We start from the raw sequence: 144179 nt of genomic DNA, 5'->3' as shown, positions 1-144179 counted from the left end.
ACTTTCAATGCCACCACTCTCCTATGAGAAGGAGATGGTGACAGATCTTGGTGGCACAGTTCTCATCTCTCTGTGGCACGGCCCCAGCTCTGTCCACTTCACACATGGGAAATGCATTCCTGCATTTTCTTGTCCATGGAGAGCTTCCTTTCAGTCATCAAAAGCATATGCTTTAATGTTAGCAAGGTCAGCTCTATAATTACCCAAATTCCAGAGGTTGAGTGGAAAAGGGTAACCTTTCTTTAGATTTTTTTTGCGTCATGCTGTAACCTTTAAATTGGAACAGTACCTCTGCTATCAAATTCAACAGGAGATTTTATACATTTTTTTTGTGAGACTCATTATCAGGGGAATACATCTGCCATCAATTTTAAAGCCAGAAGGATTGCTATGATCATGTAATGAGAAAATTGCACCCTTGCACCTTTTCTGTCCTCTAAAGTTACCCAGAAAGGACAACCTCAGCAGGTAGACACTCCATACTTGCATCAGAGATGGCTTGGCACCCCCCACTAATGAGGCAACCTCATTAAAGGTACTAATAGTACCTTTTACCACTGAAATGCAGTTAGTAAAGGAGAAGTAAATACAGCCCAGGCCTGAAGTCACCAACAGTATGTCAACTTACTTGTTCTGTTTAGCGAGTTTTAAAACAGTTGTGCTGCATAACAACAGATGCATAGGCAGCTCCATAAGCACTGCCTAATATATGGACACCAGGAAAACCAAAAAACCAGCTACTTAGACTGTACTAAAAAAGGGAGACAGAAAAATCTAGAGTGGCCTTGAGGCAGGGCCTGTAGGGATAAGTATTTGCGCACCTGAAACAGCACTGAAGAGGAAAAGAAGAACATTGTTGTTGTTATTATTATTATTATTAAATAACAACAACAACAACAATAATAATGAGGCATTGGAATTTTCTGCAGCTCATCTCTGAACGCTTCCTGCGCCCTCTCCTGGAGCCCTGTGCTGGTGCCAGACAGGGCAGAGAGGGAAATAAAGATTTGTTTAAAGAAAGGGAAGCAAAGGAAAGGATTGGAGTTGGGAAAAGGCAGGGAAGGGAGAAAGTGCAAGGGCTGTGATGTAATATGAGGGTTATACACGAGAGAAAAATGAAGGTCTGCACTGATGTGGGTGTCTAGAGGGGTGCCTGGAGGGAAGGGGATGGACTAAGGGATTTGGGTCTGTCTTAGCTCACTCCGCAGCAGAGTTAAGGGTAGGGCCCAAAATTTGGATACTACAGTGGAGCATGCAAGAAGGAGGGCAATTCAGATTTGCAGATTTACTAAAAAACTTCACCTGAATTCTCTGACATCACTCAGAATTGTACCAACCTAGTCTCCAAACACAAGTTAAATCAGTGGTACTGATGAAGGGTGCTGCCGGCACAATCGCTAACCTCTGGGGAAGACTCCTCAGTGTCAGGCATGTGCCGGTGCTGCTCGTTTCACTCCATAGAGATTTCTACTAAATGAAATCAAAGCCCATAAGCCAAAAAGACCTGAATTCACTGCAAGAAGTTCTCACTGAGTTTTATGAAGTCACAAGAGCTATTCTATTTCAGCTAGTTGGCATAAATTTCATCCTGGAGTATCACAATCAATAATGTGCTTTATGCTGGGAAGGTATGAGGCCTAAAGTCTGCCACAACACTCAGGCCTCATGCAAACTGTTCTTTGGGGTTGATCTAACTCCCAGACTCCTAGAAGAGCTCCCCAAATTATTAGGAAGAGTACTAGATTTCATAGACAAAATCTACATCAGGTATCACTGTGATGATTTGGTTCTAATGTCCAGCCCTAGTGAGTTTAATTTATTAGTACAAATGTCACCTAAGCATCTTGTGGAAACAAGCTTCAGTATCTACCTTTAAAGTCACTCCAAGTGCTGTACATTACATGTTGCTCATTACACTTCCCTCTCATCTTCCTGGGAAAAGGAACTAAACAGGAATAAAAAAAAATAAACATAAACAAAATTTTTAAAAGCCCAAACAAAAAAACCCAGGTCAGCCCAAATATGCAGCTGAGAAAAGGTAAGAAGATGTCATCTTACTCCCTTCCCTGTTGGACTCAATGGTCTTAAAGGTCTTTTCCAACCTAGTAATTCTGTGATTCTGTGAAATGCAGTCTTACTGCTCTTGCCAACATTACTTCAGTGCTACCCCAGCCCCACACACACCAGTCTAGGCACATGCAGAATCAGCCTATGTATATTACCCTTTTCCTTCTCACACCTGTATTTCTTCCTGCTGCAGCATTCCCTCTCCATCCCTTCTCCATTTAAACTAGACCAGACCAAGTAGTTTAGCATGACTGGAATCCAATATGCCCTTCTCCCCGTGTAGGATGAGGAAGGAGCTCTGAGACTTCTGAAACCACATGTAAGGGCCACAGTGTATCTCACTGTCATCTGTATGAGCTATGGTCATGGACGATATAGTCTGGATCTTTCACAACACTGATATCAAACAGCATCCCAGCACCACCAAGGATCATCAGCAGTGATAACCCACTCTCGCCCCCATCAACAACCCCCAGCTCCTTGCTAGTCTCACCTCATGGATGGAACAGTTCCCCAAAGACAGGGGAAAGGCATCCCTAAGTCTGGAGACACTACCCACAGTGCAAGGTGTCACTGAGGCTTAGCCCTTCACTTCACCTATCCCTGCAGCCTAGGAGATCCACACTGCTCTCAAGGGACAGTGTTTCCCTGGCCAGGGCATGCAGAGATCTAGTGATTCCTGATGCGTGTCCTGTCTCCCTGCTGGGAGAAAGGGAGTTTTGTAAGCTGGTGGGAAGGGTAATCCCCACAGCCCCAGCCTCTCCCAGCTGTCACAGCAAGGAGACCTGGCACCACAACAGAAGTAACAGGGAGGTCTAGAAGGTGAACCATAGCAGGACTGGCTGACTATAGGGTTCCAAGTGGGTCCTCGCAAGGCAGCAGCCAGCTGGGCCCACACTGAAGACACTGCAGTGCATTTGCACCTTTGCCACTTGGTGGTGCCTCCAATTTGGAACTGCAGTGCTCCCAGTTTGGTCACAGTCAGGAGAGCATGGTATGGATGAAATTCCTAGAGGCTTTCTTCCCTCCTCATGTGATGCCCGGGTTTGATGCCGGTATGTACATACAAAGCAACAGAAGGGCTGTATTGGGTGTACAGAGTAATCAGAAGACAGAAAGCGAACAGCTGCAGGAGGTAACCAGTACCCAGTTGATTTGGAAGAAGCTACAATTACTCATCTCTGTATAGTGAAGCAGTTTGGGAAAGGAGGTGACTTTCTGAAGCACAGTATCTCCTTAACACCTCCTTCAGATCTTCGCTAAACCTCTCCCAACCCAGGGATGCCCCTATGCTACCTACAGGCCCTGCTTGACAAAGATGCATGCACACTGAGCCTCCACAGACACCTCCAGCTCCCAGACAGCATTCAGGTACAAATGCAAAGGCATATTTTTCTCTACTGAGCACTTAGGCTTGGATTCTCACTATCCCCACCTGCTTCCTACAAACTGCTGGGGAAGTGTCCTGATGCTCTTCACCCTCAGAACTGTATTCCAAGAGAGAAAGATCAAGGGATCATAGCAAAACAAGTCTTACATGAGCATTTGCTCAACTTGCTGACCCAAAGGACACACAGTTAGGCTCACAGTCCACTCCAGGCTTGTTGATTGCAAGTGTAATGGAGATTGTGGTTATGTGATGCATCTCTGACTATTACACGGCAGGTTGAAATGGTCATTTTCTGGTCAGCCTCAAAGCATACTGTAAAGGGTGAATTTTTCTATTAATAAACAAGGAAATGATTCCCCTAGGAGTATGAAAATTGCTACTCAGGAAATAGCCTAGGCTATTAGGAGCTATTAATGTGCACAAAATCAATAGACAGGCAGATTGTCTGCTCCATTCAGAGACAAACACACACCAGTCGCAGTGGCTAATATTGGTCTGGGGGATGGAGTATAATTTCTTCCCTTTTAAAAGAGCAAGAATGTGTTATACAGATCTTTTTTTACCTGATGGTATCACCAAGTACATCATCACTTCAATTCTTTGGACATGGTAATTAATGAAGACAAATTTGGACAAGTCATAAAGACAAATAGATGTAGAGCTCCAGTCTTTCTCTGGTGAGCACTTTTCATCTCCCTTCTTCATCAACTTCAGACCCTGTTGGGCCCACTGACTTGCTAATTTCCTGGGAGTGGATGTCTGCTGCCTATAATAAATTCAGAAAGTATGGATGCACTTTACACAGTGCAGCTAGTGTCCATCAAGCTATTGTTAAAGACTCTCTAACAGCCTGTGGACAAGTTTTAAGAAGTTCATAAAGGTCATTAAGAAAAAATAGTCAGTTGTCATTAAGCTGGTATTTACTGTACTTCTCATCTCCGCCAACAGTATTTAGAAGATCTTGAATATAAAAATAGTTAAAAACCTAACAAACAAACAAAAAAAAAATCCCAAACAAAAACCAAACAACAAACTAGAAAACAGTTGTCTAAGTCCATCATAGCTCGGGAAAGGTCCCATCTTGATCTCTTCAATGGGGTAAAGCTATATAACCTAATTTAATAGCATTACACAAGTTGATCCAATTTTGGTCTAGGTTTAGGTTTTCTGTTTCTGCCCATCTTCTGCATGAATATTAACAGGTCTGAAGGATGACCACAGACACGTAAAGAAAAATAAGAACAGAACAAACATATATTACACATTCCTATCTTTTAAACATTTCTTGCTCTTGGGGTCTACTTTGGGGGTTGGACCCGATGATCTCTCAAGGTCCCTTCCAACCCCTACAATTCTGTGATTCTGTGATTCTGTGAACCTGATGTTTTGTTTATTTAATAATCCGCATCCAATCTCCTTTATTAGCGCTTATCAGGTCTCCTTTTTTTAGTGCTTATTTCCACTTAAATTTCTTGCCTGTGTCAAGGTGCTCCCCAGTTCTGCTTCTCTTTGCATGAAGTACCAGTTCCTTCTTTGTGTTGTGAACCTGGATCCCAACAGCCTCATTTCATAACTCCGTCTAGTTACCCCAGAAGAAACAGGTAACTCTTAATCCTTACACAAGCTCTCCATGCCATTCATAATTAAACCTCTGTCACACTTTTCCCACCATCCATAGTCCCTTTTCCAGCTTGAAGAGTGCCAGCCCACTCAGTCACTCCTCAGAGCTGTTGCTTACATGACAATCCTCCTTGCCTTCTCCTAACATTTTCCAGTTTCAGTCAGAAGATGGGGTACCAGGACTGCAGATAGCGCTTGAGTTCACAGCAGAGCCTTTCCTTTGATTTGCTGTTTAGACTGCTACTGAGTGCTGAGATGATTTTTGATGGAGATATCTATCGTAACCACATAGTTTCATTCCCAATCGTTGAGGACCAACTCAGTGCTTATCACTGTGAAACTGGGGTTATTTTTCCCCGTAGCCACCACTTCACATTTACCTACACAGAATTTTATCTGCCTTTTCATTGTGCTGGTGCTCAGTCTAGTAAAGTCTTTCTGCAACTCTTTACAATCAGTCATTTTTCTTACTGCCCTGAAAAGCTTCGTAACATCATCAAAGTTGATGACCTCACTGCTCACCACCTCTGCCAGATCATTTGTGGAAGTGTGAAATAGAGCAAGTCTCAGGACAGACCCCATCCAATTGTGACTTCTCTCCATTCTATCAGTTGTCAGAGACTGCTCACTCTTTCCCATTTTCAGTCATGCCAAGATCTTCCCTCTTATCCCATGGCTGCGCAGTTCCCTCTAAATCCTTCTGGAAAACTTACCTAACCAAATAGACTCATTGTGATTTGTTTACCCCTTCAAATAAATTAGTTTTCTGAGCAAACCCTTTCCAAACAGAAACTGTGTTTATTTTTCCCAAGGAAATTTTCTGCATTTATCAGGTGTTCATAGGTTCAATTATTTGTTATATTGTCTACTATTTTCCTAGTGTGAGTGTCAAATTTACCAGACCACAGTTCCTTAGACAGCCTTGGGGAAACTGTTTTAAAAAATGGCACCATGCTTGCTACTCTCCAGACTTCAGGCATGAAAGGAAGTGTAAGTGAATTATACAGTGCCATAAGTAATTCTGCACTTTCTCTTAAAGGTGATGAGTGAAGACCAGTGAGTTCTGGTGATTTGTTGGCATTCATTCTGTATGCCTGCAACACAATTTCTGCCATGGTTACTTAATAGGAGAGATAGAAGTCTGCCTTTGATTTAATTTCTTCTAATTCAATGACTCTCCAAATTGTGTTCTCTACTGGGATTGCTAATTCAATTTCTGTAGCAAATATAAACGCTGTACTTTCATAAATTTATATCCCTCCAGCTGCTCCTTTTCCCTGCTCTTTGTATACCCATATTGCCCATGAATATGCTTGTGATATCATACTCCATAGGTTCTGCAGCCTTTATGGTAGATGCAGCTCAACTGATAAGACCTGGGTTAGCTTTGCAAAACTGAGGCCCTCCTTAGCCCTTCCCCCAGAATCAAGTTCCCAAACTTACCCTAAACCTGATTGGATCAAAAAGCTCTCTGGCTCATCCATCATATACAGCACTTACACTGCAGTGAGTCATACTAAGAGGGTGCTGCTGAACTCACCATCATTTCTGAGGAAATGTAGGAAGATGGATTTCTGGAGCTCACAGACCCAGTCCTGGAGTCCTGGAGTGGTTGTATCTTTTGGCAGGACTCTCTGAATCCCAGATTTCAGAAGGAAGCCACGTAATAATTTGTTTTCCCCTCAGCATCACTGAGAATGAAAGTGTGTCCTTCCCTCCCCCTCTTAAATATCTTTGCATAGGAGTTAGTAGAACTCATTGAAAGAGCTTTAAACTGGATTTGAAGCCTGAATGGCGTAAAACCAAGCTCACTAGAGATAGCCTGGGGGCAGCATGCTAATGTTTGAGGGACAGTGGGCTAGCAAGGTCCTTCAGTCTGCCATCCCATAGATTGGATATTAGGAAATATTTCTTCACCAGAAGGATTGTTAGGCACTGGAAGAGGCTTCACAGGGAAGTGTTGGGGTCACCATCCCTGGAGATATTTACAAGACATGTAGATGTGGTGCTTAGGGACATGGCTTAGTGGTGGTCTTGGTAGTGCTAGATTAGCATTGTATTAGACATTGGACTTAATCTTAAAGTTCTGTTCCAACCTAAGAGATTCAGTGATTCTTTTTGTGCAACTAGCCCATTAGTTTCGATTTCTGGATGTTTCTCTCATTAGAATAGCAAAGATCAGATTGTGTCCATGAGTCAGGCTGCATGTCATGCTTGTCCAAACAAACAAGGATGCAGGATATGGGATGGTGCCAGTGTGTAGGGATAAAATGCCTAAGGGTCTCGTAGGCACGAATGGGAGCATGAAGGAAATTGTTATTGTTGATTATACAGCATCACCACACAGTGCAGTTCTGTGCAAAATTATGTGTTTCTATGGAGTCACATTTTTATTCTGTAAGTATTTACAAGAGCAGAGGTCAGGGGCTTTCAGTGATAGTGTCTGTAATGAAAGGAACCAAGACACTTTTTGGTTCCTCAATGGCATTTGTGCCACTGACTTTAGTGCTGAGGGTTTTTTGGACAGCAGCTTGCTTCTTTCCTCCAAAAGAGGAGTCAAGAATCATCTGGACTGCAAGAAGAAGGGAAAGAGATGAAGCAAGTAGGCAAGTAGGGTCAGGATGAGACTTCAGTCTCGGCTGAGAGAACAAAGGCTTTGTAAGACAAACAAAATATGTGTGTGGACTCAAATTTGAAAGTCAGAGTCCAGGGTTCACCAAACTAGAAAAATAGCCGTGGACCTCATATGATGGTGTGTGAGTCTGTGATTCGGGACAAGTCTTTAGATGAGTGACAGGGAGCAGATGAGCACCTGTACTCACTGGTAACAGAGCTATCACAGTGTGAAGCTAGAAGAAAATAAATGCTGTGTGTGAATCATTGCCCTTCCTCTGCATTTAGTGAGGAGAACAGAGTCTTGTGTTTACCTTCACTGTTGTCTCATCAGGCTCTTTCAGTGTAAGACAGACAGAATGTCTTCCTGGTGGATAAATTCCACATATGTGGACTTACTTTTGTGACTGACAGGTCAAGGAGCAAGCAAAAGTTGCAAGGATAATTTGGAGGTTACTGCGGAGCATTCTCAGCCGCGGTGAGCTTGATGGAGCAAGCTAGCTCTCCTGGAAAGTGGCAACACTTAGAGAAGTGTCTGAGTCAGTTTTGAGTTTGCCTAGGTTTCCAACAAGACCCAGAACCTGGGAGATGCAAAGGTACCTTAGAGGTACTTCAAAAAACAGCTTGTTTTGGGCAAGGGCCAGAATGGAGCCAGATACTGTATAGAAAAGGAAAAAGCCTTTAAAATGCATCCGTTCTTTAGTATTTGTAGGGCCATGAGGCAAGAAGGGGAAGGATACAGGTGGCAGCAGGTGTATTAAGACACATACACCCTTCAAGAGCACTACACAGATCTCTAGGCATGAGATCACTTCAATTTGATGAAAGCCTTGGCTGCTCTGTCACAGAGCAGGGGGACCACCCCTGCGGGACGTGCCAAGTGGCCTTTGCCTCTCTCCTAGGTGTTCAGTGCAGTACTGCACGAAGTGACCTCTGAGGAAGAAAACATGCACTTCTCTAAGTGGCTGTGAACTGTCCTAAGAAAGCTGCCCACAAATAGTTCTCATGAACATAATAAAGCCCACGAGTTCAGCCAAACTTTCTGGTGTAAAAAATCACAACACACTTTAAAAAATAATGATTTTATTCATATGTCTAGCCTATTTAACAGTGGATCACACTGGTAGGAACAATCACAAATACCTAGTTACATGTTTTCATCAGATTCTGGCCTGTGCAACATTGGTTTGAGTCAAGCACATATTATGGAATCACCAATAGGGACAATAATTGCTGCTCAAAGCTCAGTTAAGTTTCATCTTCTTGGTCAGTTTTCAAGCCCAATAACGTCTTCTCCTACCACTTGTATTCTCAAAGTCTGAATCCAGAAAACAGCTTGGGGCACTGTATTTTCAATGCTCCATCTAAAAATTCACATACTTTATTTGAAAGCCTTCAGGTTTTCAGCACAACAAACAAAAAAAAAACCCCTCCCATCCCAAATTTCTCAGAAATGTTGGACCAGACTTGTGTAAATCAGCCTAGCTCCAATAAGGGAGCTGGAATTACTTTTCTTACCACATGATCTGGCCTGAAAATCCCAACTGTCTTCCTTGAAATAATACATCAGAGTAAAGTTTCACAGCAAAGCAAAAGCCATCCTGTGCCTAACATTCCTGTTGTCTGTGCTGGCTCACAGTATGGCCTGAAGTCTCTCACCTTCTCAGACTTCTGCAGCGTATTCACACCTTTCTAAAGGCAGCCTGCACTGGAGTCTGAAGACAACTGCCCTTGCAACAAGGGTCCATGGCACCTCTCGTCGCTACCCACGGTCAATCACACGGCTTTGCCATGCCAATCATGGTAGACAGTGACTCCATGTAGATGGGGTAGACCTTCTCCAAAAGCATCTTTGGATCTGGCACCTCATGGTCTTATAAGCCTGTTTGAATCACAGATAGTTGTGAAGTCACATCTCATGCAAGGGTCAGACCCTCAGCCAGCAGCCACAAGGAGGTATTACAGTCCTTGCCTATTACATGCTGAGAGCTGCCAAATCAGAGTGAGCTGCCTTCTGCCCCTTTTCTCTCACACATGACTGCCAGCCACGCTAAAAGTCACACAAACATATACAGGATGCTACCCATAAGGAGTCCAAGGGAACTTAGATGCCCAGTGTCTACCAGAGTACCCTCTTAAAATCCCAGCTGTCATGCTCAGCGTACCCTTTACTCCAGTCTTCTTCTCAGTCTTTCCCCTCCCAGAATCAATTTTCTCTCCCCACCCTCCCATTCTTCTATGCAAAGAGCTGGAAAAATGCACTGGGTGGGTCCACCTTTAGCTACGGAGTTTTGGCTGTGCAGCTGACCTTTGCCACTGCCAAAGGGAGGGGATTCAAGGCCAGAGCATCCCTCTCTGCTCTTCTCCTTTCAGTACTAATTGGGTTTTCCATCAGTTCCAGCATGGCACAGGATGGACTTATGGAGCTTGAAAAGCAAGAGAGGTTTTTATCACAATGGTGCAATGGGAGAGGACTTCAGAGCATTTTCTGGGAACGCTGCATAGAGTTATACTACATTTTCAGAATTATCTGGCTATTGTGCCTTCTAAACCACATGAAAGACTACAAACAGTAATATTTCAGTGAAACTCTCTACAGCCACTGAAACTAAGCCACAACCTGCATCAGAGCAGGCAATGGACTCACATATTCACAACAAGAATACACACATTAAAGCAAGACACTTCATAGATAAACAAGAAATACCTCTAGTTTGGGCCCATCCTTTATATATCAGATATTATACATGAACAGGATGATTATTACTTGTAGAGCTATGTTAAACATCTACCATTTATCCAAGTTATGAAAACACAGCTTTAAAAAGCACAGTAATTCAGGGCCAAAAGACAGGCAGAAAAATGGACAGACTTTGGCCGCTTGTTCAATGCTCTGGAAAAAGCTATTTGCTCTTCTAAGGGCTGACCTTATGAATTTGCCAGGACTGGATCCTCCACTTGGAAAAAAGTTAAAAATAAATTTCAATAACAAGGATTTTGGAGGTGCCCTGCATCCATTTCCAGTTTACCACAGGACTTGGTGCTTGTCTGGGGCTTTTGATGAACAGCTCATAAACTGCTGCTATTTAGCCACTGGCAATCAAATCCCTCTTTAATTAGGTTTTCCCAGAAATGAGGCACATTTGTATCTTCTATGTGATTCTCCCTGCCTCCTCTCTCCAACCTCCATTCACATCTAGTTTCAGTTTCCTACGAGTGTTAACTCCTTCAAAAACAACAGCAACAAGAAAAATGCAACACAAGGAAACCAGTTTCCTGTCCATGAATGTTGTCTTCCTTGCACGTACGGGGAAACTTCACCACCTCTAGAGTAAGCAGATGCAACAACCTCTTTTGCAGCATCCTGACACAGCAGCACTGGAGAATCCAGAATCAGGAATCCAGCCTAGCAAGAAAAAAAAAAAAGAAAAAAAAAGGTACATGTTAAAAAAATGCCCAAACCAAATGTGTTAATTTGAGACAGGTCAAGCTCAGTGATCACTTCTTAATGAGAATGGTTGATGGGATTGAGTATGAGATACCTGGTCAATATAACTGAAAGTGCTACTTTTCCTGGCTTACTTTGAAGCCTAGTAGGATTTGGTTTGTGGGGGATTTTTTCTTGCTGCTGCTGGGAATTATAGACATTTCTTCTCATGTGAAATGAAATATGCATATCAGAAGGTTGGAAAGTTTGGTAGGATGCATTGCAGTGGTGTGCTGCTCCAAGGACCTTTAAGATCATCAAGTTCAACCATTCCCGTCCTATGGTAAATCATATCCCTAAGTACCTGATCTACCTGTCTTTTAAACACATCCAGGGAAGGTGACTCAACCCCCTCCCTGGGCAGCCTGTTCCAGGCCCTGACAACTCTTTCAGTAAAAAATTTTTCCCTAACATCTAATCTGACCTTGCCCTGGTACAGCTTTGTGCCATTTCCCCTTGTCCCATCTCCTGTCACCTGGCTGAAGAGACCATCGTCCACCTCTCTACAACCTCCTAGTTGTAAGTGGTGATAAGGTCTCCCCTCAGCTTCCTCTTCTCCAGGTTAAACATCCCCAGCTCCCTCAGCTGTTCCTCATATGATTTGCCCTCTAGCCCCTTCACCAGCCTGGTTGCCCTTCTCTGCACTCGCTCGAGGACCTCAATGTCCTTCTTATGGTGAGGAGCCCAGAACTGGATACTGTACTCGAGGTGCGGCCTCACCAATGCTGAGTACAGGGGCACAATCACCTCCCTAGATATACTGCCCACACTATTTTTGATACAAGCCATGATGCCATAGGCTTTCCTGGCCACCTGGGCACACTGCTGACAGTCTGCAGTCTTCATCAAGTGTAGAGTGCTGCACATGGGACATAACAACCCCATGCGGCGCTAAGGACTTGGGAGAGTCTGGCTGGAGAGCTGTCAGACAGAGAAGGACCTGGGGGTGTTGGCTGACTATTGGAACAAAAGAAGGATTTATTTATTTATTTATTTATTTATTTATTTTATTAAACAGATCTGAAATTATTTACTGAGGCAACAAATAGAAAATGTGTTGGGCCTGCAAGGACTTTCATTTAGAGACTTCTCCACTGTCACACTTTGATGCAGCCCACTCTAGCTGCAGAGGTCCATCTGTGCTGGTGCATTTAGTGAGGAGAACAAATAGCCTAAAGGGCTATTTGTAAGTTATTAAAAATGTCTGCAGTCCTCCACAACAAAAGAGAGAGAAAGGGAAGACAGAAGTCACTGGAATAAGCGTGGCTCTTGAGCCTTTCTACATTTGTCAAAGTCTGTTACAATCTGAGAAGTCACATAACAGTTTCTCATAAAGCAAGCAATACATTCTTCTCTCTGTACATCAACAGTGCAAACCTTCAATTCCACCAGTCTAGCATGCCCCTAGAAGTTACCTATTGCATTCTTCTTTACACAGGATGGTTTATGTGTTCCTATGACAGGTGGTTAGGATGTGATATTAATAATTTCAGGACTCCTGAGTTCTAAACAAAAGTCTGAGTTTCAGACTTAATATAATCACATGAATAGTTGACAGGGCTTAATCATGAGCTTAAAGAAGTTAAGCATGTGCCTGCCTAAACACTATGAGTAGCTCAAGCCTTGTTCTGCAAGGAATTTACACATTTTATATTTTTACACAATGTTTTCTACCAAGACAATTCAATTTCCCACTCAGTGCAAGAGTGTGAAAACAGCTTATTCCACCATGAAGACCACACACTTTCTAGTCCTCATGCTCCTGTTGCTACTGCTTGGTGATGACTGATGGAGCCAGAAAAAGAAGAGCAAAAACAAGCTTTAAAAAAGTGTACCAGTGAGAAAAGCTTGGGCCAGAAGGTTGGTTGCAACGTTGCCAAAGCCCACAGTAGGAGAAACAAAGATGTGGGAGAAACATCAGAAGCTTACAAAGTGAACAAGATTTGTCAAGAACACTATGTAGATTCAGAAAGGAGAAAATGTCAGTGGTACACAAAATGTATAAATATGCATGCTTACATAAATATAAATATATATAAACACGTTCACACTCACACAAAAGCTACATAATTAAGCAATGACTATGGATATATATATCTAGATGTGTCAAATATTACAAGCATTTGCAAAATGCAATCACTCTTCAAAATGTTTCTAAGAAAATGCCAGCTCTGTGGCCTGTTTGCTTTGAGTTAATGAAAATTGTGAGAAACATTAGATTTGCAGGCTAAATCTGTGCTAAACTTCAAAGCAAAGTTCCCTCACTGAATTTTCTTTCATGTAAGCTTTTTCCTATGTACTTACGTGTTAGAGAGGGAAGTTTTCAATCCAGTGATTGCAGAGAGTGAACAAGTCGGTAGAGATACGAAGGGTACCTCATAGTTGCCCAAAAATTCAGAGCAACAGTAACTGGATATTCGTGACTGCTTTGAGTTTAAGTCAGAGACCCCACCAAACAATTCACAGGCAGAGACAGATGTCTGAAACAGCTGCATTAATTCAACCTATGACAGACCAGTGGATTTTCAAAAGAACAACAATCACAGTGGGGATTTGTTGATCTGATTCTACACTAAGTCGCATACTGATGTATCTCATTTGGATCTTCCCCAAAGTCAGTAGAGATGTTCCACTGGAGAAGAGTAGAGGATGATTCTCTGTATATCCAATACCTAATATCTAGGATCTCCTTTTATCCATTATGTGCATTAATAACCCAACAAATGCTTAGAAATTGTAAAACATGTTTCCTTGTAGCTTGTTTCCTCATCTTCAGGGATCAAATTCCTATTTTAAATTTATTTAGTAAGGCTCCTTAGCAGCAAACAAGACTCTTGCACTGTAAGAATTGCATGGTTAAGCCATGTGGAGTTACCTGCCTGTCCCAAGTAAGGATTATACAAAATTTAAAATCAACAGCAATATAAATGGTCCCAATAAATAGAGACATATACGGTTTTTTCAACTTAGTATGAAAAATTATCTTGAAGTATTTGCAAATCCAAACCCCCAAATCTAAATTTTTCTGGACCACCTTTCATCAAATATTCTATAAACAGAGCTACTGCTGGGATCAAACACTACAGCATTAATCAGATGTCTGAAAATAGCTCAGAAAGCATACCTGATTACACAGGTCTTCTGCCAGCATCCAGTAACAAAACTCACTACATTGCTGCCATTTTTTAAAAGGTGGACCTCATAGATGTGTAGAGGGGTGCAAAGAACTGATTTTGGAGGACCCATTTCTATATCCCTATTTGCCCTTAATTTTGAGATTCAGAGAGTGATGCCTAAATTCTCTGTAAAGAGCTCCTAACTCCTCAGTGAGGCTTTCTGAAGCCAGCAGTATGAAAAAAGAGTATTCTCTGTAACAGGATCTAAATTTGCCTGTGCAATTTTCCAATCCCATTTCAGACACCTCTATGATTTGAAAAGATTAAATAATCCTCATATTAAAAAATGAAAATTAAAATTAAATATTAAAATAAATATCAACAAATATGTAAATACTAAATAAATATTAAAATAAGTATGAAAATTAAAATTGTAAATAATCTTAATATTATAAAATATTCCTCTATTAAAAAACCCCAAACACTGCTGCCTTCTGCTACTATGCAAGATCCTTGAATCCTTCGCAATGATGGTAGGTGCAATCCCACTCAAATTCTATGCGTAAGCAGGAGGAAGATCTACGCAGAGGAACAAATACTGGCAAGTTAACCAAAAATAATTTAAGGCCTTGAGTGTCTCTGTCATAGCTGAAAACACCAGGGATGGCAAAACTGCAAGGGAAGGTACTTTGAGTGGATGCAATGCCACTGTCAAATCGTGCTGGTTATGGGGTATAGAGACATGTGACAGCCACACAAACCCAATAAAACAGCAAAACAAGTTAGATCCACCAGATTGCTGGTGGAAAAACTGTCACCCAGGAAAGGACAGACTGAAGAGCAGGAGGTATTCTCCCCTGCTCCAAGGAGTGTTATCTGGTCATACTTCCTCTTCTGCATCATTAATCCTGTGTACTGCAAAGCTTCAGCAGCAAGGAGAGCATCATCCTACACCCCTAAACCAGCTTCTGCTGATGTCGAAGTGGCCAGGGGACTCTCCTGGCAGCGTGGATCCTGCTCACTGCACAAAGCAAAACTGCCCTCTCGTGTCTTGAAAGGGCCTCTTGTCCTCATCTTAATTAAAAATAAATAAGTAAAGGCATTATGTCTCTTAATGGGGAAGGTTTCTGCCCTGTAAGTGCTGCTTCTGCGCAGCCAGGGTGTAGAGCATCAGGAACACCGGGGAGGCTTGATGACAGACCCCAGAACTGGCTACCCAGGTAGCTCTCCAGTAGCAAAGGAACCTGCTTAAATGCTTCAAACACCGAGGAAGGCAACTCTCCTCCCACAAACAGATCCTTCACTGCGAAACCCACCTCTGCCACCGGCTGCCAATGCCCGATGGGGGAGCTGGTCGCACCCCTCCCTCCCCGTGTTGCCCTGTGAAATACCTCCGCGTCCCGCAGGACGGCACTGTGCCGCCCCACAAACCCCACACGGGCTTTTGACGGCAGCAGTCAGCACAGGGCCGGCTTTCCCACACCACAGGTCTGGTTTGGGTTATTGGGTTTTTTTTTTTCCCTTTGAACTTCCAGGCTTTCCAGAATCCAGCATGCCTCTGCCGATTGTCCCATGCCGGCACAGCAGCTGATCTTCTGCCTCTTTGCTCAGAAAGATCACCATCTGCTTTCTGTGGGCATTCGGCTTGAATAAACAAGAGTAACCCCGAAAGGGGTTAGCCCAGTCGCTACTCAGCAGCCTCCAGAACAACTGCTGCCTTTTGCTGCCCAGAAATTGTACTTGGTAGGCCCGACACTGATTAATAGCAGCTTTTGCTCACGGCAAGCTTTGCATGTTCAGAGTACTACACAAACCCAAATTCAGTTAACAGTCTCACTAATTAACACTTCATTTGCATGCTACTTAAGAATAGCTTAAAAAGAGCTTAGCTAAGTAACCTGCAGCTATCAAACACGGACTGAAGGGGGCTCTGGGCTTTACATGTACATGCCTGGACACCCTTGATGCATACACTCCAGCACAAGTGATGCAGAATCCACAGAGTTTCATGATCTTCTCCAATTAACGGGTCAAAGATGGAGCCAAACCACAGACATGAAAATCTGGACTGTGCGTCAGATTTGAAAGCCTTCTCAACAGCGTTTCAGGATCCTAAGGCACAGGATTTAGATTTTTCTCTAGACTCACAGAGCATCCCTTCAAGAAAAACATTCTGGGAGAACTGCAGAGTCAACACCTTTAAATTAAAAATTCATCAGGATACACTTGTCTGTATTAAAATTTCTGAAAAGGATCGCCAAGGTCAATTATTTCAGCTTAAAGTAGCTGAGAAGATGAAGTAACTGGAGTTCTACTCAGCTTGAGTCTAACCTTGCCTGTCAGCTTTAACCTCAGTTGCCAGCACTTGCTAGAGCCTTACCTGTTTTATTTAAGTGTTGGTTTAAATGCTTTTTTCACAGTATGGATATACCCAGGGAACCAGCATACAAAAATCACAACAAAATAGTACAGCTGGGTCCACAGCACAGGCAAAGACATCAGTTGCTAAGGACAACAGGCTGCTGGGTACAGCGAAGCAGCCGTGGTCCTGCCACCTGCTCTGCTTGTACTCGAGCTCTGGGAAGCCAGGATAGCAACTGCTGATGAGAAGTGTGGAAAGGGACCTAGGGATAAGGAAATGACTGCCATGGTTAACAGTCTTCTCCACTCCTTACTTCCAAGGGTTTCCAGGGTCCCTCTGGCTTTCCTCTCTCTCTCTGTGTTCCTCCCCAAAGCTTAGCTCTGGTCCCACATAAGCAGCAATATCTAACTTTGCCTTTGCAGCTGAGGTGTATCAGGCTGGCATGGTGAAATATTAATAAAGTGAGAGCAATACCATTGATTTATAGGGAAGTTGTCACACTCTGATGAAGTCATGGAGTTAAAAGAAAGCATGGTGAGAACAGGCATTGTTCTGGTGGACTCCACAGGTGGAGGTGTGAATGGAAGTGACACGGTGCAGGCCACACATTCAAGTGATCACCAGAGGAACAGTCACCTGAAGACAAGGAGTGTCACCAAAATCAGCAATGTAAATACAACCAGCTGTTACAGCTCTCCAGTCCCTAAGAAGTGGGTGATTTGGGTTCAAAGAATCCTTTGCACCTGTTGCTCTTTTGTTGTCGGGTACTAATCCAGCTTAGAGCAAGAGGCTGGATTTTCAAATTTTCTTGAATCATAGCATCATAGAATCTTTAAGGCTGGAAAAGACCACTAAGATCATCAAGTCCAATCAGTAAACAGCTGCCCCAGCTGCAAATCTAAGACCAACTTCCCAGCCCTGCCTGATACCATCTGCTCATGATAAGCCAGCAGTGTGCCCAGGTGGCCAGGAAGGCTAATGGCACCTTGGGCATGTACCAGAAATAGCATGGCCAGCACATCCAGGGAAGTGATTGTGCCCCTGTACTCAGCATTGGTGAGGCTGCACCTTGAATACTGTGTTCAGTTTTGGGCCTCTCACTATAAGAAAGACATTAAGGTCCTGGAGCTTGTCCAGAGAAAGGCAATCAGGTTGGTGAATAGGCTGGAGAGCCAACCTTATGATGAGAGGTTGAGGGAACTGGGGTTGTTTAGCCTAGAGGAGGCTGAGGGGAGACCTTATCACTGCCCCTGCAATTACCCGAAAGGGGGTTGGTCTCTTCACCCAAGCGACAGTTGATAGGATGAGGGGGAATGGACTCAAGCTGCACCAGGGCAGGTTCAGATCAGACACTAGGAAAAAATTATTCACCAAAAGGACTATTGGGCATTGGAACAGGCTGCCCAGGGAGGTGGTTGAGTCACCGACCCTGGATGTGTTTAGAGGATGGGTAGGTGGTTTAGTAGAGGACAGGTATGGTTGGACTCAATGATCTCTTCCAACCTAGTGATTCTGTGATTCCCTGTAAGAAGAAGGTTCATTTGCACTACCTGGAGAAAAAAAATAGTTTACTAATGAATACATTTTCTGTTCCTATAGATCCTTTACACTGATAAACACCCAGCCGCGAGCTAAGGAGAAAAACTTTATTTCCCTCCTACAACTGGGGAAATTAAGGCTTGGAAAACAATGAAATATCAGACCCATACCAGATCCAGATCCAGACCCAGAACGTGCCTGGGAGCCTTCGCAGACTGTTACGGTGCTGTGGTAGATTGGACAGTCAAAATTCAAAAAACATTTAAACAGGAACTTTTAGTTGTCCTTCAAGACACTGAATTTTCGAAGTAACAGGTTCCATTTCTTTACCATATGGAAAACTGCCCAGCTGAAAAAGTAAAGGCTTCTACAGCACCCTGTACCACCCTGCATAGTTGGCATCAGAAGAAAAATGTCTTGATGTATGACTACCAGCTGAGAGTTTGGCTCCAATTGCCTGAAACCAACTCTGCATCAGTAGGGGTGTTCACGTATTTCGGCCATGAAGAAAACACGTCATGCGTCACGGGGGGCACAAAGACATGACAATAGGCCCTCTTCAAAAATGTGACTCAGGCACCTGAATACACTATAGGACAGGAAGGAATCTGCAAGAGGATTAATCTGGGCCTTTTTGCATATGCTTCCTTCTGAATCACCAATACATGACTAAATATAAACCATGAGGAGCCATAATTGCTATTCAATGTATCCTCGTATTACTCTGAAAGACCATAAAGGAACAAAACCTAGAAAAGCATTTAGGAGGATTAGTTTTTAACAATGTCAGTGAAAATCCGTTAAAAAATGATCTTGTCAGATTCAAAGTGCAGATTTGACTGCTCAGTACCACTGAGCCACTAGCATCCAAATCACCTTCGTGCTTGGAGAGCTAATACAAATCTCTAAGAAACATGGTGAACTCCTCCCATCTCCAGCATATTTTCTTCTGCTGCTTTAATACCTTGGTCTCTGATAGCAATTCAAGGGGTGAAAAAAGAAAAACCTGCATAAATTTACTTCTTTTGGACTAGCTGTGAAAAGTTGATGTCAGCTTCTTATCTCCATGGCACATTCAACGGGCTTTCAATTTACCTTGCAATAAGTCAGCTCTGGGCTTTGTCAGATAGAAATATTTTGCACACCTTTAATTATAAGGCAGCCTGTAAGGGAACAGAGAGTCACGAATAAGGGGGTTGCAATGAATATTTTGTGTCTGAGCCTGAAAAATAGAAATCAGATCAGCGTGGCCAAAGCATTGGCCCACAGCCAAGACAGAGCTAGGTAACAGGAGGACTTGTTAGCGTTTGGATGTTCCATGAGCCTCATGCACAGGGCCAAATGTTTTCCTGTGTTTGTTTGATCCTCACTTTCCATATGTTAGTTACGGCTGTTATGACAATAACACAACACTCCTAAGGGATCAGGGATCTCTGACTGTACTCGATATTAAATAGGTATTCAGTAAGAGATGGGGCACACTCAGGAAGATCTACCTGTCTAAATGGTTTAGGAAAAGGAGGAACTCAATGGTGCTATACAGTCCCTTTTTATTGCCGTGGCACTGAGATAATGTGGGACATCCAAAGATCAAGCGATAAAACTGGGGACTGTCCCCTTAACTTCAAGCCCAATATTTAATTACAAGGCTTTCCTTCTTAAGTGGTCTTTTAACTAATGAAAAGCTGTGTTCAACCTTTTGATGCAACTAACTAGTAAGCAGAAATGCCAGGGCCAGAAGTACCAGCGGGTGGGGTTTTTTTCTGCTGCGTAGGTTACATGATGGGGAAGGAAAACTGCATCAGTCTCTAAAACCCATCACAGCTATATCACAGCTGCAGCTGGCTTGATCAATATGTATTCAGACATCTTCTATGGAAATGTTGATTAACAGTTACTGTGCAAAGAAGAGCTCACTACTTATCTCCTCTGAAATCCACTTATCTATGTGTTAATGGCAGTTCCAAAAGCTGTGCAGTTTGGGGGTTTTTTTAAGAGTTGAAGAAAAAAAGGTAAATAAAGAAGTGAGCTACAGCACATTGCAGATAGCACCTTCTACTTCCATTCATCTTCCCAATAAACCCCAAAAAACTATCAGTCATCTTTGGGGTTTTTTTCTTTCCCCACTATTACAAACATGTGAGAAAAAAGACCCTAAAAGATTACCTGCTGAGGGGAAACAAGGGAACTCAGAATTCATAATGACACATTCCAGGAAGCACACACTGCATTGTAAAAGCATTCCTGACTCTTGAATATCATCCAACTGAATGCAAGAAGGTATTGGGGTTTGCAATGCTAATAAACAGGAAAAAATAATGCTAACATTAAGGTGTCTGGGAAAATAGGGTTTTTTGAAAATAAACTTGCCTAAACCCTGGACAATCTCCCCTTTGAAAATCACCAAAAATCAAAATAAAACAAAACCCCCCAAAAAATACACATTATATCTGTCATTATAAATCAAAGAAAAAAAGACATAACTACAAAATTTTGCATTGTACCTTCCTTAAAAAAAAAAAGCAGAAATGTTCAGAACATTATGAAAATCTTCACACATTGCTGATTTTTAGGAAGGAGGATCTTCTGATGGAAGTATGTGCTACTGTAATGTTTGCAATCCGCTGTAGAAAACTGTAATAGTTCATCAGATAATAAACTGATGGATAAGCAATAGAGAATACCCTCAAAGTGTTTTTGGAAGTCACTCTGCCATCTGAGAGACCATCTCATTGACAAAGATCAATTGCTTTGTGGGTATTAGTCTGTAAGCATGAAAGCCCACAGTCTAGAGTACTGAAAGGAATGTACCTGAAGTACTATTTCTGACACATTAAAATTGCAACATAATTCAAAATTTGAGAAATATACAACATATTTGTGGTATTTACTTAAAGAAAAGTTACAGTGATAAAACAGATATTTAAGTTTGTCCATCTGACATGACCAGAGGTAAATATCTACTCTGTACCCTTCTGTTTTATGTCTTGACTGAGGAAGGTTTAAAACCGAAGCATGGAAAGGGCAAACAGGGTCAGAACCTAGTCACAGAAGCACGTGAGTGTTTCACACGTTGGATAGAGTACTCCTGAGCTGTTTATTTTGCAATGCAAAGCCAAAAAAAGATAGTATGGGTAAATACTACTTATGCACAAATCCATCAGACTGGCTGGAAGGCCAGGAATATGAAGACTTGTTCTGTAGTCGTGGCATCTGCTCAGCCAGACTCGCTTTCCTTCCACTTGCAACAGCTGACTGTGTCTTACTCTGCTCCTACCATAAAACAAAAATGTAACAACACTCTCTCACAATTGGGAAGTTCTTCAAGCTCCAAAGAGGTACATACAATTTTAACCATCTAGGCCCTTTGACCAGCCTTTTTCTTTGTGTTTACCTGGGGATGGCTGCAGTAGAATCCTCACCCTTAGCATGTCACACACACAAAGACCAATGCTCTGTACACAATCATAGTGCACATGATAGAACAGTATATGAAGAATTTATAACAGCAAATGAAGAAGCATGTACACATATGCTGCTGGTGGTTTCTCCCATCAATTTCAAAGTGATCTGAGCTCAGAAACGAATGTGACACTGTGTTCGTGGTTCAAATGAAACTCATTGGCCCATTCTATATTTGTTATAATTCCTTTCTGATTTGACTTAGTGCCATAACTCAAGAAATGAAGCCAAGCACTTGGGAAAAGCCCTTAAGACAATTTATGGACAACTGTGTTTGTGTGCATCATCATCCTTCTAATAATGCCACTGATAAAGCTCAAGTGGTGCCTGTATTCACATGCTTTCATAATATGCATGGTTATTTGTAAAATTCCCTTTCCTTTTTTTTTTCTTTTTACTACTCAAAGGAGAAAAAGCAGAGCTATTTCAAAATCAAAGAGCAGATAGAGTTAGAAATCAAGTATGATGATTTCCTCACAGGAGTGAACAAAGAGCAACAAGCTAGATGGCTCAAGGACAAAGAATAAGGACCAGATTCTTCTAGGCACTTTTGTGATATGGAGCTGGAGAGATGAGTTAAGCTCCCACCTTGGTCAATGGTTTGCTGCTGAGCTTAAAGGGTGATTTGCCACTTTTCCACAGGATGAAATGAACTTAAAGAGGTAAGAGAGGACACATGAGGTTTTATTCTGCCTCTGACAGAACAGCACCTGGAATAGGAAATTACTCTGCTAACCTCTTCAGGGCAGAGTGGCCATTGCTAACAACTGCTCTGACCTTCCTTTCAACAAAAGTTGTTGAAGAATGTGCATCCAAATCAGGTAACCTGGCTGAGCTGCAGCAGAGGTGTCTCAGGCCTTTTCTCAAAATGGGGTGCAATGCATTTTTCCAGTGATCCCAGGGAGCTCACAGTAATGAGGAATTACCAGAGACCCCAGGAAGGAGGAAGGTCAGCATAGGGCTGGAGAGCTCTGGATAGCAAGAACAGACCAGACAAGGTCAACAGAGATTCCAGGTTGAAGGGAAGAATGATGAACAGACTTTGGTGTGTTTTTTGAGGATATGAACTTCCCCTCTGTCTCCAGACTAGCTCCTAGAGCGATCTGGTAAACCCTGCCTCACCCTAGCCCATTCCTAGGACTTATTTTTCTTCTCCCAATCCCACAGAGAAAAATATGTCTCAAGATTCAACCTTGTGTAGATCCAGGCTGGAGGTTGGTGGCCCTGCCTGTGGCAGGGGGGTTGGAGCTCTATGATCCTTGGGGTCCCTTCCAACCCATGCCATTCTATGATTCTATGATTCTATGATTCTATGATTCTATGATTCACAGCTCTTCCCCTAGTTCACCCTTCTACTCACATACTCCAAGTATTAAATTAAATCACCAGGATTTGGTGTTTTGTAGCCAATGGTGCAGTACGGCAAATGAGCTGGAGGACATAAGAAATGAGAGAAGATGTCACAATTTCTTATCTGTTTAGCATTTCAAATACATCCCAGGTGTTGGAGAGGCTTACAGTAGACAAAGTCACTGAACTCAGGCTATTTCAATTGCATGTAACTACCTCTATATTATCCTTTTCACAAATTTAACAAAGTCCATCTGAAAAAAAAATTAATTGTTTTTTGCCTTTGTTTCTCCTAGACAGCCTGGAATGAGCTTTTATTTCTTCTTCTTTGTCTTTCACATTAGAAATCATCTTCTTTCCAAGGTAAATTTATTCATAGCCAGTTTATGCTCTATTGTTCAAATACCAATATTGCCTTTCAGCTTACACACCTCTTACCCCTCTTGGCTATTCTGCCCCCCATATTTTTATAATTATAGGTCTTGTCAATCTTGTGCTGGCCTAGAAAACTCAGGCTTTTCCACCTTCCTCTTGCAAAGAAGTTTCCATTCACCTGATCATTCTTGCTGTTCTTCTGCATATCCTTCCTGACCAAATTTAGGTCAGCAAAAATGCATGCAGCATTCCAGATGAAGCCTTACAGAATTAACATTTCCCAGGTGGTATTAAACGTGCTCCTTCTGAGACTTTCAAAGACTTGAACCTGCAGTTTTTATGGCTGCATTACTCTGGTGCCTCAGTGACATCAGTTCCCTGGCTGATCTAGCACCCCCGATGTTTCTCCCTGTCTGTCTTCCAATACAATATTGCCACCAATATCCTCATCACAACTTTAATTTCTGTGCTACTTAATATACTTCCATTTCTCCAAGTCACTAAATCAGTCACAGAATCACAGAATCATAGGGGTTGGAAGGGACCTGCAGAGATCATCAGGTCCAACCCCCCTGCCAAAGCAGGTTCCCTGGGACAAGTCGCACAGGGAGGCATCCAGACAGGTCTTGAGTATCTCCAGAGAAGGAGACTCCACCACCCCCCTGGGCAGCCTGTCCCAGGGCTCTGTCACCCTCACTGTGAAGAGGTTCTTCCGCATGTTGGTGTGGAACGTCCTGTGCTCCAACTTGTCCTTTCACGGGACAAGGGGCAATGTCCCATCCTCTAGTTCTGTATCCTAATTCACAATCTCGATAATGACTCTTAGGTTGCTTCATTGCTAAATTTCATAGTTTGAGCTCTACTGATAGTATTTTAAACAATCCCAAGCTTCATCCTCGAGGAGCTACTTTTAAGAATCTCCCTCCTGTCTCACACCACTTATTTACTCTATTCTTTACTGGCTCTTATTTCTTCTATTCACCCTCATCTGCCCCATCTCAAGTGTTATTTTTCCATACAGCACACTTACCGCTTTTTGATGAAGCTTTTTGACCAGTTTCAGGAACAGTATCACTGAGATCAGCAGGAAGGAACTATCCCAATTTACTTAAACTTTATATTCCCTGAAAATAGAGACTCTGAAGCCAGCAGATGTATAGCAAACCTGCCAGGACTGCAACAATTTTCACACGGCCATAGCAGCAAAAAACTGTAGGAGGGGTAGTTTGTCTCCATGTCTACCTCTGCTACCCATCTGTTACTTAAGACTTGCAGTTACATTTCTATAGATTAAAACCTCTGTCTCCTTGGGAAACATATCCAAGCAAGGGGAAGCTGATGGAATGAAAAAGTTGTCAAGAATGTAGGACCAACACCTGCTCCATTCAACGTGGGGAAGCTGGTCACCACACACACCCCACACCAGCTTGATTTCTGGTCCAGCCAGGCACGTCAGAGTGATGTCAAGGACACAAAAGAACTGAGCATGGCAGAGCAGACAGGCTTCTGCCTTTCCCTTATGGCATAGTAGTGGTGCACCTTCATGAGAGCGTTGTAGCAGATAAGCAGACAAAACGACTGTGGTCCAATTCTGCTTTCACCGGGGATAAATTTGGAGTCACTTCACTGACGTCAGTGGAGTTATTCCAGAATTGCACCAGTGTAAAAGAGGGCAGCATCTGCTTCCTGAAAATGGATGCCATCAAGCTAATTGAAAACAACAGATGCATCAACGAGCAGCAAGAAGAGACAGTAATGTTCCAGTTTTCTTGTAAAACACCATTCAATTTCTCTCCAGAGGATGGAAGAGAAAAAAACAATATGTAGTCTAAAAGCCAAATCTTCTGTTAGTGTAAAATTTCATACAACCTTTTAGGTGAATGGAGCAATGTGTATCTACAACACCTGAAGAGATCTATTCTAGATATTTGCCTTTACAGCCCTCTCTTTGGGCCTGATCTCTCTCCCACAGGTACTGAAATTAGGAGTTGCACCATTCATATCCTTGAGAACAAATTTATCTAACATCTAACCTCAGGTGGAGAGCAGAATCAAGACCCAAATTTTCTTTAAATAAGCAGTGGCTACAATTCCAACTAAATTTGGTAATTTAGTTGTTAGAATTGGCCGTCAAATTGGTACATTTGTGATCTAAGCACTTTCTGACAACTGGTCTTCCAAAACTTTACACCAGTGAGTAAATATATCAGTTTAGTAAAAGTGTAACCAAAGGACAACTTACTGAAATGTCAATGATATTTTGTATCAAGACAAAGGTTTCCCTTGAGTCTTGACTCTAATGAATAGGCAACACAGCTTCAGTATTTTAGGGTGACCATGGAAGTGTATGAGCACTTTGCCTCCTGTAAATTCTTTCCTTTCTTTCACTAACAAAAAGTGGTACATAGGAAAGTTCAATCTCTTGCTTAAACCCCTCTTAATTTGCACTACAGACGACATGGCTAATTCCTGCAGTGAATGTTTATCAATGAATATTCATGTTTTAGGAAAGTAAACTCCACACTGATCACAGCTACCTATTTCCCAAAGCATAGAACTATGCTGTAATATTTGAGTTCTTGTGCCAGCCAGCGAGCCCCAGGCAGACTTTCCTGGAGCAAGTGAAAACCCAGCCAGATAGGCAGGGAATATAGAATCAATATGAACAAACATAAGCATAAGCTACACTGGAAATCAATGCTACTGCAGTCCCTTGTCTGCCTTCCCAAAAAACATTCTTCTGGGTTTATTTCTTTGAGTAGGGTGTTACCTTATTTAGGACCCGACCCTGTACAAGAAGAACTCCTCATAACAAACAGGCAATCTCATCACCAACTGTGTTTGGTGGCAGCTAAGGACACTCAGCATTCACTGGCAATGGTTCATTTTATCAGAGGATTAAGTCTTTTCATCCTGCAAACACCTGCTCCCCTCCTTAACTTTAGGTGTAAAGCAGATGACTGCAAGTCAGGAATACGGCTGTGAACCTGCTGATAATATGGCCATAAATGTCTTCAGAGCAGGATTTGTCAGGAGCAAGAGCTCCAAAGAGCAAAGATGAAGAGCTCAGACTGTGCTTTCCATTACAGCAATGTAAATAGAGCCATCCTGTGCTTACAGGGCCATGGCTAAGGGAAGAATTTTGTTTAGTCTTGAACTTCTCTATGTAAACATTTGCATGTTTACACCATTGAGGAAAAGAAAAATAAATAAAATGGTGCTGCTCTTATTTTTGACAACATAAACTTAAAGAGAAGCTTAATTTTGCTGGGTTTGGTAGACTTACTTGGACTCAAGTCTGATGGAGAGCTTTTGGGAAAGCTGTGGTTAACTCCTGCTGTAACCCGCAGATCCTTCCCTGATGTGAACAGGACCTCAAGAGAAGAAGAAACAAAAATAAGCATTTCAGAAAATAGTACACAAGTGATGTGGAATATTGAAGCTGGAGCCAAATATAAACCAAGGTAGTTGTACTAAATGGAATTTTGCCAACTTGAATCAGCAGATGGTGTGGATCTGTCTCATACTATATTTCTGTAGTTTATAATTATCTTTCTTTCTTTACCATATTCTCCCTTTAGGCTACAAATCTTAATTAGGAAATCCTTCCTCATTAATTGCAAGAAACTATTAGCCATTAGTTTCACAGAAGAAAAGGAAACCTTACCTATTTCTGCTGTAGCAGCAGACACTGGAGCTGTTTGTTCCTTTGGTTTTAGGGATGATGCTGTTCTTTCCATCACAGTATGGAAGACACTTCACTCCTTACCCTGTCTCTTGCTGCCCTGAATTTCCTTTATAGTCAATATTCTTTATCTCCATAGGGATCTCTTTATGCTGAACGAGGGGGCCTAGGAGAGAACATCAAGTCCAGTCACCTTCACCCTCACAGGTGCTCTTGCAGTGAATTTTTATGGATGAAAGCTGGATCAAAAGGAATAGGCCCAAAATGAAAAATTGCTCAAAAATCCCATATTGCAACATTTTCCAAACAGGAGTAGAACAGACATTTCATCTTGGAGGTACCTCCAGGAATCCACCAGTGATGTAGACTTCAAAATATCACAAATCAGCTTTTCATGTCTTTTCTGCTTACAGTTTTTGTGCGCTTGATGAGTTTCAGACAAAAAAAAAGGTGTCCTAAGTAAAATTATTTCTTTCTTTCTTTTCCCATCTCCAACAAGCTGATTTCTGCCCTGTCCCGCTTTGGTGCAAATAATCCGGTAGGAAAACTATCTGGGAGAACTGATTGTGACAGAACAGCCAGTGGTTCAGGAAGGAGCAACCATCTCTTCCACAGCAAAACTATTTCCTAGTGAGGTTGTTCAAAGAGGAGTTTCTGGTTTTCTAATGCGGTGCTTTAGCTTGTGTTCCTTGTTACAGGGCACCTGGATGACTCTACATTCACAGGCCAGCTGCCCCTCAGCTCCTCAAAGACGGTGAGTGCTCAGATAGTCATTCCCACACTCCCCACCTCGCTGTATGAAAGGATATGCAGATAAAAATCCTTTACCATCTCCCAGTTTGTGCTTTCCACTACCAAATGCTGATAAGTCTCTGTCTGGAGTTGGACAGAATAGTTGTACATGACACAAGGATCATCTCCGGTATGCAAAGAAAACAGCTGTCAAGATAAGGTGCCAGTATCTGAAAACTGAAAATACTCAACGAGTGCTTTTGCTTGTAGCCACAGTCACGGGGTAGAGAGAAACAGTCTGGGAGGTTGTTATGGAAACAAGTCCCTGGAGGTGCCTACTTCGCTTCACAAGGATGTACTCTGCCTGCAGAAGGAAATAGCTAGACAGATTTGTATTTCGAACATCCAAGAGTTAGGGCTAAAGGCTGAGAACTTGAGGTAAGATTTCTGAAAGCATCTCTGTGATTCAGTGACATGAGTCCTCTGCAAAGTCAGGGGCCAGGGTCTGCTATGTCACTGCAGTGACCTGAAAGGCTCCTTCATAAAAATGTCAGATTCCAGAAGTAATATATAGTATTATTGATGACTCTGGGACTTCACTGCCTTGCTTTTCAGGAGCTGCTTAGAGAAGTGTTTACCTGCCCGAATGAAGTTCCTAGGTTACAGTTGCCATGCTTCTGTTGGCTTCTTATATTTCAATTAGCTCCAACACATAAAACCCACCAAGGAACCACCACTCCCGTTCTATACACATTTTTCACCTGTGCTTTCTTTACAGAGCTGAAAAAAATGTGGATGGCAAGAAAACTGCACACAAGACTGTCCATTCACAGCAAGGTTCCTTCACACCGGTGCTTTGTGTGTGCACATGTGCGTGTGCATGTGTGTGCACACACATGTGTGTGTGCATGTTCCTGTGGGCAGGCAACAATCCAGCTAGACCCTCACTGCTGTGTTTCACCTGGGAGCAGGAAATCTCTTGACAGGAGCACCTCTGTAATACAGACGTATTGGGATTATGCTACCAGTAACTTGCCTCACGTCCCTTCTTGCTGGAGTCTCCATGCCCAGTCAGCCGTCTGTCATGCTGGTCGGGAGGACAACCTGTTCCAGCCAGGGAGGGCTCCTGCCTGGCAGGGGTAATGGGGTCAGGCCCAAGGGAAGAAACAAGCACGGGAATTTTCTGACGTAGGCTCAGCGTGTCTCATGCCTCCTCCTGAACTCATGCTTAACCTGAGTTTTTTATATCTTATTTTGGGGAAACTTTTATCAGCTGATACGCTCAGGCATAAAATAACCCCAAACATGGGCATTCTGTGGGGAGACAGTAGCAGCCTTGAAACATCCCGCTCAAATAGCAGATTCTTTTGCTAGTTTCTAAGTGCATCTGCTAGAGCAATACAAAATTGGAAGAAAAGTCAGTGTCTCACACTCACAGCTAAGAACAGCAACTGCTTTTTACTGAATCAACACAAGGACCAAGACATTTTACACAAAATCAACAGAGATGCCACCATGCTGATCCTTCCTCAGTCCCACTTATTCAGCAGGGTGACTTACCCACTGGCTGGTTACATGCTTTGGGGGATGCAGAACAGCTCTCAAGGCCCAGACCTTCAGAGACATTCATGAACCACAGAGCAATTAGGCACCTATTGTAATCAGGCAAACTCCTCTCAACTATAGAGCCCTCAACACCTCACACTTGTGCCTCCCAGACTGACCTGCAGCAACCTAGACAAGTGGCATATTGCTACTGACTTCAGGGGGAGAGGGAACAGAGGATTTAATACTATGTTTGTGCGCTGACCCCGAGGGAGATCCCCATGTATTAAAAACCTTTGAGAAGACAATGGGACTCTGGAGAAATGCAGCAGTTAGGATTTACACAAACAACTTTCACTGTATGGCTGGGGCCCTGATGAGGAGATGCCACAATAAAAGCACTCTAGGCACGGAGCCAGATCTCAGGACGGCGAAAAACAAGCAGGGTAACACAGATGCAAACAGATCCCATCTCACAACCAGTTCTATAGCCGATTCTGCCTATATGAAAGTATATGCCTCAGCATTCTTAGCCTTGTGGTTAAAAAGAATAATATATACACATACATAAAATGTATCCTATATATTTTGCATCTTGATATTATGCCTGGTTTGTATATTACATGTGTCACATGCAATATGTAGTACATTCTAATACGCATATCGTACAGCATGATGCAAGGCATTAATGGCTGCCTTTGCGTTCATACACATGCACACATGTGAATGCAGAATATACACTTAGATTTAAAACAAAAAAGACTTTTTCCTTGCAGGAAAATTTTCCAAGAGAATCTACAAGCATCCGTTTCCCTTTCTTACCCACTGGCAGCATTCAAAACATTTTAAAGTTAGATGTAAGGCAGACCTGATTAAAAAAAATGACATGATCTGGGAAGCAAAATGTGCACCTTAAGATGCAAATCTCTGGTCCCTCTGCAAACCCAGCACTGCAGGCCAAGTGATGCATTTAGCATTGCTAGCATGAACTGCTCTCACAAGACCCAGTGCATGCAAAAGACATTGCTGTGCCTTCTATCCGTGACACACCAAGAACTGGCTAGATGATTAACACAGCAAGAGCATCTCTTCAAGGCTGGCCACTTCTCCCCTCATTTGAAAGGCCTGGAGTATGCTGTTGGGTTTGTGCAGATGGTTTAGGGAAGTCCAAGTCCGTGCCAATCTCAGTCTTGGATGCTGACACACTTACCCTGGGGCCATTTATGCCTGTGACCCGCTAAATCAGTGCAGCCTTCAGACAGCACAGGTGCAACTGTCGGTGGCCAGGGCTTTTCGGCAATGTTAACAAAATACCAACATGTAAACTTCCCTCAGCTACACAAAGCGCTTCAATAAAAGCACAGTGGAGTCAGTTGCTCTCACATGCCAACTGGGTATCTGAAGCATAAAGTACATCTCGTTAACCACTATTGTGTGGAGATAAACTGAGGGGATAACAAATGAGTTTACTCAAATGTGCCTTGCATCAGAAGGCACTTACCACTATGAAGATTAAGTTGATGCTATAAAAGCCAATTAACATCAGGGCACTGGCATAAATAAGGCTGAAAAAAGCTCAGAACAGAGAACTTTCACCAAGCCTGTTGATTTCTTTAAGCCTGCTTTTGATAAATTGTACATGGTCAGAAGTAATGGAGAACTTTTGGATCTGTGCACCTTTGTCAAAACACAAACCAAGAGGATCTTTAGCATGCTGAGCGTTGCAAAGAAGGAAGGCATCTGCTTGCTGACTTTCCCTTACAGCTGCAGAACTCACTGTGATGCTGGCTGCAGCGTTTCCATTATTCAAAGGCAATGGCATGGCAGGCGTGACTGATCCCTCAGCCAAGGGCACTGTGCTGGCACAGGAACTAAGGGCACAGCTTGAGCCAGATGTTTGTAGCCCCTTTAACTGTTTACTCTCTGCTGAGTCCTTCAGCTGAAGCAGTGTCAGGGGCTCCTCTGCTAGTGGAGTAGAAAGGCTAGTTTTCAGAGCAAATACTGGATTAAAGCAGGTTTCAAAAACAGAGAAGGAAATTCACGAGGGAGTGGGAGATGACAGCTAGCACTCCACGGAATAAAGCAAGAACATTTCTGGCTGCACACGGGAATGAGAAACAGCAAATCAGGACAGAAGAGCCCATTATCACAATCATTCTGTTTACGGTATCACAATTCACAGTCTGGCATGTAAATGCTGAATAGATCCAGCTGCTAGTGGGAAGACGGCTGTGCAGCAGCTTGGAGCTTCATGTCTGGACCCAGGATAACAAAACTGATCACACCTCTGTCAGCATTTTCTTCTCTTTATAACCCTGGTTGTTGGGAGGAATGAAGTTGGAATATTTCATGGATTCCAGGTCTTCTGCTTCCAGGAATTCAGATTTGCTGAGAGACTGATTACTGTCCCCCTTCTTGGGCTCAGAGAAGGGCGACTGTTGCTGGCCGCAGGTGACGTGGGTGTACTGGCACTGCTCTTCATGATCAGTCTCTCGGTGGTAGAAGTAGTTGAAGTTGGACACAATGACGGGGACAGGGAGGGCAATGGTGAGCACACCCGCTATAGCACACAAGGATCCCACAATCTTGCCACCAATCGTCATGGGATACATGTCCCCATAGCCCACGGTGGTCATGGACACCACCGCCCACCAGAAAGCATCAGGGATGCTGGTGAACAGGGAGTCCGGGTCATCAGTCTCTGCAAAGTAGACAGCACTGGAGAAGAGGATCACCCCGATGAAGAGGAAGAAGATGAGGAGGCCAAGCTCCCTCATGCTGGCCTGGAGAGTCTTCCCCAAAATCTGCAGCCCCTTGGAGTGCCTGGAGAGCTTGAAGATCCTGAAGACTCTTACCAGGCGGATGACTCTGAGGATGGCCAAGGACATGGCTTGCTGCTGACCTCCATTGTTGCTGCTGCTGCCGGGCTGCTGCTTTTGCTGTTGCTGCTGGGCCAGCTCGGTGCCCAGGGTGATGAAGTAGGGGATGATGGCCACGATGTCGATGATGTTCATGATGTTGCGGGAGAACTCGGGCTTGCTGGGGCAGGCAAAGAATCGGACGAGGAGCTCAAAGGAGAACCAGATGATGCACAGGGTCTCGATGAGAAAGAAGGGGTCGGTGAAGAAGGGTCCGGCGCCGGCGGCGGGGCGCAGGGGCGGCGGAGTCCCGCTCGGCGGCGGCGGCGGCGGCAGCAGCAGCAGTGCCTCGTCGGCGGGCGGCGCCGCCTCCCCAAAGCCGGGCTGGGGACCCTTGGGCTCCTGGCGAAACTCGGGCAGGGTCTCCAGGCAGAAGATGACGATGGAGATGAGGATGACCAGCACGGAGACGATGGCGATGGCCCGGGCCGGCCCGGAACTCTCGGGATACTCAAAGAGCAGCCAGACCTGGCGTTGGAAGTGGTGCTGGGGCAGGGGCTTCTCCTCCTCTTGAATGAAGCCCTCGTCCTCCCGGAAGGTCTCGATGGCCTCTTGGCCCAGCTGATAAAAGCGGATCTCCTCCAGGAAGATGTCGAGGGGGACGTGGACCGGCCGGCGGAGCCGCCCCCCGGACTGGTAATAGTAGAGGATGGCGTCGAAGCTGGGCCGGTTGCGGTCGAAGAAGTACTCGTTGCGGAGCGGGTCGAAGTAGCGCACCCGGCGGCTGGGGTCGCCCAGCAGCGTGTCGGGGAAGATGGAGAGGGTCCGCAGCTGCGTCTCGAACCGCAGCCCGGAGATGTTGATCACCAGCCGCTCGCTGCTGCAGCAGCTGCCGCCGCTCCGCTCGTCGCCCGGCGCCTCCGCCTCGCCGCCGCCCGCCCGCGGGGCCGCCAGCGCCAGCGGCTCCTCCGCCCGCATCCCGCCCGCTCTGCCCCGCACCTCGCCGCCGCCGCCGCCGCCTCGCCCGCTCGCCTTCAGCGGGCGGCGCCGCCGCCCTCCGCCATCCGCCCGCCGCCGCCGCCCCCCGCGCCGCGCCCCGCCTGTTGCGCTTCGGTGCGGCCGCGCTCCGCCGGCGGCTCCGCGGGGCTCCCGGCGCGGCGCAGCTCCTCCTCCAGCTCCTGCCCTGTCCGCGGCTCCGGCGTGCTGTGCTCGGCGCCGGGGTACCGCGCTGCTGCACGGCGCGCCCGGCTCTGCCCTCCCCGCCGCGCACACACACGCTCACACACACACACACACACGCACGGGAGGGGGGGAGCGAGAGGGAGAGGGGGAGAGGGAGGGGTACGAGCACGCACGCACACGGTTACACAGAGCGAGGGGGAGAGAAGTACAGGCAGACACACTCAGGCGCCCGCAGAGACACGCACCCGTGAGCAGCGGCACGCAGGGATGCCGAAGGACAGGCACACTCAGAGAGCGGCAGCCCGGCACGGACGCGCTCACACACGGGCAGAGGCACGCACCTCCTCAGCGAGGCACACGCACACCCGCGGACGTGCGCGGAGGCTGGTGCCCGCCTCGCCTCGCCTCCCCTCCCCTCCCTCGGCTCCGCCGCGGCGGCCGCAGCAGCCCCAGCTCGGGGGCATCCGGCTTTTGGGTGGGTACCCCCGAAGGGATCCCGCTGCGGGCTGCAGCTCTCCGGCCGGGCGCTTCGCAACAGCTTGCCCAAGGGGTGGCACCGCCCTTGCCCTTCTCCCTCCCTCTCCCCCCGAAAACCTGTCCCTGCCCCTGGCCGCTCAGTCAAAACCCTGGCAGGGACTTGTCAAACACCGGCGGCTCCGGTCAGTGCTGGGCGCTCGCCCGTGGAACCCGTCCCCGCCGCAGGCTGTGGTTGACCTTGAGCCAGTCACTCCATGCCTGTGGCTCGCAGATCTCCATTTATAAATGTCATTGCCGTGATGCAAGCACGACAGTGGCACCGGACCCGCCACAGATGGAGACAACCTGTCACACAGTGAACAGTGCAACTGGGGAGAGACACAGGTAAATACACTTTCCTCTCCTCTCATTTGGGGTGGGTAGAGCTTGTCCCCTCCTCCCAGGAACCAAACGGGTGAGCTTGCTCTGTTTTCTTTTGTTTACCACCACACAGCCAGCATTTGGTCTCGCTGGGAGCAAAACCTGCATTTCGGAGGCAATCAGGCTTCCAGCTCTTTTGCCTGTAGAAACCTGTGGCTTGCTCCATCCGTGTCACGCTTGGCACAGAAAAACGCAGAGAAACTCGTGACAGTGTACTTTCTCCCTCTGGAAATGGGGCTAACAGGTGAGGGTTCTTCCATCCTTCCCGGGAGGAAAGTCTGTCTTTCCCTTGAAAGCCCTTTGTCAGTGCTAAATGTTACTAATCAGGCTTTTATCATCATAGTATCTGATGCCTTTGCTGGCTGCGAGCCATATGCTTAGCCTACACTATCTCTTAGCAGTACAGATCTGGAAGAAAACATTCCCCTCTTTACCCTTCTTCCCAGTGCCTCTCTAACTAGCTGGCAATAAATACTCAAGTTACTTCAGGCTCTGGACATTTTGACGGGCTGGCTGTGGCTGCTTTGTTTGGCTCTGTGCTCAGGAAGGAGGTGATGACGGTTTAAATGTGGCTTAATCCTTTTTCCTTTCCCACTCTTCAGCACTGAAGATGGCTGTTGCAAAAGGACGTGTATCTTCTCGTTTATATGAAGATGGCTGTCGCACGTTTTTCTTTCACCTTGTACATAATCAGGGTATGGCAAGCAGATGAAAAATGTTTTGCTGGAGAATGTATCTTTTCTTTAAAAAAAATAAAAAAAATCAGTGTTTGCCTTTGTAATAGTAAAAAGCTTCCTGCTGATATTCCTTTTCCAATTATTACAATGAATTATTCATTCACAGGAATATTTGAATCACAAATATGATTTATTTATTCACGTGGTTAACTATTGAGAACTCCCTTAAAACCAGCTTTTGTGAGGGAGGGGAAAGCTCCCGAGGTCTGTAAGAAGGTGCAGGGCATGTCTTCATTGCAATTGCTGGGGTGATCGAGCTCATCCTGTGCTGGCTTTAAACAAGCAAGCTTCAAAGAGCACAGCAGAGACAACGTGGAGCTCTGCCACGATTTGCAGGATGATTTTCCAGCCCACGCAGGCATTGCATGCTGCCACAGCTCTGGTCTTCACGTTACCTGAGCTAGCAGGGTTACAGATAGCTCAGGTGCCTCCACACAACCTCCAGTCCCATCCGGCCATGTCTACCTGTGCTGCTCACCTCCTACCAGAGTCCATCTCTGAGTAGGCACCCAGGCTGCTACACACCGCCTGTCCTTGCTCCTGAAAGCCCATAAGAAGTCACTGTATTTCCTTCTGTGTACTCAGGCTGCACCTCAGACTCAGCATTAAACCCATAAGCCTTTGCAACGTGCAACTAAACTCTTTTTAGCACACAGCCTGTTCCCAAACTGATCTGCACCACACTGCCTGTGCAACCGCACCCCTCACTTCTATATTAAGAGGCGATGCCAGCTGCCACCATTCAGCCTCCGTGCGGATCTTGCTGGGCCAGCATCTTGAGGTGATACACAATTTGCAAAGCTGGAGAGGGACAGCAAGGGAGATCCAGAGATGTCAGGGAAGGGCAAGAGGCAAACCCTAAAAAAGAACTCAGTAAAGCCACACAGCAGTACCGTAACACTACCTGCAGAATTGTTTGGCTGCTAGGTCTGAGGCTAACAACACCACAAGACTGGTGCCGTCAAAAGGTGCCGCTAAGCTTGTCTTCGAGGTGGTGGCTGTGTTCACATCTCCAAGCTCAAGTATGGGATGTTGATGTGGTTCAAGAGTTTAGGATGACCACATCCTCCCTCAGGTACCACAGAATCATGGAGTCACAGACTGGTTCGGGTTGGAAGGGACCTCAAAGATCACCTAGTTCAAATCTCTCTGCCATGGGGAGGGACACTCTCCACTAGACCACATCATATTGGTCACTAATTCCAGGATGCACAAAAATCCCTTTATGGATGATACATGGGAAAAAATAATGCTGACTAACATAGGAGGACACCTGGTTCTGGGCTCCCATCCTACTCCAGAAGATGGGGAGACATTGCCCCCTCCTCAGAGACGGGCCCTTACAGGCACTTGTACATCTGTGACAAAGGAGTGCAGCTTCAACAAACCTGTTTCTTGGATGCACCCCTGAATGTGGGTCTGCATTTTGGGTATCACCCTTTGGCTCTCCTTTCATTGGATTTTATGTGCTCAGCACTGCTGGTGCCACAGAATTATGGCTTAAGTAGCATTTCCTCAGGAAATGCCAAAGACAGAGACCCTCAATGTAAGCACTCCAGAACTGATATCACAAATGGGTATCCAGATTTATGTCTAGTGTACACAGAACATATTAGTTTACCACCTTTCTCAGTTTCCCAGTCACTCCATCTTCTCCTGAACTACCCAGTTCTCTCTTCCATGGCTTCTGTGGTGGCCTAATCTCCCACTTCCCACACTGGGATACTATTTCCAGTTATGAAGCACCTCCTCCTTCTGATCCTACTAGTTTCTTCACTTACTTTCAGGCCAGTAGCCGCTGGCATCAAAGTCAATATACTTTTCATGTACCTTATGCAGAAGACCTATTTGGACTGGACCCTGCCCAGTCAGCGCTGAAGACAGCGGCTCATTTCCTGACTCGTCAGGACACATTGGGAAACCAGGAGAACAGCTAGGGATGCTTTGTTCATGTGACCCCTTGTAATATTCACATCAAATGCAGAGACCAGGAGAAAAACAGCCCACAGTAACTTTAGGGAACTATGGACCACTGAAGTCATGCATCAACGTCTTAACATTCAGCCTAAGAGATACAGTATAACCCTCTCAGGCCTGAGGCCCCAAGGGAGAATTCATCTCCCAGAAGCCACAATATTCCACACATAAAACAAATCCTGATGGTCTAAAAAGAGCAATAGCCAGGGAAATTAAAAATTGTAATAGCTGGCAGAGCATCCACATTTGAAATGGTCATTTGCATTTGTGCACAGTACCAATTACAGCCAACTTCATACCTCCCTACTTACTCAGAGTCATAAATCCATAAATGAGAGTGCTAAAGAGGAGAGGGAAGCAGAACTGGCTGAAGCCCTGAAACTGTTAGCCATGCCACTCAGAAACAGTAGTTCTCCTCTTCTCTTACCAGAAACCAGGAACAAACCTGTCTTTTTGTTAGCATCCTTCCAGGCATCAGAACAGCCAACTGGTATGATATCCATGGCCATGTTCTTTAGTGCCTTCAGCCTCTTTGTCCTTGTCCAGGTGAAGGTGTAGGTCTGAAATGATACCCTCTTCATCTGGCACCATGTTAGACACACTTATGCTATGAAAGATGAGTTACTTCACTGAATGTGGGAAATAAAGCATTGGCTTTCGTGTTCGTATTACACTGCAAGAGTGAAGAAAATGCATGAGGACTTCTCATTGTGTGTAACTGCAGATTTCAAAGCTGAAGATGGCAATGGGGTGAGTAGGGTTCAGGCATTTAACACCCTTTTCATGCATCCATCATGCTGCAGTTTCCATCACTGCCACAATGGGCAGTGATAGGACTTCTCAGCTTTCCAGAGATAGAAGCAACTCTGACTCTTTTTTCTGATGGGAAAGTGTCCATCCCAGTGCTTTGAGCTACTGTCTCCTTTCATTCTTCCATATAAAGTTCTGCCCTTTTTCCATTAGTTACACATTTGAAGCAAAGCCAGCAACCTCATCAGAGATCTTACATAAATATGGCATCAGCCACAGCGTGATGAGTTCACATGCTCACACATGTGTTCGCACATGCACACTCGAATGACTTAATCTCCCTGTACCATTAAGGTCACAGTTGTAATTCAGTAACAAAACAGTGTATAGCTTCCAATGCTCTCAAAATACTACTCAGGCTGTTGCTACACTATGCTTTGAACAGGATGCTTGTGCAACTGTTAGCTGACGGAGGAAGAACTACGCTTCTGTGATAAGCTGAAGATGACAGTCCCATTCACTGTATCACCCAGGACTATTCCTGGAGCACTCTCTTCTGTGCACTGAATGAGGACAGGTTCATGTGCTGGCAAAAACATATCACTGTGTAACTAAAAATTGTGTCACAATGTTGGATAAAGGGATAAGAGGAAGGGAAATGAGGTTGTACCATGAATTTTCATGCAAACATTTCCTAGCTTCTAAGTAGGTAGTAAGTACCTTTGTAAACCTGAAGTGCTTTAAATGCTGTGTGCGATTTCTAAAAACTGAAAATAAAACCCCCCAATTTTTATCCAACAGATGAGCAACTTTTAAACCTCCTCTATAGATATTTTAAATGTCTATTTCCAAATCCCTTAAATATTTTCCATATAAACCTTTCTTTTTTCTCTCAGATGCCTTCTGGAGAGAGAGAGAAAGACCCCCTAGAAGTATTCCAGGCACTCCAGGGCCCTGTTTATCATAGGATGAAGAACATGTTGGCCTTCCAGATGGTCACAGTTTTTAGGTTCACAACACAACCCTGTGCTGTGTGAACAAAAGAATGAGTGGGACAGAAGACAATAACAGCATGCAGACATATCACCAGTAAAAAGATGGAGGGTTTCACAACTATTTGCTAGGAAACTTAGAATTGCTGAGATGTGCCAACACTGGGTCCAAATTCAGGCTCTGCAGTTTCAGACACAACTTCTCTGAGAGGTCTATCCACCCTTCACTGGACTTTGTCCTCTTTTCGTTCTCTTCCACCCCTTTTGCTCCTGCACTCTGTCATTCAGTTTCTACACATTAAATAATTTCTACCCCACAGCTCCTGAGCTGGATCTGAATGTTTATCCTGCCATCATGTGCCTTGTTTCCTGCCCCTGTCCGCTCCATCCTGTTCCCATCTCTGACACTCTCCCAGCCCTTTCAGTTCTGTTTTATCTCATTTCATTTCCCAGGTCTGCCTGCTCCTAACCCTTCTAAGTATGGCTCAGTCCCCCAAATCCCAAACATTTCAATACAGCCCTGCAAAGCAAGACAAAGGCATTATTCCCAAAATGACAGACAATTCTCTGCAACCCTGCTGTGGAATTCGCTACATCAGCATTTATGTGCAAGTGATATTTACAGCCCTCCTAGTTCCCACGAACGTATAGTGAGGGACATTATTTTAGCCCAGGTACAGAAAACCCTTGCTGGGAGTCCCAGCTCAGATCAGCTTGCATGTACTGCCAATGGCATCTCTAGTGATGTTTATCTGGCAGTGTTGGCAACAGAAAAATTTATAGTAGACTTGTGTTGGCACGTGAATAATTCAATGGAGGTTTTCAGAGAGCAGCACTGTACAGAACTATCAGTTGTTCATTATCAAGCTAATGTTAATGAGGTAAGAATATGTAGCAGCATGTTGGGAAAGAGAAATGTGACATGAATTTGTAAGGGATCCCACAATTTTCTCCTAAGTTCTCCTGTCAGTGATCCACCTCAGTGCCATGCACCCCATGTAAGGGAGTGTGGAAGGAGAAAGCTTCTGTTTCATTAAGGCAATCAATCCAGGCCTCTTCCAATGCAAAGGTGATAAAGGGGAAGGGAGATACAGACACACACACAGACACAAATCGGGTAGCTAAAAGGTAATGGAGACAAGGAAAGACCAAAAGTCTTCAGCCACTAAGTGATGGGCCATTAAGAGATTCCAGACCCAGCTTTGGGGAGGACCAGCCTGGGCTTCATCACTGATAAGGGAGAAACAACAGAAACAGGAGGATTTGGGATATTTGAGGCCTGTGAGACTGTGCAAAACTTGTTGAGGAAGTCTAGGGGAAGGAGGGTGAACAGAGGGGAGGGGATGGGCCATGTGTGAGCAGCTGCCAACAGTGTGTGAGCACTTGTCTGATCCAGCCCTGTTCCTGGTAGCCACAGTCTCCCCTGGCTTCTCATTAAACCTTTTCTCCCCCTGAATCTCCCTCCCTGCCCTGTATCTGTCCGTGCTGTAAGGATGAGGTGTTGGAGGCACCCTGTGAGTGGATGTGGTTCTGGAGTCAAGGCAGGTGCTGGACCCAGGGTGGGTGACAGGTACTGGGGCAGGTGTGGGGCTCAACAAAGCCCCAAATCAGGACCGATGCATGTGTCTCAGGTGTAGCTGCTGGAGGGAGTGGAGCGAGTGAGGGGCTCAGTGGAGCTGGAGCAGGACTGTGGATCACAGCCCACATGCCAGCTGCTTGTGTCTTCCCCAAGCCTGGGATGTGTGGGCTCTGTGCGTGCAATTAATTCCCTAGCAAGCTCCAAGCTGCACTACTAGGAAGCCCTGGGGCTGAGCAGGCCTATTTGGGGGGAGTCTCATATGTGTGGGATGCCTATGAGACCAGTGTGTGAGCGTGACTGCTTGCTGGCACTGCGCTGGACCTGTCCAGTGGGTAAGAGGGGCTGGGGTCTGGGCAGGGGTGTTGGATAAACACAGGGGCTGTGCTAGTATTCAGGGAATCCACAAACATGCATGTGAGCTTCTGAACCTGGAGAGTGTTGTGCGTGCACCATCACCTGTGAACTTCAGCCCTGAGCAGCTGGAGAGGTGGAAGGGAACTTACCTGCCTATAGCTGTGTTTTCCCTGAGTCCCAGTAGTGATATGTGCAGGTGCTGTGGAGGCTGGTGCCTTGCCTGTGGCAGTCTGTGTAGCCAGCTGCGTCAGCGTGTGTCTCTAGGATGCACACTCAGCCTCTGTACTGGTTCAACCTGCAAATGAAAAGGCAGCAGCCATGTCCACTGGCCTGGGATGGAGACCCCTGAGTCTCTGGGCGCATGGCCTGGGCTCCAGTGACCATAAAGACACCATCCCCTTCCACCAAAACCTGTGGAAACTTGTTACATTTAAACTGTTAGTTATGACAAGCTGTAACAGGTTGTTAGATGTTGCCTGTATTTTAATACCTCCTTTATTTTATGTCACCACTGCATGTCCCCATTGAGAGAGAACAATAAAGATTTTGTGAGATTTGTGTAAGTCTGATGTGAAGGTTGCTGTCCCCAGGGTAAGCCCCTGTCCTGTCTGTCCCCCCTGCCCCCCATACACAAAGCACTGTGAGGAATATCCCATATACACAAAAATCTTCCCCGCATCATGATTCCATGCAACTCAGCTGTCCCCCAAACAGCACATCTGTCTGTCCTCAGCCTATTGACTGATAACACTTCCATACACATAAATGCTGTGTCTCTCAGCCCCACACCTGCCCTGACCTGTAAGGAGTCTTCACTAGCCTGTCTTTGAGTGGAGGGTCCCTAGGAAGGTTGTGTTTCCATTTTTTCTCATGAGGCATTTGAGTGTAGGCAGTGGGCTTACCAGCTGTGCACAGGAGGGAAAGCAGAAAGGAATATCGCTCCCCAGAGCCACACAGCTCTTTCTGCTTGTTCTGTCCATGAAGTGTGGGGAAAGAATTTGGCTTTTCTGTAATTTCTAAACCATCCTTCACAGGGATTTCTGTTCACCCCTGGAATGGAAATGGTGAGACTTCAAGAACTCATCTGACCAGAAAGGGGTCATGTGAAGCCCAGTCTGGCAACACTGTGTTCCTTCTCTTATCACAGGCTGCCTCTCATTTCATCTGACTCTGTGAACTTCCACACTCGATACATGCACCTTCTCATTTCTCCAGTGTCATGGAGAGCCCTGGACAAACAGCTCTCAGGTCTGTCACTTGTTATCCCATCCATCCTGCATGGACAGGAGCAGCAAGGTGATGGTTAAGCCCATAGAGCTGTTCCCACCAATGTCAAAACATCTGGTTTTGTCGGTGCAAGAAAATCCTCAGGGATTCTGATAGTAAATGTCAATTTTCTATGGAAATACATGTTAAAAGGAATATATTTGAGGAAATTTCCTCAAGGATGGTAAAAAGCACATCATGGTACCAAAACAATCTCCCTGCCAAATTTTCTGTCTCTGCTCAAACAGTTGTAGAGCTTTGCAGCGAAATGAGTGTAATAATTTTTGACAGGCAAAGCAAACATTTTCCACCAACTTTGTTTCAAGGGCAGCCAAATAATTTTTTTCCCTTTGTTTATTTTAGAAGAAGCTTTCCAAATAAAAACAAATAAGCAAATTAGCCCCGAGGTAGGCAACCACCATGAAAAAATGTTATTTGAACAGTCTTAAGATCAACAAGAAATCCTCTAGTTGGAGCGGAGAGGCTTTACCAGACTCATCAGCGATAACAGTAGTATGATCATTGTGCCTCGTGACAGCCTTTTAGAACTTTTTTAATTGAATATAGACTAAATAGGCTCTAAACCAAATTAAACCCACCAGAGGAACCTGATGTACAAAAATCAGTAGATAGACTAATTCCATTCACACAGTCCTCCAATTTTAATTGCTATAAGGAACAGGAATAACTTCCTCTCGACCACTGGGACAATATGATGATATTTGAATAGGAAACAATGGGAAACAAATGTAAGCATCAGCCCTGTAACATGAGCCATCTCTTCTGCTGGATGAAAACTGCTGAAGATCAGTGAGGCATTGCAGGGAAGCTGAATAAAAATCATAAGGGCCACTGATAAGGGGAGGATAAAATGTTTGATAGGAAATAGTCACACACAGTCATCTCCATTCACTCCTGGGCTTTCTGGAAACCACTGGAGAACCACAAGCTTTCAGTCTGAATCAGATTTCAGGGCAATGGGATTGGGGTCCATAAGTAAACAGGCAAAAAAAAAAGGCTAATAAAGAAATTATCCTATTGCTCACTAAGGAAAGGCAGGTAGGGACAAAGGACAAGAAAAATACTATGGTATTAATTGTTTGTGTTTTGTGGGAGTTTCTATATTGTTTGTTTGCTTTTTGGTTGGTGGGTTAGGTTTTTTTTGGGGGGGGAGGTTGCATTAGTTTTTATCAGCAAAGTTTGAGCTCAGGCCTCTGAGGACAGCAAACCTAAGAGCAAAGTCTTTGGGACTGAAACATTGCCCACAACAGAGGAATCATAGCATGTGTTAGGTTGGACAGGACCTTTCAAGGTCATCTAATCCAACCCCCCTGCAGTAAGCAGGGACATCTCATCTAATCCAACCCCCCTGCAGTAAGCAGGGACATCTTCACTACATCAGGTTGCTCAGAGCCCCATCAAGCCTGACCTTGAATATCTCCAGGGATGGGGTCTCCACTACCTCTCTGGGCAACCTGTTCCAGTGATCTACCACCCTCATGGTGAAGAACTTTTTCCTAATATCCAAACTAAATCTGGTTTAAAACCATTACCCCTTGTCCTAAGATGGAGTCTAGGGAGCACTTAAGCCAACTGGATTTACACAAGTACATGGCATCAGTCAGGATGCTTTTTATGGCAATAACGGAGCCTCCCAATGTCATTTAAAGACCAGTTTCTGTCATGACCTCAAAGGTCATGGTGACTAGGGAGAGGTTGCTGTTGTCTGAAAGGCAAATATAAACCCGTTTCCCAGAAAGGGGATTCAGGTAGCTGCAGGCCAGTCAGCCTCACTGCTGTCCCTGGGAAGGTTATAGAGCAAATCCTGCTTGAAGCTGTTTCCAGCCACACGAAAGATGATAAGATGACTGGGAGAAGCCAACATGAATTTCTCAAAGGCAAATCATGTCTGACCAATTTTTATTCCCTTTTAGGATGAATTTACTTGTTCACTGGAGAAGGGGAAAGCAGTGGATGTTGTCTACCTTGTTTTATCAGAAATACAGTGTTCCCTCATGCTGACATGCACATTACATAGGAAACAACATCCACTGTGCTTTCCTTGCTGTATATGCCACCACTGTGCTACAACTTAAGAAATCCTGAAAAATGTGTTAAATGGGAATGAAAATAGAGGCCTATACTGCAGATCTTTCTGATACGGGTCCTCCAATTTTGGGATTTTTCAAGATTTGGAGGTTGACAGAATCACAACTTTAAGCATTAGCTACAGCTTTAAGCCTGGTGTGTTAATCTGGGATGATTTTTTTATAAAACTTCCTAGAGAGTACATGAGGAGTTCTAAGGAACGGGTGTGTTTTCCAAGCTCCAGCTGCTCCTTACAGAGCACATCTACAGCACTGATAGCCTGGTTATTTATCTGGAATGTGATCAACCTGAAACACTCAGGAAAGGCTCCTCAAATGGGGAGGAAGAGTTTCAGGATCAGCGGGAACAAAGGAAAAAAAAAGCAATCTTTCCTAGTCCTGGTGTCAAACTATAGATATGTAGTTTGGCACCCAACACCAAATTAAACCAAGTATTTGAGCTCTGTGCGCAGCTCAAAGCAATGAATCACACTCTTTCCATGACATCTCTCCTATTAGAGCTGTCTTATCCACTTATATTCAACAGTTCCCTAATGGCTGCCAAACCAAGCCTCAGCTCTTGTGAGGAGGATTAACAGCAGTGCCACTCTCTAAAAACAAACAAACAAACAAACAAAACCAAACAACCCAAACAACCAAACCAAAAACCTGCCTGTAAAATAAAACAGGGACCTTCCTGAATCACCAGAAGAGTTTAAGGAGATATACATACTGCTAACCTTGTGTATCCTTGCTGGGTCACAGCTTGCTGGGAAGATGTCAACACCCAATGGATTATGGTCGTAACTGACAAATAGTGCGCAATCTTGCACTCACGAGAAGCCTTATATAGTAACTTAGGTACTGTTGTAGGGCAGGCATGGGAGCAACTTTCCTCGGCTGGTGGAACCCTGCTAACCTCTTTGGGATGGCTCCTGGGGACCCCAGCACGTCAGTGTCTGTGGAGCTAGGCTCTAACTCTGCTGAGGGTTTTTCTGATGATGAAGCTTGTAAAATTCTATTCCAACAGAGACAAATGTGCCCATAAAGGTGTCAAAAAACCCTCCTTACTTATAGCGTTGATGCTTGCTTCTTTAGGAGATGGGAGAAATGAAGGAGGGGGAACATCTTTTTACAACCTCTGTTGTCTCTCCCAAGACTGAACAGATTTTAATTTTTTTACTCTAAAAACCATAACTATAAAAGTATTTTTCCTCTCAAAATATTGAACGTCTTTTTAATAATATGTAATGAAGAGGCTGTGGTTAAATAATGCAGTTCTTTTGCCCCAGTTCTGATACTTTTTTTTTTTATAGTGCTCATCTAAGTCACTAAAAGGAATTAATATTTTATTGCTTTCTATGAAAAATGCATAATGCCTCTCCCATAGCTTTTCAGCAAGGTTTCCAACTCTGGTTGCTGCAGTTCAGAACAGAAGTTCTTTCTGCTTTTGCTCTCACTGGAGTCAATTAGCCCTTGTAGGAAAATCACTAAATTATTTGTTAAAAAATTAAGAAGAGCCTTAAATTTCCCATTGAAGCTTATTTTGAACTGTCATGATTGCTCTACTATCATGGTTCACAGCCCAGAAAAAACAAATTTCAGTTTCTGCTTGTAGACATCGTTATGTACTGACCCTTTCTAGAACTCTGGATTAAGCAGCCACTGTTTTTTAGGAATGAGGCTTTGTTAGAAAAAATATAATCTCCTAACTCATTTTTGTTATATCCTGTCTGTGCAAGAGGCCAGCCAAGCTCTGAGAACTAAGTATTTGCAAACAAGACTTCATCTTAATTGACTAATACTGTCAATTAAGCAAACATGACCAAACTGACAGGTCTAAATAATCAGAACTATTGTTGACATTTTGACGTTGGATGAAAAATAAGCAACCTCACTTGATTATATGAAGAGCTTAAGCATTCCTAAAGCAGCCAGATTAATTGCCAGGCATCTAAAAATAAATGAGTATTCCAGTCTATTAAAAACAAACAAATACCCTCTCATTTCCAGTAGTTTCTCAGGAGCAGATTCTCTAGGATTTTTCCCAAGGGAACCATTTCACATAACAAATGTGATCCTAACCCTGCAGGTTTTTTTACCCAGTTGAGAAGTGCTCTTTTAGCCTTTTTAGCAATAAATAGCACCTAACATGAGGAATGGTTTGACTAAATGATTAGTAAATGTGAAATTCTAGACTTTTTATCTTTTGCAGAGACATTGCTATTAATATTTAAGAATAATTAAAAAAAACCCATAGATTAGCTCAGGCCAGAAATAGCTTTAACTCTATTTCATTTTGTAAGGCATTTTGAGCTGTCATCAGAGCCAGCTATTGGAATGGAGCCTTAAGGATCAAATCTATTTTTGTGAGCCCAAAGTGACCAATAATTCTGCAAAGAAAGATGGTGAGGCATTTGCAACACCTGATGCTCAGGCTGTAGGCACCATTGTAGCCCAGTAAAATGCTTGGTGTATGCTCCCCAAGCAATGTTCGAGGAAGGTTAAACCTGAAAAAAAGATTTCCCAAGCCTTCTAGGGAGGGCTTTTTCACAGATTTGCTTTTCTGCAGCCAACCAGTGCTCTCTACCAAACAGAAGTACTCACATCCCACGTGAACACTGTACTGATCAGACTGCTTTCCACTCCAGTGGGCCTCCTTGGCAGACATTTCTGCAAAGTAAACATGTCTCGAAACAGGACCGCTCTCTCGCCAATCTCCTTGACATCTACTATGGACAACAGTGATCTGAGATGCATTCCTCTGCCTGGTGTCCTAGAAGGACATCAGTGCTACTGAAAACCCATTAAATGGATTTGCTTCCAGTGTTCCTTCAATTACTTGTAAGCCTATCCAGCTTATACTGATAGATGGAGAGATATCCGTGGCTGTGCTACATACTGCTATGAAGGGATGTCTCTCTCATCCGCTGTTTATTTTTGAGTTATGTGGAAAATTGCAGGTGGATCTAGCTGAGGCAGAGCACTGTAGCAACAAAGCAATGTCGAGCAGCACAGACTACTCCTGTCTCATGCTAGATGAATTCACCTGACCTCTTACGCCCAGCAAAATGATAACCTGAAGGAACAGCCTGTGTCTGACTTCTGCTTTTTCTTAGTTCTCTGCATCAGAAAGACACTGGTGGAAATTCTGACTTACTAGGTGCATGCCATTGAGGGGTTCGGTGTGTTATCTATGCATTTATTTCTTCCCCCATTTTCCCCAGCTGCTTCTAAGAAGAAAGAGCATTTGAAGGTAGTTCTTTATAGGAACTGTAAGACTGAGCAACAAAGTCCTGTGTTTTTCTGTCTCTTGGCTCTCCTAGTGCCTGGCTGCCAAAGGTGCTGCTGAGTGGGTCACTCAGGCAGGTGATTGCTGTGCACCCTCACTTGAGAATTGCTCACTCTTCCTCTGAAGCTCAAACTTGTGAGTGTACACCCAGGATCCATCCCTCCAGTCATCCCAGGGTGAAGGGGATGGAAAATTAAAAAGTTCCTCCCCATTAAGTTTTGGTGTATGACAACATGCATTTTCCATCAGAAAACTGATGGAAAATCTTCTGACAGAAGATTCCCACCATCCCTGGTGACAATGGAATTCCCAAGTACTCATAAATAAAGGAGCACCATCTTCATTGTTTGGAAGAAAGGTTGTCTGATCCCCATTTATTAATTAATGGAAAGGATAGTGCAGGAGACTCCAGTAAAGAATCACCCTAAAGCCAGAGTGGTGTTGACTATCCTTGGGTAAACATGTAGAAACTCCACTGCAGCCATCAGGATCACTACAAATAAACACATCAGAGCACTGGGGAAGTCTGCTCAATCCCTGGATGGTACCCATGTGCAGAATTTGATCCTTGATCAGGAGGAACCTTTCTGAAGGTCAGCGTGTATCCTCCAAAATCATAACAATGAGTGTACTGCACATAGAACATCAGACCAATATTGCAGTTCAGATAAATGGCTGAGGAAGAAAAAGTGGAGATCATAATGAAATACATTTCTTTCTCTGCTCTTCCCAAGTGATCACCATTAGCTGAAAAAGCAGAACCACACCAGGGAATTTCATAAGGACACATTGCCAAGTCATCTGTTTTCTTAAGAAGCACACCTACATCTCCACAGGAAAAAGAAAAAAAAGAAGAAGACAAAAAAAGGAAGGGGGGGAAGTGCAGAAACTTACTTTTTTCCTTGTATACTTACTACAGAGGCACTATGCTCGGTCCCAAGTTTGAATTCTTGCCCCAGGCACAAAGAATGTTGCTCCCAGAGAAGACTGAACTTAGGCACGAGCTCATTAGTGCATTTCCACAAGGAACTGCTGCATTTGTCTATTCTTCCTACACGCTGAAAAAAGGAATTCTGATTTTCAAAACAAGTTCTTGCCACTCTTCAGGATCACACTCTTCAAAGTGCCTGACTTCAGACATTCAAAATGAATGCATTTCTGAATCATTAGTCCTTTCTTTCAAACCCGAGATGAACAAATCATCTCAACCTGACTGGCACCAAAGGAAACATTCTGCTGAGTACAAAGATCTTCTGATCGAGTTATAAAGGAGGTAAAGCACTTTACCGGTAAAGTGACAGGAGGTGAATACCTCTGGCTTCATGTAAAACAAAAGGTGCATTCAGCCTCAATGCTTCAGATGAAAGAATCCTTTCATTCTGGGGTAGTTAGGGGACAAATTAAGTGAGTAGGCTCTTTCCCAGAACATAACCATCATTTTTTTTGTCTCCCTGTTATATTCAGATCAGATTCAGTATTGAAAGTTTGCTGGAATTGTCTGCAAGTCCCTGTTTTTGAAGGGTCATTTAAAAAAATAACAACTGCACTTTTCAGTAGCATCTTCCACCCAAACTTCTTGACTCACCTTCAGAATTGCTTTCAGATTGACCTCCAGGTACAAGGGTAGCTATTACAGCCAAGTAACTGTAGGATTTGTACAGATATTTAAGTGCACATGTGCATGTTTATATGCACGTGTTTGGTTGTAGGGCTGTGCTTACATACAGAATTATTCACTGGTTGTAGAAATACATATCTGTGTAAATTTATGCATGAATATGTTTTTAAATAATGTAAGGAGTTTTTGCACAGTGTATCTGAAAAGGCATGTTAAAGAGCACTGCATACACTATTCTCTCTGCACAGATTGCTTTCCTGCTTTAGTGGTTTCAGACATTGGAGAGCAAGTGACCAATAGCAAGCAGTTCAGAGGCAGTCTGGAGAATAACGTGATTTTATATCTACTTTTCACTGTGAAGTTTCAAGCATTTATTTCAAGAGAAATCAGGACTGGATGGCTCCAGAGTCTGAGGTAGATTTGTTCTATAATTTACTAAGGGAAAACAGCTCAGTGAGCTTTAAATCAGGGCTTTCGAAGGTAAGCTGTCATATTTTCGGTGCATGGATACTCAGAACTATCTGTAAATTAGCCCCATTGGCATCTTCTCCAGGTGAACTACCCAAAACCAGATGTTTCCCTAAAAAACATACAGCTTTAGAACAGCTAATGGTCCCCTTGTTGTAGATGAGGAAAAGACCCATTTGAGCACAAAGCACTTCAGTGGCAGAGCAAGCCCCAGAGCTGAGGTTATCTTTGCCTCGGGGCAATGCTCTAATGAACGCATACCCATGTGTGGCAATGTGCCATCGCTCTCTTGTCACACAGAGAGCATCTCAGCTGGCCATTCTTGGACGCTGCATTCAGCTAAAGGACCTCTAGCTAGAGGGGTGGAGGCAGATATAAATTTGTGTCTTCAAAGTGGATTTGTTTCAGAGAAAAGATTATTCCAAAAAGCCTTTCCTCGATCCTTCTGCCTCACCCCAGATGCCCTATTCTTCTCCTGGAGATCCCCAGCTTTCATGTGTCTTTTAAGCAGGGAGAACGGTGAAATACTGTAAAACTATAGGAACCTTCCCCATCCATCGATGCAATCAGAGGCAAAGTCAGAAAAAATAGCTATTAGGGGCAAGGTCCTACCTTCAAAGGAAGATGCAATGACAGAGGACACCTGCTCGCACGTATACCAGCATCATTCAGAAGTAACCCACCCGAAATGAGCAGAGCAGCATAAGCACTGAACCCACAGAAAATGGGATCAGGCCCACAGGCTCTTTAAAGGACAAAAGCAATAATATCTTCTGAGACTTGGCTCCAATTTCACAAGAGCCGGATGGAAAGAAAGCGAAGCCTCCGAGTCTGCCACACTCCTCAGAGCTTCAGAGACACTAAAGAGAGTCTAAGGGTACCGAGTATAGGTTTGTAATTTAATTTATGTTTATTTTGGTCCAAGGTTGAGGTCAATGCACAATGAGGAGGTTATCAGATGACTCATATTAGCCCGAGCGCTGTGCTGGGATAAAGTTAGTACTGTGCCTACTGGGAAGATGTAAGATTGTCAGATGGCCAGGGTACAGCCTTATATAATTCGTTTCTATTCCTGAAGTATTTTTCTTGACCAAGTCTGAGAAAGGAAGGAACATTTCTTTGTAGTGGTGTGTGTGTGGGGGGGAAGCATAATGTGCTCAGCTGAATTGACAGGAAAGCTCATTCAATTGCATTATTAATGTAAATTACTCACTGTTTGACATTTACTGTGATGATAAGACATATACAGCAATATCCAGATATTTTTTTCTTCCCAACACAACACAGATGTGAATTTCTAACCAGCAGTTCCATGGGTTTTTTGCCTAATTAATGAAACAAGCAGTAGGAGTAGGACAAAAGCTTAAGGAACCCATCTTTTGGGCCTCGTTTAAGTGCAAAGCAAAAACCTCTGTGTTTTCTCCATGGAAACAGAATAGGACTCCCGGGTGTCATAGGGGAGACACAAAAATAAAAAGATGTCCCAGACAGGATGTCAAGGAAATGTGAAACAGATGCTGTGTACTCCTATATTTGAACACAGGCCTATAGGAAATCCAGGCAAAATGTTTTAGTCGTGATTATCCGTCCTGTTAGATGAAAGAGAAAAATCTCCTAAAGGACAAATAACTATTTCAGAGACTTGTAAAACTTGATTAATCTTCATCACAAAGCAATACCTGTGAATACTTATATTTTAATCAATTGGACAGAAAGTGTGTTGCTCTGCTGCACTGCAGACAAGGTTATCCTGCTACACAGACAGCATTTCTGCTTACAGATATTTTACCAGACTCACAGGAGCAGGAGATTGGAGTCCATGACATGGATTTCCCTTGTGTAATGGATGGGATGTGAAACTCCCCAGGTAGGGCTGCTCTTCATAACTGGAAAAGAGACAAGTCTGACATCTCTGTGGGGAGCTGCCCTCTCCAAAATTCCCTGAATAGATCCATGGAGAGCTTTTGAGTATTTGGAGATGCTTCCTACTTCAATGCTATGTCCAGGTCTACCACATGTGTGTTTTTTGTGTGTCCTGTGTCACCGTATAAGCTTGAATCTGGTGAGTGCACTTAACTGTACCACCATAGGGTGATGTTGCACCCAACTAGTTCTCATGAGACTGACTTTGTGCATGGGGAACACAATAAAATGTACAGTGCATAAAGGCTTTCCTTCATTGCTCTTCCATATCTGTTTCTGACCAGAAGATTCACATCACAGCACTTACGAGCCAACAGGAGGCTTCTGAGTCCTCTGCTCTACTGGATGTTGTCCCCAGTGGTTGATTTTCCCTAGCTGCACCTTCTAATAATGTCCAGTGTAAAATGGTAACTCAAAACTCATCTCACAAGGATGATGGACATGGTGTGGAAGGAAAATTAATCTGTGCAGAGCTGAGGGTTTCTTGGCAGAGCGTTAAATATGAATACATGATCAAGTTTGCTCTGTTTTGAAGGAAAAAAAACCACAACACAAAACCAAACACAAACCCACAGTGAATCTGTTTCTGCTCTTTGTCTATACTACAACATCATATGAACTTTTTCTTGGGTTGTGTGATTAAAGACTCATCTCCACAAACACAAAGGAGCACAGAGGAACAGCAGCAGTCTGGGAAAACCCCAGCAACCTCAGCAGAGCCACCAGAGCTCTCCAGGGCTGCCACTGGACAGTGACCAGACACATTTTGGGACAATGAGACCCACCAGGTGAGTTACTGCCTATGTGTATATGGTACTCATTACAAGATGCTAGGAAGAGTATTTTGGTATTCTACAAGGGCTGTAAGCCTCAGGATTAACATGCCCAGGTGCTAGCAACCAGCAAGTCTTGGGGGCCCATTGGCCAGCTCCTGAGTACACTAAGACCAGATACTGAAGGGATCCACATTGTAATATCCATTAATGGGCTTCCATCCTGAACAGGCAAGTGCTGTGGGTGCTGTTTATGCCTGCCTGAGTGCCGTGTTTTCAGTGGAAGGGCAGTAAGATTGTCCAGGAGATGGCGAATTTGTCCTGTGAGGAATGGAGCTGAGGGAATGAAGCTTGATTATACTGAAGAACAAAAAGCTTTGGAGATACTTCAAAGACACCTTTCAATTTCTGACCTGCTGTTATGGAGAATAAGGAGCCAGGGTCTTAGGTTGCCAGATACAGAACAAGTAACGGCCATAAATGTTTTTTAGTGAATGTTAAGGGTGGGAAAAAATTCACAGCAATATGCAAAGCATTGGAACAGTGCAGAGATGTTGTGCAGTCTCTGTCCTTAAAAGTTTTTAAGACCCAGCTTGATAGTGTTATGCACAACCTGGTCTGACTTCAGAGTCAATCCAGCTTTGAGCAGCAAGTTGGACCACTGACCTCCCGAAATCCTCCCTAACCCAAGTTACTCTGTGACTCTAAGCTGTGGCCCTGCATCACACCATACAATGGTAGTTGCTTAGAGACTTGTGCAGCACTGAATTGCTTTGTGGTCAGTGCAAACACAGGGAAACTAATGAACAGTATATGGCTATCCTACTCTGAAAGCTTCCCGAAGCCATCACCTGGAAACACAACAGGAGACCAAGGCCACACGTTTTTTTTCTTGGAACAGTGCATCCATAGTAGAATATTCACATTTTCAGGTAAAACAGTTAGGGTTTAGTGCTTTCAAAAGGGAGGAAAAATCTGAGCTTCTCAGTTTCTAAACAATCATTAATTCCTCTAAGCAGTTCTGCATGTCCTGATCTCCAACTTGAGGACTGATTATCCTAAGGATCACTGGAACAATGAATGGCCTTTTAATCTTTTCTGGAAGTATAGGTGCCAAATATAGATCTGGCTTAAACTTTCAAAGTATAATATGCTAATTCATTTTTAAAGCAACAAATGAATTAACCTTTATTTCTGCAGTTGCAGGCACATTCTCTTCTGTAGCCGTGGATTCCTGCAAAGCTATTCCATGTTACCAATTGTGGGATGACAAATTAGCACAGATGATGGTAAAATTTTCCAAGGCTCTTCTGCCACAGAAAATCCATCTTTGGAGGTCTTCAATATTCAGAGAGGCAAAGCCATGACTGATGTGACCTAGTGTTGGCTGGCAGTTTGACCTTGCAGGAGGACAGAGTAGAGATTTCCAGAAGCACCCTTCAGCCAACGCTTCTTTTCAAAAGCCCCTCAGTGGAAGTCTAGTATTTCACTGGTCATACAGAAGTGCCTATGGAAGTCATATAGAATGAACTTTTTAAAAGTCTGCAACCATCCCACTTGATATTGTAAAGTCCCTTTCTCCCACACATGCATTTTTTTCCAGCAGTAAGACGGGGAATTATATCTTCATGAACAAAAGTAAACTCTGGAGTCAAGGGATTAATATGTCCTCAAGCAGTCTCTGCTAAAGAGTCAGATAGAAAAAGTGCTGTGCATGTCAGCTTAAAAAAAAAAGGTATTTTTTGCTAAATTTCCTTGCTGTGAATTAGAGGGGGAAAAAGAGGTTTAAAAAAGTCCTGTTTGAAACATCTCCTGGGTACATCTGTATAAAATAGATCATGCTTCTCATTCATTAATTCCAGACCAAAGCTTTTCATTTTTTAAGTATGGAACCAAAGGGATCAGGTAGAGTAAATATTCTCTTCTCTCCAATTACATGTGCAAACAACTGAGTTTTCAGGCTGGGAAGATGTGATTTAGTAGTTTTACTGCAAAAGAAAAATGTGCATTTATATTCTGTTCTTCACATGGATGACTTTGCTCTTTCTCAGTATTTTTTCTAGTGTGATAATTATAGTCAACCAGAGATGGCCTGGCTGATTTTGTCATAGTCCTGGAGATCGCTCACAGGGACAGACTGAGTAGGAGAGAGTAGAATAAGGCTGTACTATTGGAACAGGTCTCATGATGCATTGTACTAGTCACTGCTAATGGGGGCATAAAGCCTCTGCCTCATATGTAGGACATACCTACACTTCCTCCCCCTCCATGAAGTCGCATTGATAATGTCTGATTAATTATAAAAATATTCCTGGTTCTACTTTGCTATCTATAGTTCAGTACCTTTTCTTTTCTGTTCTGTCTGATCCATCTGTCCATCCTGTAGAAGTCAGCCTGTGTTGCTGTGGTGGTCGAGCCTGGTGATCCACTCTGAGACCTCAGGAGAAGCCCCACTGTGCTGCTATCTTGGATATAAGCGGAATGATATGAGCACCAGGCACTCCCTGGCCATGCCTGGGACATCTGCTCCCTGAATTGTCTTCCAGAATAACTCAGCCCAAATTGTGGCCAGAATGGAGAATACTGTCCTAAGCCAGTCATCTTGAGATCCTATAAATAGCAATCCAAACGGGTGACCCTTTCAGCTCTCTGGAACCACAGGGGGCCATGACCCAGTATCTCCCCCGAACTGGGATGGCTCTCAGGGTAGATCTTGCCAGGATTTAAATGCTGTCAATTGATGATTTCATGAGGTCTCAAAGGCCTGATTTAATGGTGTTCACCAACTGTTTGTTGATGAATGCTGGCACATGAAATGAGCAACTCGTGAAACATAAGAAGGAAAATTTAAATTTTGGCCTAACTTCTCTGTGTGTGTGTGTATGGCATTGGTTCAGAACTATTTGTCTGTCTGTGTGCAGCTTGATTCAGGACTGCTTGTTGGCCTGCCTGTACGTGTGACTTGATTCAACCTCCATCTGTGTGTGCTACCCTGTGCTGTGTTTCGGGGAACCCTTGCCATTCTCGAATCTTTAATCAAGTCACTATATTGATTGTAACAAATCCCATTGAATCACTTTGCTACTGGTTCATGACTAAGCACTGTTAATAATTATACAACCTAGTCTTGTGATTTGTCTCAAAAATATCAATGAATCATACATTGCTGCTAAACGAAAGCCGTGTAGTAAGGCTTTATTCGTGACACTGGCACATGGGTTTCACATGGTTGATCAAATCAAGTAACATTAGAGAGGTTAGGAAATGCACAGCCAAATTGACCAGGTAAGCTGTTATGGCCAGTTCAAAGGGGAATATATTGTGCTGGGTGGCAGTGACCCAGTAACTGTTTCCTTCTGTCCTAGCAGACGGATTCACAGCCTCTGCCAGAGCTCTGCTGGGACACTGTGATTCCACATGTGTTATTACTCTGAGCTGCTTCTCTAAGACACCGCCGTCTTCCAAGTTCTTAGTAACGTCCTAAGTACTCCTAGATGTCCTAGAAATACTTAGGTTGGAAAGGACCTCTAGAAGTCTCTGTTCCAGTCCACTGCTACCAGCAGGATCACTTTCAAAGCTAAAGCAGTTTTCTCAGGTCTGTGTCTGGTTGGATTTTAAGTATTTCCTAGCATGGAGATCCCACAGCATCTTTGAGCACCTATTCTTGGGGAAGGGGGAGAGGTGGTAGAAGGGTCCCTCTTTCAGGTGAGAATTTCCTTTATAGTAGCTTGTGCAAGTTGCTTCTTTTTCTTTATCTGGGCTCATGCGAATGGCTCTGTCTGTCTTTCCCCTCTTTTCCTTTCCTTTCCTTTCCTCATTTCCTTTCCTTTCCTTTCCTTTCCTTTCCTTTCCTTTCCTTTCCTTTCCTTTCCTTTCCTTTCCTTTCCTTTCCTTTCCTTTCCTTTCCTTTCCTTTCCTTTCCTTTCCTTTCCTTCCTTTCCTTTCCTTTCCTTTCCTTTCCTTTCCTTTCCTTTCCTTTCCTTTCCTTTCCTTTCCTTTCCTTTCCTTTCCTTTCCTTCTCCTCTCCTCTCCTCTCCTCTCCTCTCCTCTCCTCTCCTCTCCTCTCCTCTCCCTCTCCTCTCCTCTCCTCTCCTCTCTCTCCTCTCCTCTCCTCTCCTCTCTCTCCTCTCCTCTCCTCTCCTCTCCTCTCTCTCCTCTCCTCTCCTCTCCTCTCCTCTCCTCTCCTCTCCTCTCTCCTCTCCTCTCCTCTCCTCTCCTCTCCTCTTCCTCTCCTCTCCTCTCCTCTCCTCTCCTCTCCTCTCCTCTCCTCTCCTCTCCTCTCCTCTCCTCTCCTCTCCTCTCCTCTCCTCTCCTCTCCTCTCCTCTCCTCTCCTCTCCTCTCCTCTCCTCTCCTCTCCTCTCCTCTCTCCTCTCCTCTCCTCTCCTCTCCTCTCCTCTCCTCTCCTCTCCTCTCTCTCTCTCCTCTCCTCCTCTCCTCTCCTCTCCTCTCCTCTCCTCTCCTCTCCTCTCCTCTCCTCTCCTCTCCTCTCCTCTCCTCTCCCTCTCTATTTTTCTTCCTCTCTTCCTCTCTCTCTTTCTCTTTCTCTTCCTCTTTCTCTTTTCTCCCTTCCCTTTCAATTTGGTAGAGCAGAACTGCAATTAGATCTCCCATGAACCTTTTCTACTTCACGCTGAACAAGCTGAGCACCCTCAGCCTCTCCTGGTACATCAAGTGCTACAGCCCCTTCCCCCCAACCATTTCAGTTACTGTCCACCAGAGTCACTCCAGTTAGTGGTAGCTGTCTTGCACAGGGAGGCCCAGAGCTGGGCACAGCCCTGCAGCAGTGATTGACAGCAGCGTAGAAGGGAATGATGATTTCTTCTGAGATGCTTCATACACTTTTGATAACACATTTCAGTGTTCAGCTGTCCTTCCTTGCCACAACTATTGACTTGTGTTCAAGTTGTCCTGCAGGAATCCCAGACTTTTCTCAGCAGAGCTGCTCACTAGCCAGTCAGTGCCCAGCCTGTGCAGGCACGTGGGGTCATTCCATCCTAGAGCTTCATGTCTGTCTTTGTTGAACTTACTTAATGAGGTATCCAATGAATCAGCTCATAAAAGTCTAAATTATGTTTGTGGTTCAATGAGTTCCTAGGCTTAATACAGGAAGAACTAGATGAAGTGTCATACTCACCATCATTAAGCATGTTTGACTAGATGAACTATTTTTTGACATCTGCAAAAACAAAATGAGTAGATACTTCAAGTTCACAGTAAAACAGTGCCAAAAGGTCTCAGGCAACACGCAAGCTGTATTATGCTCCACTGCTGTACAAACACTGACAGAAATTGTCCCTGTCCAAATCAGTCACTCAGATTTAAATCCCACGCAACTGAGGTCTGTCATAGTTCTATTTTGAAATTTGTCTGCTGATGAGTGCACAGCCAGTCAAGTTTTGCTCCCATCGGTTGCTCCCATCAAAAATGAAAGTTTGATCATGATGATCAGAACACCATTTTTGTACCAGCTGCCAGCCTTGAATGAACTTTCCTAACCAAGGCAGAAGAGCTTAAAACCAAAGATTTATAATAAGAAAGCTACTACGAAATTTTAGTCCACAAAAGCCCGGGGCATTTCCCACCCAGACAAAGGGAACTACACAGGTGCATGTTTGCAGAGTCCTGTCTTCAGTCTGAGCACTGTTATTATGGAGCTGGATTTACTGCTGTGGGTGGGGAAGAAATCTGCGTCAGATGTTATCTACCTGTTGCCCAAGTATCTATTCCTCAGCTTTTTACGATTTTGATAATAATCTGCCAATGCTGCCTTTCTTTTATGTTGGCTTCCCAAGTTGTCAGAAACTGTGGTTTAACACACAGGTGAGATCATGGCCTTGTACACAGGGTGCTGTACTCCCCTGATGGGTGCTCTGATTTGACAGCTGAAATGTGGTAATCCTGGAAGTTACGCAGCAAGGTTACAGTGCAAACTGTTCAGTAAGCCCCACATTTTTCATGTTCATTCTAAATAGCATAGTTTTAGCAGAAGATAGGTGCAGCTTTCAGCATGGAATACTTTATGTTGGAATAAACTGTGTTTTACAACTATTGAGTCTTTCCATGTTGACATTTTTTTTGTCCAGTTACCCAAATTTAATAGGACCATATGTGAAGTTACCATTTGCCCAAGAATCTCAAGGCACCAGCCACTTGCAGCCAAGCTCTAACAGTGTCTCCTACCTCTGAGATGAGAATGGCTCCCCAGGAGCAGTAATGCTCCCACGTGGGATGCAAGGTACTTCCATAAGACACTGAACAGCATCTGAACAAAATCAGCCTTAGAAACCCTTGTAGGCTCATTTCCTAGCTACTTACATACCAGCATGTCCACAAACAGGTCACAAAACATGGCCTCAGAGCAGGACCTGTGCTAAAAATGTCCCAGAACTGCATTTTACTCAAGTGCCACCTGATTTCTCCCTGACCAAATGGCTGCCCTTGTCACTCTAGCAGCCATTTCTGCAACCGCTGGCAAATTTCAGCAAGATGTAACAGAAAGGCATAAACCTACAATATAATAAACTTCTACCTTTTCCACAGAGGAGAGAAAACCTAGAAACTTCCCTTCTGAAACAAAAAAAAAGTGAACACATTAATACAGAAGAATCCTTACACAATTCATCCTTGAATTCATGCATAGGAATAAGTTTTGTTGATTCCCTTCAGATTGCTCCTGATGTGTTTAGTGAGGTGTTCGTGTCTGTCTTCCTTAGAAAAACATCAAGTTTGCAGGGAAAAAAAAGCAGCAGCCAGAGCCTACATTTTGATCTGTATTTAACAAATGAAGTAAAGGGTTTTCCTGCTGGATGGCCACATTTTAAGCCTGCTGTGAGCTTGTCTAAGTGCTCTGTTCACATTTTCAAAAGCTAAGGAGACACATTTGGGGCTAAATCCCTGCCTGCCTATTTCACTGCATGATCCTGGCTTTAATCATGCAGTGAATGGTGATGATCCTGGTGAATATAGACAGAACTTGGCAGGGAGGGAAGGGAGGAGAGAAGGAGATACAGCTCAACTATTTGAAGGCCAGAACTCTCTTCTGATTAATTATGTAGCTTTCCTTGATAGTTTCCAAAAATTACTTACAAGGAATGAGTGGGAGTTGCATTTTTTCAACCTGAATACACCTAAGGCTTTGGGAAGACCTTGTCCCAGAGAGGAAAGACAAGGTGAAATACAGACACACAGACACACAGACAGACACACACTGATTTCAAAGCTGCAGAAATTATTCCTGAAGCACTGGGATATCACTTGGATAATTTAATTTTTATGTGGTAGTAGGCTTATTTACTCATATAAAGGGTTGTTCAAGGGAAGGGGAAAAACGCAAAAAGAAAAACAAAGAAAATAACACTTTTTTCCTAAAATTGTCCAAGTAGGATTTGGAAAAATTTAACAACAACCCGCCCCCCCCCCAAAAAAAACCTTATTGGGAAATAAAAAAAAAAATAGAAAAGAAAAAACATCTGCATGGATAAAGAAAACAATTAAAGGAACCCTGCTAATAATAAAATCTGATGTTCATCTAGAATATCTGGAGCAGGCATATCTCTTCAGTATCTACAGTAAGCCATGGTTTTGGAACTAGGATTTCTCAGCAAGTTCAGCCAGGTGCCTTAAGCCTCAGGGATAAGAGAGCAGATCAAACACTGAGAACTTCTCTCAGAAACATGAAGATAAGCAGCAGCCGAGGCAGAGGAGTTCCAGGGTGGTTTAAAGTGATTAAACAGGAGCAAAAACAGCTAGGGAAAAAAGAAAATCTCTTGAATTTCATTTAAGGACGGGTAGCAAGCCTTTTAACAGGTCTGGGGTTTGGTTTTTCTTTCCTTGAAGGATGCTGTAGAGCCTGAGCAGTGCGCGGTGCCCTGCTCGGCCTCAGGGTGGCACAGCAGGTACGGGAACCCCATCTCCTGGGTGAAGTCCAGCTCTGGTACCCAAAAGCAAGGCTCCTGGGGCTGCGATATCTTGAGTGTGGTTTAGACTATTTAAACATAACCCGACTGCTGACCTCATGACCTCTGCCCCACTGGAGGAAGCCTGGCGCTGGTTGGCACGACGCTGCCCTGCACCCAGGGGTGGGTGGGCTGGGTTTGGATGGGCTGGGGTGGGGTGGGTGAAGAGCCCCTCCAGCACAAGCACCCACCCAGGCAGGTGCACACACGGGTTTCACAAAGGCTTGCACAGTGACAGCTCGTGACTGGCTGAAGAAGAAAACTTCAGTGGGAGGAGGGAGGTGTCTTTTGTTTGTTCCCATTTCGGTTCTTTCGGGCGCTTCAGTTGTAGCTCGGCTGTGCTGCCCACCTCTTGTAAGGGTTGGTATAGCATATGGCAGAGCTGCTTTGTCACCCGGTGGGAGCCTCCACCTGGAGAGGCTAAGACAAAAATACAAAGGGTTTGCAGAGCCCAGTTTCTTCTCTCAGGCAGCATCAGAAAAAAAAAAAAAAAAAAAAAAAAAGGTGTTATTTGAAGCCTCCACCATCTCCTGCTCTCACTTGGTCAGCCATCAGACTGTCTCCTAGCTGTACACTGAAAACACGCAAAAACTGTCTAAATTATGGCCTAGAAATATCTCCAGGCTCTGTTTGGACTGTTGACAGCTCAGGGTGACTACCATCCACTGCAAACACAGGTGTAGAGGTCATTGTTTGGTACCCAACTCCCTGGTTTCCCAGAAAACACAGTAACCACCCCATCACTCAACACTCCACAGTGGTTTGATTCAAATTTTTCAAATGAGGAAAGTAAGCAGGGTGGTACCTTTCCTTCCTGTAAGAGCACACCTCACAGGGCACATCCCAACACTATCAAGGGAAAGGCCTGAGCAAGAGGGCAGCAGATATGTAGCATAATCACTTAGTACTTCTGTAGGAATTAAGGTAAGAAGGGACTTCTTGAGATCATCTATGCCAGCTCCCTTAGCCCTAACTTCAACATTTGACCAGGTTGCTCAAAAAGTATCTAGTTTTTAAACTCTGTGACAACGAGGATTTCACTGTCTTCAGGAGCTTTGCCAGCATTGAACCACTCACATGCTGAAAATGTTTTTCCCAACGTCACATCAGAGAAGATAGAGAAGTCATCATTACAAACTTGAAATTGCAGGCTCAGAACATTTTACTTCCTGCACTGATTCAATGATGTAGCTTAAGAGACAATTAATTAATTAATACAGCTTTAATATAAGGAATATTTGTGTGTTTTGAGAGTAGAAAATATTTGCATGCTTTGAGTTTTAACAGTCACCAAGGCTATTGAGTTTTGATTCTGACTTTTCGAGGCTTCAGCACGAGAAGATTTAGACTAGAGCTATACACAGCTGCATACCTGGACAGAAATCTAAAATTAATGATATCTTCTCTAGTTTCAGAGCTACAATTATGCCCTCTCCTGATGCAAATGTCTAAAATACACAGGTTTCTAACTGCAGGCAGCATCCTAGGGTTTGCAGGCAAAAAAAATTAAAACCCCCAAATAGTAAAAATTTTCTGATCACATTCCATAAGAGAGAAAGTGAATATCCAAAACCTCCTAGGTCTCCTGCTGTGGAGAGTTGCCAGTAACCCATTAGGAAATGCTCTGCTTTCTCCCTTGAGATAGGCCACAAAGTTTGCCCTGCAGCCATGAACTGCAGGAGCCAGAGGACTCCAAGGCTTGGGTCTGGGTTGAAGTGAGGCCAACTTCTGCTTAAGTTCTTGGTGGAGTTTTCTGAAAGCAATATGCCATCAGATGCAGTATTTTCAAAACTAAGATTTTTCTTTAAAGCATGGTTCCTTGGAAAATACTAAGGCAGCTTTCTTCTTTCTATTTCTTCTACAGAGAAAGGTCAACTTTCCATCTCTCAAGAAACTCTAGACAGGCTGGCACAGGACTGACTGACAAGAATGCAGCAGGCTCAAGTGTTTACATGGATAAAAACTAATTTTGCAAAAAATCAATAATTCCTTCTAAGGTTTCTCAGCCCTATTGACAATCAATTTTAATGTCCTTGCCTTTGGACTCAATATTGTCCTGTGGCATTTCATTTAACCTAGCCAAAAAAACCCCTCTCCTTACCTTCCAAAACTGGCTTAGGTAAATAAAAATTTCTATATTTCTAAACCTTCCTGCCCCCATAACCTTATTTTCAAAGCTGGTGACCACCAAATATTCCCACTTCAAAAGCCAAAGTTTTCCCAGACCTTTTTGTCCTTTAAGAACTTAGGTACATCTTCAGTTTTTTTACAGTGTCTTGCATAAAACATTGTGGTTTTAGGTGAAGAGGGCAAGGGGATCTAGTTGCTTTGTGGATTGGTTTGGTTTTTTTCTCGTCACCAAAAATACCTGAAGCTGAAACCAGAAACTGTCACTTCTAGAAGGACTGCTTATTTGGCTATGATAATGAAGAGCCATGTCATTAGTTCATTAAACAGGCTTCTTCAGAAAGACTGGGAAATCAATCAAAAAAATTGAGTGAATTAGAGGACTAGAATTATAGAAAGGAGATTAAATAAATTAAGTATAAGAGTGTATATTTAGAGATCAATAAGAATTTCTCCTCACTACTATTTGTTCATGGACTGGAAAAGAATGGAGATCAGTCATTACTGCTAAGGCCAGCCCTCAGGAATCTCAAACCCTGAAAGTAGGAGAGAAAGTCTGGAGAAAGAAAGACCTTCCCTTGGCTGAGGAGTAATAGGTTAGAGATTATTTAGGTAAACTCAATGCCCACAAATCCATGGGCTCTGGTGGGATACATCCATATATGCTGAGGGAGCTGGCAGATATTATTGCTAAGCCACTCTCTGTCGTCTTTGAAAGGTCATGGAGAACAGGAGAGGTGACTGAGGTCTGGAGGAAAGCCAGTGCCACTCTAATCTTCAAAAAGGGCAAGAAGGAGAACCCAGGACAGTACAGGCCAGTCAGCTTCACCTCCATCCCTGTGAAGTTGATGGAACAGCTTATCTCCAAGCATGTGTAGGAAAAGAACTTCTCCAGCATGAGTCCTTTCCCACGGGGCTTCAGCTCTTCACCAGCTGCCTCAGTGTGGGTCACTGCTATGTGGTGCAGTCATAAATCACAGAATGTCTCTCAGTCCCCCCAGCAAACCTGCTCCAGCGTGGGTCTCTCTCTCCATGGGCTGCAGGTCCTGCCAGGAGCTTGCTCCAATGCAGATCACAGCGTTTTCCATATGTCTCCACACATCCCAGCGTGGGGTCTCTCCATGGCCTGCAGGTGGGGTGTCAGCTCCCCATCATATTCCATGGGCTGTAGGAGGACAGCCGGCTTTACCATGGTCTTCGCCATGAGCTGTAAGGGATTCTTTCTCTCGGGTGCTTGCAGCACCTCCTCACCCCCTTCTTCACTGACCTTGGTGTCTGCACATTTTCTTACATCTCACTCCCTTCTCTGGTGGAAAAAAGCAGCTGCTTGGATTTTTTTTTTCTTAAATGTGATTCACAGAGGTGCTATGACTGTTGCTGATGGGCTTGACCCTGGTCAGCAGCAGGTCTGGCCTTGAGCCCAGCTGGTGTTTACTCTGTCGGGCCTTGAGGAAGCTTCTCACTGCTTCTTGCAGAAGCCACCCCTGCAGCCCCACCTCCTCCACCAAAACGCTGTCACACAAAACCACAACATTACTGTAAACCCTATTATTGTAAACTACTATGGAGCAGAGCTAGGAAACATTTGCATAGGTTTATCCACATTATGTTTATCAGTCAAAGTTCACTGAATCTTTCCTGTTACTACTAATCTTCTTGAGGTGATGAAATGACCAGAGCTCAACAAAGGTAAGCCAGGCGCTTTGCCAGGAATACTACATTTTAATTAAAAAAAAAATAGTAGGAAGTAAGCAAAGTCTTTATTCACATTATGATGTAGATTACTATGGTTCTGCCTAATGTGCAAATATTTAATGTGTGTGACATTTCATTAGCATTCTACAGAGTACTGCACTTTCAAAAGCCAGAAATTTTGTACACTAACGCCAGTTGCAATTGACCAAGAAGATGTATGCACTGTGTACACACATAGTTGTACCTGCAGACAAACATATCCCAGGTCAGCGTAGTATTTGTATTATATTACCAAAGTCCTGTACAAAAGGGTATTGAGTGTGGAGTACAGAGACAGCATAAACATAATAGGACATGGTTTGCAGAAGTAGGTTTCCTGTGAACTTAAACAACTGTTTGTCTAGAGAACATAAAGGCTACTTAAATAACCCAAAATACTCAGAAGTAACAACATTCAAGAAGCAGTAGGAGTTTCCCTGGAGACCCTGCTCATCATAGAGATGCACTTGTCAAGCCCTCAGACTCTTGCCTGCCGCTTCTCTTACATGAGAGCACCTGTACTCTGAAGGAGACCTGAAGTATATCAACCATGACAGCATGGCTCAAGGGGCAATGACCGAAGGCATGGGGGCCCAGTTTGTGTTCCCCTTGATCCTGCCAGTGAGATGGAAGGCTTGAAGAGGAGTAGATGTATTCTATAGGTCAACAACGGTTTGTAGAGCTGCCATTGACAACAAGGTTTTGGCTTCTATGACCATGGGACCCTCACTGAAGATCAACAATAGTTTGGAAGGGACAAGATCCATGTGACCAAGTGTGAGAAAAGTATCTTTCTTTCCCAACAGACTGTCCAATCTGGTAAGAGCTTTAAAGTAAGAATGATGAAGGTGAGAGAGAACGACCAACAATCAAGTTAAGAAGTGGTGAATGGTGTCAGCAAGCAAAGAGTCTGGAACGATACAAACAGAAGGGACTCTGTAATCAACAAAACAGGGCTCAAGTAGGGTCACCTTAAGCACATGCACTTAAATAAGGAAGTGTGTATGGAACAGTATTATGCTGAAAGCTCTCATACCTTTCTGGAAAACCAGTATGCCACGGTGCCTCTGATACACCAGCACATCAGTGCAAGCACCACAGTGTACAACAGGAGGAATCAGAAGTCTGTGTACAGTTACTGGGCTACAATCTGACTGGTATCACAGAGACATGGGATAGCTCGCTCAAGTCAAATGGTGCAAAAGAAGGATCCAGATTCTTTAGGAAGGATAGTCCAGGAAGGTGAGGAGGAGGTACCCTTTACATGAAAGCACCATGGGGATGCATGGACCTCTGTCTAGGAAAGGGTGATGAACCATCTGAAGGCTTATGAATCAGGACTAGTGGGCAGACCCACACAGATGAAGTCGTTGTGGGTGTCTGCTACAGACTGCCTGATCAAACAGAAGGAGTAGAAGACACTTCAGGCAAGTGGAAGAAGATCCACATTCACAGTCTCTGGTCCTTGTGGGGAACTTTTACCGTCCTAGTAGCTTCTAGAGGGATAACACATCAGGGCATAAGCAATCCAGAAGGCTTCTGGAATACATCAATGACAATTTCCTAACATAGGTCTTGTAAGTTTGTCATGGTTTAGTCCCAGATAAACCATGTCCACACCTGTCCTGGCTATGTCCCATCCCAAATTCTGGTGAAAATTAACCCAATCCCAGCCAAACCCAGGACAAGTAGAAAACAAGGAGAGACCAGACGTACAAAACAGGAAGAACTGATCAGAAATGTGAATGTTAGGAGCAGTCTTGGCTGTTGTGACCATGAGAAAGTAGAGTTCAGGATTCTGAGAGGAGGGAGCAGGATAACAACCCTGGCCTTTGGGAGAGCAGACGTGGTCTTCTTTGGGTATCTTCTTGGAAGAATCTCATAGGACACAGCCCTGGAGAGGAGACATGTCCAAGAGACCTTGATATTCAAGGACCACCTACTCTGTGTTCAGGAACAGCCCATCCTAACAAGGAGGACTGGCTGGAAAACAGATTTGCAGAGAGTATTCTGGGTTTTGTGGTAGACAGCAGGTTGACTGTGAGTCAGCAATGTGCCCTTGGAGCAGAGAAAGTCAACAACATCCTGGATTAAGTTAGGAAGACTGTTGCCAGCCATCATCCTTCCTCTCTACTCACCACTGGTGTAGTGATGCTTACCAGAGAGCACTGTACATGTAAGAGTTACTGTTAGCCTGAGCAGGTGCAGGTGTGACCTTCAGGCCATGTCATGCTGCACAAACCCCTTGACCACAGGATGAGCTCAAGCCAGCTTATGGCAACAGAGGAGCCTGCAGGCAGCTCCCACTTGGCACCAGCGATTGCACCACCTGCTTGACCTTGCCTTTATCTAAATTCGGGGCAAGAAGTTCTCATGCAAACAGCCCTTTTTTTTTGACATGAGAAAAGCTGGACAGAGTTATCTTAAGAAAAACCTGTAGTAATTCAAATGACCGAAATAGGGTAACCCTTTCTAAAGATAGGGTCTGCATGGCATGCTGATTGGAAGCTCATTAGGAACTGGGTGATCCCAGCATCTGAAGGGATTTAAGATTACCTATACTTTCCTTATAGCATTAAATCTAGTAAGTAGTATTTCAAGTTATACTTTACAGAGTCTGAGTGCCTTTCTTACTAGGATCACAAAAAACCCACAGCACCTCCTATTGCAGAACAACTGGTGAAGACATATCTGCAGTGCCAAGCTCTGGGCTCACCAGTCAAGAGAGAAACAGCCTTACTGTCGCAACTAAAGCGCAGGAGCACAAAGATGGTTAAGGGACAGCCCAGCCTGGAGAAGTGAAGACTTGGGCTGAGTTGTCTATGTAGAAATATCTGATGGGAGGGCATAAAGAAGACTCTTCTTACTGGTGACATGACTGGGCAAGAAGCAATAGGATTAAATTGAAATACAATTCTATCTGAAGGCAAGGAAAATACTTTATTACTGCAAGGTGGAAAAACACTGGAACAGGTTGCCTGAAGAGTTTGTGGAGTCTCCATTCTAAAAGATATTCAAAACCCAACTGGACAGGGTCCTGGGCAACCTGCTGTAGCTGAAGCTGCTTTGAGAAGGAGGATTGAATTGGACAATTTCCAAAGGTCACTTTCAACCTCAACCGTTCTGCGATTTAATGAACTTGGTGCAGCACAAAACAGTGGAACTAAAAAAAAATCAGGATCCTATCAAGACCATAGAGATCCTGATGGGGTACAGATCTGGTGTTGGCCACAGTGTCCTGTTAAATATCTGCTGGTTGCTCTTGGGATACAACCTGGGAAAGGATGGAAAGGCCAAGCGGTCTCAGCATTTCCTTTCTGAACTGACCACTCCTTAGATGTCCCTTAGTGCATCACAAGTTCATGATGGTTTGAATAGTGAGGGAACTGAGGCATTCAGAAAGCTGCTGGGAATACTGTCACAGGAACAGTCCACGGTCCATGGAATAATGAGAGCAACATCAAAGCCCTTACAGAGATGAAGAACAACAAAAGAAACAAGGTGCTTTTCTTTATCAGCAAAGAAAAAGAGCAGCATGAAGGGTAACGTGGGACAGTCTGTCTGGGTAGACAAGTCAGAGACTGAGAGATGAAAGCAGCAGTTGCTGAAACAAACTGATAAAATAAATAGCTACAAGCAGGTATTTAAAGCTCTGAAAGGATTTAAGGATTAAGTGGCTGGGTTTTTTTAAATGAAAGTGAGTAAATCTCATTAAAACTAGTGCACTGTTATAGAAGAGGGAATATTAAACGCTACTTGACCTCCTGGCAAGGTGAATCATGCCCAGGACTTCAGTGATTAAGAGTTGCATGTGAACTAGATATTACAGTGTTAAAGTTTTACCTTGCATTCCTAGAATAAGTGTAATAAGGCTGACTAAATAGCCCTTATTTCTTCACCTGTCTGAACTGAATGTTTTAATTGCATCAGGAGTTATGGCATGAGTCCTGAGAGTAGCTGCCCAAATTTCCAACAACTTTCCACCAAGTTTTACAAACCAAAGGTTTGTCACAGAAATACCTCCCACTTCTTCCTTTTCAGAGCTACACCCATACTTTGTACACAGTGGAGAGGTGTGTCACTTCCTAAAAGTCACAATCAATCACTGTCATTTATGACCTGAAAACTAGCCATGGTTGGCATACTGGCAGAAGTTGAAGAGTTGTGGCTGCCAGTGGTGGCTTGTGGTCTCTGCATTGGTCAAAGCCCTGGCTCAAGCTATCTTCACATCTACTATGCAACAAAGCAGCCCCTTTCCTCATCACAGATTTGAACTTGGCATTGGGGTCTTATGAGTCAGGATAGAAGTCAACAGACCCACCAAAGGCAGCCTTTTGTACTTTTCCTTCTAATCATCAGCTGAGGTACTGACATACTCTTTTTTGTGTTTTACACACAGGAATATAAAATGGGGTGATCTGTGCAATGGTAAACTTCCTGTGATCCTCTTCTTGTCTCAGAGCGTTACCACTGCTCTTTAATCCCACCCTGGAGCTTGTTCCTCTCCCTTTGGCTCAGCCCTAGGTTTCCTACCCAGCTCCAGCAATGCCCAACACTCCTGTTCAGTCTTCTCCTTCTGCCCTCCTAACGCAGCTCTGCCAAAGCTCTGCAGTTCAACATTGATGCCTCCTTACTTTTTCCTTGGGTCATTAGAAGTTGCCGCTCCGCAAAAGCTCTCTAAATATGTTCCAGTCCTCAAGAGACAAGAATGACAACTTGAGGAGACAAATGAGAAGTCATAAACGTAAAACCCAGCTTGTGCTGCCAGCTTTTTGGGTCTGAAGTTTGCTGCTGTGTAGTAAATACTGAGCGAGAGTGAGTCAGGTTGTGAAGAGCCTGTACAGGTTTTCAGCTCTTAAAGACACAAGAAATTCTTACAGTATGAAACCTTGCAATATTCAGCATTCAGTATGGAGTGATACAGGAGTTACATCTGAGGTCATTTGTACAAGGTCAAGTGAATTAAAATAAGGATTCAGTGTGGTATGCCCCTTGTATATTGGGGTCCCACAACCAAGAGATACAGGGCATGAACACACCCATAGCACGTATGCAGACAGTGTCAGTCAGCTTAGCTCCTTCGTTCATCCACAGGGTCTGCACTCCTGACTGTCCACGCTCACAAACCCTCTTCTGGAGGGAACTAATTTGCTCTTTCCGAACAGAAATTCAGGTACAACTCTGGGGTGCCAGACTCTTTTGGCACTGTGGATGTCACCCCTTCAAGATGCACGATCTCCCAGCAGGCCCTGCAGCCCATCACAAGCTTATATATGCTTCATGTCACCTTCCCAGGCATACAACACACCTCACTATAAACTGTATTTTGACCGAGCTACCACACAACACAGATTATTTTGTGTGTTTTGATATGGAAAAAGAAACCACAACCCAAACCCAAATAAATTATTAGAACTTAATTGCCCCAGAGATGTGTTGCCCAAGGGCTTCATTTATCACATGGACATGATCAATCCTAGGCAAGACAGATCAAGTTCCTCAGCTTTGTTTGGCCTGGGCTCAGGGTTGGAATAAAAATCCCAAACTGAGTAGATACCCAATGTTCAGTATCTGCTCAGTGAAACCTTGAGTTTCAAAAGCTACAAGTCAGGCCACAAAGAGAGGCAAAACCTGAGACTAGCTTAGAATTTGAAGAGTCTTTCAAGGTCATATGTATCTGAATTAATTTTCCTATGGTTTCTGACCCTTTAATTCATAAAAGTTTCATCCATTCTAGCAGTACACCTCATTTCTTTACCTGAACAGAAGTTTATAATTACACTTTGTGTGGTGTCAGACCGAAATTAAATTTGTTCAGAAATATACAAGATCGAAAAGAGCTATCTAAAACTGGAAGTGCTGGACACAAATTTGCATGGGAAACTGAGGAATACTTTGTAACAAAGAAAGAAAATGAATCAAAGATGCAGCAAGTTTTTGAGAGTAATTTCTTCAGGAAATAGGATTTTCAGGCACACAGTCCACATGCATGTCAGTGCAGGCATCTACATGCTCCATCATGCTTTCCAATTGCTTCTGGACCAGTTCCAGTTTAATCTGATACATGGTTAAATGTTTCAATGCTAAGAAAAGTGCTTTTTCAGGACACTCACTGAGAAAATAGACTCTATAATGCGTGAAGATTTTAAAAAGGACAGTTTCCATTCTTTCCTTCAGTTTATGCCTTTAAACTGTGGGGAAAGGCATTTACATTGTCCTGAGCCAGAGTCATGCTAACTGTAATTAACACTAGAAGTCAATATTAAAATGCATAAAAAAGCACATTTTCTTTTATGCACAAAATACTAATGGGAAAGAAACAAAAATAATAAGTCAAAACCAAAACCAAGCAAACAAAAAACCCCCACAAAAAACCCAGACCAAAAACCAAATAAAAAATTTTAAACTCCAAAATTCTTAATGAATCATCAACACATCAGTTTGCAGAATCACCTCTGAAGTTTAAAACCCCCTTTATTAATGTGCTATTTGTTTTTTCTGTTTCTTAATGAACTATGAAGAGCATGTGTAGATGATACTCACCATTCATTCATTCTTGCAATGTATTCTGTTTGGTCTATATAACTTCTGTGGTACTTACACCACAATATCATTCAGTCTTATGCAAGCCAAAAGAATTTTCTTTTGCGAAATATGATCAATAGATGATGTCAGAAAATGTTAATAGTCCAAGATCATTTCAGTTACAGTAAATGGGCATGTCAGAACTTTCATTACCTTGTTGCCTGAGTAGCCAGAAAAACAGACACTTTGTATGTCATTTCATGACATGCTAGTCAGATAAAAATTGTCAATGTTTTCAACCTAATAAAATTCATCACAACCCTCAAAGCTCTATTTTTCCATTTTTACATAATTAGATTTGCATATATATATACTTTGCATTTATATGTATATATTTTCCCATTTTATACACTAGCAACAGAAAAGTAAACCTCACATCATCTTCAGCAACTAGAAATGACTTTTTACATTCTCACAAAATTCTCACAGAATTCTCCTTTTTAATGTATCTGAGAGTTCCAGGAATAATTATGTGGAAAAGAGAATAGGGTAAAGAACTAAAGGTTTAAGAGACAGATAAGCAGCCCACTTGATAAAATTCATCTTAAAAGATGTTCCTCTAGACATTGGTTGCCAATGCCAGTAGCTAAAATATTTAACAAGTAGCTCAGTGCTTCCATGGAAGTTGGTGTGGTTAATGATTAAAAAACCCTCATTAGGAAGTTAAAAACTCAACTGTTATGTCTGCACAGCAGGGTAAAATATGCAATCATACATAGTCTTGAACCAACCAATAATTTACAGATGAAATTGTTTGTTGCATTAACCTTACTCAAGGCAGCAGAACTGGAATTGTAACAAGAGTTCACGAGGGATGAATGATAATGGATACCCAGTAAACAGAGGTGTCACCGGAGCTGCAGTCCGCCTTTCATTAAACCACACATAAGCAAGCCTCACTTATGTTTGTCAAGCTAATACTCCATTTTCCACTAGACCTGGTTGTAAAAACTTTGCCAGACGTGTTGGTTTGGTGGGGCTTCATTAAACAAAAACATCTGGCCTGAAATTATACTGAAAGACCTTTGGTCATTTTTTGCCTTTTTGGGAGGAAGTGGAATGAAGGGGGAGAAAAACAGACAAGAATGCCCAGAAATTGAAAATGCCTTATTTTGAACTAACTTTTTTTGAATAGTTTTTTTGTTTATGTTAATTTTAGAGTGAAATATTTTTAATGAATAACAATGTTTTTTAAAAAAATTATGTTCTTTCACAGAAAATCTTTAAATACGAAGCTTGCAATTATTCTTTTTGCCATTTTTACCTTGCAATGCTCCCCTAAAGTTTTTTAAAGTGAGGAATAACCATTTTCTGCCCATCACCAGTTGTGTCAAAGACATCTACTATTGATTAGAAGCAGCCCAAATATTTCACAGAGGGCAGCCAGTTTCCTTCGTCTTGTCTGCTACATCTCTCTGACAGTGTTTCTTGTTTTCACTGTTGTTGAATATTGTTTTCTATTTTTCTCCATATATATTCTTCCTATTGGTTTCTCAAAAACATAATTGGTATTAACTAGGATTTAATTCAAAGCCTACAGAGAGGACTCTCAACTGAAAGCATCCCTTCATTAAGCAATAAGGTCCCAAAATTAAAGCGTTGAGAGCCTGAGAAAGCTTAGAAACATGGATTTCAATCTATTCCAGCACATTGTTGCGAGGCACTAGAACAGATTTCCCGGAGCAGCTGTGGATGGGGCTTTGGGCAACCTGGTCTAGTGGAGGGTGTCCATGTCCATGGCAGAGGGTTGGGATTAGATGATTTTTAAGGTCCCTCCAAAGCCAAACCAGTCTGTGATTCTATAAAGTAATTAAAAAGTGACCAGAGTGGTCTACTTTCAGCTCCATCTTGCCTTGTTTGCTTTTGTGCTTAGTGGAGTCTCATAACCCAAGACTGTAACTAGAAGGGCCATACCCCATACCTTATGGCACCCACAGCTGTTTAATTTAAAGAGATGCTTTGTCACAGATGCCTGTGTACTCAGCTAACTTCCTTCCCCCTTCCATTCTCTCCAGTTTTTCTCATTCCTCCCGTGAACAGTTGTAGTTCATCCTGTCCTGACCCACTCACCTTGAGCAGCAGCACAGTAACAACATACACTCCTACGTATTGATGGTTCCCAGTGAAATGTGTTATACTCATCTTCACAGTATTATGGCAAGATTTGTACAAATGCAATCTGGCATATTTGCACCAGCAAGATGTTGTGAAGGATTCTTCCCTTACAGTGAAAAACATTGGCTTACATTTCTGGTAGGTTTAAAACTCTGGACAGTTTCACATGTTCCTTGAAATACATAGCGTCAGGCTTTGGGAAACACCCCATCTGTGGAGGCTTCAAGCAGCCAGCTACTTTTAGAGTTTCTATGTAGGAAGGAAGCAGAAGACCAACCTGAGAAAGACAACTTTTAATCCCACTTGTTCATCTTGTTTCAAAGAAAAGAGTGGAAGGATTCCTCTGTGAAGGACCAATAGAGAATAGAAGGTGAATGATGGTTTGTGCCCTGCATCTCAGAGCACTATTAACTGCCTGCCTGGAGTATTAAGTGAACAGTGGTGGAACTGGTAGGACACTATCTCTTGAGGCCTGGATGGTGGTATGCTGTGGACACTGGAAGACAAAGGCAGATTATGAATGTTGACTGCTTCTTTTCTTCATGACATACATATCATGCTGGGTAGCCAAACAAGCCACTTCTGTGCTTCACCCCTGTGCAACACCTTCTCTCTTTAAGACATATTAATCTCAACTCCCTTCTGTTCACCTTACACACCCTCTAGCTAATGTATCGAGGTCTTGAGAAAAAGCATGACAGTCACACCTCAAGGTCTCAGTATTACAGAGCTGGGATAACAAAGGGGAAGCTGCTGAGTAGGACATCTGCTTTCAAAGATGCATGCTACAAGGATGAAAGCTGTAAAACATGTCAAACCAAGAATGTTCTCTTCAAATCCATCATAACAAATCAAAGCTTCTGGCTTTCAGAATAATTTCAGTTCAGTATTTCCTGATCAGCTGAGGGAAAGGAAGAAACTGTTACTGTTCAGTTACCTCCCAGTCCCTTTTGCTCTTTGCAGCCTCCCACAAGAGCAAATAACTGATTAAGTTTATAAAGCCATTGCAACCCTTTGCCACACAATTGCCAGATGACAGTAGCTTGAGTTTCTCACAGCAGGGCTGGGCCGTGCCAGGCCCCTCTCAGAAAGTCTCCCAGCCAATTTGCAGTGTCTGAATCACAGCTGCTAACAACCATATGGCTTATCAGGAAAGCTACCCTGATCTTTTATGTGGATCAGTCTCTTTCCAAGGCAAATAGTTTTATTTGGTGACTCATTTTTTTTCCCCCTAGATAATAAAGTTTTTTCATATTTATCCACAGTCCTTACTGTATGTGAACGTAAACTTATTTGACTGCAAAGCATCAGGGAACCACCAAATAACAAAGCTAAAAGTTTACTTTTTATACAACACTGCCAGACAAATAATGGTAATGAAAACTCATATTGCCCTCACTTCCTTAAACTTCTACCTGCAGTTGCCAGCACAAGATAAATGAACTAGGATGACTCTTGTTTCCTTGTTCTAGAAAGCCCTGCCTTCCTTTGTACTCCCTTCACAGGCTTTAGAGACCATCCAAAACATACTATTGTTTTAGAAGAACAGTGTCAAATTAACGTGATTACATGTTCACCTATACACACAAGCAGAATCCATCATGCACACAGTTTCAGTGCAGATTTAAGGTTTATAAAGAAGGTATTGTGAAGTGAGGCAGAACAGCAACTAACAGCACATTTGACAATTCATCCCTCCAGGGCAGAGACATAAGCTGACTGACTCAGTGCAGCGCAAGATCTTGCAACCAGGCAGCTACCCCGGAACTCACACACTGAAATTTCTTATCTTTGCTTATCCCACAGCAGCAAGTGTTCATCATCTTGTTCTCAGGGCTTTTTCCCTGCTAGCCCAAAGGCATACTTTTAATTGGGGGGTGTTAACCACAGACATTTAATAAACAGCGATTACTTGAGTTTTAATCTGCCCTAAAAGGAACTCGCACCTACAGGGAGAAAAATCAACTCTCATAATGCTTTTCTAAGTTATAACCACAATCATTTTTTTCCCTCCTAAAGAGCAACGAGCCCTGTCACAGCGTGACATAGGTAACAAACTGTGAATCTAATTAAGTGTGTAATTATACAGCAGATTGCAGCACAGTGTGCTATTACTTAAATCAACTGACTTGCACGCCAGAAGCCCGGTGGTCCCAGAAACATGGCACTTGGCGTAGACTGAGCTGAACACATTAGGGACCATTTCCAGTGGGGGTGAAGAATGAGCCAGGCTCAGTTCATCCAGACACCTGCATGCCCCCAACAGAAAAAGACCGCAGACACACGGAAATTCAAAGGCTAAAGGAGACACGGAGGCACACTCAGGCAACTCCGTGGTGTGACAGGCATCCATATCTGTCTCAGTCTTTTTTTGGCTGTCGGTGTAGAGCTCTGATCCTGCATCTCTTTCCCTTGAATTGTGGTGAATTGATAATACCTTTTCAAAGTTGCCCGTTTGAGATGAGTATTTCCCCTTCATTAAACAACACGTAGCAGTTTTGGGATGTGTGCTGTTACCCCATGCAGTTCCTAGATCCGAATGCTGAAACTTGCATAAATAACACTTATGGTGAGAATTTCTGCTAAATAATTCACACCAAACCAACCTACATTTGCAAATCTCACTGCAACAGGAATACAATGGCATTCAATGCAAACGACTATCACAATACTGAATTCAGAGCTCGGTGCATCCACCTCAGCAGGGCTCAAGCAAACATGTTTTTGCTTCAAAGCTGCTGCCATTGTTACTGTTGCTTGGGGCACTCCAGCGAGAGGTGATACATTTCTGGGGATGTTTGCAGGCAAACACATGCACTGTAGGGGTACCATTTTGCCTTGTCTGGGAGGGGAGCTTGGGAGCACTGGGGACTGTAAGTAAATTAATGATAAACAGATGGAAAAATACACTTTGAAGTGGCAGTGAGTCTTCCAAAAATCAGCAAAAGCAGCTGAAATCTAACCTGCAGTTACAAACAAAAGCAGCTGAAATCTAACCTGCTGTTACAAACACGACTGCAATGACAACTTCTGAGTGGATAGAACTTACTGAACTTGGGGAAATATAAAGCAACTGCTGAAATCACATTTGCTACGGGGTGTTGAGCTGAATGCTGCAGCGTGTTAGTGCGTGGTTTCAAGCATGAATCTTTATGCAAAGCCTCAGCGCCATACTTTCCAGGCAGGAGGGACAAGAAATGACCCTGGTCTACCCTGTGTGACTGATGGACCCTCTATCTCATAGGCAGTCTTCAGGCTTGCATGGGTTACTGAGGGATTCTGGGTGGCTGACTGTGAGCAGCTCTACCTTTGGTCTTCTCAGTGCTGGCAATAAATTGTCAAACTGGCAGATGTCCTCACCTCACCTCTCAGTAGAAGGGAAAACGCCAGTCTGCTGAAGATTTAAAAAAAAAAAAGTGCATTCATAGGTTACAGAGCAGAAAATAAAATCAAACCCACACTGTGCTGGAAGATGTGAGCAGAAAAACAGGTATATAGCAACTTAAATAGGGTGAATAAAATGCAGGAATGTCAAATAAAACCAGAGAACAAAGTGAGCTATTTATGTCTTGTGTGGGAATGGAAAAACTATGCTGAGACAGGGAAACGCATAGTGGCAAACAGGTTAAACTACTAGTAAATCATCTAACTTTCCTATATCTAACAACCTAGTCTTGCTTTTCATGTAAGGCACATAACATTTAAATCATTTGGTTAAAGGTTGCCCACCGATCCTGACTGGATTGCTCTCAATGCAAGCAGAGCACTATAACCCACTGATAACACATTCAACAGGGCAAATTTCACAAAGGGAGGTGGGGAGGGAAATGAAGTAAATTTAGGTGGAAAAAGTCAGGCAAAAAGGGGTGAATGAAAGCAGTGTGGGTTTTCATTATCTTATTGATTATCACAGTTCCACCATGCGTGATTTGATAAGAAGTAAACAAATCCCTAGATGACAGATCGTTCTGTCCTCTGATTTAGTTTCCCCTTAAAAAGACTGACACCTAGTAGCCCTTAATATAGTTCCTGTCTCCAGACTTGGACATGTCTCCACTCGGCCAGGCACTGAAAATAAACCCCAACCTCTTTAGCTCTTAAAATTCTTCCTCCCGAGGTGAATTCATGTTACACATGCAGTAAAGCCCAGCCTGCTTGAGCACAAAGCTGAGGAGGAAGCTTTATCCCTAGGGACTCCCTGCACAGCAGTATGTACCTTGATCACTCCACTTACTCTTGCTCTGAATTGAGCTGTCCCATTCCTCTGCACACCCATCAGGATCTCCTGCCTGTTACGTTGTTATTCGTTTCCTGCTTTCAGCACACTGTACTGCAGTTCTCTCATTGCATTCTGCAGGAGCCAAGGTCATCTTCTGCTGACAGGCCAGGAAGAGGTCCTGTGCCACAAGCTGTAGCTGCCTTCTTGTGATACACCAAGGCAGTAGAGTCTTACCTCTACTGGCAACTTGCTGAGGAACATCGATTGCTCCATCATGCATCAGTTCCTTCACCACACAGTGAATTTTCAAGTTCGAAAGTATTACCAGTGAGAACAATGTGTTACTACTGTAGCACGTACAACATTGAGTTGCTATTTATGTCTCATCAAGCCCAACCAGAAAGCACTAGTCTGAAAATTGAGTTCTTTCCTCATTACTAAATTAGCCAAAAAAGTAACATCTACAGAGAGGCTTCAGGAAATTAAAAAGCACTCATACTTGAGATAAATAAAAATATTTGAAGCATTTTGTTTCAGTGTTGACCTCGATGTATAAATAGAATCCAGAGATTACAAACCAGAAAACCTAGATATTCTGGAACGTTTTGACATTTCCCAATCTCTAATCTCAAAACACAGTTGTTCAAATGTCCATTACTTTCTACTGAAGTGGCAAATTAAGATGGAATTGTTATGTAAATACTTTTTATTCATCATTACCAGTAGGTCAGATTATAATTTCAGTACTACTGGAAAAATTCCCAGTTATTCATTGTGCTTACCAAAATGCTAGCAAAAAGAACACTGTTGAAGATACAGAAAACCACCACAGCACGTATTCCTCTATCTGCAATGTATTTGGTTTTGACCTGGGAAAAAGGGATAAAAGTGGATTTTAGAACTATAAATCAAAACCTTTTAAAAAGTGGCATTTTTAAGAATCAGTGTCTAGAAAGGAAAAATGCAGACCTGCTCTGGTTTTACATGGTGGGGTTTTGGTGGAGGAGGGGAGGCGGCAGAGATGGTTTCTGCATGAAGCAGACAGAAGCTCTCTGCAGACCCAACACCAGTGGGCTCAAGGCTGGAGTCATTGCTGACCAAGGCCAAGCCCATCAGCAACAGTCACAGCACCTCTGGGAATCACATTTAGGAGAAAAAAACTCACAAGCAGCTGCTTTTTGCCACCAGAGAAGGGAGTGGGAAGATGTAAGAAACTTTTAAGACACAAAGGCCAGTGAAGAAGCAAGGGGTAGGAGGCGCTGCAGGCAGTGGAAAGATGTTCCTTCAGCCCATGGAGAAGGTCATTGGAGTGGATGTCCCCACTGTAGCCCATGGAAAACGACAGGAAGCAGAGATCCTGTCTACAGCCCACGGAGGACCCCATGCTGGAGCAGCTGGAGAGACCTGAAGGATGTTTTGACCCCATGGGAAGTTTGTGTTGGAGCAAGCTCTTGGCAGCAAAACCTGCAGCCCGTGGAGAGACCAACCCGTGCCAGAGCAGGTTTGCTGGGGGAACTTGTAACTGTGTGGGGGACCAGGCTGGAGCAGTCTGGGCCTGAAGGTCGGCACCCCATGGAAGGGAGCCACTCTGGGCCAGTTGGTGAGGAGCTGAAGCCTCGTGGGCAAGGACTCATGTTGGAGAAGTTGGTGGAGGACTGTATCCTGTGGGTGGGACGTCTCAACGCAGCAGGGGAAGTGTGTGAAGAATGCACTCCCCCCACTAAGAAGGAAAACAACTTGTGAGGAACTGACTGAAACCCCCATTCCCCCACTCCCTGCCCCTTCCAAAAGGGACCAAAATCATGACTAAAGTGAAGTCTTCTAAGAAGGGAGGGGTGGGGGGAAGTGCTTTAAGATCTGGTCACATTTCTCATTACCCAACTCTGGTGTCACTGGGTGTGCAGGGCAGTGTCACAAATTAGAGAGTTTTCTTTCTGTTATTCTGTGCTGAGTCTGTTGTGCCCATGACACTGATTGTGGGATGATCTCTCCCTGTCCTTGTCTTGACTCCTGAACCTCTCAATATATTATTTTCTCCCCGTCCAGTTGAAATGGGGAGTGATAGAGCAACTTTGGTGGGTATCTGACCTCCAGCCAGGGTCAAAGCTCCACAAGATGCTAAGGACCAAGCACCGTGCTTTAAGAAGGGCTTGTCTAATTCCAGTCCTGAACATCAGGGCTAGATTGCTCACAACAAGTTTACAAAGAAATTAGAAAGAGAAAGGATAAAAAGCATATTGGATTATATTCAAACAAATCCTGAATACACTTTCCATTCAGATAAAATACTTGGCACATTTTGATAACAAAATTACTTCAGGGTGAAACTCTATATAGTTTCAATGAGTTTATTTTATAGGTGTGCTCTTTAACAAATAAACGTTAGATCCTTGGAGTAGTTACTCTAAGAAGTAAGATTGACAGTTCCATCTAACACCATTTCTACTAGAACTCATGTTGTTTCTACTAGAAGTTGCCTCCCATTAGCAATTCATGCCATATTTTACTGTTTCTTTACAGACTTATGCTATTGCATTGGCCTTGCATTAGTTTGTGGAAACCACTGAGCTGAATCCCTTTGTTTCCAAGGGGACTTGTCCATGCCATCAGCTGTCTAGCACAAAGCTGCCTCAACACAAGGAAACTTAAAACAGACTTACCATGGCACACTGTTGAATCTAATAAACTTTACTGAAAAACTGAATCGTGTCCATGAAAATTACAGGGACAGAAGAACAAGGATGTATTTTATTTCACCCACCATCATGGGCACACCTTGACAAGAAGTTTTGCACTATTTATATGACACAAGCTCAAACAATGGTCCAGTTCAGATTGAGATAAACTGTGTGTACAAGAGGAAGTCAGACTCACTTTCCTTTCTTCTGAATTTTCATATCTGACCTAAATGCCAAAGTTGGAGACCTTACACAGTCTCTCATTAATGAGCAGAGACAAGGTCTTCCAAAGGGCAACATAAGGAACTCAAGTGGGTTAAAACACCCTTAGATGTAAACGGCTTCTCTCCAGTGATAATAAACAATAGCAAAGACAATCCTTCTCCTAACTGAAGAAATTCAGGGGGGATGGTGATACCCCAAGAATGCAAGGAGATGAACATGCTCCTGTGCATGAGTAACTGAGAGCTCCTGCAATAGCCACTACATTGTGAAACCCTGTGTAAACAAATTCTTGAAATCATTGCTTTCAGTGCTCCATCATGAATGCAGCAATTCACAAGAAGTCCTCTAGTCAATGCTTTCAGTGTTGTGGCTTCTGTTCCAGGTCTTTTGTCTTTCCCCAGTCCTTAACTGTGTGTTGGATATTCCATTTTTGTCCAGTGCAGGTCCTCATTACAAGTCTGTATGAAACTGGATTCTCTGCTGTGATTTCAAGGCATCTTTTAGTGTTTCTGTTGATTACAGACGATCCCTACAAAAAGGAAAGAAAATATGAGGGAAACGGAGGCCTTGCAAATTTAGTGCTCAGTCAGGAAGAAATTCCCTTGGCCTCTACAAATGTGTCAAAGACCTGAAAGAAAAACATTGTTTTCCTGAGGCTAATGGAGCAAGACAGCTTAGGGAACTACTAGCCACAGTGCATTAGCATATATGTAGAGGCTTGTTTTGTGTCTGCTTTTTGGAGTTTAGGGGGTGTGTTTGTTTTTTTCAAGTTTGGGGCTTTTTATAGTTCAAAAAATTATTTTAGTAAATATTCCTACTGTATCCTGCTTTGATAGAAGTGAGCCAGGAAAAGGTAAGAGTATATTCATCTATTATCTCTAAGTCAAGATCCCAGTACCAACTATTGTGAATGGGGTTGGGTGTGATTAAGTCAACTCATCATGCTGGAAAGGAGGATTGTCCTAAAGGGCTGGGCTCCAGAACAAACAGGATCTCACCTGGCTCCATCGGGCAGCCATGTGTTTTGCTATGATAATGCCTGATGCACATAAGGAACTGAAGGTTTACTTTTAAGGTGGGTCTAAATCTTCAAGAAACATACCTGCACCTTTTTCTAAGTTTTGTTGTTACAGACCGGACTAAAGATAAGGAAAACCCATGACAGGGGAATTTCTGGAGACCTTGTATGTCTGTATTATCTGGTGCATGGTGCTGAAAACTCCATTTTTCACCAGTTCAACTCCTCTCTTCTCTTAACACTCTCCCACAAGACTTGTCACATGTATTTTCAGTCCCATACATTACACGTAAGATTAATTGATGCAGAATATGAAAGTATCACTTGGGATCTTAAGCATGTCAGCACTGGCTGCCATAAATCCTGCACAGGTGGAGACAGGTGAACATGGCATGAAGGCTCTCACTGACAGCTGTGACCTGAGTTCTGAAAGCACGAACCTAGCCTGATCTCCAACAAGGATTTCTGTGCTCAGATGCTGGTACAGAAGATGGTAACAGGTGAGCTAGTTCTGAGGACGAGGCATCAGCCTGCTTTTTCCCTAAGACCAACAAGTCCCATGGGGAGGCTGGGAAGACAGACAGTGAGCAGTAGAGAGAATTTACTACAAATGTAGACCCAGACCATCAAAAAAATCAACAGAGGCACCCAGGCTTGCACATTCCCTGACTGTTAACTGAGTTATGATAACTGAGTGTTTTCAGCTGGTCCAGATAAAAAGAATTAAACTTTTAACTTAAGGCTTCATCCAGCTGATTCCACCAAGACAGACAGACAGACAAGTAAGTGGCTATGGTTCAGATAACAAGTGAGAACTGGTTAAATTCTGTAACTCAGCTCCAGCTGTGTGACCATCCTCTTGCTTTTAACATCACACCCCCCTGAAGGTTCAACCAACTTCACCTTAGCTCTTGCAGTGGTATCTGCAAATTTGAAATCAATGCAATACTATTCAAACTGCTTTGCAAGGAATGTGTCTAAGGATTCCTTATAATGGGAATTCTTATTGAAATGTGGGACTATAGAAATCCACCTACCTGCTTGAAATCCCAATATAAATTCAGGCCTTTATTCACAGCTGTGTGACATTGCTCCAAAAATGGCAGGTCCCCAGTTCCAGGGTCTGTTAGGCATCTATCAACTGTATTCCGTCGTGCACGTAAGCCTCCTACATACATTTCTCCAGTGCTGTGAAAGAAGATGTGCTGAAAGGGAAGGTGACAACCACCATCAGTGAACTGAGATACAAAGAAAACCTCACCAGGAGGTGATAGCAGAGGGTTCCAAAACTGATATTGAGATGTGTCAGCCGTACAGCACCAGCATTCACCAACCTCTCAGTAATTAAACCAGGATGAATTTGACCCTATACAACATCTTTCTTCTTTCCAACAAAAAAAAGCAAGATGCTTGTAACTCAGTGGTAACCCTTAGCTTCCCTCCTACTGAGAGGACAGGCAGTGAGGTGTGAGGAAGAGCTCCATCTTTCTGCCATTCATCCTACTGATCTTCTGTTAATCAACATGATCAATCAGTGTCAACATGAGGTCTCACAAATTTTCAGCCAGGCTAAATGAAAAGCCTTAGTTTAACGTGCTCAGATCTCCACAGAAATATACTCTGCTGCCAGCTGCGTGGCAGATAAGAATTTAGTGAAATAAAGGTTGATATCCCCCGTGAGACAGCGCAGTTTTGAAGTGCCCATTTCATGGCCCCGTAGAGCTTTGAAAGGAACAGTTAGCAACAACTCCTACGTGAAGATCTGATCAGCTGTGTGTGTTACCTGTGGTGAGTATGCATGACAGGGGTACATAATCGGCGTGTTTCCAGGGACTGGGCCTTGATCAATACAGATGTCTTCTTTCAATGTGTTTTTCATCTGCAGAATAAAACTGGACATTTACCACGAAGAACAGCAATCCCATTTCCAGCTCCTCACCACTAATTTTAGAAACTGTCCTGAGAGCATGGCTACTTTATTCAGAGCTTGGCATCGAATCCTGAAATGGAAGGTACGATATGGGTTTCGAAAAATCTCATCTTACCTTTGCAGAAATGATTTATCACAGCAAAAACCAAAACTAAATCTAACATCCTTCAAAGACTCATCAACATTGTGCTATGTAGCACCATGTCAGAGGTCACCAGGCAGCTCCAGACAGAGGAGTGCCACTGCCCAGCTCCAGCAAGGTATGCAACCTTGGGTCTAGAAAATGTCTACCTATAGTAAGAAGCCACTGCAGCCTGGATCATTAGTTCTCTTCTTTGAGAACAGTGACTTGACTTACTATGTATTACATGTTAGCTCAGTTAATGTCTTCATGCCTTCCAAATTATCCTGCTAATCTTTGCAGTAAAAAAATCCATACTATTCCGCTGAAAAAATCAGATATTGATCCATTCTTGTGGGTCACTGGATGAGCTTTGCATGCAGTAAAAAATGCATGTGAAGCACTTTCCCAAACTACTGTTGTGCTCTCACTAGTACATACACAATAACCACAGTTTAGAAATTCTAGACTGACAACTAATATGAAAAAGACTTCAGAAAACTTCAGTGTCCAGAAAGACATGTAAAAGTCTGTTTAAAGTTTCTAGGAAAATATATCATAAACAGCAAAATAGTGTTCACAATAATTCTTCATAACAGTAGAGCTCCATATTTCAAATAAACAGACTCAATACTTACTGTTCCATAGCCAACAATGTTGGGAAGATATACTAAATTAGGATAAACATTTTTTATGTACCAGTCAAAGCCTTTACAGTTCAGTTTTTTCCTTAGCTCTTTTCTGGAAGTAACATTTCCAAAGTCTATTCCATGATTCTGCAAAAAAACATATTTAATTTCAAAACATTAAGGGGGTCTGAGAAACTAGGGAAAATAAAGACTTATTTCTCCATATTGTCTATTCATAAGACAAACAAATACATTTAAAAGTTATTTTTTTAAATGGCATATTTTTTAAACTTCATAATTTCAGAATGTTTGCTTAGAAGTGTCAACATGTTATTACTTCATAAAGAAAATAAAAATTAGATATGGCTAGGAAATAGTTTTGATACTGACAAAAAAACCCTAGTTCAAACTGTAAAATAAGACAGCCCATGTTAACAACCTTAGCTTAATTCATATGCTGCTGACTGAGACGCTCATCTCATATGGGAGCAATCAAGATTCAAACTATAATTTCCAAGACTATATAACTTTTCCCTTCTTCTTCCAGGAAAACAAAACCAAACCTTTGGGCTGCAGAGAGGAAAGCTCACTTCATAAAAGTCATTTGGTATGTGATTAAGAGAAACTGAATTCTCCATTTCAAGTTCAATTTTGCGTATTTAAAATCTTTTCAGGGACACCCAGTTCCACTAGAGACATGGTCTTTCATGTAAATTATTAATAACCCATATAAAATATTCCCTACCCTTCCTCAAATAGTTAAACTAGACGTTAAATAATTTCCTTTTATATTGTTTATGCTAGACATCAGCTTTTTGTCTGAGCCCAAGAGGAACACGCCTATGATCATGGCTCTTGGATTTTTCCTTCACAGTGACTCTTACAACCCCACTATGCCTCTTTTAGTGTGACCACTTGCTCTTATTTGACTACTTTTAGACTTCAGATTCCAATCTGAGACATGAAGAAATATTGCCACCTCCATTGGAAGATTCCATGCAAAGTAGACCATGGACTTGTAGTCATCCATCCACACTTCAGCTACCCGCAAGGCATTGCGCTTCACTGCGATGCTCAAGTCTGGCAGGTAAGGCTTGTGAGCTCTTTCCAAATGAGCAATTCGTGAACAGGGGAGCACTTCTACTTTACCTCCACACTGCCAGGCCTAGGTCAAGAAGAGAGAATTTGAGGTGAAGTTGCCTATTTATTTAAGCTCTTTGCATTTTTTTGTTAAAAGGCTCCCATTTCCGTTCCCCCACTCCTTCACCAGATAAACTGAACATTCAAAGCTCAATTCCCTGGCTTGAATGAATGAAAATACATTTTCAATACCCTTAATTTCTACTATGTGTAGCCCTATCACAGGTGCAGGAAAGTAAAGGCATGTTCTGTCTTCTTTTTAACAAAACCACTCACCTGTTTCCTGTGACAAGGCTCCCAGATCAATTGGCATAGATACACCAAGGCAAACTGGTACATACCTCCAACTGATCTCACTAGGAGCTACATTGCTAAATGCTGCAGTGGTTATGGACCTCAATTCCTCAGGAGCTGTGACATTGCCCAGGATATACCAAGAGCAAAACTGGTCCTGCAAAAGTGGTTATGCACTAGGAAGAATTCAAGGTTCAAAAAATCAGTGGATTCCTGGAAAATATCTACATGGAATTCAAAGAGCTGCCTAGGCAGGCTACAGTCAATGCTTCAAAAGTACTGAAGGTCCAGAATGAACACATTCACCCAACCCAACCATACATGAACCATCGTAAGTATGGAAGCTCTTCAAAAGGCATGCACCTGTGCAGAACTGAACTCAAGCTGTCTAGTCCACACAGCCCCGCACAACGCTGATTTTCTTGTCTTAGTTTAGGGATCATCACACAATGCTCCATTATGTGCTACAGACTTCCTTCACATGTTCACATTCAAATTTCCAGGACCCTCTTCATGAGAAAAGCATGAGAGGCTGCTTGCGTGCTAACCAAGCAGATTTGAAACAAGAAATCCTCAGGATGGAAGTAAACAGAGAACTGCAATACTATTTTTGCTGTCAACTTTCAGACCAGCTTTGTGTTTTAAATGCACTGATTCTTCATTGTTTTTTGCCTCCAGCACAGGCGTAAATGACTACCAAGTAGGCACACATTGCTGCCACCGTGAATGGTGCAGGGCAATAAAGAATACAATGAAAATGTTGGGTTTTTTTCACACAACTGAACTGAATTAATTCACAACCTGCCTCACAAGTCATGAAGCGATGATGTCACGTTTCAGTCTCACAGATAAAATCCACAGAGAACCACATCTTGTCACGTCCACCACAAGTAATGGGGAAATGTGTTAAGATCTCCAGTATAGTATCAACTCAAGTCAGCACATCCACGTGACTCAGTGTGGTGCCTCAAATAGAGGCACCTTGTTCTATGTAGGATTTAGCATGTTTGAAAAGCTGTTGATGTGCTCCTCTTGATCATCTCTTCTACAAATTACAAAACCTAATGTAACCCTAGTTCTGCTAGTCCAGGAATTCTATTTGGTCTCATTCCTTTCCTTCAGATTATTTAATTTCTCTACATATTTCTTCATGTATGGTCCCAGGACTCAAAACACAACTCAAGAAGAGAACTCAGCAATAGATGAGAAGGATCATCAATGCCGTCATTTTCTGTCCATCAGTATGGCCATGCTGACTCATACAAAGTCTGTTACTCCCAGTTCTTTTCTATCTGGATATTCCCCAACCTACACCTCTGTAGCTGCTTATTCTTACTGTTTCTCCTAATTACTGCTGTTTTTCTTTGCTGCACAAAGCATGCTACCCTGCTATACAAAAAAAAAAAAATTGAGACTTATTTGACATAGTTTGTCAAGGCCAATGTATATTATCTGTATTCTCTTCTATGTGTTTATTAATATATAACAGAGCAATTAAAAAAGAAAAAAAAAAGCAAAAAAAAAGCTGTAAGAACATGAGAAAATGCCAATACTGGACCATCTAGCCTAGTATTCTGTGCTCAGCAGTAACAGCAAACTTATTCCTGGGGAGGGTTAAGAACACTGCAAGTACATATGCTTCCTCTCACAGCTCACAATTATTTTCAGGTTAGGGGAATTTCTGCATACTCCTGTTATTAACTTTTGTTTACTAACTCGGAGTAGTTTTTATTTCCATAACTCTTCTGTCTCCCCACAAATGACTGCTAGTTTTTAAGACCCTCAGTACTCTTTGGAGGGAGCTCTGCTCCTACTCTGGTCTTCTAGTTGATGAATTAAGCACCTCCTCCTCATGTTCATTTTGAAACTGGTTACTAACTACTTTCAAAGCCCCATAGTCTTCATATTTATGGAGAAAGAGAATAATCAAACCTTTTTTTTTTTTTTTCTAGACATTTAAGTCTTGCTAACAGGTTTATAACTCTCATGTCCTACCATCTTTTCTCTTCTTCATAGAGATAAGTACTATGTTGATTGGTTGCTTTCCTCAGGTCTTCTAGAGTGTCACCAACTACCATTACTTTTAAAAAAATACCCATCAATAGAATTTTCAGTGCTCTCACATGTTCCTTAATAACTGAAGACACTCCAGATAAAGTATTCTGGGAAAGGAAGGGAAAAAACACCAAACCAAAACCAAACCGAAAACCAACCAACCAACTAAAAAAAAACAACCCACCAACCAAAAAACACCCTCCATTCTTGACTGGAAGAGATCCAAAGCTGAAGAACACATTGCATTCTAGAGCAGACAGATTTCTTTCTGTTTTGTGGTTTGTTGTTTTTTTTCCTAATACTTAACTTTATTTAATTTGATCTTATCTTATTCTTCTGCTGACCCAAAAGACATAACACTTAAATTTCTGCAGAGAACCACATCTTGCGAGATTCAGTGTTTCTTCACTGAACAGGGGTCAAAATCCTCAAGAAGTATCAATAAGAGCCTTCTGATGAGCCTTAAGCACTTTTTGAAATCTATCACTTCCTTTTGGTATCTAAAATAAGCCAGAATTGTTCTGAAGTACTAACCCATGCTTTGGAAAATAACCAATGGCCTGAGTGCTTTCAAAAAGATCACATACTAATTTTCACTGTAGTTCAGAAGAAGATGAAAAAAACCCAGGCTTACCCTCATGCCAAGTTCCACATTTTCTCCTCCATATATGTGCATTCCACTGTCCAGTACACCAATCTCACCCAGAAATTTCCTGTCTGCAGCAAGAATCCCCATTACAGCTGGGCTCCTAGATAGCCAAACAAGTAAAATAAGGAAGAAGCAACAATACTGGAAATAAAGTTACAGCTTGAACTTCCTTGAAGGAAGTTCAAGCCTGTAATGAAGAAGGAGTAACAGATTTCATTCACAGTAACACATGGATCAGTGCTAAAGAATCCAGAAGACAGCAGGTAAACTTAATCAGTTATCCAAAAAAGCATTTTAAAAAGAATTAGATCCATTTTGAGATGAGATGTAAATAACAATTTTCACATTTAAACCAAGAAGAATGAAATAAAACTAAGCTGCAGCGAGGAAGAATTAGGTTGGGCACCATGAAATTTTTCCTAACATTAAGGAAACTTAAACACTAAAGCCTGTTGCCAAGGAAGAGTGTGGAATCACTATCAGTTGAAGTTTTGAAAGAAAGATGATTGTCTGGCAAGACCAATTCCACTGTAGATTAATTCATCCTAGAGGTGAGAAAAAGGGGACTGAAAGGGGATTTGGCGCTCTTCTGATGCCCCCATTCTCTGTGATGAAGCATGCTTTATTTTCTCTAGTCTAAGAACTGTGAACACTCCCCCACAAAATATTCTTTAACCTATATTCAGCTTCTTTTCTTTCCATTCTCCTGTCCAAACCATTAATACTCACTATACACATGCAGATGCAAATTTCACCAATATTTCTTTATCTAAGTATGTGTGTGACCTTTTCTCCAATTCTTCATACGAAAGAAGAAATCTGCCATCTCGGCTGACAAACACAGTGCATTATTTTCAAATGTTTTCATCAAATGCTTTCATGGTGACTTTCCTCCTCAGAATATACAAAGTAAATTGTGAAGCCCTTTATATAAATAAGTTGGTGGATTAACCTTGGCTAGCTGCCACCAGGTTCCCATGAATTTGGTCCCTCATTTCCACCTTCTCAGCAAGCCAGGGGGAAATAATAAGATGAAAACATTCATGAGATGAGTTAAGGATAGGGAGATCGTTAGCCAGTTCACATTACCAGCAAAACAGGCTCAACGTGGAGAATACTAATTAGATTTATTGCCAGTTAAAAACAAATGAGGATGGTGAGAGAAATAATCCCAAAATTAAACCATCTTCTTCATGCCCTCTTCCTTCCTGGTTCAACTTTACTTCTGACTTTTCTACCTCCTCCTTCTGCCCCAAGCAGGGCATGGGGATGAAAGATGGGTTTCTAGTCAGTCCACAATACTTCTTCTCTGCCACTCTTTCCTCCTCATACTTTTCCACTGCTCCAACATGGAGTGCTCCTGTGAGATACAGTTCTTCACGAGCTGCTTCAACACGGGTTCTTCCGTGGGCTGCTGTTCTTCAAGAACTGCTTCAGAATGGGTCCTTTTCCACAGGGTACAGTTCTTCAGTAAAAGACTGCTCCAGTGTGGGTCCCACACAGGCTGCAGTTCTTGCCAGAAATCCTGCTCCTGCCTGAACATTTCTCCTCAGGGTACAGCTCCTGTCAGGAGCCTGCCCCAGCATGGGCTCTCCACAGGTTGCATCTTCCCTCAGGGCACATCCACCTGCCCTGGTGTGAGGTCTTCTATGGCCTGCACTGTGGATATCTACTCCACTGTGGGGTCCTGTCTGGGTTGCCATGTGGATATCTGCTCTGTTGTAGTCCTCCATCAACTGCCATGTAGGTATCTGCTCCAATGTGATCCTCCATCGGCTATGCTGTGAATATCTGGTCAGCTGGCCCTCCACATGCTGCAGGAGAGCAACCTGCTTCACCATGGTCTTTTTCACTGGCTGCAGAGGAACCTCTCTGCTCTGGTGCCTGGACCATCTCCTGCCCCTCCTTCTCTGACCTCGTTGTCTGTAGAGCTGTTGCTCTCATATTTCTTCCTTGCTCCTCTTACTCACAGCTGCTGTGCAGCATCTTTTACCCTATTCTAAATATGTTATTGCAGAGACACCACAAGTGCTGCTGATTGGCTTATCTTTGGCCAGTACTGTGTCAGTTCTGGAGCCAACTGGAACAGGCTGTATTGAATATGGTGGCAGCTTCTCACAGAAGCCAATCCAGCAGCACCCCCACTACTAAAACTTTGCCACATAAACTAAATAAAACATGATAGGACTAGAAAAATCTGATGGCTATATCTTATCTCTTGTTAGGTTGGGAGTTTTAATATTGTTTGGTAGATGGCTGTTAATAGCTAAAGGACAGTCAACAACATCTGACATCCTTGTAGAACAAGGAAACAAATGGGTTTATATATTTAACATGAGATGGCTGCTGGTATCATAGTACCAGCAATCATCTTGTCTTTAATACATAAACTAATCTGAACAGTTAAGTAAGGTTAACAGGACCAGAAGAGGATATCCAAGGCCCAGCAGGGTTAGGGGTGTCACGTTAGGTACAACAGCTGTGTATACTGTGTTCATGTCTTTTTCTTGCTTTTGTGTGATACACAGTGATGAGAGTTGAAAAAGGCTGCCCAAGATCACTGTAACCACATGTCACTCCAACAAGTCCAAAGAAAGAATTGCACAACTTGACTCCATGTGAGTTCTCACAGTTCAGATATGCAATTGTCCAGCAAAGTTGCAACATTCACTCTGTATTCTTGGGCAAACATGGAGAGGGGCTAAAGTTCATCTTGCACAGTCAATAAATATTGCTATCACACTCCTAGCTAAGGAACATAAGACAAAAAAATCAATGACTGGGGAATTGCCTGACAATCTGACAGCAGGATCAGCCCAGGGCAGATTCTGTAATACAGCCCTGCAACTGATACACTGAGACTTTCACAGCTGCTAAAGAACCCACACTTCCTAACCAACTATCTTGATATAATGTGCTTTGTAGGTGTCTATCCCACCACCTACGAAACATCTTCTTCCCTCTGCTAACTCTACCCTGGATGTCATAGATCTTAGCTCGCTCTCAAATGCTATTCATACTTACTTTACTGGAGCAGTTTCATCTTTAAGAGCATACCATTCAGCTGGTAAAGGTTCATAAAGGCACCACAGTGCCCAGTCAAATCCATCTGCAGCCACTGAATACTGAAGAAGCTTAAAGTCATCAAAACGAATGTTGTCAAACACCGGTGACACTATAACAGTGCGATCTTCTTTTATTCGTGACAGAATAGGTTCAGCCCTGCCAAAATTAACACATTAACAGCTTGAAAATGTGGAAGTCTATTGAACAGCACTAAACTCTACTTCTTGTTTCTAAAACTGAGTTAGCTAGTTAAAGTTGTTGGCCTCTGCGAAGAGTTTAGTCCTGGAGTGTTAGTAACCCAGATTGTTAGCGCCATGGCTCGAATCTCCCTTCTGATAAACACGTTCTGCTCTTGACTCACTACTGTACGAAGTGTAAGCTCCATGCTTAGCTTGTTGTGTTTATTGCTAACTGGCTCTGATTCATGCAGTTCCTAGACTGTCTTCATCATATGCATAAAGAGAGAAGGAGGAAGGAAGAAGGAAGGAAAGGAGATGATGAGAAGCCCTTGAGGCTGATCATTCACTGTCTTTCCTATGTGCCTTAATGGCACGGCTTCTGTATAAGGAAAAGGGTGTGACCAATCAGTCAAGCCCCTATGGCAGAAGAAGCCTCAGAGAAGACAGGTGAGGATGACATGCTCATAAAGCTCAGAGAGGAATGTAGGGAGTGACTATAGCTATTTTAGAAAACCAAACTTAATCCCACACCAAGGTGACTGGAGAGTGGCCAAATGGCTGGGTCAGTTGAGTGGGTCAACTGGTTACCTACATGACCTTCCTGAAATAATCAATAGAAAGTATTATCTTCCTGAGCCAGCCAGAAAAACATAGAAGTATTTATGTGGCTTAGCCCAACATGGTGTACAAAAACCTGAACACCCATCAAAATGAACTTTGAAGAGGGTAACATGCTTGAGTTGTCTTCAGCCCTTGTATTCCTGCCCAGCAACTGACAGTGAGCATATAGAGAGTGGTAATGTGAATCCTGTTTGTCCTGTGATTCATTTGCTATATCGTGCTTGTGCTGTGATTTCAGTATATTGCCGCAGCAGCTTTCTGAACCAAAATTCTGTGTATCTTCAAATAAGAACATTTAGTATTAAAACATTAAACCCTCCTCAGGTGAAATATCTAAAAGAACTTGGTCGGAGTGTATTGGACTCTAACAAACGGAGTCTTTTTGCTGGACCCCAACTATTGTTAGGCCTGGAAGAACTGATGTTATCCCTCCTTAGGTACTCCTTACAGTCCCGCCTATCCCAATGAGTTCTGGAAGCCATTACTAAAGCGCTTCTGTATTACCTTGAAGACTGTAACAGCTAGAGAGTGTCAGTGTATTATCAAGAGACAAAGAGATCTGTACCACACAGAGAAATTTTGGCTTGGGAAAGTCTGGGAGAAGATCCTTGTTCCCAGAAAATGAGACAACATGCAAAATAGTCAGCTAGTAAATTCAACAGACCAGAAAGGAGAGAACAGAGACTTCAGAGAAAACAGTGCTGTTGACATCAATACCCAACAGAATGTAAATATCCATCATTTGCTTTGACTCTGTTTACAAAAAGAATCCTACAGAATTACAATGCACTGTTAAGCTAACAGGCAACAGTAAATAAATATTAGCTAAAGCTGGAATAAGAATCAAACCAATTTAAAGCCATTGGGTATTACAGCTGTCTAATGTACTGCCAAAGAGCTCCTAAACAGTTTATTACCTGTCTGCTTTGCTGTTCATTCCAAACAACTGTATCCCATTTCCTCTCAGAAATTACTTGGTGGCTGCTAATTAACATGTGGAAGGACAGAAAGGAGAACTGTATACAGGATGTCTGACCCAGCTACATAGTTATACTCATGTTCACCTCCCTCTCCCCAAGTCTTTGTAGTCTTACCATGCCATGTTCACTTCAATATGTGCATCCAAAATTGCAACAACATCTGCGGTTGATGCCTCCCAGCCAGAAATCCGGGCTTGTGTTAGGCCTTCTCTTTTCTGATGTCTGATGATCTTCAGCAGCCCAGGGTATTTTGCATTGTAATTTTTTATGTGTTTTTCCAAAGGTCCTTTCAGATCATCTAAAACCAGCCCCCACATTTTCATTATTAATTTAAAAAAAAAGAAAAAACAAACCCAAACGAGTTATTCAATATTAAGAAATGGAAAAGCTAATGTAGGTAATGGCTTTCTAGCTTCTTCCAGTTCCAAACTAAATACTGAGTTTTTATTTGCAACAGAACAGGTAGAATTTTTTGGCTACTCTTGAATTCAAGAGGCTTATTTTTACAGCCACCTTCCATTACAGGAGTTCAGTTAAGTACCTAAATTTTATTTACATATAGTGCTACTGTATGCTTTCTAAAGTGGTCACAAATACATCAGTATGTAGAAGCTTTAGATGTGTGCCATAAGAGCAACCAATCAGTTGTCTTAGTGCAGTAATTTCTTTGTGCATCTTCTACCATGTGGAAAGAAAAATAAAAAAGAAATAAGCCTAGGAAATGTGAAATGTTCCTGTAAGAGCTGTAGGCATGCCAACTCCCTCACCAAAGTTAAAAAATACTGTCAGAGACAAGGAATAGAAGGTTGGGGCCTCTAAGTATTGTTTTGGAAATTAGCTTAAATTCTTTCTCTACCCACATTGACATGTTTTTCTAGAATCTGCAAAGCATTAGAAAAATGAGAAATCAAACATGTCCCATCAGGTGAGAGCAGGGGTGGGGAGGGGACTGCACCCTTATGATCAGGTGATCAGAGCCCTGATGTTTGTACAAATGAGGATACAATGCTTCATTCAGCTCAATTCCAAGAAAAGCAACACACCCCCTGCTTCCCTGAGGGGTATTTTCTACAACCCAAGACTCTTCGAGGAGTCTTAGAGATGCTTAAAAAGATAGTTTATCAAGAACACTCTTGATTTGGTACTTTGCCTGATGAGCCATTGATAATAAATATTCTCTGACTTCAATTTTTAAGTTTTTCAATACTTCTAGAGTAAACATCCTGATCCTTATTAGCTGCCCTTTTCCAGGATATTAAGGTGTATTTTTTTTCCTTGTGTACTCAATTTACTTTTAATTTTGAGCAGTCTACTCTGTGTGCACCCAGAAGGCCATGAACATTCATTTAACACAACAGTGGCATAAATTAGCAAGACTCCTGGCTTCCCTGGGTCACTTACCATTTGAACTGTAATCGTCTATCAGGATAATTTCTTTCAATAAATGAGGTGGTGTTCTGTTAATTACACTAGTAATCGCCCGTAAGATGATTGATAGTGCTTCATTTACAAATATGAGCACAACACTGAGTGTTGGAAGGTCTTTCGGGTATGTTTTCATTATACAGCTGTAACAGAGAAACAAAACTTTAGCACAGTCTCTGAAGAAAGTCAGACAGCAAGGCAGATGCAAGAAGGCAGAATTGAGATGGTGGGGTTAAATCATATAGTAAAGATCAGCATAAGAGTGAAAACCCCCGAATTTCCAAATCCAAGTGGGATTATTCATTTGAGTATTGTTATGCATGTCTATAACTCTTTGGGGGAAAAGACAAAAAGAACAAGCACTGTTTCTTCTCAATCCAAAATGGTTATAAAACATTGAAACTAAAGAATGCAGTTAACTCAGGGGTGATTCTCTTACAAGGCAGCAGACACATGAGTTGAAGTTTGTCTTTTTACTGGAGGAGATGACAGGGGCCAAACTTGGCAGCAGAATTAGCAGATTAGATAACAAACCCTGTGTATGTCTAAGGAAGAACAACAAGGTAGGTCTACCTGTAAACTGATGTGGGAGAAGGATCCCTTTGGACAAGGGGTGTCTTTAGGACATTCTTGAAAGAGCTTCAAAAATCATTACAGAGTAAACCAGACCCTGTGGGACTCCATGCTACCCCAAGAATAAATTGATTCCATTACTGAAACAAGCTTATTTTGTGCTATTTGAGTAACTCTGAATTTCCTGCTTACCATCAAAAGATTACATCAATTTTTGTTTCTTTAAAATTATATATTTGGGACATTTGTCAGGTCTGCTAATTAACATCCCAATTACTGGGTAAGGCCTGGGTCTTCTTCATGATGTTACACCAACTCCCTCTAGAGCGGACAACAGAGCATAGCTGGATTCTCAGGCTGTCATTTCCTCCCATAGAAACACACACATGAAAGCAGTAATCAGACTCCAAGCAGACCTCTGCAGGGGCAATGGTTCATGAATGAAACACATTTTTATTATTTCCGCTAGTGCAGGAGCCTGGATGAATGCTATCTGCAAAAGGCAGTCCCTGCAAACACAGCTTTATGATGTATTTGTATTTCTTTATGATGCACGTGTGTTTGTTTATGATGCCAAGTAGAAGAATGTATTGCCCAACCTGTTCTTTCCACCTCCCAGAGGATCACCGGCAAGATAAACCACCTTTCCCCATGTGCCACTTTGTTAAAACACACCCAGGTGCAAACTCTGTCCTCTGCTTCCTTTCAGAAACTTTCCATCAGATTTAGTACAAGTGACCCCAGGTACAAAGGTACAGGCTTGCAGTATACTGGTGACACACTATACGGGGGGCGGGGGGGAAATGCTTTAGCTTTTATAACAGCCACTTGTTCCTTATGAGGCTTTTAGTGATTACTTGTGCTGGAACCCATAGTACCACTGGTCTGCTGAAAAAAATACTATCTATTGACTTCAAGAACCAAACCCTGGAAAATCCCTTAAGCTTCCTCTTCTGAAGCTGATTGTGTACCTACATCTTAACGCTTTAGATATTTTCCCCACTGTATTTTTCATGTAATTGATCCTGAAATTCTTTGATAACTTGAGAGAGGAACAGAGAGAGAAAATAAGGCTACAAGCAAACTCACGAGGTCACTAGCCCATTATGGCTATGACTACAATACTGAGTGCCAGGGATTCAGCTCAAGTGCTGAATCTTAACCTCACCCTTCATGGGACTTACTGGACAATAATTAGTTCCAGCCACCTCTCCTCTTTGATTTCTAATCATCTTTTAATGAGTAATATAGGTATTCCCCACTTGGAGTCTGCAACATAGCTAAGAAAAACAAGTATTTTGTTTAAAAGGGCAGAATTTTACAATGTAGGGGTTTATTTCTTCATTGTTCATATTTTGGAGGCTTTCCAAAGGTGGGGGTCTTCGGTGGGTGGGGTGTGTGTTAAAAAAACACTACTTTGAATATAAAATGCCTACATAAGACAGCATAAGAGAAATCATGCTTTAGATGTCCTGCCTTCGGGGCTTAAATAGAATACAAACAGACCAGAAGGTCTCATATCTTCTGAACATTATGGTTGGTTTTGTCCCTTTTTTACTGACAGTTACAAGTTATATACTAATTATAATGTTTAACATTAAATTCTTTTTTCTAAGTGTCTTCTATACACTGTGACTTCACAGTCTTGGGAGCATTAGAAGTTTGACCAAGATTTGGAGGAAAGGGGTAGAAAAAGAAAACACTAAAGAAACAGAGCACAAATTGAGATCTGTTAGTAGATTATTTTAATTTAGCCTGAAACAATACAGATCCCTTTCCATTTAATTTCAGATGTCCTTGTGAACATATAGAGGGCTTATACTGTACCTGGGAGATCTAGTGTCTCTGATAGGTCGGTCAAGAGGTAGATGATCGCTGAGATAAACATTATACCCATATTTTAAGAACAAATTCTGTGCAAGAGTTTGCTCTGCTTCTTTTAAATCTGCACCCCAGCGTTTGAACAAAGCTGAGTCTGGGTACAGCAAACGGTGTTCAATGTTGTTTTCCTCCTTTGTATTATCAGCTTTGTGTACTCCAGTCTTGGAATTCTCTTGCAGCTTCAGGTCATGTTCTATATGTTTTAGATATTCATGGAATGCTTCTACTGATTTTGCTGATTGAAAATAAGAGAGGATTGATTATAACAGCAATTGTGAGCACTCTCCATCATCATAACTGAGAGAATTCTCCTTACAACACTGTAGGTTAAGAGACCTGTGAAGTGGCAGCTAAACTGATATTCACATCAGAGTAGCATCAGACCCTGCCTTGCACACAAGAACGTTTTTTAAACATCACATTTCACAGTACCCTGCATCAGCTTGTGCTCTCAATTTTATGAGCACAGAAGAAGGGACACTGCACTGGCACCAGTGCAGAAATCTGGGGGCAGAGGCAACACATAAACTGTTAAATTGGGCCCAAATAATTTCCAATATGTTATCCTTGAGTTGTATAAATGTATTAGAAGATCTATAACTGTATTCACATTTAAGTCAGGCTGCTGATACCATACTGACCTTGACGGTAAATGTAGTAAATGAGCCCTTTGCTATTTCCTTTAACAAGTTTATTAACTTCTGCTTAGAAAGATTTGAACAGGGTGAGTCTTAATCTCTCAACGTTTCTCTAGGTTTGCAATATTGTGCAAAAAAGAAAAGGTACAGATAGCCTGAGTGAGGTGGTTTAGGACATCCTGCTCTGGAAGGTAAAAACAATGTATGAGCCCTTTGCCACATCTTCTGGAAATCTTATTGTCAGTTTTGACTTCTGCTCTATGAGAAAGCTTTGAACAGGGCGAATCCTGATTTCTCAAGGTCTTGTTAACTTTACAATATTGGAATACGCCATACAAAAAACCCACAGTAAACCTGAGTGAGTTTAAGTTTTCTACAATTTAATTAATGTCTTGGTGAATGAGTGGAGTGGTGTGGATGTGGTTTGAACTCAGGTAAGGCTTCTGATCCTGCCTCTCATGCACAAGCTGATGAAGTACACATTAGGTAAGTGGATAGCAAGGGGGACTGAACTGCCAGCATCAGAAAGTTGTAATCAGTGACACAAAACCCAGTTGGAAACCACTCATTAATGAAATTAGGGGTTAATATTGATTTTAATGCTGTTTTAATACAATTGTTAACTGCCCTTGAAAACAGGGTAGTCTGTGTATAATACCAATCGGTGAAGAGTGGTTGATACACCAGGGTCCTGCTGCCATTCCAAGGGACCTGAAGGACTGGGGAGACAGGCCAACAGGAACCTCATGAAGTTCAGCATAGGCAGGTGCAAAGTCCTGCACCTCTGGAGGAATAACCCCAATTGAAAAAAAGGACCTGGAGGTCCCAGGGGACATCAAGTTGAACATGAGCCAATGGTGTGCCCTTGTGACAAAGGTGGCCAACAGTACCCTGCTCTGCATTAGGAACAGAATCGTCAGAAGGTGGAGGGAGGTGATCCTTCCCCCTCTGCTCAGCACAGTCGAAGTCACATCTGGAGCACTGTGTCCAGTTATGGGCTCCCCAGTACAAGACAGATGTGGACATATTGAAGAAAATCCTACAAAGAGCCACTAAGATGATTATGAAACTGGAGCATCTGTCACACCAGGAGAGGCTGAGAGAGCCTGAGAAGGCTTGGGGGCAGGTAGGGGGATTTATTGATGCATATAAATCTTATGAGAGGGTCTAAAAAAGATGGAGGAAGAGTCTTCTCTTGGGGTCCAGTGAAAGGACAAGAGGCAATGGGCATAACCTGAAATACAGGAAATTCCATTTAAACTTTTTTCTTTTTTTTTTTCTCCCTAAACTGCTGGAGTGACTGAAAACTGGAACAGGTCGACCAGATAGGTTGTGAAATCTCCACGCTTAGAGATACTGAAAACCCAACTGGGCAATGCCTTGGGCAACCAGCTCTAGCTAATAAACTTTAAGCAGGGAAATTAGAATAGACCATCTCCAGAGGTGCATTCCAACCTCAAATATTATATCATTCTTTGACTATGTGTTGAAGTGAAGATTTCAACTTTCTTTGAAATGGCACAAAAACAACTGACAAAAAACATGTACAACTATCGATGTCCATGAGAACAGGTGCCAGTGAAGACACTGGTAGTAATAACAGTGACTTTATGGAATAAGGGATACTAAACATGAGAAAGCTGTACAGAGAAAATTCCTTATCAACGGTGCCCCAAGTGGTATTTCAAACAGCTAGATTCAGGCTTAAGATAACTAAGACATCACAAGTTTTTTCTTCTGCTCCACCTAACACACATCTATTTCTAATGTGAGGAGAAGTGGATAATATGACAGCCAAAGCCAGCACGGTTCTGGCTGCTTCAGCCCTCCTACCACTGCCACAAAGTGATGACATTCAAGCAACATAAAAAAGTGGGAAATCAAGAGGTCCAAAGGAAATAAAGAGGTGGATTCTTTAGTCCCTATTCAAATGGCTCTATTTTGCCCACTTCCCAACAATTCACCCTACAACAAATATTTGAAAACAAAGTCAACGTTCACAAATGTTGAATGTGAGAAAGAAAAAGCCCTTTCTAAATTAATTTTTTTTATATACAAGCACATCAGCTGGGTCAGTGGTGGCCTTTCACTGTCGTCAGATGAGGTAGAAACAGTCCTGTCAGCAGATTTTAGCCAATGCTGTTTGAGAACACAGTCCAATAAAGCAGATTATGCAGAGTTCATCAGTGTCTTTTCCTCATAGCATTTATGCTCAAGGTACATGAAGTAAAAAGACTAGTCACAGTTCCCCTTGTTGCTCAGTCACACAGCAAAGGCTGGGGAAATGGGGCATTTCTAGTTTCTCTCAATAACAGCTTCTCATGGCAAACAAAATAATGACAAGAGTAACAGCTGCTTGAGACAAGTATTCCTGTACAAGCACCTTAAAATCACCTAACATTTCTAAAAGAGTTCAGGGTCTAATCTGAAAAAGCCCACCATGACTGTGAATGACTTTATTGTTTTGTGTGTAAGTAGAGAAGCTATCACATCCACATCTTTTTTTGCGATAACATGAATTAAAAAAAGAGTCAGAAGTGTCCAGGGAAACCCAAACAAACATTATTGTCACCATTTATTATTCTGTTTTTCAGGAAATTTAGATACCTAATGCTCAAAAAGTTAAGCAGCACAGCAATTTACTTACAGAGGTTATGAATGTCCCAGTCCAAACGGTCCAGTCTCTGAAAGATGTTACCTTCCTGGTTTAGAGATCGAGGATTAACTTCCAAGGAATCAAGTCTTCCCTTTCTTTGACCTTGCAGTAAATGCACCAGAAAACATACAAAAACTCCATTCAAGATTAAGAGTGCAACTTTATGTGGTCTCTTCCAGGGTGCCATTGTAAGCTTAAGGAAACTCAGTGCTCTGCAACTGGTTGGAGTTTGTCTGTGACTCTGAGTCTGTGCAGTGAGTCTTCTCTCAAAATGCACTTTCAAATTTCCTCTACTAGACTGAGAGCTAACACTGCTCAGTCTAAGCCATTAACAAAGCCGAATAAATCATAGAACTGATGATGATAAGATAGAGCTTACCAGTGCATTTATGGAATTTGGAGTTTGGAGTTTGTCCGTGACTCTGGGTCTGCCCAGTGAGTCTTCTCTCCAAATGCACTTTCAAATTTCCTCTACTAAACTGAGAGCTAAGACTGCCCAGACTAAGTCATTAACAAAATCTAATGAGTCACAGAACTGATGATGATAAGCTAGAACTTACCAGTGCTTATATGTATCTGTACTAGATACCAATGCCAGAGAAAGCATGCAGTCCTCATTGGCTTGTGTAATGAGTCACGTGAACTGAGCAAGCACCTGTGGTGATGCTGTAGGAAATGCAGGGCTGCTGAGTAAACGTCAGAAAGCCTATTGTACCACAGAGCACAGGTACATACAGAGACAGTACTGTCAGACATCAGCACCTTGGGAATAGTGAATCTAATCTAATAACATGAAAATACTTTAAAATGGATTTTCCATCCATTTTCGAGCTGGCTGGAAGCAATGGTGACAAGGTACTTCAGAAAGCACTTCTACACAGGCTATTCCTGCAGCTCACCACTACCAAAACCTACTCCTAGTACACACATGTGAATATGAAGTAGCACCCACAAAACCAGCAAGCATAGGTGTGGTGGTTTGGCCCTGGCTGGAGGCCAGGTGCACACCAAAGCTGCTCTATCACTCCTGTTTTCAGTTGAACAGGGGAGAAAACATATATTGAGAGGCTTAGGAGCTGAGATAAGGACAGGGAGAGATCATCCTGTAATCAACAACATGGGTACAACAGACAGCACAGAATAAAGGAAAGAAAACTCTGATTTATTACACTGCACTGCACACCCAGTAAAACCAGTTGGATAATGAGAAGTAAAACAAGATTTTAAAGCACCTCCCCTCCCCCCCCCCCCCTCCCTTCTTAGCAGACTTCACTTTAGTCAGGATTTCTCTTTTTTCTTCACCTCAATTGTGGCATGGAGAGGGGCAGGGAATGGGGGCTTCAGTCAGTTCCTCACGAGTTGTTTTCCTTTTTGGCTGGAGAGGCATTCCTCGCACTCTTCCCCTGCTTCAGTGTGGGGTCCCACTCACCGGGGACAGTCCTCCACCAATTTCTCCAACCTGAGTCCTTTCCCACAGGGCTTCAGCTCTTCACCAACTGCCCCAGTGTGGGTCACTGCTATGTGGTGCAGTCAGAAATCATAGAATGTCTCTCAGTCACAGACTGCCCCAGCCAGCTCCCCACACAGTCACAAGTCCCTCCAGCAAACCTGCTCCGGCCGGGGCCTCTCTCTCTCATATCTGTGTTTCTGTCTGTCCACAAGCTGCAAGTGCTGGCAGAAACTTGCTCCAACATGTGTCACAGCCTCTTCTGCATATCTCCACCTGCTCCAGCGTGGGGTCTTGGCCTTTTCCATGAGCTGCAGGGAGATATCTGCTCCACCATTGTCTTCTCCACCAGATGCAGGGGCATCTTTCTCTGTGGCACCTAAGGGGGCCTTCTCCCCCCCTTGCCACTCTGCTTCTTCACTGACCTAGGTGTTTGCAGAGTTTCTTACATCTTACTCCTTTCTCTGGTGGCAAATGAACATGCTCTCAACCTTCCTGCAGTCACACATGGCCACATGTTAGGATTTAACTCCAGCTGACAGCTAGGTACCACTGAGCTCCTTGCTCATTCGCTCACTCCACCACATCCTCACCCCATTACCCCACCTCTCTGGTGTTGGGATGGGGGAGAGAACTGGAAGAGTGAAAGTGAGAACTCTCATGGGTTGAGATAAACACGGTTTAACAGGTAAAGTGAAAGCCACACACACAAGCAAAGCAAGACAAGGAATCCATTCCCCCCGTCCCATGGACAGGCAGGTGTTCACTGTTTTCATGCACACTTACAAAGACAAGACAGAAATATTTCTGTTGTAGTTTTGTGTGGCTGGGTTCTGGTGGAGAACTCAGGGGGGGCTGCAGGGGTGGCTGCTGCAAGAAGCAGCCAGAAGCTCTCTGCAGGCCCAACAGAGAAAAAACCAGCCGGCTCAAGGCCGGAGCTGTTGCTGACCAGGGCCCAGCCCATCAGCGATGGTCACAGCGCCTCTGGGAATCACATTTAGGAGAAAAAAACCCGCAAGTAGCTGTATTTTGCCCCCAGAGAAGGGAGTGAGAAGATGTAAGGAGCTGTGCAGACACCAAGGGCAGTGAAGGGGGTGAGGACCTGCCCCAGGTGTGGAGAAACCCATGGGGGAGCGGGTGTCCCCCCACAGCCCATGGAAAAGGCCGAGACCCCACCTGCAGCCCATGGAGAGGCCCACGCTGGAGCAGGTGGCACTTCTGGTTGCACTTCTCATTATCCAACTCTGGTTTCACTCTGTGTGTGTGTGTAATGTAATAAATTAGAGAGTTTTCTTCCCTTTATTCCCTTTTGTGTCTGTTTTGCCTGTGACACTAATCGCAGAATGATGTCTCCACTCAGGATCAAACCATCACATTTACAATGTGATCTTTGTTCCCTCCAACTGTCTTTGTCTTTTTTATTTGCCTCTAAAATGAGCTGTGCAATAATAGCATAATACTTCACCTGTGGTTTGAGCAGAGTTTACAGCCAACAAATTTGCTGTGTATGGTGGCATGTGAATCCTGAACTGCCCTACTTTTTCTTCTTGCAATTTCATTCTGTAGTTAATTTGATGGTGATTGCTCATTTCCTGTTTGCTGGACTTCACAGTAAAGTTTGCTGTGTTCTTGCTACCTGAGTTTTTTTCTTTCACAGGTTGATACTCATTCTGCTGCTATCTTTCCAGACCCATTTCTTTACAGAGGTCCTTTATTTTTATTTTTCCTGGATTTCCATACAATTTCAACAGGAGTATAATCTGTACATTTCTTGATTTCCAGGTCTTCCTCTCTATCACTCCACTTTTCAGCTGGACAGGGGAGAAAATATATATTGAGAGGCTCAGGAGTGGAGATAAGCACAGGGAGAGATCATCCCCTAATCAGTGTCATGGGCACAACAGACTCAACATGGAATAAAGGCAAGAAAACTCTCTAATTCATTACACAGCACTGCACACCCCATGACTCCAGAGTCAGGTAATGAGTACAACCAGATCTTAAAGCACCTTGCCCCCACCCCTCCTTTCTTCCCAGGCTCAACTTCATTCCCAAATACTTTCCCACCTCCCCCTGAGCAGCACAGGGAGGTGAGGAATGGGGATTTCCATCAGTTTATCGTGTGTTGTCTCTGCTGCTCCTTCCTCCTCAGGGGGAGGTCTCCTCACACTCTTCCCCTGCTCCAACGTGGGGTCCTTCTCACAGGAGACAGTCCTCCATGAACTTCTCCAGTGTAAGCCTTTTCTACTGGGGCTTCAGTTCTCCACTAACTGCTCCAGTGTGGCTTCCATGGGGTGCAGACTTTCAGGAACAGACTGCTCCATGGTGGTTCCTCTATAGGGTCACAAATCCTGCCAGCAAACCTGCTCTGGCATGGGCTCCTTTCTCCACATGGCCACAGGTCCTGCCAGGAGTCTGGTCCAGCACGGGATTCCCACAGGGTCACAGCCTCCTTTGGGCATTGATCTGCTCCAGCATGGGGTCCTCCACACACTGCAAATGGAAACTTGCATCATCATGAACTGCAGAGTGACAGCTGCTTCACCATGGTCTTCTCCATGGATAGCAGGGGAATCTCTGCTCTGACACCTAGAGCACCTCCTCCTCCTCCTTTTTAACTGACCTTGGCATTTGCAGAGTTGTTTCCCTCACATCTTCTCCCTCCTCTCTCCGGCTGCAATTGTTGTACAACAACTTTTTCCCCTTCTTATTGATGTTATCCCAGAAGCAATACCACTGGCACCAATGGGCTCAGCTTTCTCCAGAAGTGGGTCCTTCGTGAAGCCAAATGGTATTGGTTCTGTCAGACATTGGGAAGCTTCTAGAAACTTCTCACAGAAGCCATCCCTGCAGCCCTCCTGTTACCAAAACCTTGCCAAGCAAACCAAATACTGAGAAAAAGATGCATACAACCCATGGTAGAAACTGGTCACTGTCCAGAGCAGGCTTCTAGGGACACCAGTCACTTTCCAGCATAAGGAAGAGACAGTGCATTGGAACTGGAGCAAAAAAAAAAAGATGCTCCACACCAAGGAAAAAATCCTGCACTAGCCAAGGGATGTTGTGAATCACTCTTTACATTCCTATTGGTTCTGAATTGATCTGAACCCATAGGTTTCAGGAAAGGTAACTCCTAAGGAACTCCCATTCCCCCCCAAAAAACACCCCAAAATATAACCACCAAACTACAATCAAACAACCTTTGTCCATTAACATTAAATCACTCTTCAAAATCCTGGAAGTAGATCAGCTGTGATTTGTGTTGCTGATTTATATACAAGATCTGCACTGGAGCTAAGTGTTCCTTCCCCCACCAGCCTCCCTTTATGCTGAGCATCATTGGCATGGAATACCCTCTTTGGCCAGTTTGGGTCACCTGTCCTGGCTGTGTCCCCTCCCAGCTTCTTGGGTGCCCCCCACCTTCTCACTAGCAGGGAAATATGAACAACTGAAAAGTCCCTGACTGCTTGGTAACAACTAAAACCATCAGGGTGCTGTCAGCACTGCTCTCATCCTAACTCCCAAACACAGCATTCCATCCGCTGATAGAAATTAACTCTATCCCAGCTGAAACCAGGACAAGGGTGAGTGAGTCCCAACCTACAACTAGTTATTAAAAGGACAGAATGCAGCCATAGTGGTACACAGTCATTCTGACTGCAGTATTGTGAATTACTCATGAGTTCTTACAACACTTTGATTTACTTTAAATACAGCAGTTCTCTGATCTCCTCATTTCATATAACACGTATCCGTGTGTATCACTTTGGGCTGGGCGAAAGAGGAAACAGCAGGGAGAGGGAGAAAAATTACTGCCAGCGTGAATGCTCTTCTCAGTTGTTAACCACCTGCCCTCTATGCAACTTAATAAAGTTTTAAGGCTTTCCAAGGGAAAACAGAAAGAAAAATTAAGAGGTAGGAATAAAGCAGCGGACAGACAGGAAGTCTTAATTCTATGCAAGTGACCTATTGCAAGTTGGAGCAAAACTCTACAGAGTGTGTATTTAAGAGTTATGTTTTCAACACAAATATACACATAATTAACACTAAGTCCAAAACAGAGTCCTAAAGGCTTAGGACTTATAGAGTCCTATAAGCCACAGGGCTTATAGAGTTTTTGAAGAAACATAAGGTCCAAATCCTTCTCTCCACCCTTAGATGCAGATACTATTCCTTCCCACTCAAGCTGTTCCTAAAATGCAAGCATCCTCCAGTCCTACTTGCATGGGGATCTCAGAAAACAAAGTGGGTTAAACTTTCTTCCTTTGCCATCTCCTCCTTTCATACTGAAAAATTACCCAAGCCGTTACCATCCCAATAAAGGATAGAGTAGAGCAGTATGTCCCCCATGGACTTGAAATACAGAAGAGTGTTAATTTACAGGAGTAGGAGCATTACAATTAGAATAACCCTTCATGATTTTCTTCTTACAATTTCTCTTCACATCAGCCACGGTAGGCTGGTGTCTCAAGGCAGCATATGAACCAAGCTAATGACACTGAGCAGGAATGTCACTTTTTCAGGACAGCCGAGCACCAAAAGTGACAAGTGACGCCCCAGGGAGTTGCTCTCAGCCCCAGGGAGATGCTTATACCTTACCTCAGACTGCCCAAGGTTGGTTGGGGCGTGTATACATAAATATGTATGTACATGTGCACACATGCAGGTGTATATACACATTAACATATACATACATGTAATATGTAAACTGTATATACAGATAATGCATACGGATCATATGTTATGTGTATGTATGTTACATGTATGTTCCTCTGTGTGTGCATGTACATATTTATATGCACATCCATGGTAATCTGTACATATTTATATGCACATCCATGGTAATCTGTACTTGCAATCTGTGTGTTACATGTATGTATGCATTATGTGTATATACCTGTGTGTGTGCACATGCACATGTACATGCAACTCTTCAGCCCTTATTGGTCCTTAACCACATCTCTCTTAAGTGCACATGTACACACACAACCACGCAAGTAACTCATCAGGACCATAAGCAGATGCTGCCAATGGTCTACTTTTCCACAAGACCCCCCAGAGCAGGCTGAAGGTGGGCTACAGGTTAGATTATTACACTACATGCTGGGAAAGGACCCCATGGAAGTTCCCTCCGCGTATTGTTATGCCGCTGGACCTAAATTTGTCGATGTACGGCTTTGCCCCTGACCTGAAAATTCCTCTCCGGGCAGCCTTCTGTCTGCCTGCAGGCAAGGCACCGAGATGAGACACTGCAACGCCTGAGCAAGAGGCGGGCTGCGGAAAGTGGAGGCAGCCAGCATGCTGTAAGGCTACTGCCACTTTCTGCTCTACCAGTGACCTCTTGTGGGGAGGGTGGAAAACAACAGCCCCCTCTTCCCCACACCTCTCAGCAGCACCCCAGATAAAGGCCTTTTTAAAAGAACCTACACCTTTGAAGGACTTCGGTTACTTTGCAAATTGCTGAAAAACTGCTGCAAGCTGAGAAACTAGAGATAAGATGAGGAGGAGGACCCTGTAACTGACAAACAAGTAGAGGTAAAATTCACAGATGGAACTGAATTCGAGCAATTTTTGTGTTCTGGACTGTATTACAATAAATGACTGATTTTTCTTTTTTTTTTTTAATTTTTTTTTTTAATTTTTTTTTAACACTGAAGACCCCTACAGAAATTGCTTTGGAAGGATAAATAATGAGAAATCACACTGTAATTTCCACAAGGTCGAAAGCAAAAGTGCTATGTAAGGTAAAGTACTGTGGAAGATGAAACTTGCAGCAGCTCATCACTAATGTGTGGAAGCCCTATCCCAGGTAGTGTTGAAGGGCAGGTTGGATGGGGCTTTGAAGAACTTGGTGTAGTGAGGGTGTCCTTGCCCATGGCAGGGGAGTTGGAACTAGATGATCTTTAAGGTCCCTTCCAACCCAAACCATTCTGTGAGTCTGTGATTCCAATGAGATGCCCCATTTCACCCAGTATTCCCAACTGATGTGGATCAGGCTGCTTTGAACAAACTTTTCATGGATATTCACCACCTGCACGTTATCCATCTAATAGTTGTCTGAACTGATGAACTGAGACCCTTTGGGAATGGTCTGTGGTGGAACTGAAGCCACAGGGAAATCTGTGCTTTGAATAGAAGGGAAAAATCATCACTGCCATACGGTAAGCGTCCTCAGCGTCGGCACCTGACATCACAGCATCCGCTTTGACAGCCCTTCCTGGCTCAGTTTGCCATGTGAAAATGAAAACTGCTTGTTATCTGTGCAGGATTATCATGATAATTGCTTATCTCTCTACTCTGTGTGGCACTTGTAAAACACTTGCTGCTTATCTACAGTGGAGTCTTACGGAAAAAAGCTTGCAGTGAGAAAAACAATAAAACTTAAGGATCAAATTATTTCCAGTAGGCACTTTACCTTCAGTTTGTCCTACCTTTAGCTTCTCAATGTTTGAATTAACAGATTTATTTTTGAAAAAAAAACCCTGAAATTATATTATCAAAAGAAAAATAAACAAACCATGGGACCCAAATGGAATGTGTAGTACACAGGATCGAAAAATTCGTGTTACCAGAAGAGCCTACCTCTGCCTAAGAGAGCAACCCTTAGCAGCAGTGGGTTTCACATGGAAGAGCAGTATGTGGAAGCTGCTGAAATTAAAGAAACACTTTGCCCAGAAGCTTCACAGGAGTTTGGCAACACCACAGAAATAGTGAGATTCTTATCTTTGGCTCCAGCAACCAGTGCAACTCGAACAAGAGACTTCTGTGCTTTCCCTAACCCTGACCTTTGCTCTTTTCAATCTGTTCTTTCTTTCCTACTCTCCTTTTCCACCACCTATTCCATCCCAGTCTCCTTTTCAGATTTTTCCTCCACCACTGGACTTCCACCTTTGACACCCATTTGTCCAACTTGTCCCAGTTCCTCCCCTCCACTTTCCCATCCAAGACAGGCAAGCAGTAGGAATTTTGGAGATGAAAACACCAAATGTTCTGTCACTCATTTTATCCCCTCTCAGCCTCAGTTTAAAACCAGCTTCCTCACCGATCTCAACTCATCCCAGTTAATGCCATTTGGCCTACTCCCACAGCCAGCTGCTCTCAAATCACTCCTCGATTCAAGAAATGACTCTTCCCCATCTGGAAGCCACCAGAATACTGCACTGCATGAAAACCTGTATCTCTGCTCTTTCAATCCTGTGCACAGACTTTCTCAGCTCCAAGCTGCAACTTAGCTGACAACATCACTGCCAAAACCTAAGCAAAAGCCCCCAGCAGCTCTTTGGATATGGAAACAGAAAGCAGTGTTTTTGATCAAATTCAGGCAGGGATCTTTCTCTGGTATTAAAGCAACTGAAAATACTTAATCCTGAAGCAAAGTTCATCACTCTTACCCAAAGGAAGGTGATGTCCCAGCACCTAAGAGCTTTGAGTGTTTAAAATAATTGGATTTTCTCATTTTAAAATAGAAGAAATGACACAGTTCTTCATGTTTATGAGCCATAGCACACATAATTAGCACAAGAGATCAGGTGATAGGTAGTGGCTTCGTTACATGGTCTGGTTGATACTTCTTGATCTCATGAACAGCTTGTGCCATTCTGGTTAGCATTTGCTATGGAAGTTCTGCTCTGAGCAGAAAACAAAGCTCAGAGCTTAAAACTAGATTTTTTTCCAAGACCTTGTAACCTGAGTAAGTGGCAGTACCAGCTCTATTGGAAAGGACATGTTCTAGGCCACTACAATGTTCTTCCTGAGTACTTACTAAAAACCTCAGTGACATGTTTGTGTTTTGGGTTTGCATGGCAAATTTTGCCATCAGAGAATGACATAAACTTTGCAGACACCAAGGTCAGTGAAGAAGGAGGGGGAGGAAGCGCTACAGGTGCTGGAGAAGAGGTTCCACTGCAGCCTGTGCAGAAGACCACGATGAAAGTTTGTCCCCCTGCAGCCCATGGAAGATAATAGGGAGAAAAGATTCCACCTGCAATCTGTGGAGGACCCCACAGGGGAGCAGGTGGAGACACATGACAGATGCTGTGACCCTGTGGGAAGCCCATGCTGGAGCAGGCTCCTGGCAGGATCTACAGCCTGTGGAGAGAAGAGCCCATGCCAGAGCAGGTTTGCTGGCAGGATTTGTGACCCGATAGAGGAGCCACACTAGAGCAGTCTGTTCCTGAAGGTCTGCACCCAGTGAAAGAACTTAAGCCCCTATGGAAAGGGCTCAAGTTGGAAAAGTTCACAGAGAACTGTCTCCTTGTGAATGGGAGCCCACGCGGGAGCAGGGGAAGAGTGTGAGTAATCCTCCCCCTGAGGAGGAAGGAGCAGCAGAGACAACATGTGATGAACTGACCCTAAACCCCATTCCCCATCCCCCTGTGCCACTCAGGGGGAGGAAAGAGAGAAATAATTAATAAAGTTGAGTCTGAGAGGAAGAGAGGGGTGAGAGGAGGTGCTTTAAGATTGGGTTTTCATCTCTCATTGTCCCACTCTGTTTTGGTTGGGTAATAAATTAGATGCATGTTATTCCATGTTGAGTCTGTTGTGCCCATGACAGATTGCAGAATGATCTCTCCCTGTCCTTATCTCAACTCCTGAGCCTCTCAATATACATTTTCTCCCTTGTCCAGCTGAAAAGGGGAGTAATAGATGAACTTTGGTCAGCACCTGGCCTCCAGCCAGGGCCAAATCACCACTTTCCTTTAAGAACCAAGGCAGAAGCTGACTAGTGTTAAGACACCTTCAAAATACTTCAGTGCTCACATGCTAAGCCACAATATGTAAGTTTCCTGTCATGACCTTTCAAAGATAAAAGCTGCATTTCAGTGACAGTCTTCAATAATTAAAAAGACAACACTGGTGAAATATAGTTTACACAATTAATGTATTTTACTCGGTATATACACAGTTCTCCAAACAAATTGGGTCACATAAAGGCAGTTTGAGAAGCTTTAAGTAACCACCTTATCAACTGTTACAGGGGATGTGTCTTAGCTGGTTTCACTTCCTCCAGCTCAGCCTCCAACCAGCGGTATCTGCGGTGACGGCGCAGAACCTCAATTGCCTTTTGCTCCAGTGCTGTTGGTTGAATACCCAGGTCTTCAAAACCAGGAAGATCAGGAAAAGTCATATCTGTTGTGTGAAACTTTAAAAAGAAGAAAAAAAAAAAGAAAAAAGGAATTCACTTGACAAAGAACATCATTACACACCATGCAGTTTTCAAGAAATAAAAAAATAGTACTGTACACTTATACCTGAGGTCACCTTTTTTCTTTAACAGCAACAAACTAGCATAAATCCCTGGTATTAGAAATATTTTAATAAGTCTCTAAGCAATCTTCTACAAATGGCAGCTCCTGGGAGACTGTAGTGCAATTTTAAGGCTGCTGATAGAAGCCTGTTGACCTCCCCAAAAGAACCCCATAATACAATGCACTGCCACGTCTTGTAGTAGAACTAATGGAAACATAAATGTGGACTCTGTAAACTATGTGTCAGTCCCAGTTCCTTGACTTCAGTTTTAGCTCAGTGTTTTTCCTGGGGAGGAAGAAGAGGTTCAGCGTGGCCCTACAGAACCATGGTGTACCTATACAAGGTACTGTGTACCTGGGGTACACTGGCAGGAGATACAGATGTTCTGCATCTGGCAAAAAGTCCTTCAGGCTTTGTATTTAGATTCATTAATAAATAGCAGTGAGTCATGCAGTGAGTCTTCATTTTCTCCCCATCAGGTACACATTATCAGGAAGATTACTGCATTGCACCCACAAAACTAGACCAAAAATCTAAGGGCCTATCTCAACTGCAATTATATACATTCTGCTTTGTCAAGAAAATGTATGGTGAGTTATCACCTCTGGGAGGTTGTTCTGCTCTGTGCTTAACTCTATTACCATATTTGTAACACACATGACATGTATCTTTGAAAATGGGAATTTCTCTTATGCTATTATCCTTTGAAAACTCTAAGTCAACCATATCTGTTTTTGTGTAGATTAGTTCAGGATAAAGATCTGGGAAAGAGAAACAATCAAGACACAGAAGTGACATGGAGAAACTTCCTCTTACACTACCCATGTTATAGCTGAACTGCAGTAGCTTTGAGCAATTTGGTGCAGGCTTATTTTATGAATTGTAACTCTATAAGGCAGCTAGAAGTAAGGTATTCAGGAGATACCTGAATACCTGATCTACATCCTGGGTCAATACAGCCAACAGAACTACAATGCCAACTCACTCTATTATGGAGAATGAGTCAGTGGTTTGATGTGGGGGGTAGCTTTACACAGGGCTGTGAATAAGCTTAACTCCTTTATTACACATTCTGTCCACAGCTCTTCACAATTATTTCCAAAGATATGAAAGCAATTTATTTTACAGATGGATAAGTGTTAACATAAAAGTTAACTGTGTGCAGCTATTCAGTAAGCAGCTCCAAGTACAGGACCCAGACTCCCAGATCACGGAACAATCACATCAAAACAGGCTATTGATACTGCATCATAACACAAGGCATTAAAGCTCCAACTCTGCCACATGGTAAAGTACCTGCAACCTTCCAAGAGCAGCAAGCTTAGAGTCTGTCAAAGTGCATGAGAGTAACTTGCATAACCTATGCATATACCAAGAGTTTTGACATGAATACTCGCTAAATCACCACTTCTTCCCTCACTTGCAGTTGTTTGGCTTTTTGCAAGTTATTTCTTCACTCCCACTTGGAGACTCTGAGAAGTTAGGAATAAACATGAAGTTGCAACATGTTCAGGAGAAATGCAGTCTAACATTAAGCGAGAATTTGGGCTGTATCCAACACATCAATTCAACTTGGGTTGTGAAAATGCCATTATCTGGATGGTGTGAGTGATTACAATGCATCAAGCGGTACATAAACCTACTGGTTACTTAAAGTGGGGAGCACTCCCTCACATCAGTTAGCTACACACTGCACATCCAATCCCTACTTTGGCTTTGCTATTTTCAATAGCATGAGTTTTGGGGGAAGGGGGCGGGGCACACCAAAGCCTGCAGCATCAGCCACCTTTAAGACTTAAGAAGGTGTCACCCTTTCCCTGCCCCTATCACGTTACTTCTTGCTATATGGCCCTGTCACCAATTGTATCAACCACTTTCTTAAGGGTATTTAGAGAAACATGTTCATTATTCTTCCTCCACCAGTGCTAGTAGAAAGACATCATCATAATTATGCCTTTAAAAAAATATCTCTTAATCCCTCTCTCTTACGACATCTTTGTAAGATAAGACTACACCAGAGGACACTTCAGCCTGCTTTGACAGCACATCCTCCTGGCACTGTAACAGGTCTGGACAAGTAAATTAAGAGTAAGATTGCAGAACAGCAGCTGCAACAATTGTATGGTAGGAACCACAACCAGTTTTGAGGAAGGTTACATATAGACACCTTTTAAAAACTAAATTTTTGTAGTATCCAAGTAACAGTTCTTTATAATCAAATCCTGGTCACTGAACTGACCGAAATACTACCCCACATGATGTACACATGTTTCAGCATCCTTGAAGGCAGAACTAGAAGTGAAAGTTACAACCCCCCAGTGAAACATTTCCCAAGAAGGTGTGGATTGTCCCACGCTTACCCGGTCCACTTTGTCTCGTGTTAACCAGGGTTCAAACGGATTCATCTCAAAGAATCTTGCAACTAAACTGTAATCAGAAGGAGTATTACAAAAGTATAGTAGTTATCCAATGCACAGAAGAAAATAAGAACTAGTAACAATATTTCACACAATAGACAGTGAGTAAGAATTTGTTCTCTAGCTGTTCCTGCAAGCTATGAATTGATTAAAGCTGTGAATGTGCCAGACAGCAAGTTCTTAGTTGTGTTTCTGGTAACTGTAACTGCTTGCTACCAAATTATTCCAGCTCCTATTCTCCTACTCTGGAAGGGAACGAAGGAGCAGTTTATCTAGAATAAAAATAAGCATTAGTGGGTTGGGAAAATAAACTTCCAGATACAATTCCCCACACACCAGAGGGCTCAGTCTTGACCCTGCCTTTCCTAGGGAACAGAGTTTGGAGGAAAGTAGGCAGTAATCCAATTAGTCACAAAGTTTGATTCAATGCCTCCGTGAGAAAACATGCTTGCTGACAACTAAATGAGTTAACAGCCATACAAACAAGATGATGGAATCTGAAGCAAACTGTATCTATAAAAAGGATGAGGATTAGTATATTTACAGTTTCCAGAAATGAAGTTTCCCTTGAAAGAAAGAAAGAAAACCTGGTAGAGAGAAAATAACACTACAGTTCTTGCTCACTGTATCAGGACCAACCGTATTCAAGGTAGAATCTCACACCGAAGTGCTCACCTGGCACACTAGGGTGCTACTTGGTTTCTGCACACAAACAGAACTAGGCTTATCCACCTTTTAGGTGCACTCCTTCCTCAAAATATGAACTACCACTTACTTTAGCCCATAAAAAGAAAACAAACCTAAACACAGACTGCAGCAACTGTGAACAAACTATTAAGTACCCATGTAGTTACTTTTTAACAAGCTGAGGTGTGTTAACCTGATGCCTGTACAGCCAATTCAGAAAGACCCACAACACTTTAAGATCCTGTTCTAGCATTATTTAGCAGCAGTTACAGGAATCCAACGTTGAGCCCTATCAGCAGATGGAAAGAATGTTTTTTCAGCTTATTAGCTGCCCAAACAGTAGCACATCTCAACCATGCTGAGGGCAACTTCTAAAATGCCATTTACTGCTTTAGTTCTTCAAAGGGATGTGATTATGCTTTAAGGACTGTACTGCTGCAGAAGCAGCTTGGTGCATGCAAACAGAGCCTTCGCATTCCTTCCACCGTAGTCAACTGAGGTGATGCTACATCTTTCTCCTATTACCTCCCCACTTATTACTATCTTCTAAAAGGTATCACATCATATCACAAAGAAATGCATGCTCACAACTGCACTGCTCAACTTCCCAGGCCAACACCTCAGTACAAAATTTTGAGCCAACAATGGCTCAAAACAATACAAAGGACTGAACCAGAAAGTCAATCAATACCCATATGCACCCTCATCCCAAATCTGCTGCCAAGGTGGCAGTGCTCACCAGACTGGAAGGACAGCTGGCAGCAGTAGTACCTGAAGCTGGTGCAGAAAAAGCTGTGTCAGGCCTACAATCAGTAACATACACCCATATTTTCCCTGTGGTACTATTAGAAGTTCATTTAGTTTGCTCTCAATTGTCTCTACTTAGGACCTTTTGCTACCTGACCCAATAAAGCCCTTCACTGACTCTGGAATAAATAGTTACATTAAGTTTATTAAAGGCACACTTTTCATACACTAGCTCATCAAATGCAGGCTTGTACCTGAGCAGAAGGCTCAAAGCTAGCTAATGAGTACCTAGGGAAATCCAGCTTCTACAGTCCTACTGCACTAAATAATAATTGATAACATTAAATGGCTGATGCAACAAGTATTTATGCTTCTGTGCAGCCCAGTGGATCCCAAGTTCTTAGTAAAAGAAGGGTCCCACTTACTGGTAGAGAGGACGAGGGAGCGGATAGGGAAGGAAGGCTCGAAAGGAAAGGGCATAGATGTATTCTACCAGGTCGTAAAGGAGGTATCGTTTGGGTCTGAAAGAGAAAACAATAAACATCACAGGTAAGTTAGATTATTTCCAGCAAGAGACAAAAATTTTAAGGCCTTCCACCCCTCAAGGCTACCAAGGACCTGTTCTCTTTAATCTAAATGATTTGCCAGATTTGTCACTTTCCTCACAAGGGAACCCATTTTGATTCTCCAGATTCTGTACTGTATGAAACAGACCGGGATTAAGTTAGGAAAACATCAGCGATGGTAACAGTGTAAGTCACAAATAGCACAACTGGTTTGTCACTGTAGGGGATGCCAGTGCCCAGGTGCTGGCAGATCATGCTATTCAAATACATTTTGATTCTCAGTAAAAGAAATTAGTTTCTACCTGAGTCCATTTGGCTAATCCACCATAATCACACCAAAATACAGGGTATTCTGTGTACTGCTGAAGCACACCTTTAACCTGCCTCCTCACTGCAATAACTCCCAACTCAGATTCTGAATACAAGGCTTCCAGTGCCAGAAACTGGACTGAATTTGTACATTCCCACTTGGTAGTTCGCCATAGAAGGAAGACAGAAAGCAAATGCTAAAATTAAAAAAGGTTTTTTAACAAAATAACAAACGGCTGCATGGATATAGATTCATTTGCCTTTGCTCAACAAAGAACACACCATTGTTTTCAAAAGCAAGAGGAAGAAACTAAGATAAAAAGAGAGCATTCCCCCTCTCAAGGTGGAGGGAAGGAAGCAGTCACTCTTCTGCACACCTGCAGTAGTTCAGGAGGAACATTTACCCTTGTGAGTTCCCATTCCTTTCTTGTTCTGTTTTTGCCTTTGAATTTTCATACTCTGTAGATGGCTCAGACTGAAACAGATGTCTCCTGTGTCTCTTAAGGCAACTTGCTGGTATTCCAAAGTGTTCTGAAAATGCTTTGCTACACTTTTCAGCTAAGGCAGAGACCTCAGTGACAAGACAATGATTTTGAGACTGATTACTTCCCAAGTAGGGCCCCCTAAAAGTAAGACTCTCTAGGTTTTTAATCTTTAGCCTCCCTTGTAGTTTTGTTTGTTTGTTTAAATAGGTGACACTGAACTACTGTTGGAATCTAACCCCCCCATAAAATGTAACCATGCTCTCTGTATACAAAACTTCATGCTGCCCCAAAACTCAAGACTATGAGAGAAAGAACATGAATTTCAGTTTGATAAACCCAAGATCTCAAAGATACCAACTTAATTTTCTTTCCTTATAAGCAGTTTTTACCATTTGTTTCCCCTCACACTTTAAGATCTTTGTGCCTATCCAAAGGCAGCATACGCCAATTTCACTTTTGTAGAAAGTACTGTATAGCCAAACTTAAAAATGTATAAATAAAACCACTGTTTGTTCCTTTACAAATTACAAAACAATATAAACTTCACCAAGAACAGAATTACATTGACATGTCATCACTAGCCATGATACTCGCAAAGAGCAAGCTCTAGAGACCATCAGCATTCAAGACAAAGATTTAACAAGCAGATGAAGCAAAAATCAGTGTAATGGGAATGCTCTTTTACAAAAGTAGTATTTTATACTCAAACTGGTCACTCCTTTCAAAAAATAAAATAGCATCTCATACAGCTTTAGTCAAGGGTTATGCTGCAGAGTTCCTTTGGTTTTCCAACACTGACTTGGATCTCTGCTCTAGACCATAATTTATTCAAAGTCTTTTCAGTCACTATTAGGTGCCTGAAACTCTTTTTTGCTTGTGGTGAGAGCCTGACATCCCAGCTTGAATTCTTGCCTCTGAAACCTGGGCTACGAACTCCTGGACTTGTGTAATTTGCCAAAAAGCTTGACTTTGAAATTGTAAGACCACTTTCAGAGTTTAGCCAATCACCCTTCCATCTGGCTGCGAACAGTGTTCTATTTAGCCTACAGTTCTCAATTTCTCCTGCAGTTGAAACAGTTGCTTCTGCTGAGACAGCAATTAACCTAGGAACAGGCACCTCTCCTTCCTCTTGTTGCCAGGAGGCTTAGGATACATATTGAGGGATTGTCAAGTTGGCCCTCAAGAGATAAAACAGTCACTCAAGGGTTAAATTAACCACATTTTTTGCATTAGTTGTGTCCATCTGACACCTATTTGTTGTCTTTGATAAAAAGTGGCTTTGAACGGCTCTGTCCAGCATGTTTCCCCTTGTTCTTTACTGTGACACTGTGTATCATCCCTGCAATTTGACCTCAAGTTACTTATCCTTACTGTTGCTGTTAGCAGTCCTTTCAGACCACAGTGAGCTTCTGTCTCTTACTTTCCTAGGTTTTGAGCAAAGGTCTTCAGCAGGATCCAATAAGAAGTTGAAGACCTGCTTGCTGCCTTTTCCAGAACACCACCATACAGCTCACCTACCCTGGCTGCCAGGTTAACATCTTCCTCAACAGCTTAGAGCACTGAAGGAAGTCATATCACATGAGAAAATGAACCAACTACCACCTCTGCACTGTGGGAATAAAGATCTGTCACTGCAACAGTGTCACAAAAAAAAAACCCACCAAGGAAAAAAAAATCAATGTCATCTTGGATACACCTTTTGCACACATCAAACTGTGCACCCTTTCAGTGCACAAGGGGGGAAAAGACAGAGGCATGCAGGCAACAGAAAAAAATAAGAAAAAAAAAAGAGAGGTGCTCAGCATCATTTGTATCTTGACTAATTAGTAACTGTTTATTTTACTGATTAATCTAATTTCCCTTTTAGCCCATATATTGGGATGAAGGCTGATTCCAGTGCCATGTTAGAGTATCAAAACACGGATCCATTACACTGGCACTTGCTGTGTTTATTCTTAACACTAATAACCTATTTCTGACTTGGAGCCCTTGCACACAAAATATGGCAGGAGATCCACCATCTCTGCCCATTCTACCTCCAGGTGGTTTCCCCAGAGCTTTAGCAAAATTTTTTCCCCACCTCTGTTGCCCAGCATGTTTCCCAAGGCTGCCTGTTTCTTTTGTGTGCACGTACGTAACGTTAAATGCAACAGGACCCAAACTAGGATTTTCAGAGTACTCACAATAACAGCTTGAGTCATTTTTCCTCCCAAAAAGGAGGTGGAATTTATTGCAGCTCAAACTGTGTGCATGGATGGAGAAATTAAATGTACTGTGGAGCATGCCAAAAAATGACACCAAAAATAAGTACTTCAGTTAATTAGATTCAGAAAATTAACCTACCCAGCCAAGGCATATGTTTTTCCTTTAGCATCAGGATCCTTAATTGCATTAATAATCGCCTTTGCTACATCAACCACCTGTGAGAAACAAGTTCAGACAATTACCAGTAGAGAACAGGAATACATGCTCATATTTCTCCTTGAGAAGTGATTTGCAGGGAGAAAAGGAAAAAAAAAAAAACCCAAAACCCAAACACACACAACACAGAAGACTCAGGATTGTTTTATTAGCAACTTACATATACTGGTTGCTTCACTGTTTTTTTGCCCAGGGAAATAAGAGGCACACCACCAAACCAGCGCATGTCTGAAAGACAGACACATATGAGGATAAAATCTATGCATCCTTTCAGTAAACAAATAACCAATACATGTTGTGGTACACTAAGCATGGATCTCTACTGAAAACTAATTTAAAAAAACAACCCCAAATAACCAGAATTGGGAAGAATTAGCATGCAATTTCAGTAGTGTTGTTTTCAATGCACATTTCATTTTCTTATTAACAATGACAAGAAGGCTGTCTTTACTGTCTACCTGGAGTGGTTCAGAGATACCTCAATTTTGGATGACAGATTCCACTCCAGCCTGTCTAGCAATTTTGTTGGTGATAGATCAGAGTCATTACACTTGCTTCTGAGCACAGAAAAACTCGAGGTGATTTTTACATTCTAGTGTTACCTACTTGAAAAACTACTTCCAGAGTTAAGATGATCAGACCTTAGCTCTGAACAATCTAAATAAAAACAACCCAAACAACACTACACCTTCCCCCTCTTAAAAAAATAAGCAACTCAAAACAACTCCACTACAGTCTAGATTCAGACAAAATTCAGTCAAGAGATGAAAATGTATGATGTTTCCATTACACACCTTCAGTTACAAACAGACATTAGATTTCTGATAAAAACACACCTGTCTTTTAAAAGCAATTCACACTTCCTTTCTGTTCCCTTCACACAGGAATACAAATCATACATGGTTTTATGATTTCAGGGGTACATACTTGCATAATGATTGAGAAATCGGTCCTCTCTCCCAAACATCTCTGAGGGCTTCAGAATTATAGCATCTGGAAATTCTTCCCTCACTGTGTTCTCTCCAACAGCCTAACATTTCAAATTAAAACACCCATTAGACCCCTTCTGAGCAGAAGGTCTACCTTCTCAGAACTTACTGCATCCTGAACACAGCACTCCAAAAAATGACACCATCAGCAGCACAATAAATATTTTCATCTGAGCCATTTGATGAGATGCTACGTAATATATGCTATGATGCTATACAGTTCTCACAGAGCATCCCAGAAGTCCCACAAACATGGAGATAATTTCTTCTGTTTGAGATGTAATACAGCCTCCCTAGTGAGGTGATACAAATTTACAGTGACAAAGTTCAAGAAGTGTAACCTAAGTACTTCTCTTGTCAGACCAGAGCTTGGAAGAACACACAAGGATTACATAACCCCTACTAAACTAATCAGAACTCTCCAAGATCTGCTTAAGTACAGTTAGGAACTTTAGTGGCAGCTGTCTGCTTTCCACATGGGACTGGACAATACAATAAGGCCTAACTGTTCTGTAGAGTTGTTACATATGGGGAGCTACCAAACTTTAACCTCAGGTTTAAAAAAAAAAATGTTTATGCTAAAGAAGACAGGACACAGTGAGCTAAAAAAAGCCAAACAAAAACTACACCAGGCCCCAAACTGTATTATAAAAAGAAAACCAGTAATAGAAAATTATACCTTCTAAAAAGGCAAAACATAATAGGGTATCAAAACCCAGCTTTATTTATTTTTGTACAAGAGGAGGTAAGAATCCCACTTCAAAGGCCTGCAATCATGATATTCATCTGGTTTTGCAGCATTCGTTTTGGCATCAGCCACTTATTTGCAAGGTCATTCCAGCCTTAGATGCAAGGCCTGATGCTGGATCCCAAAATGTCATCAAACTTGTTCCTCTTTCTTAATGCCAGTAATTTTAGATGCAAAGATATTCAAGGACAGAAGAAAGGGTTTTCAGGAATACAGTATCTATTTCCCTTCAAAGCACATGAAGAATTAAGAAGGATTTCTAATTCAAATAAGCACAATAACCCCAAAAATCCTCAGCTGCAGAAAACATTCCATAGTAAATTCATATACTGATCAAACAGATGTGGGGAGGGGGAGAGGATGGGGTGTGGTGCGCGGCACAACACTGAAAACCTAACAAAAAACCACACTCTTAGAAGATACAGTCTAAAGGATTCCAGACTTACTTTACTCCTGAGATATTTGGAAGGACTCTTCATGTTAGCATTCAGGTGAGAGATATGAACGAATGTTTCCACACCAGCTTCCCTAGTGGCCTGGGCAATACTTTTAGGAATGTTTACAAACTCATCTTCAAAACTGAAGTTTCTGAAACAAGGTGAAAACCCAAATTTCAGTTTAAGAGCAATCAACAGTGGGTGCAAACTAATCAGTAAGAATTGTTACATATTACCTGAGTATATTTCAAAAAACTTATCCTGACACTCTTTGTTACAAAGTTTCCCTTCAATAAGGGACCTATATATATAATCAAAACACAAGGCAAGTGAAACTCAACAGTACTGTCTGTAATCTCCAATTACAGCAACAGCACTGTCTGCTTTTTCACCAGTTAATATTAAATCAGTATGAAAAACCCTCTTGCCCACCTGTCTGTGACAAACAGAAACCTCTACCCAGGTAAAAAAGTTGGTGGTTTGTTTTTTTGGTTTTGCTTGTTTGTGGGTTGGATTTTTTTCTTAAGAGAAGTGCTACAGCTCTTCAAGTTGGTGGTCCACAAGACCGGGACCAGGGAGACAAAGTCCCTCCCACTGTAAGCAATGATAAGGTTCGTGACCATCTGAGGAACCTGAACATACAGAAGTCCCTGGGACCTGATGAGATACATCCCAGAGTCCTGAAGGAATTGGCTGATATAGTTGCCAAGCCACTCTCCATGGTATTTGAAAAGTCATGGCATTCAGGTGAAGTCCCTGGTGACTGGAAGAGAGGGGACATCACAGCCATTTTTAAAAAGGGTAGGAAGAAGGACCCTGGGAACTACTGACCTGTCAGCCTCACCTCTGTGCCTGGGAAAATCACGGAACAGATCCTCCTAGAAGCTATGCTGAGGCACATGGAAGACAGGGAGCTGGTTCAAGACAGCCAGTGTGGCTTTACTAGGGTCCAGCCTGACCAATCCAATGGTTTCTACAATGGAGTAACTGCATCAGTAGACGAGGAAAGAGCTACGGATACCATCTCTCTGGATTTCTGCAAGGTCTCTGACACAGTCCTCCACAACATCCTTCTCTCTAAACTGGAGAGATATGGATTTGATGGGTGGACTGTTCAGCGGATCAGGAATTGTCTGACTGGTCACATCAGGAGGGTGGTGCTCAATGGCTCGATGTCCAGATGGAAGATGGTGACAAGCGGTGTCCCTCAAGGGTCTGTACTGGGAGCAGTAGTGGTTAATATCTTTATTAATGATATTGACAGTGGGATTGAGTGCACCCTCAGCAAGTTTGCTGATGACACCAAGCTGAGTGGTGAGGTTAATGTGCCAGAGGGACAGGATGCCACCCAGAGGGACCTTGACAGGCTGGAAAAGTGGGCCCAGGTGAACATCACGAGGTTCAACAAAGCCAAATGCAGGACCCTGCACCTGGATCAGGACAATCCTCGTTATTGATACAGGGTAGGAGATTATGTGCTAGAAAGCAGCCCTGAGGAAAAAGACTTGGGGGTACTCATGGATGAGAAGCTGGACGTGAGCCACCAATGTCCATCTGCAGCCCAAAAGGCCAACCACATCCTTGGTTGCATCAATATGAAAGCTGGGGAAAAACTGTTCACAAGGGCATGCAGCAACAGGATGAGGGGTGATGATTTTAAACTAGGAGAGATTTAGGTTGGGTATCAGGAAAAAGTTCTCCAATATGAGGGTGGTGGATCACTGGAACAGGTTTCCTAGAAAGGCAGTGGAGGCCCCATCCCTGGAGATATTCAAGGTCAAGCTTGATGGGGCTCTGAGCAACCTGATCCAGTGAAGATATCCCTGCTTACTGTGAAGGGGTTGGACCAGATGACCTTTAAAGGTCCCTTACAACTTAGGACATGTTATGATTCTATGATCTTGAATCTCAGCTAAGCTGCCTTTCCACAAACACCTGTTCAAAATCTGATTTGATGCACACTACAAAGGAACTCCAAAATTCTGAGTAGCCCATGTTACAGCAGATGCTAGGCACTGGCAAAGTGGACAAAAACAAACCAAAGAACTCACAGGTGCTTATGCAAATAGAAATTCTGCGCTGTCAGAACAGTTAGAACCATTTCATAGCAGCTGTAAGGGACTTCAAGGGGAAGCATGCAGAAAGAACACCTCTACTCAGTTTATGACATTCAAGGGGCCTAAATTAGAGGGGTTCAACTGCAACTTAATTTGGTATTCTGATTTAGAACAACACAGCAGCTCTGTCTCAAACCAGAACTGACACAAAATTCTTTCCAACTACCCTAAGGCTACAAGAAAGGGAATTGGCTTCTCATGTCTTTATACCGTCTTCGCAAGTGCCCCGTTCCATCTTTTCCATCTGCCTTGGGTAAGAAAAATCTTATCCAAATGCTTCTCTCTCTGTCCTTATCTACTCCCACAGCCCTTCATATCCCACTGGAGTCTAAAGAAAGCCTTAAAAACAAAAAGTTATTTTTGACCCTTCAATAGCTAATCTGATCCTGGGAACCATCACTCCTGTTCTACTCACAAAAATAGATTTTAGAAGCACACAAGAACAACATCCCTCCTGTAACTATGGAGTTCTCAAACAACATAATATACACAGATGAGACTGAACACTAATACTAGGCAAAGAGGAATGTATTTAATGGCAGCCTTTACTTTTTTTTTTTACTTTTTTTAATTGACCTCTACTGCTTATCTTACTACCTTCCACCACCCTTGTCCCCTGTATAATAGACTTAGGGATGATTACAATGGTGAGTCTGACCTCGTGTTTAACAGACCATAGAATTTTATTTCAGGGTTCCAGCAGCCCCACCGGTACCAACATGGTAGATAAAAAACACAATAAGAACATTTTGCAATATGGTGGTAAGTTTTGGAACATCCAAAAGTCCTTAGCAGCTACCAAGACTCCTCTGCTTTGAATCTGTTGGAAATGACTGCTGTGACAAGGTTTGGGGTTTTAGAACTAGATCTAAACTTTTTGTTACTACTGGTGTCACACTTCCTTTCAACAACAAAAGAAATACCCTCCCTTATATAAATTATACTTTTTACCTAGGTCCAGAAATCTTAGAGGGAAGTACACAGGAAATACCCATATGATAAAAAGAGAATACAAAGTCCTTGCAGACTTTCTTTCCTTCCCTCAGTCCCACATCATGAAATTTCTCCTGTTCTGTCAGCAACAGGCATTTGAACTCTTATGTTCATAATTTAGCTACAGTGCAAAACAATCCTGATTGGTTGTTTTACACATTTTTACCTATATCCCAAAGTCTGAAGGAGATATAAGAACAACAACAACAAAAAAAACCTGTCAAATGTACAAGACCAAACTTAATTTACTTTGGGTAAGCTCTTCCCAAACTAAACGGTTACTGACCCCAACAGCAGGGCAAGGAGTTGAGGGAACACCAGAAAAAGAAAGTACCTCTACAAATCTGAATGCAAAATCAAAGTGTCCCCCAGAGGTTATGCATGATATTTAACTAGACAAGAAACAGCTGAAATAGGTGCTTGCCAACAGACATACTATTTTAGGAAAAATAATTGTACCAGTTCAGAATACAACACCAAACAGCTGCTAAAAAAAAAAGCAACAAAGGCATTAGGCTTGTAAATGCAGATGAAACCGCTACCTACATTGGTTTTTGTCTACTACAAGAGCAAAATTATGTAACAGATAAAGGAAAATCACAAACTAATGAGTTCTTGTCCAGCAGCTCTGCACAAGGCTTTAAACTAAGTGGACATAATTGCATGCACGCAAAATAAAATACTAGGCGATTACAAGTTATTTTTAACCTAAAATAAATAGGGGATTTTAACATGGATTTCAAAAAGGAACTATTTTTTTTCAATTGCTGCCAAAAAAAATGTTTTTGTAGCTAGTAGTGTCTGTACCAAAGTTCTCTCCAAACTTACGTTATTAATCATCATCTTAGGGACTCTCTATGAGCTATTCCTTTTTATTAATATTTACCAGAGAACAAGAAAAGCTCAATCACAGCTTATTCCAGTAGGCTATAAGTCATCACTAAGCCAAAGGGGCAGGATGAAATCCCACTTCTGTAACCATATAAACACGAGCTCACAGAAACTGGTGAGCCTCCACCAGCTGTACAAAGGCGCCACCTCTAAGGTGTATGAAAGCAGCACACTGACAACTGACAGAACAGAAGCTGTACACTGGAAAATGGTAGAAAGCATGCACTTTTCAGTATCAGAGCATAACTAGGATGCTAGTTAACTATTTAAAGAAATGAAATAACTTTTATATGCGCATTTTCAGTTTTGCCTTTTTCTAGAAGCTAATAATAGTGTCAGCACATACCATACACATGTTGTAAAATGTGGCTACAATGTCCAATACCTGGTACAAATCTATCTGTATAGGGGAAAAAAAAAAAAGGAAACTTACTTTGTTTCCCATTCCTTTCCAACAAGATTAATGACCACATTGCTGTGTTCCACAGCTCTTCGGATAGAGTCTTTGTCCTTACAGTCCCACTCCTGTAACCAGAGCATCAAATGGGAAAAAGATGAGATAATGTGTAAATAGGCACAATCAAAGAAAGATCTTTCACACTATTTCCATTTAGAGGCTAAACAATAGCTGGAGTTCTGACTTTGAGAATGATTAACAGACTTCCTTGTATAGCAATGGTATTGTATTTGATCCAAAGCCAAAGCAAAAGACTTACCAAGAAGAGAAGTTGCCCCAGGTCACCCATTGGTCGCAGATACATGAGGTCATACTGATCACAGCGATAGGGTATGATTACTTGTGATCCAATGCGACCTAAGCATTCAAAAAAAAGAAGGTTTCATTTATCTCAAACTACTACCTAACTTTTAAGTAGGTGAATTTCTGAATACACAAAACTTCCTCTTTCCCCTTGGTGTTAAACCACAACAAATACACACAGAGATCTTGAATATTTATCTGCAAACCCAGAGGTAGCACAGAAGTAAGTTTCTGAACCTACATCACCAGTATTTTTAAGCAGGGACATACCTGGATATTTGAGTTTATAAGACAAAATACAAAAGCTTTAAAACAAATAATACAAACTTGTTAACAAACAACAACAAAAGGAATCACAGTCTGTGCTATAAAACAGTACAATGCCTAAATAGGTGTCACATCTAAGGATATTTGTAGGTTTTTTAATTGTATGAGAAAAAAAGAAATGTTAGTTTTTATAACTCAAATTGAAAGGGCCAGTTCTAAAGAATTCCAACCAAATTCCTGAAAACACTTTAGTAAAATGTCCTAATAAGGCCAAAACCAGAAGAATCAAATACATACTGTATCTCTCCTCCAACCTGCATTGTGCAAACTGGAAAAACAGTATTTGAAGGAGAATTAACTTATTTTAATGACTTGAACCATGTTCCAAAGCTTGTAGATTTCCTAGATTAAAATAGGCTTTACTAACTGTCACACCTTGGCACTTCAGCAGACCAAATGCTATGAAAGTATCACATAAAACACTTCTTCATTTTTAAGATCCAAAACACCAGGCCATCCTGCAACCTAAAGAAAAACTGGAGTTTTGTTAAACAATTATAACTTTATCTTTTTTTTAATTAATACTCCTGGGGATCATTACCTAAACGGTTGACAAGATACCGTCCCAGGAAACCTGTAGCCCCAAAGACCGTGGCCACGATGCCACTAACAGACGAGCGCCCGCTTCTTCCATGAGGGATCACCGCGTGATGAACTTGGCGGTGCTGAAGCAACACCGACGGTGCTGCTGCTAACACAGAATTGCCAGGGCCTACAACAAAAACAGCAGAGAGAGCATGTGACATAAGCTATCAGTGCCAAACAATAATGTTATTTTTCTCGTTATAGATACGTTCTCTCTCATCTCCCACAGCAGAATTTCCCATGTCAAGACTCCTGCCAGGCTATTTCTGGACAGGTCAGAGCACAGTAAACTTGAGGGAGCTGCTGATAAAAGTCAAAGACCAAACTCAAACATGAGACGAGCAGACTAAGTTTATTAGCTCCTGAACAGTAAGTAAAGCTTAACTGGCCAGCATTAGTACTTGAGGTATAAGGTGAAGTACACAGCTTAAATAAACAAAGAATACTTGCCACAGGCAGGTCCCCATGAAGTATATCCACATCAAGCTCCCAGATCTGGGAACTGGGGAACAACAATCTCAGAGTCACTCTAGATGCAGTTAAGCAGACTTTTTAAATCAGTCTAAATATAGCAGACCCAAAAGTTGGAGGAGGCAGCAATCCTCCTATATCGTAGCTGTGGAGTGAAGGGAAGTGAAGAAATGCAAAGAGCCAGACCCACGATGCAGAGCGTACTGCCAAAAGCTGTTTATTTTCTCAGGGAGCTATGAAAAGTTGAAAGGCACGAAAACAGAACATCAGTAAGATGCACAAGGTAGTTCCAGTAACAGATTTGGAAGAGAAGAAACATGTCCTCTCCAAATAAATTAGCTAAAAGCAACAAATAAACTGCTTGTAAGAGATATTTGAAATCAGAAGTGTGTAATGTGATATATAGTGATATGTCCATGCTCATAAAGGAACACATGAAACACAGAGTGCCGTAACACACTGCAGACATCTGACTGTCAACACGAGCAGACTGTAACAGCTGTCAGTGGAAAACTTGCATATGGATGCACTAAGTCCTTAGCACCTTGGCACCTTCCAACATTTAGAAAATTGTGACCATAACCATTTTATGATTAAGAATATGCAAGTTTCCTCTTCTCCATGCAAATCTAAGTAGCAAGAATCACAAAGAGACAAGACTTGTATTTGATATCAAAGTGACAGGGAGAGGTTGTTGAGTCTCCTTCTCCGGAGACCTTCAAAACCCACCTGGACATGTTCCTGTGTGACCTAACCTAGGTGATCCTGCTCTGGCAGGGGAGTTGGACTGAATGATCTTTCGAGGTCCTTTCCAACCCCTAACATTCTGTGATCCTGTGATTGGTAAACACCACCACCACACAAATCTCACCTGTATAGTGAAGGAGTATCTGGATATGGCTTGGTATTACCAGTTCCCCACTAGCACTGATGCTGGGGCCATGAGGTGATAAAAATGACAGTGTGTTTGGCCATAAATTCTATCTAGTTAGATCAGCTGAGAGAATTCAAAACCAGAAAATCTGGCAACAGTTTGGTGTCTGAAGGAGGTGCTTCTGTACCCAAAAATTTGTCTGTCCCTCCTCTCTCCTTAGCCCACAAATAAGAACAATAAAAGGTATCACGTTTCCAATTTTGCCCTGACAGGTAGTTTGACACCCACCTACCTACGTGCAAGTGTGTATGTGGGATTGCTTTATCAAATTCATATATTAAGCCCAGAAGCTATACTCCAATGGGGTGATATAAACAGGACAAAATAAGGTATTACCTGCATAAACTTAAAGTAGGCATGTGACTTTCTATGAAGCAACTCTCCTACAAAGTAGTTCCAAGCTCAGGACAGTTAAACTGGACAAGGTACCTGTCTTAAAGTGGCAGATAGGCTGGGCCTCTCCACTACTGAAGCAGAGACCTGAAGACTAACTTTGAGAGAGGAGGAAAATATGCCTTATGACAAGCATCCATTAACAAATAAAACCCCTACCAAAAGCACCAACATCACCACCCCACCCACCCACCCCAACCTCCCCCCCCAAACAAACAAAAAACCCCACAAAAAACCACAACAAAAATTCTAAACCCACACCATTCTGGAGTTAAATAGAAGCACACACTTATGTGGCATCCAATTAATGTCTAAAAAGCTAGCATGAAGTTTTAAAAGTGACTTAATATGTTCATATTGAACTTTTTTAATACCTCAGACTGAAAATTTAAGGAACATGCCACCTATCTTCACTCTCTGTGTTTTCTATCACCCAGTTAATTTAACATTGCCCTCTAAAATCTGTACATACTTCTGCAGAATTACAGTGAAGGTGGAAGCAGTTACTTTGATGGATTTCAAATAAACCACATCTTAAAACACATTACCATGCTAACCTTTCAATGCTCTCTGATGCAGACTACACAAATACACACCCTATACCCTTTGTTTTAATGTTTAAAACTTAGAGAGGGTGCCTTTTTCCTTTTTTTGCTTTATTAGTTTAAATTACAGCAAAACAAACCTGTAAATGAAATCAGGATCAGGAGTGTATACTGAAGGCTCTGTACAGAATAAAACCTACAGCTATGTAACGGATATAGGAGAGTAGAGATTAGTCAAGCTCAGTATTAGTGTAAAAGATAATGCTGAGGGAGACTGCTGGGTGTTACCTTCACTGATGTTCAAATAACAAGGGTTTTATTATTTTACTTTTTAGAAAATCAGACTCAAAAAAATAACTGTCTTCTTTCCAATCAGCTGGATTCCTTAAAGTATGCACAACAGTTACAGAGTATGCTGAGATGGTGAAAGACAAAGTTTGATGACCCATATTCCTCCTTGGTACTTTGTTTACTTACACTTCTCTGTGTAGAGTTTAAAAAAAAAAACTCAACACAATATCCATATTTACAGAATTTACACAACTTCTGTTAACTTTAGATCAGAATATTTTAGTCCTTACAATACAAAACCTAAAAGCAACAACATTTTGGCCCACTGTGAGCAACTACTGAAAAAATTACTTTTGAGCAAATCAATGCATGTAAGAAGGATAAGAAAGTTAATTAAAAAAAAAATTACATGTCTGTCAATTACTTTGTGGGGCTCTTTTGTTGTAACTTCTGAAAAATATTTCTGATGTCACACTTTTCAGGATGTTCTCACTAACAAAGAACATCAATTACTGTCTTGTATTGTCCCACCTGTGTATACACCTGTTGCTGCTTGCCTTATGCTGTAAGGTCTTTATTGGGATACACGTTCCCTTGTTCCATAGCTGTACAAGTTCTATCACAATATATCACCACCTCTAGCTATGTGCCCAATGACTACTGTACCACAAGGGAAAAAAAAAGGAAAAAAAGAAAGTAGTTTTTAAAGTATGTTCATGAGACTCAAAGTAAGCAGGCTAGAGAGGTTCCCACACCGACTCACAACTAAAGGACCTTCCACACAACGTGGTGCCGTATCAAAACATGACACTTAATAACTCTGCACTACATAACATAACTGAGCCATAAAGCTTTCACAACTCACATTAGTATCTCTAGAGTGAGCAACACTGCTAAAAGCTCTGTGCTTCCACGTAACACAGACTTGCTCTGGGATTTTTTCCCCAGAACAGTAAAATTTCATCTTCATCACTAACAAGACTCTACTTGTCACTGGAAATTCATTTCGACAATCCATATCTAAAGCAGTTTATGAACGCTGGTCTAAGTTAAGTCTCAAATATCCACAGTAAACCATCTTTTTCTTGAAAGTACTCGTTGCTCCAATAACAAGTATATTAGATTGCTACCTCACCTTTATCAAAGAACAACTGCCATTTGCCATCTTCCCACTTTACATGGGAGAGCACGGGCTGAATCAAAATTAACTAAAAATCGCTTCTGTTTTGGCAGCAAAGGCCCAAATACAAGCTTTAAACAGAACTTCAGCACATGAGCATGCCCACAGACCGCAGCCAAAACACCAAGGTCACCTAAGAAACCGTAAAAGGAATCCACAGCTTTAGCTTGCATTTCCCTCGCTGAGATTGTGACAGCCCCAGGGACACAACCTACACCGCAGCTACACCAGCGGCCGGCGCCAGCCCCACGCAGCTCTGCAGCCTACAAAGCCCAGCTCCCTAAAGGGAAGGGCGGCAGGAAAGGGACCGCTTCCACCGCAGAGTTACATCGGCCGGCCGCTCTTCGGAGGCTGCCCTGCCAGCTCCCCGACCCGGCTCTACTCCCGAGGGCACCGCGGCGAGAGACGGGAAGCCCGCGGGCAGGTGACCGACACAGCAGCGCACAGGCCGGGGCAGAGCGCGCAGGGGCAGCCCAGCTCCCCGCGGCCCCTCGCCGGCGGTGACACTCACCTGCCCTTGGCAACAGCAGGCCGCGGGGAGCCAGAGAGCAGCGAACCGCGGCAGCCATCTTGCCTTACCCACCAACCCCCGCGCCCGACGGCATGCGGGCAGGGCCAAACAGCTCCCCCTTGCCGCGTACGCAAGCGCAACCCAGCGGGGAGGCGGAGGGCGCCTGCGCCTGGAGGGCACGCAGCCCGGTTCCTCCCCGAGGGCGGGGGGGGGGGGTGCTGCAGTTTCCGCCCGCCCCGCCGCTGGGACCCGGCGGGCGGGGCCTGCGGCGCTGCGCTTCCGCGTCGCGGGTCTGGGTTTGGTGGGGCTCCTGCTGGGGAAGGGTCGCGGGAAGTGGCAGTCCGTCTCAGCGGGGCAGGTCCCGGGTTGGCAGGCTTGGGGCCAAGCTGCCCCCGGAAGGACGGGGAGGCCGGGGGGCGAGCGCCGCGAGGGGTGTGTGGTGCGGCCAGGGCCCGGCCGGGGGAGGGTGCGTGAGGCCGCAGGGTTAGGGCGCTGGAGTGGGAACTGTGGGGGCGCCCAAGAGAGGGATTTTGGAGGGAGGGTGATCCCCAGCACGTGCAGGTGCGTTTGAAAACACCGAACTTAAACGGTTATTCACATCCAGGTCCTGAGCGCCTGTCTGGTGGGAAATGGGCCTAGTCCAGCCATCAAAACAAAGTAACTTTGGCCACTGCTGAGCTGCACGGATCAAAACTGCTTTCAATAACTCATTGCTTACACCTTAAATTACCTGGCCTCATTAAATTAACTTTAAGTAGCGATTACACAGTTTCATGATTGCTGCTATGCAACCACTCTAAAATTCTGAGCTCCCTCTGTCAACCAGGTTCTTCAACATCTCACTGAGACTTCTTTCCCCTAAGCGGGTGCGGCTGTGGGTGTTGCATCGGAGTCACACACAGGGAGCTCTAAATCTGCTGCTCACACCACTCAAACAGCCTCGATTTCCCCACAGGTTCCAGTTGCTTTTTAGTCTGCATTGAATACAAATGGAAATTCTGTAACATGGCTTACACCACGGTAGCCAGTGCTCACATTCACCAAAATGTTTGCAAAAGATCAGTGCAGTAAAAGGCAGAGCGGTAGGATAATGTTTCTAGCTGTTTGGTGTAGATTCAGAATTCAGTTGTAACTCCGTTGCTGTTCTGCTACAGATCCAAAGTGGCAGTTCTGCCAGAGCTGTGGCACAGCAGCTGACTGAGGGGGTTTGGGAAAAATATGGATGTTGTGAACTCTGGCCATCACCTCATCCAGGTGTGCATCCAACTAAATGGGCGCATCTTCTTTTAGCTGGTAGCCAGGAACCGCAGCAGCAGGCCCCTTCCATCCCCCACCCCCAAACTGCCTACCCACTGTGGTTCTCTCCAACTTCATTGTGCCCCACGGTCTCATCACAGCTTTCCTGAGTGGCCCAGCCTGCCTCAACTCAGCCTTAGATACAGTATAGAAAGGCCAGTGCACACAATCCACAAAGGTAATGTGTGCTCACGGAAAGCAGCACAAATTGACCAAGCAGAGTTGGGTGCCTGGCCTTGTTTCAGAAATGGCACACAGCTACGTGAAAATGTATATCCCATTCCAGCATCTCTCACTTGATCCAAGCCAGGACCTCCTGCTTTGCGGACTTGACCCTTAATTGTTCTGTACAGTGGCATAAATGTCCATGGGAAGTGGTTTTATGACAAATTCTAAGCCTGGACTAGAAAGGTGAATTAAGGCTAAGGCAACAGACTATAGATAAGGACACATACCTTCTGCTCCAGGCTTGCCATCTGCTGATTTTAGGAGGGATGAACCAGAGAGCTCTTTGGTTTCCGCTCTCCATTTTTAAAAGAATATTCTCTATTTCTGCAGTTCTGTTGTAGGGACAAGATGTGCTCATTGACCAGAGAGGCTTATGTCTTATGGTGATGTAATCATAAAAAAAAAGAGCAGTAAGGTAATGGACACATCCAACTTGTTACAGCTCCAATTGCAAGCTAACTAGGTTAAATGTGCAATTTACAGGGAGCTGAATTTGATTTTAAAAACAATTTGGAACATCATATTGCTGATTAAGGACTATCTCACTGTATTTGAATCGCAGGGAAGTTAAAGGCAAACATCTAAAAAGCAGCCTCAGGGCTACCGATCACCTGAAATGTGTGAGGATTTATTAAAGAGTCCCATGCTGAGTGTTTCTGGCATCTTCAGCCCTTCCCACCTCAGGGAAGGCCAGGCTGGTTGCAAACACGGGTGTTAAGGGCTGGCAGGTGTGAATGGCCTGCCTCAGCCTCCACACAGCCCCGCACCCTCGGCCTGCCGCACGCAGGCCTTAGGGTTGTTGTGGGAATACGTCACTTGGCTTTCTGGCTGGAGCAGGAGATCAAAGAGCCTGCCTGGTGAGAACGAGGGAACAGCTTAGCTGTAAAACCATCCTGTAAAACAAACAGTCCAGCGCGTTTGTTTCCTGCCTGCTGAGGTAGGAAGGTCCGCTCTGTTCTTCAGATTGTTCAGTGTGTTGTAAGGGATCAGCAAGAAACCCAGTTAATGCCTGCAGACCCTGTTCACTTCCTGATCTCAGCATCCTTCGAATTCATCTGGTTGACTCAGCGGCCTAAGCAACCTCTGAGAAACAGTTCTAGGCTACTCACTTCTGAGACTCCCCCTCGCCACAGCCTCCCTTGCCCCTAACCTGTTGTGTGACAGCCAGCCAGAGCTCTGCTCCTTCCTCTGAAAACTCCTCCTTCCTTTTCTGCTGTGGTTTCTGGGCTGAGGCGTTTGGGTGGCTTAAGCCAGCAGTCAGGAGGGGTGCAGGGTGGAAGTTAGGAAGTAACTGCTGTGTACATGCTGTGCTGCATTTACTTTCTGCTGTCTTCCATGCTTCGTTTGTTAACTGCCTTAACAGCGTTTGATTTGTAAGATGTTGTATCATTTCCCCAAGGTGTTAACTTCTCATGTTGCAATTAAAGCACCCCAAGAATTAGAATGGAAGCTACTTCTGACTGCAGGAAAACTGACATATGCTGTGGAGATCTTTGCATGCATGACAGGTTGTTTCCTGTGGTGCTACTTATGAATTTGACTTAGTTCAAGCCAGACTGTATACTGTAGATGGCAGAAGGGGATCACAGCATTGCCAGTGGATCAAGCATAAAGGTCAGTGCTCAGAAGACCCAGGGTGTCTTCCCAGTTTTGCTGCTGGTCTACTCTATGACATGTAGAAGTCGTGTCACATTATCACATTTCAGCTTCCCCATCCACAAAGTGGAGTAATGATGCCTACTTTGCTTAGAAGTACAAATATACTAATGAAAAACAATATATTAGAATAAAGTATTGATATTACGGTTAGTGGATAACTTTATTTCCTGTAAGGAGCATATTTTTAGGTTAATATCCCAATCTTACAGCTTTCTCTGGTCATACAGAATTATTACTTTTATAATACCTGTTTTGCTGTTGTTTGGGGTTTTTTTTAATTGTTCCTGAGTAGTGGGAAATTGTTACAGTTTTCTTTATGCTTGTGTCATTGTTTAGCCCCAGCTGGCACCTAAGTGCCACAGAGCTGCTCACTCACACCCTGCCCCCTGCCCCATGGAATGGGGAGGAAAGTGGAAGAACAGATTGGAACTCATGGGTTGGGAAAAGGACCGCTTACTGGGACAGCAAAGGAAGAGTGAAATAGCAACAATACTTAAAACAGAATATATGAAGCAGGTGATGCACAGTGCAGTTTGCTCCCCCCCTGGAGCCTGATGTCCAGCCTGTCCTGGAGCAGTCACCTGTCCTGGCTGTGTCCCCTACCAGCTTCTTGTGAAAATTAACTGTATCCCAGCCAAAAACCGGGGCACCTCATAAGAGGGGCACCCTAAATTATTCCAGCTTCCCCACAAATTGTCTTTTTGTAGTATGCAGCAATAAACAACGGAGAAATACAGATGTGACCATCTCACATTAAGACTTACAAAATACTGACAACAAAGGCTTGTTCTTAGATAAACTAAAAGCTACCGCAGGCTAAATTCAGCCTCGATTGACATTGATATTACACCTACATGTGGGGCCTCTGGGACAGAAGTGACACAGGAAGAGGCAGGTGAGGGGCACACAGCAACCGCATCTGGAACCCTCAGCAAGGTGCAGAGGGAACAGGAGGTGCCCACAGCATTATTATCCCTCTCGTGAATTTGTGGCTGCTTTGGTCCAGTGGTAACCCCCCAAAAAACAGTGAGCACATACATCTGTTGTCCTTCCAGTAGATGTTGGATGTTGCTAAGCTAAGGAACAGTTGATAACTTGCACTGTCCTGGATCCCACTTGGCACATCTGACCCCGTGTCAGAGTCCATACTCTCTGGTTACTTTTAGATAGCCCACCCTTGCAGTGGGGGGGTCTGTTGAGGTTTAATAACCAGGTTTACTTCTCTGAAATTATTTGATGCTGCATGGGTTTTTGATATAGCAGAATGATACAGCAATGCACATAAATCACAGTACAAGTACAGATTACATTTAGCAGACAGTAACACTTGCAGTAGAGAGCTGAATCACAATACAGACCTGTCTGTCATCACAGATCTCCACAATGTGCTTACCATCGTGATGGAGGATATCCTCATCTTCTGGGAAGTAACACATGGTTGAAAGGCAGCTCAAGCCCAGGACAAGGGGAACTATGGTGAGAAGGCTCAGAAGTCCACAACTATTTCAAAGGGTTTCTCATGTGTACACGCCCCATCCTGGTCTGGCTGACACAGGAAGGCATTTGTTCTTTTTTGGTTCAGGCAGGGATGGGCAGTTCTACAGCTGGTGGATTCATGCCACTGATGTTGCCATTTATCTAGAATAAAGTCCACCCTCCGGTCCTTTTTGTGTCAAGGGAAGTTCAGCTTGCTGTGCAACAGCTGTGGTCAGTCACTCCAGGCTTCATGAGCACGCTGCTGTTGCCTACTGCTGCAGAGGCTTTTTCCATTGTTGGGGTTCAGTGATCGGTCACACCCAGGATCTGTGTAAAACATTGCTTCAGATGATGATCAGAATGCCTCTATTTATGCTGTCTGTAATCCATAAATCTTAATTTCCAGCAACTCTTCCTCAGCAAGCACTAATTGCCTTATCTGGTAAGAGATTTGCTTTCCTGGTAGTTCAGGGTGAATTAATCTTCCTTTACAGTTAGGTTCAATGACAGCAAGACATCCCTGAGGCTCCCCATTCCCATTTATCCTCTTGCTGAATTGCACCAACAAACCTGTTCTTCTTGGTCCTTTTTGCTCTCCAGCAAGGTAGGCTTCATGCCACCATAAATGGGCGGAATGAATTGAGCTTTTTGGGTGGGTTTTTTATTCTGATTTAAAAGGACACAGGCAACTTGAAAATTAGTAATTTCTGAAGTAAAATTAATAAAAAGATTGCAGGTACCATATCTGTTCCTGAGATTTCCTTATCAGGATTTTGTAGTCCAAGCTGTAAGGATTTTGGCCCACATCTAGCAACATGGAACACTCAAAGAAAGTAGGAAATTGGATGAGAGATATATGTAATTGGAAAAATAAATCAAAATGTATGTCAGATGTGCAAAATACTCCATGGGGAATTCAAATTCCCCTCATGGCTACTGTTAGTAATACTAGGTGTTTTTTTGTAAGATTAAATAAACAAAAAAAAATTTGAAAATTAGTAATTTTCCATGGACAAGAGAACGACTCTGCAGTTGGCAACCTTTCTCTGTGTCACTGTATCAGTAACCAACCCATTGCAGCAGAATTAATCCAAATTCTGCAGCAGTGGTGCTGCAGACTAGAATTTCTGTGGTGTTTTTGTGATACTGTTAAAAAAGGAGACTTCATAAGTGCAGTAGGGTAAGATGACACTTGTTAGGTGAATGTGGTAGCATTCTTTTTCATTGTTGAAGGGCATTTGTTGACATGCCCTTCATGGACAGGGTCACTGAGGTCGTCAGAAAACCTTCAAACCTGCAGAATTAACCACCTGCATAAGACTTTGAAGGGTCCAGAGCATTTAAAACTTTGGAACCTAGCTCTTACTCAACATTGTTGAATAAGACAAGTGATATAATGTCTGCTCAGTTAATTATATTTGGGTTGATACTTTGCCATAATTGCAATTGTTACAGCATACTTTATATAGAAAATGGGGGGGGAACCCAAACTATCAAATTCCTTTGGAGAAAGATGAAAACAGGATATTGGGACAAAAGTATTTTATATAGCATGGGGGGCAGTTGGCATTTGAATTATGCGTGCTACAAAAATAATAGACTGCCACAAAATTGATTTTCAGATGACAGGTATCAGAGCTACTGCTTGTGCACCTGAAAAGGTAGCTGGAGATCCCTGTGTGCACAAGGCTTGGCTCATGGAGCACAGAGCTTCAGCAAATCCATGCCCATGGACTGAGAGCCCTGAAGCCAGCAGATTATCTGCATCTAAGCTGTCACTTTTTTACCAAATGAAAACAAGAGAGGATTTGATAGGTTCTTGTTTTGCTGCCTTTCTCTTTTTCACACTCCTCCATTACTATTTCAGCATTAACAGGATTGTCTGAATAATATTGCTGCATTTGATTTATGCTGTTCTCAAATGCATCGTGGCACCCCTAGTAAAGATAAAAATTAGCAAAATTGGGGTCCTAGTATTGCCATTCACAAAGATATCTGGAAAACAGCTTTATTCCGTTTTAGACTCTAATTATATATGGCTGCCTACAGGAGTTTTTCTTGGAAATACTGAGGAAAATCACAATCTTTCAGCCTGTTGCAGGAACAAAAAGGTATGTTATTTAGAAAACTTCATTTAAATACAACTCATCTCCAGAAGAGGCAAGACACATTTTCTGGAGCTAAGGCATTAGATTATAGCTTTCTACTCCTTTAGAAACCATTGTGTAATATAGTCACTTGGATGAAGTTTAAAAATTGCAAGCTCAGACTACAAAGGTTACCTTATTTTTTTGTTAGTTGTATGTGCATTCAGACAGAGGTTTTTTGGAAGACCTTCATTTTCTTTGAAAAACCCATAAATGCAAATAAAATATAAAGCTACCAAATTAAATTCTGATCTTTCTCTGGTGAAAACTTGAAAACCTCACACTGATACAATTCACTACATACTGTGAACACCTCTTTTCATATACATGCCTTTGTTGGACTTTTAGTTTTGTACTCACCAATGTCTGATAATAATGACTGGCTGCAGAATCAGAGAGGTCTGTGAAGTGAAACATCTACAACTACCTAAAAGGTGGTTGTAGTGAGGTGGGGGTCAGTCTCTTCTCCCTGGTAGCTAGTGACAGGACAGGGGGAAACAGTCTGAGGTTGTGTCAGGGGAAATTTAGGTTGCATACTAGGAAAAATTTCTTTACTGAAAGGGTTGTCAGATATTGGAACAGGCTGCCCAGGGAGCTGATTGAGTCATCATCCCTGGAGGTATTTAAAAGAAGAGTAGATGTTGTACTTGATGACATAGTTTAGTGGTGGACCTAGCAGGGCTGGATAGATGGTTGGACTTGGTGATCTTGAAGGTCTTTTCCAACCAAAACCATTCATGATTATATGATTATAGTAATAATATGTAATACAGAACAGAACTGGACAGTAAGAGAAGTGTTTCTTGTGACTATATTGTATATGTCTCTGCATGTAAACAAGCACCCAAGAAGGCAAGAAAGACGATTGTGTCTGTTTAAATATTTTTAAGAAAGTTACGCCCTTTCCATGTTAAACCTGTTAATAAAACACACTCTGATACTAAATAGCAAATGTTTGTACACGTATAACCTAACTTTGGACTCTTCTCACTGCTTCATTCTAGGACTGCCTTCCCTTGAGTGTAGAACATCGCAGTTGCTTACACGCAGTAGTTACTGCTGCTTTGCAGCAAGGAATTCATTGGCTAAATAAGGGAAAGCAAAATTCTTCAGTTTCTTGCACTGTAAATTGGGTAAGCACATGCAGAGAACTGAGATCAGAATTCCTCATCCAATATATACGTGTTTTCTTATCAGCCAAAGTAAACCATTGCATACATTTTCAGACCATGTTTCTCAGTGCTTAATAACGTTATCCTTGGCACAAGCCAGGATTATTTGAATTAAGATTTAGTGTGTAAATCCAAGCCAAGTAATTCTGAGTTGAAGCTCGACCTGTATAAGTCTAGACTAGCTCTTTCAGACCTCTCAGCAAAGGTGCTCTGGTTTCCTAGAGGCACTATGAAGGCTCATTTCCTGCATATGAGGACTTGGATGTCAGCGGGGAATATTGCTAGAACCACGTAGAGCTCAGCCTGTGTTCTCTGTGTAGCAATCACATATTCACAATTTGGACTGAACTTTTTTTGACACAGTCCTAATTTTCTCTCTCTTTACATTTATGCAGCCACATACTCTGAGTTTAACAGGTTGATTGGGTTTTGTTTAACTTCCAGAAACTGAGACAAAGATTGATAGGGGGAAAATGGCAAAACTGTGTTGTGGATCGTTTGCAATTGCTTTAGAGGGAAACTAGATACAGGATAACTGGAAAATCCTGTTCATAAGTAGAAATTAAAGAAGACAGAACATTTAAGAGGAAAAAAGAGGTAGAAAGAAGATGATGCCACGGACAAGTGATGTTTTCACCATTGCACCTTTATGACAATCTCTGGTATTTCAGCTTGCAATATGTATGCATCTTTCAGAAGTTATAGAAAAAGTGTTTGAAAGGAGCTAGTCTAAGGAAGGTAGAAGAAAGGAGATCACTCTATTCAAAGGAGTCACCAAAAGAAGAGAGGTGAGAAAATAAAATGGAACATGGTGAAGGATTGTAATTACTTATCCCGTGTCTGCTGGTGCATGCCAGGGTAAACAAACAAACAAACAAAAAAACAAAAACCTGTAACATTTAAGCAGCCAGGTAGCCATACAAATCCATGTTCTGTGACAGAAACATAAGGAGGAAAGTAATCATTTGTGGAACAACCACAGCATGGAAGGCACCTAGCTGAGAAGACGCAGCTGGCCACTGAAGCAGATGCCAAACGTGCTCACTGTTGCAGCTAGCAGACCTAAGCCTTTCAGTGCCCTCAGAAGGACCCAAATGTTGTTTAAGGCCAGTCTGAAAAAAGTGGAAGCTTTGGGACAATGAGGAGTGGCACGGCTGTAAGCTGCCTTATATTTCTGTTGTGGGCATGGAAATACTGTGTGGAGGAGAGTGCCACTGGCAGTATGGCTTATCCTGAATTCTAGCAGGCTGAATCAAGTCCCCGACATTCAGTTGTTACCCGACTGAGCTACAAGGACAGAAACAAGCTCATGCCTAACTTGATGAGCATACCTACGGTTTTGAAGTCTACCACAAGCTTAACGCTTGCGTCAGTACTAAGTGTAAAAGATACTCTCCAGGTGCAAACCCTTCCTATGCCAAAGCATTCAAAGGGGATGAGCCCAGGAAATTCACTGGAACTAGCGCTGTCTGGTGAAATGGAAGATGGAGTGGACATATGACATACCCATGTGCTGCTTGCTGGCAGCTACACCATTTTTCATACAACCTTGCTGCACATGCTGACTTGGGTGCAATGCTGGGAAAAAAAGGACTGGTTGTTTCAGTCCCCAAACAGGTTCAGAAGTTGCAAAATATTCTAAGATACTTGTCCATAAATGCCCTCATGCTTCTGGGCTGCTTCTGTCACTCTTTCCTTTTTAAATATGTGTCACCTGCATTCTGTGGAAAGAGATACAGTTGGAGTAGCTAGCTGACTGAACACTGATTGTAAGAAACAAAACCACATAGGAATAGTGATGTAAAGTCTGTGGTTTTAATCTAATCTGAAATTGGAATAGTCCTCAGTAATGAGGGGTGTAATAGAGCTGGTCAGAGAGCAGTAACCACCACGGAGCAGCAGTAGCCCTCAACAGAAAAAAAATAAGGCACGCTTTAGTGGCATGCTGGCAATAAACCCCTAACCATTATTCAGAGTAGTATTCACATAGTTTATGCCACCAGTAGAGCTAGTTGCTACCATTGGCAACATATCACGGAGATCAGTATAAGTACCAATCCTTCTGTAGTCGCCAAGACCAAACAGAACTTGACCTGGTACTCACACAGCTTCTTTACATGGAAAGACCTTCTGTGCCAAGCAACAGAAGTGTGAGTAATGAATCTTTATGTATTTTCATTTTGGTTTATTCCTGAGACTGATTAAGGAATCTGATCCACTCAAAACCTTAAACTGGTGTCAAAATGATCCTGAAAGGTGTGCATTTGGCATTGATGATGTACTGAAAAGCATAAGGGTAATAGAAATTCAAAACAACCATCTGCTGAGGGGCAGAGATTCCACCAGTGCAGTGTATCACCCAAAGGGTTCTCTGTCTGTGGTGAATGTATTCTGGTGGATACCACTAGATTTTCACTTCAGGATGAAAGCCACTCAAAATCCAAAGGAGCCAGAGGCCTCAGAGAATGACACCACTACTTGAAGTCAAATAATAGTTAGAAGATGTTTCCTTTTATGCTGAGTCTCGCTAACCTTGTCAGTGCAATGGCAAATGAGGAGATTAATGAAAAGTCATATGACCCTGACCTATGTTTTGCTGTTTTTGGAAATCCTAGCCATAAATCTGTTGGACTGGGCACAGATAAAGATAAAAATAATCCACCAGCAAATATTACTCATGTCAATATAAAAGAACCTAAATATGAAGAAAGTCCACCTTCCAAGAAAAAAAATTTTTATAAAGAAATAAACTAGTCTACTGAAAGAAATGAGCTTTTCCAGAAGAGAAGGGTAGGACAACACAAAAAAGGTAAAAAGCCATCACAAAAACATTTTAACCAAGGTAATAATTTAAGCTAAGAGATACTAATTTATTCAAATAATGTTGTTTCAGTCATGAAGACCATGAAGGTCAGGCTTAAATGTAGCTAGTATTGTGCTGAAAACTTGTTACTGAAACACTCCAAGGCTGTGGTCTCAGACTTAATAGACTCCCATATGAAAAACTTACATGACCTTTCAGGCAAGCTCTTCACTAATTTAGGTTTTGCTTCTTCAGTGAAGCCAACTCTGTTCACTCTTGACAGTCGTAAGGCCACAGAAATTGTACAAGCAACATTGGATCGTTTTCATTCTACCTTGACAGTGCAGAGGCCTGGGGGAGATAGCACCTAGCGTATGCCTCGGTGAAGGCAGGTTCAAGAACAGATGCAAAGGCTCAGAATTGAGGTCTGCAGCAACAAGGACTGAAATATTGCCAAAAGAAAAAGAAATGACCTGTGCAGATGCAGTGGGTAACCACATTATTTAGCAAGGGTTTACCCTCTGGCATGAAAACTGAAACCAATGCACCCAATGCTCAAAATGACAGCCAAGAAGGGGTCTGAAATGAGATCGCCAAAGAACATGCCCTGGAATTTAGAAGTTTGGGATGTAAGCCAAAACGTTACCAGATTCATGGGCTTGAATGTGATCGTGTTATTGCCCATAGATTGTCATCTAATCTAGCAGAAGAATGGCAACAAGAAAGCAACAGAAAGCAGAAATGCTACCAAAGCAGGTCCCACTACCTTTGGGTCCCATGATCCCACCTTCCAGACATTCTCAGAAAGATGTCAGGATCCATCAAAAGAGGCTGAAGAACCAGATTCACAGAGGTCAGAGTCTAAAAGCAGAGGAGCAGGGACAATGACAGAGGGTCATTAGACTCTAAGGGCATGGGAACTCCTTGTTCTGTGGCTGGATCCAGTAAAGGTACAGTATCTGGACACAGGGTGGTAGTGGTGAATCAGAATCCATCTGAAAATGTATGTAGCGCCTCTGACCCCTCTTGCAGTGGGTGAATGCTGCTCAGGCAGACGTACCTGCGCTCAGCTTCTCAGGTGGCAATGAGTTCATGAACAGGCAAGGCAGAAACTGGGACCAGTACTGTATCACTTTGTCAGTGATATGTGCAGTGGGATTGAGTGAACCCTCAGCAAGTTTGCTGACAACACCAAGCACTGCCCAATTATCAAAAAAATTCAGAATCCCAAATTACTTTTCACCTTGTATTTACTATATTTTGTTTAACATGGAAAATAAAGAGTAGTCCAAGTTGTGTTTGGGGTCTTCTGCCTTTTATTGATGACTTTGCAGACAGCAGCTCTTCACCTCTTGTAATTATTCATTTTGGCAGCCTCTTACAGGATCCAGCCATGGAGAATGTAGGCTCCAACAGCAGGATGGAAGCAGAGGACTGAGGTGCACCTGCTACATCATGGTCACTGATGCACAGAGACACAGGCATGTGCACAGCTTCTTCAGTTCCCCTTTACAATGATAGGCCTTATCGGTACATCTGGTATGTCACACCTGTGTATCGCTTCCGGTGCACGACACCGCTTCTGTTGTGCTTCTGGTTTCCTGCGGCTTCAGAAGCCGTTCAGCAGCAGCAGCGCAGAAGGGATACGAAGTAGGAGAAATTTAACAAGCCATGCTGAAGGGAATACAAGGAGGAAAGGCAGTATGGCGAGGCTGCAGGCAGTTCTGTTTAGGTGCCAGTCTTGAACAGGCTGCTTCATAACTTGATTGCCATGTCCTCACTTTCACTGAGCCAGCAGAGCACAGCACGCTGATGTCAGCCAAGCACTTAGAGCTCCATCATCTCAAACTCATTTATTCGTCAGTGATTTGTAGGAGGTGGTATTAGTTGTACTGCTCCTCTTGGTGAACATATGAATTAAAAAAGCACGCAAAATAGCTGGGGAAGTCTGTCTGTAGAAATGTCAGTCACGGGCCCCACTGTTTACCTGCTTCCTTGGAGACAATTGTGTGTGCTTCCCAAATATGACAGAGAATGACTTAGCCACTACATCAATTCATTCCCTCAGGACCCACAGATGCCTCCCATCAGGTACCATGGACTTGTGCGCCTTCAGGTTCTTTAGATCATCTTGAACCTCCTACAGTGGGTGATTCTTCATTCTTACAGTCCCTGCCTTTGCCTTCTGTGGCCTGGGCAGTGCCAAAACATTCCTTGAGTACCTCAGCCTTCTCCATATCGAGGGTAACCAGGTCTCCCGTTTCATTTCAGAGAGGGCCCACATTTTTCCTAGTCTTCCTTTTATCACCAACATCTCTACAGAAGCTTTTCCTGTTGCCTTTGACGTCCCTGGCCAAATTTAACTCTACCAGGCCTTTAGCTTTGCTAATCTGATCCCTGGCTGCTCTGACAGTTTCTCTGTATTCCTTCCAGACCAAGTCCCTCATTTAGGAACTAGAGGTTAAGGGTTATTTTATATAATGTGGAAAATAGAGAAAATACTGGATATTAACTATCACTGAAGACATAGAATATAACCCAGAAAAAATCCTCTAAATTTATAACATAGTGAGAGTTTGCATCCAGTATCAGAAGAGAGAATAATATAATATTTACAATATAGTTTATAATATCAGGAAAGTCAACTTAGAAAAATGCAAGGCAGCTGTAAAAAACTGATATACAAATACACAGTGGAAAGAAGAAGCCAGGAAAACAGCACTAAAGGAGATCAAGGAGCAACAATGAAGATCAAATAAGATGTGTTTTCAATAGACTATTATACAAAGGAGGAGAGGGTACAGAGACTTAAAAAAGTACAAGTCTTCAGTTGTGCACCTCCATATGATTGCTTCTTGAAAAGTAAATCTAGTCTGAGAAACTACTTTAGCAGAAAAATACTGCAATAATGGATGAAATTTAGGAGACGTAACATTTATACTGTGCTACAAGGTGTGATTTTTTGGGTAATTGAACCTATCTGTGTGAGGTACAAGGTTTCAGGTGAATGGATATATATAACAGGAGGTCTGCTCATGCAAGAGATCTTTAAATTTTAAAGAATTTATATAGACATATACTAGAGGGCATAACTAAAATAACAGAGGTAGATACAGTAAGCAATCACTACCTTTCATCAGGATTTATAACTGTGTAGTTTTTAGCAGATCCTGGCAGTCATTTGTGGGACTTTAAGAACACTTAGATAGCCGGCAAATATGCATTAAGGTTATAGAGGAGGTCATCAAGTTGAGATGTCACACATTTCTGTTCCTTGCAGCCTATTGAACGCATTTTTGTCCCAGTTT

General features: G+C 42.9%; 4 protein-coding genes and 1 long non-coding RNA gene across 5 annotated transcripts; 2 read left to right on the top strand and 3 right to left on the bottom strand.

Annotated features, from left to right (window-relative positions):
* Positions 1-31622: 31622 nt before the first annotated feature.
* KCNA6 (potassium voltage-gated channel subfamily A member 6) lies at positions 31623-33179 on the bottom strand (the record flags this gene model as incomplete). Its single annotated transcript, XM_084270969.1, has 1 exon — positions 31623-33179. The coding sequence occupies one exon, from the start codon at positions 33177-33179 to the stop codon at positions 31623-31625; it is 1557 nt and encodes a 518-aa protein (XP_084127095.1).
* Positions 33180-34219: 1040 nt separating this feature from the next.
* Positions 34220-35009, top strand: LOC311205125. Its single transcript, XR_014618138.1, has 3 exons — positions 34220-34244; positions 34354-34524; positions 34883-35009. It is a non-coding gene; the product is annotated as an uncharacterized lncRNA (long non-coding RNA).
* Positions 35010-80093: 45084 nt separating this feature from the next.
* Positions 80094-97960, bottom strand: GALNT8 (polypeptide N-acetylgalactosaminyltransferase 8; the record flags this gene model as incomplete). The annotated part of the gene is made up of 11 exons (XM_084267006.1): positions 80094-80264; positions 81791-81958; positions 82537-82632; positions 83443-83580; positions 84413-84598; positions 87557-87671; positions 90596-90793; positions 92532-92715; positions 93819-93985; positions 96243-96531; positions 97825-97960. 11 exons carry the CDS (start codon positions 97958-97960, stop codon positions 80094-80096), a joined length of 1848 nt encoding a protein of 615 aa, XP_084123132.1.
* An 11939-nt stretch (positions 97961-109899) lies between these two features.
* Positions 109900-130170, bottom strand: NDUFA9 (NADH:ubiquinone oxidoreductase subunit A9). The gene is made up of 11 exons (XM_084279608.1): positions 130091-130170; positions 125722-125892; positions 124810-124907; positions 124527-124618; positions 120102-120243; positions 118846-118948; positions 118079-118146; positions 117841-117917; positions 114563-114658; positions 112647-112713; positions 109900-110179 (listed from the first exon to the last, which is right to left on the bottom strand). The coding sequence occupies exons 1-11, from the start codon at positions 130146-130148 to the stop codon at positions 110009-110011; spliced, it is 1143 nt and encodes a 380-aa protein (XP_084135734.1). The 5' UTR covers positions 130149-130170; the 3' UTR covers positions 109900-110008.
* A 10065-nt stretch (positions 130171-140235) lies between these two features.
* AKAP3 (A-kinase anchoring protein 3) lies at positions 140236-141408 on the top strand (the record flags this gene model as incomplete). The annotated part of the gene is given in 7 exon segments (XM_084266890.1): positions 140236-140364; positions 140931-140984; positions 140986-141010; positions 141013-141236; positions 141239-141290; positions 141293-141375; positions 141379-141408. Coding segments are annotated over 7 exon segments (597 nt in total).
* Positions 141409-144179: the final 2771 nt, after the last annotated feature.

This window comes from Gallinula chloropus, assembly GCF_964237585.1.
Source record: "Gallinula chloropus genome assembly, chromosome: 1".
NCBI lineage: Eukaryota > Metazoa > Chordata > Aves > Gruiformes > Rallidae > Gallinula > Gallinula chloropus.
Note: the sequence above shows the minus strand (reverse complement) of the source record. Positions and strands in the feature narration are given on the sequence as shown.

Coding starts and splice junctions, on each gene's coding strand:
- NDUFA9 (XM_084279608.1), bottom strand. CDS start 130,148: ATGGCTGCCGCGGTTCGCTGCTCTCTGGCTCCCCGCGGCCTGCTGTTG. Junction 118,147..118,845: donor ATTTCTCAATCATTATGCAA/GTATGTACCCCT, acceptor TCTGTCTTTCAG/ACATGCGCTGGTTTGGTGGT. Junction 110,180..112,646: donor CACGAGACAAAGTGGACCGG/GTAAGCGTGGGA, acceptor TTCTTTTTAAAG/TTTCACACAACAGATATGAC.